The sequence below is a fragment of the Alligator mississippiensis genome, chromosome 11 (genome assembly GCF_030867095.1).
Source record: "Alligator mississippiensis isolate rAllMis1 chromosome 11, rAllMis1, whole genome shotgun sequence".
In the NCBI taxonomy this organism is placed as follows: domain Eukaryota; kingdom Metazoa; phylum Chordata; order Crocodylia; family Alligatoridae; genus Alligator; species Alligator mississippiensis.
The window spans coordinates 54,789,425-54,928,535 of NC_081834.1; the positions used below are offsets into that span (position 1 = coordinate 54,789,425).

Consider the following 139,111-nt stretch of genomic DNA (forward strand, 5'->3'; position numbering starts at 1 on the left):
CTGGGAAATCAGTGTCCTTGGACCTTAAAAGGGGCTCTGGTCCCCAAGCCATTCCCACATCACAAAGAAAGAGAACCACCATAGGGATGCTACGTTCATTTTGAGGCATGATGAGCAGAAGCATTATAAACAGTAGGGCAGGAGAAAGCAGGGTGAGGAAAGCAGCAAGCACCTCATGGTGAAGCTTTGTGGAAAGAGATTGAAGAGCAAAACCTGCATTATTGGGCATGGGGAGGTGACAACGTGGGCATAAGCACATCCGGGAAAGAGGCTGTATGGGAATGAGGAGAGGTGAGAATCAGAATAGAGAGCAGCGAATGCTTCCCCAGCTGTAAATATCCTTAATTCTGCAATCCAGAAGTCTCACATACTGGGAACATGGGACCCTTGTGAGGTGTTTTGTAAGTTCCCTTTCCTCTACAAAACACCTTTCGTAGATGAGCCTACGAACTTCACTTCATATGTCTACTGGGTACAGCAAATCATGGACTCAGTATAGAGATGGGATTCGTGACACATTACAACCTGCCCGACATCTGATTTACCAGATACCTGCCAGACCTGACCTCTTACGCTTTTCTTTCCCCCCTCCTCCTTCCTCCCCACCTCTCCCCTCCTTTTCTGCCTTTTGACTTCCTAATTTCCAGCTATTTATTTTTTCAAAGTCAGCCTCTTTTCTACTTTGAATTACTACTGTAGAGTCTCCCTTACACACCTTCCCCCCCCCGCCCTTCCCTGCTCTACCTTTTGTTTTCCTAATTTCCAACTATTTACATTTTCACTGACATCCTGTCACATTTTTAGCTGCTCTCATTCCTTGGAGTCTCAGAACACCAGAGGCTCCCTAGGCCTGAAGAAGGGTGACTGCACCCGAAAGCTTGCAAAGAACTTTTTTTTCCAACTACTCAGTTGGTCTAATAAAAGTTATCACATCTACTCAAAGAGCCTTTCCTGCCTATGTCTTAAACCAACATGGCTACAACCAAAAACCCAGCAATAGGAAAATTCGGCATTCTTTGAAAAACTTGGGAAATGTTATTGGAGAAACCAGTCCATCAGTTACAATCAGTTTGGTTTCAGAAAATGAAGGGGTGCAAGCAGAGGCGACCCAAGCAGGGTGCGGGGCCCTGCCCTTGGACACAAGGAAGCTGGCGGCGGATTCAGCGTTGGGAGCGGGGGGTGCCAAGCGGCCGGACATGCTGGATTCGGCGGTGGATTTGGCACTGGGGGGAGGGGGGTTGTTGCCGAGCAGCCAGACATGAAGACGACAGCAGCTCAGAGTTGCCACAGCCTCTCAGCCTGGCTCCACGGGGCCCCCCAAAGCACAGGGTCTGGGACGGTTGCCCTGATTTGCCCCTTCCCCTGGGATGTCCTAGGTACAAGAGATCTTCAGACTCCAAGAAAAGCACTGTGGAAGAATAACTGCTGCTTGTGGTTTTCAGAGAGACAGAGCATTTGACCAGATCCCAAGGGAAGGTTTTCAGTGGAAATGGAGTGAAAAGGATACCGTGCTAATAAAATATAAGTATCCTCAAACCCTCCCAAGAAATTGGAACAAACATCTAAAATACAGATCTTCAGCAGGTAAAGTTCATGTTCACCAGGGCAGTGCTCCCAAATGCCTTTTAGCTTCCACCACCGTGATAAAAAATATCAGCAAAGAAAGCACCAGAAAAGTACATCATACTAATAACATAAGTATTGACAACCCTCCACACAAATTGGACCAAGACTCTAGAACAGTGATTCTCTGCCAGGGCTGCCTTGAGAGCTATCACGTGTTCTCTGGAGTACCACACACTCTTCAGTGTCACAACAGGATTCATAAGTTAAAGGCAGAGGGCATGTCTAGACAAGCGTGGACGTTTGGTTCCCCTGGGACAAGTGGCGGCAGTGGACCTTGCGCTGCCACCGCTTGTCCCCAGGGAACATCTGTGCCACGTGTACTTTGGGGCATGGCAAGTTACCCCAGGTGGGGTAGGGGAGGCTGGCCCTGGGCACTGGGCTGGTCCCAGCAGCCTTGTGTGGGGTTCTGGGGGCCTCCCAGGGCTGCAACAGCAGCGATTCTACCGCGCAGGGCCTGGCCGGCAGCTGCAGTACAGCTCCAGGCGGCCTGGCTCTGCTTCTTAGCAGTGCATGCTGCCCGTGTGTGTGCTGCTCTGATTTTTTTTTCCTGCTGGTTATTATGACCCCTGACTATCCAGAACAATTGTTTCAATAGCCTTGTCCCACAGGGAGAACACCCAGCCTAGCAGGGTGACTGGCACTTCATCCACCTCCACCCAGGCACCTCCAGAGACCTGCGGGGCAGTTTAGGGCAGCACCAGAAGTCACCGTCTCCTTGTCAGGCAGGGAACTTAGACACAGGGATCTTCCTGCTGATGTCTTAGCTGAGCTGCTGCTTCCTCAGCCATCCCTGCTATCTAGGGAGGAGGATGGGACATTAACACTAGCTGCAGTGGGGAAGAGGGATGTCCAGGAGATGGAGAGGGAATGGATGGGGATTCCTGATGGCCTGGTCTCCTGGGAAAATCAACCTGGGAGGAGGAGATGGAGGGTGTTGCGGCACCACCCTCCAACTCAAGGCCACAAAAGTGAATGGTTATGATGCGCTGAAGGTATGGATATTTCTTGGCTTTCACTTTTTGCCTCCATGAAAGTGTTTATGATGGCACAAAGCTGACATCTCTTTCCACTCTGCATCAAAGCTATTTTTCAGCCCAGCTCTTTGTACCATACCAGGTAACCTCGCTCCAAATTAGGAGTGCTGGGGATTTTAGGGGAAGGAGATGCCTAGAGCAAGGGGGCAGAGCAGATCACCTGCATGTGGGATGGGAAATTATGTCCCTGATTTGGCACCCATGTCCATCCACACCTAGTCCCTTAGGAGCATCTGGAGAGTGCAAGTGCAGATTTGCAGGCTCTGACTGGCAGAGCCTGCGGGCTGGGAGACAGATGTTCAGTGCACCGAGTTCCCCCGGTCCAGTCCATATAGGAACCATTTTCCCTCGTGCCCCTCCCAAGTATCCATCCCAGTATGGGACTGTGTCTCCTGCTCTTCCCTCCCTCCCCACAACTGAGAGGAAGGCAAAGTGCTACCTGCCACCATGGACTGGGGAGGGAACATCATCACCTTCAGAGAATTATCCCCATACTCAGGATTTTTAAGTCTTGCTGCTGAAAAGAAACCAGCGATGCAAGGGGAAATGGTTTTATTGAAAATAATCTTGAAGGGGAAAAAATAAACCATCCCAAAAATAAACGTTTGCCTCGTAAGGGTAACTCCATCACCACCAGCTGGTGAAATGGGCAGTCATGAAAGGTAGACTGTAGAAGCCCGAAACGAGAGTCATTTACATTTCATAGATCCATAGACATTAGGGGCTGGAAGGGACCTTGCAAGATCATTGAGTCCAGCCCCCTGCCATAGGTGGGAAGTCTGCTGGGGTCAAATGATCCCGGCAAGATAAGCATTCAAAACGTTTACCAAAATGGGAAAACTCTTAGTGTCCCACCTCACAGGGGCTTTGTCTAGATTAATTCATTAATGTTTATGAAGCAGTCAATTGCTAGGGATGAGTGCCACAGAGAAGCCCAACATTAATAACTGTATTTAACACAGACTTTGTTTGCAGTCAATTAAGCATGTGGTCATGTACTGAACAAAAAGGAGAAAAGAAAATATTGAATAATTACTCATTAAAGTGAGCACTTTTGATAAAGAACATATATGTAATCATAATGAACATGTCCAAGAGAGCTGAATCAAGGTTTTACAGATAACCATCATTCTGAAATGTCCTAAGCTTGAATTGTTTGACTTTGCAAGCTTAATAATATTCTTCATGTAGTTTTTGACATACAGTGCAGAAGCCCACAACAAGGACTGTATACAAGACAGCTCAGGTTACTTAGCATACAGATAATCTATATTTTTTTAACTTCTCCAAGTAAGAAATTACTCTGTGAAGATGCTTCACCTTTTCCTGAACCTGTACTGGTATCAGGACTTTTTTTCTCTGGATGATGTTGCTCCGTTGGGTCATCTGGATTCTGGCCTAACAGCCTGTCTCTGGAAATGAGGTCCTTTTCTCTGCATCTTCAGCAGATACATTTTTTTCCCCAGTTCTGCCCAACCCTCAGTTGGGAATTCTCTTGAAGGGCTCTTTCCCTGGCAGCAGAGCTGTAGAGACTATCTGCCCTCAAGCCATTCATTTATGCCTTAAATTCCCTCCAAAGATGGGCTTTATTGTAGACCGGGGGGTTCACACCTCCGTGCAGAGATGTAATGGATTACTGTGGGTTGACACAGCTGGAGTCACTTCTCCAGACTCATCATCATTAGGATACCAGCATGTCTTGTTGTACAGCCAGGGACCCCAGTCCCATTGCACTAAGTGCTACACACACAAAAGTAAGGTGTCCCACTGACCCCAAAGTCATTAGCACTAGAGTAACTCTGACGTTCCTTTTTTATCTGCTTACCCCAATGGTCCTACTGGCACAGTTGAGTCCAGAGACAGGTTGGGAGAAAGGCGCCTGGGGTGGATGCTCAATAAAACCATGCAGGCATAGGTGTTTGGGCTAGCAGCTCTTCTGAAGTCCTGTTTCGGTTTCAGGAGGTGCTTAGTTAAGGCGCAAAACTAGCAGTGTGCAATTCAAATCACCAGGCTAAGAGTTTGGGAAAAGGTGCCTTGAACCAATAGTCAAAGAGTCTGTAAGTATCCCTGGTGAATTATTATGGGTATTGTTATTAATAACAACAAACAACTGGGCAAAAGTGACGCAATCTATATTCTCCTTACATGAGAATGGCCTCTACATGGCAGGCGGTCACCAATTGCTGAGGAGCTTTCATGTGAGGAGAGATGAAAGAGGCCAGGCCTGCTCAGTTTTAAAAAAGAGACACTGGAGGGGGCACACGAGAAGGGTTTACAAAATACTGATGGCAACGAAAAGGTCAATAGGGATTCACTATCAACTCTCTCTCCCAGTACAAGAACTAGGGGTAACAATATGAAATGAGTAAGTAATAAATGTAAATAGAACACAAAGATTTTTTTTTTCCACATGCTGGGCATGTCTACACGTGCATTTATGCCAGTTTAAATTTACTGCGCAGTAAATTACTGAGCAGTAAGTGGGAATAGGCTGGAATCTATATGTGCAGGCATTAAAGTGCATTAGTTAGTCCCAAGTCAGTCTGCAGACACAGTGTTACTGCACAATAAGGTGTCTACTGACCCCGGGGGGTGGTGGGCCGCTGATTGTGCTCACCGGTGGGTGGGGTCGATCTCACCTCACCAAAAAGCCGCTGTGCTGCTTCCGGAAGTCCTGCAGCTGGCGATCCCACTCCCTGACCAGCACTCATGGGGGGGGGGATGTGCTGCTGCTCCTGCCTACCCCCCTGCCTGCCAGCTAAACAGGGAACACAGCCTGACAAGGGGTGCACCGGTGCTCTCAGGGGGTGTATGTGTACCCCCATGTACCCCCTACTCATCGCCACTGAACTAATCAGTCGTGTGCATGATGCAGGTATCAAATTTATGCTCAAGTTGGCGTAAGTTGCAATACTTACTGCATGGTATGGGTGTGCATGTGTAGACATGTGCCCGTATTGTGTAGTAATTTTGGTTACTGTGCAGTATATGTGCACATGTAGATGCGCCCAGTGTGTCCTTAAAGGGTAGGACTCGTTGCCACCAGATGTGGTGGTAATTGAGATTGTAGCCAGATTCAAACAGGGATTGGACGCATTTTTGGAGGACAAGGGCATCAGTAGCTACTGAGCATGGGAGGGAACGGCACGGACTCCAAATCAGAACTTTTTAGACCCCAAATGCTGGAGGCTGCATGTGGGAGAGGAACAGTGGAGAAAACCCTGGTCAGACCAAGTCCACTCTCCCTTCCAGCACCCGCTCTCTGCCACCCACCAAGTGACACAGGCCCTGTTTGTTGCCTCAGAGAACCAGTGGCCAGCAAATAAATTATTAGCCTCCCTTAAAAAGGGAGGCTATTGGAAAGGTAACAACTAATTTCTAGGGACAACTAAAAACATAACAGAGATGGGAGTGAAGGTCAAAGGTTTATAACTAGCGGGGACACTGAGCAGAATGAGTCCAAGGAGCCAGTGGACACTGCTCAGTGAAACTGGTCAGAGATGGGATCTGGCTGTGCCACACAGGAGACTGGGTTAGACAGACCTAGGGTCTGACCCAGTACATACTTATGTCCTAACAACAGTAATAAGAAGCAATATTAATACTAATATACAGCTGTTTAGTGCCGTGTTGAGGGAACAGTAAACAGCCATCTGCTGCCTGGGGGAGGGAAGGAGGGTGACATTGGGAAATTACCTTCATCCTCGGGAGTTTTAGTCAGTCAAGGCTAAAAAAGGAGCTAGCAATGGGAGAAGCAGCAAGGCTGGGGTTACTGCAAATGTATTTTGACAAGAGGGAAGTAGAAATCAAACAGGGTTCCCCCACAGTGTAACTGTCCCCCACCCCTACAAGGGACACGTATGGTTACAGGAGTAGCACGGATAAGGCATGATTGGGACTTATTGGACATTTATTTATTTAGTTTTTTGATAAAAGAAGTCTTTTTCATTATTTTTTTCCCCAGCAAAGAGGAAAAGTTGATTCCCCCGTCTATCATATTTGGGGTTCATGTTAGAAGCCCCCTACTCCATAAAATGTCTCCTTTATAGAGTTCATAGACATTAGGGCTGGAAGGGACCTCAGAAGATCATCGTGTCCAGCCCCCTGCCCCGGGAGGGGGGCGGGGGGGAGTTGGCCCCAGCCCTCCAGAGACCCCTGGGGTTGGGGTCTCAGCACCCCAGGCTTTGAGAGGAAGTTAATCCCTTTGGCCAGCTTTAGAGGATGGGGGTCATGGGGGCCCGTTTAGCCTATCACCATTGGGACAGACCCCAGTTGCCCAATGGGGAGTGTGGGGGAGTGCAGTAGACAAGGTTTGGATAGGGATGATCCCATCTGAGGCAGTGGGTTGGACTACATGACCTCCAGAGGTCACTTCCAGCCCTACTTGACTATGACCATGACCATGACCATAACTATGACCATGACTGGCTGCTTCTCGTCAGGTCCCAGACACCTGCTCTCAGAGCCTGCTACATCCCTCTACTTCTCACAGCCCCCTGACCCCAAAGAGGTGTTAGATCTGTTTGTTCCTTCAGTGATGTTAGCTTAGCTCACCAGGCAAATCAGCACCTTGGGGAGAAGGAAAGGGCTCTCCTTGGGCTGCAGAAGCCACCCAGTAATGCTCTGATTGTGTCTCAGGTTAGAAAGGGATGTGGATGAGTCACAGGGCTTAAAACAGCAGAAACAATGATGATTAGGATGATTAAGGGTGAAAAATATCCTGTCAGCAATTTCTGCATTTCCCCCAGTCCAGTCCTCTCTCATAGAGACTCCCTCTGTCCCCTTGTCACCCCCTCTTTGTGGATGCCTCTCCCCATCCTGGGCAAGGAGGGAAGCCTTTCCCTTTTAGCTGAAGAACAGATATTTCTTTGTTCAAACATTTTGGGGTGAGGAACAAAAGAAACAGTTTGTGGGACATATCCCCTTGAGTTGCATACCGTACAGTTTGCAGTCCCCAAGAAAACAAAACCTCTGTACTGGTTTTCATGAAATTGTTATTCCTCAATTGAGTTTTCAGCACAAAATATGTTTGTGGAGTTAATTTTTTTCCGGAAACAGGTGTTTTTGATTTTTTCCTTCACCAAAGATTTAAAAACAAAGAAACAATACATATTTACATGCAAGAGTCCTATTCAGGCTTTACATCAGATTTTCTTTTAAAGAGGAAACTCAGAAAATCACATTTAAAATGTAAAATAAATGTAAATAACAGATATTAAAGCAACTTTAAAAAATTGTACAAGAAAGAGTAGGCAAGCTCCACACACTTGTGGTCTACAGTCTTGGGCAGAGCAGTTCCTTGACAACGTGCTCTTGGCTGTTCCCCTTCCTGGGGTATCCTGTGTCCTGAACCTAGAGACTGAAGCCTTCCTGGATTCCCCTCTTGATGTAGACAAGTTTGAACGTGCGAATGAAAGAGAAGATTTTTTCCACAACACACTCCTGACTTCAGTCAAGGCAACAGCAAAAAGACACGTAGGAAACATTTCCCAGAAACTGGAGAAAGCAGGAAAAGTCTGAGGGAAGACCTCAGAACATAAAAGCAGCCTTGAAGATCTCAAAAAGATGCAAATCATGATGATGCTGTGAAAGATGAAATTCTTTCCCTAATCCTCATAGGTCACCCACAAGCCCCCTGGTCCCTCCCATCACATCAGTTTGTGTCCTTATGACACAAGAGTTGCTAAAAGCAGCTAAGAGAGCATTTCTTTGTAAAATTAGAAGATTTCAGAGAGGAAAGTCAGTGTTTGTTACTCCTGACCTACATTAACAGCCATGTAATTCAGGCTTTCTAGCTGGGTCTGCTGATTTGCTTTCAGACTCTCTCATAGTCTTGCTGGAAGAATCAGCATCACCTTAAAGACCCAGATGATCTAGCCATCTCCGATTTCCCTGGAGACCCCTCAGTTACAGGTCCCTTCTCCCCAACTGGTTTCTGCTCCTTTTAATTGAGGGGCAGGTGGGATGAGGTCAGAAAAGTGCTATAATTGTTTTATCCCTGCCTGGAACTGGGAGGCTGTGGACAGGTACCAGGTGAGAGAAGACAGGGCCATGCCCTGGCTTGGAGGGAAAGCTGTCCTGGAGTCAGTCCAGCTGGCAGGACAAGCTCAATGTGGTTGGAAGAAAGCAAGGAAAGGTTAAAACATGTTGTTAGAAGACACTCAAAGGCCTAGGCATAAACTCCAACCTTGGTAGCAGACTCTGACCTCCTCTTTGACCAAAACCAGGTGGCAGACTGCCTCCTCTCTGACATGTTCACCCCTGAGCCAAAAGCAGCACCTGCCCTGAGCCCTGCTCTCCTGTGCCACAGGGGTGAAGGTCAAGGAGACTTTTTGTGTGTGCTGGCTGGTCTTAGTCTAACCTGGAAAGAACTTATTTAGCCTGGGCAGGTGAAGGATGGAAAGTGCATTAGCTGCAGACAAAAGGCTGCCAAGAATGCTCCTGGGGCTGTTCTCCTCCAGAAGGAACCCTTGCACACACAGGAGCCTCAAAGATTGGGGACTGTCTGCATGGGTGCACCAAGGGCGTGGATCCCGGGAAATCAATGTGAGGAACTGGATCAGGAAAGGGAAAGACACAGCTGGGCCGTAGAGGACAGGGGCAAGCTGGACCCCAAAAGGACATGGCCTTTCAATCTGCTGGCCTGTTGCCCTGGACTCTGCAAAGCCTGACTGCCGACCCCAGGGCTGTGTACACTGTTCCAGCTGACCAGCACATGCTGGCTGGCACTAGGGATGTGGTCTGTCTCGCTGCACTTCCCTGGGTGGCATTCCTTGCCTTATGGGACAGAGCCAGTGGGAGCTCACTGGTGGTGCCATGGGGACAGCAAGTGATGCTGAAAACCAGGACATGGTCTCTCAGACCCAGGAGTCATAGGGCTCATCCTGGCTGATGCATACAACTGGGGCTGGGTTGCAGGGGTATTGAGATGGGGAATCCTTTGTGCATAGAACAGGAGCCCCTCTGCAGTCACATCCAGGTTAGGTCAGGACTACGAAGGGGGATGGTCACTGTGGTGGTGTTTCCATCATGGGAGCCAGAGGCTAGGTCTCCTTAGAACAGTGAGACAGTTAACTCCTGATGTGCTGCTCCCCACCAAAAAAAGACTTTCTTGATAGCCTGTCCTGTCCTGACATGTAATAAGCAAAGTAATGAACAACAGAGGCATCCTGAGTTCCCTCAGACAAAGCAATTGAGAACTGATTCTTCAATATTTACTTTATTGTCTTATCCAAACTGGTTATCTTACAGGAGCAGGGGCCCTGCTTGGTTGATGTAGAACTACACAAGATAGTCAAGGATATTAAAAAACTGATGACAACGGTGATGTCCCAGATGCCACAGGAAGGAAGAGGAAGGGATCACCCTTGCTACCACAGGTAGTAGCTTAGGATTGGTTGGTTCAAGAAAGGATGTCTTTTTTCAGGGCAATGTCAGTTTTGTGTTGCCCCCGTTTTTATCCTTTCTGTTACCTGGCTCCATCACTTAGCTCTAACCTGTTGTTTTTTTCTGTCCCAGCTGCCACCAGAAGCTACTCATGTAGGACACTCCACATGAAAGCAGGCAGGAGTTTGGGGTGTTATAGTCAGGGGAAAAGTCCCTCATCCTCCCTGGGCAGTGGGGGTGAGGGTAACTGCCCCCTTTTCAGTGCGATGATCCTACTCCCATGGGTCTTCTGGTGCCTGCTCAGGGAAGATCTCTGCCGGAAACACTTCTGGCATTGGGTACAGCGGTATGGCATCTCCCCTGTGTGCACGCGTCGGTGCTTGGTGAGCGAAGAACTGTGGGTGAAGCTCTTCTCACACTGGGTGCAAGAGAATGGCTTCTCCCCCGTGTGCACACGCCGGTGATTGTTGAGATTAGACCTGTCGGTGAAGCCCTTCCCACAGTGGGCACAGTAGAACGGCTTCTCACCCGTGTGCAGGCGCAGGTGGTTGGTGAGTGTGGAGCTGTGGCTGAACCTCTTCCCGCACTGTGTGCAGCAGAATGGCTTCTCCCCTGTGTGCACGCGCTGGTGCCTGGTAAGATTAGACTTCTCAATGAAGCCCTTCCCGCAGTGGGTGCAGGAGAATGGCTTCTCCCTCGTGTGGATTCGCTGGGAAAAGAAAACCAGAACATTTCCCAAAGAATAAATGGCTTGTTAATGACTCCGCATCTGGTAAAGCCTGTTGTCTCCAGCTTCTAGCAGCTCCCACTCCTCCCGCATGAAATACACAGCCACATCCTCAAAGGCCACCTGAAGCTGCAGTCACAAGCATTACACCACCAGCATCTCCTGCTTCATCTTCCTCAAATCTGACCCTTACTCCTCAGGTGACGCAGCTGCTCCAGCACAGGGCCTGGGATGAATACACCTCTACAGACAAGCTATCTGCTTTAGCTCGGGTCATCCAGGGAGTCAGCACAGCTATTCTCTTTATTCTCGAATTATTCTCTTTATTAGCTGTGCCATCCGAACAACCCCAGCAGAGACTGCAGTCCAGGTGCCCCGAGTCTCCAATGGGGAACCTGTTTTCACAGCAGTAACTCACAGGGAGAACACCCTACCTAGGAATGGGACCCTGGGAAATCACCCTTCTCCACCAGACACTGCCCAGGAAACAGAGTGTTGGTGGTGGGGAAAAGAGAAGACTCCTGACATGAGGCTTTCAGGTGGGAAGTTTTGCAGGCCCCAAATCCCAGATTTACTGCCCCCTGCAACATGCAGTGAACCTCCCTTTTAGCATCCTACATGATCTGCAGCTGCTGCAGCCAACCCTGTTGTGCCCAGCCATGGAGTGAAAATGAAGGGCAGGGGAAAGAGTAGAGTCAGGAAGGGGGAGATGAGGATTCCCAATGGTCTGGGCTGGGATGAAAGAAGCAGGACTCAATGTAAACTCAGCCTCCAACTCCACGCACAGAGACAATGATATTACAGCTCCCCAGAACAGTGTCCATTTTCCTTGGGCACAAGTCACGCCTGTTTGCTTGGAGAGGGCTCTTCTAGATACAAGCAACTATGGGAATGTGTCCTTGATCCCAGCCAGATACTTGTGCAAGGAGACAGGGATTCATTTCCTGTTCTCGCAGGCTGATTATGACTTTTCCTCCAGGACTCAAGAATATTGCTCATTCTTAGCAAACTCCAGCTCTTCATCCTGCCCTGGCACCGGCTGGGCTGGAGGGACCCTGCTGGACTTGGGTGCAGAGCTCCTCCACACTTCTCAGGGGGAACCTGGTGGGCTTAGCAGAGGAGACCCACACCCCATGCTCCCTGATGATTGCTGGATACAACAGAGTAGCTAGAGGGACTCTCCCCTGGGACCCAGGTCTTAAAATCCTCTCTTGAAACACCCCTCAGAGGAAGCTGAAGTAGCACTTGTAGAGGCAGGAAGTGCTGGACCCACAGATGCTGACGGCAGCAGTCCTTGTCCCAGCCAATCTGTACTTGGCAATGAGCTCCTGCTTCCCCTCAGGCCCTCCCTGCTGGCACCATTTGGATGCAGCCTCTCTTGCTCTAGCTTCTTTTTGTGGCTATTCAGGTCTCTCCGCTCCTCTGGCTCTTCCCCACTCCCCCAACTCTTGGTAGCCGGTGCCCTGGCACCATGCTGACACCCCACTGCAACTTTTACCTTGTTCACAGCCATGTTCTCCCTCTGCTGTGGACACCTCCCCTGCTTCTCATACACTTGGCCTGGTCCAGGTCCTCTCTCTCCTGATCTTCCTGGGGATGGACTCAGCAGCTTTGGGTTTACAGGTCCTTCTTCAGGAGGCTGCTCCTCAGCTGTGCTCAGGCTCCCTGCACCTGCTGGGAAGGGAAGAGCATCCACAGGTCATAGGCCTCGCTGGAACATCCATCAATATATACATACTGCTCATACAAAAGCTTTGCTAAAGCATTGGCGGCAGTGGGCTTGATCAGCAAAGTTGGCTGATGCCTGAACTCTTCACATAAGCAAAACCTGGCATGTGGGCCAGAGCGGGAGAGGGCTGTACAAGGTGGAGAACAGTGTGGAGTACCACACGGTGGAATACCACAATGATAAGGCTGGAATGGGAACCCCCAGGTCACAACGTGGAGCAAGACCAAGGCACAGGATGGCTCAAGATAGTCAAGTTATTGGTGGAGTGTAACATATATGTCTTTTGATCACTGTATAAAAGGAGAAATAGAAATGAAGGAAACTTTGTATTGTCCTAGGGGAGCCCGCATGGTGCTGTGCCAATGCCTTGTCATGGGCATATGTGCATTAACATCTTGTCCATCAGACCATGTGCATTAGGGCCACACTTTGTAGACAATAAACCTGGCCAAGCTTCTGCCACCAAACTGAGCCTGTGGTCATTCTTTAAGTCAAGATTGATGTAGGGATCTCCTGTTAGTGATTTTTTGCCAGCTCGGCAGTCCCTGAGACTTCAAGCCCTGCCGCACATTCAAATTCAAGCTAGATAGAAAGCAGTCAAAAAGTTGTTACACAATTTCAAGTGCTAACTTCGCAGCCGGTTGGCACTTTTTATAGCTGGACGGGCATTTTTATGGTGTCATAGTTACTTCCATATGTGGCCAGTCTAAATTTATTATGCAATTAGCCAGTGAATTGTGTGATAATTACTTTGCTCTTGTTGCTGGTTTACATTACACAACTGACTAGCAAATTGTTTAATATATGTAATGTGTGGCAAGGACTTTCAATACATGCAACACATCAATAACACCTGACAAGGACAGTGATGATGACACAGATTAGCCCTGGTGCTCCTGGTAAAGGCAAAATCCCTTCTATTCCCATGTGCTGGCATATGCCAAGTCGTCCCCCATGCCTCAGTGTATGGGAGAGGAGAGATGTAAGAATCAAATCCCACAAGTCTTATAAAGACAACTGCTACACATTACATATATTACAGAATCAACTGGTGAATCTCCAACAAATATAGATTGGCTACATGTGCAAAGCAAGACCGGCCACAAGAGCAGAGAAACTCTCACACCATTAACTGGTGAACTGCGCTATAAATTTAGACCAGCCACACATGCAAAGTCATTAACGTGTTAAAAATGACTACCCAGCTATCAAGAGAGCCAACCAGCTGCAAAATTAGTGTTGGAAAATGTGTAACAACTCTATAGCTAATTTCTATCCAACTTTCATTTGAATGTGTAGCAAGGCCCTTCTAATAAATCTCCACAGCAATGAAGCTAGAGATGAGCCACTCTGACTCTGCCCTTGCTGGGACAGGCAATGATGGACATCACTCCTTGTGGGAGACATGACGGGGAACCTGGTGCTGCATCACAATCCACATTGCAGAGGATGCGGAGGGAACAAACAGGTCACTTCCTCCAGGGGCTGAGGGTGGCTTCTAGGTGGATGGCAAGAGAACAAGCAACATGTTGAATTGATCCCCAACAAAACACTTGAGCAGACAAGACTTTTCTATGACAGGAGGTGCTGCCTGCTGCTAGAAAGGGCAGAATGAGCACATCTTACCTGTCCCAAGTGAAGGCCCTCCTTTGGAGAAACAGCCCAAGGAACCTTCATCTTCCGATGAGTCCCAGGTCTCTTCTGTGTCGGGGGAATCTGCAACAGGACAGAGGTCTGAGGTTAACTGTAAATAAAAACCAGCCCAAAGTCACTAGGAAAACCCATTGACTGCACACCTGCACCAGCCTATTCCTGAGCACAGAGGGCTCATGGAGGGTATGACAAAAGTGACTGGGTCTCCAGCACTGAAAATGATCATAGCAGCATTCAATGTAACCACAAAAAACTGCCAGTGTCTGCTCCCATGAGGCCGTGCATAGTCACCAAGCTTGCCAAAAAAACTACTAGCTGGTTAAAACTGAGCAAAGTCACTGCACGTTTTGTCCAAGTGGAAACATCGCCAAGGACAGCAAGAAGATGTGCCCTTGTCACAAGGAAGGCTACCAGCATCCTGGGCTGCGTTAGTAGAGTGATGCTAGCAGACAGAAGGAAAGGATCCTTCCCCTCTACTCGCCACTGTGACCAGGTTTGGCTTTCCACTACAGAAAGGATGTGGACAAAGTGGAGAGTCCAGTGGAGGGCAACAAAAATGTTTAGGGGGCTGAGGCACATGACTTCTGATAAGAGGCTGTGAGAACTGGGATGATTTAGTCTAGAGAAGAGAATACTAAGGGAGGATTGACTAGCAGCCTTCAGCTCCCTTGAAGGGTGGTTCCACAAAGGATGGAGCTGGACTGTACTCTGTGGTGGCAGATGACAGAACAAGGAACAATGGTCTCAAGTTGCATCAAGGGGAGTTTAGGTTAGGTATTGAGAAAAACTCTCACTAGGAAGGTAATAAAATACTGGAACAAGCTACCCAGACAGGATGTAGAGTATCTATTCTTGGAGGTTTTTAAGACCACAGTAGACAAAACCTTGGCTGGGATGATCTAGTTAGGGATAGTCCTGGCTTAAGCAGAGGGGGGGACTACTTGACTTCCTGAGGTCCCTTCCAACCCTAATTTTCTATGATTCTATGTGCAAAAAGAGAGAAGCATGAAAAGGAAAACCTGACAGTCTGGGTACATTTATGCAGAAAGGGTTTTAGATAAATACCCAAAGGTGAAAACTAAGTTATGCAAATAACCTGTAAATGGCCAGAAACAGCATCAATTGTCATGGGGGAAATGACGGATATGCAAGTAACAGAAGGCATAGAATGGTTTGGAAACAAAGCAGTGTTGGACTACTAGTATGCTGGGCTACTAGACCACGTCCCTGAATGTCCCAGTGAAATCCTGGCCTGTCTGATCAACAGGACATGGGAGCAAGATTTGCTGGCAAGGTGACTAGGGTATGTCTAGGTACAAGAGTGCATGCTGGCTGCTGAATAAACCTACATGAATCCAGAAAAAACTCCTGCTTCTGGAGCATTTTCTCTCTCTCTCAACAACCCACTGGTTCCCTAATCCCAGGTTTCAGGATAAAAACACAACAAAGATAAAGGATCTTGCCACTGGGTATTGCTGTCCTGTCAGGCTGGAGCTGCCTGCAGACAGAGATCGAGGCCCTGTCACCACAAAGATTCACAGCGAGAGATCCCAGCCCCTTGCACCAGGGGTTGAACAGCCAGGCAGACACCAGTATCCGGGCCCCACCGTACCTCTACCCAGGCCCCTGGCACATTACCTGGCTCCTCATAGGGCAGGGGCTCCTCTTTGGGGACACAAGGCAGCTCCTGGGGCTTTGGGGCTTCACCCCATCCTGCCTCCTCCAGGGGCACATTCCCAGGATGGAGCTGAGGCCGCTCCAGCCAGGAATAGAAAGGTTCCCTTGATGCCCCGGGTCCCTGCATGTCCGCGGCCATGTCCTCGACCTGCCTCCGTACCGTAACCTGGGAACAAGACAACCACATTGCTGGGAGTTGAGGCTGTGAGAGTGTATCCCCAGACACCTGCAGATGAGGAGGTAGTATTGACGACCAGAGTGAAATGCTCTTACCTGGAGCATCCCTTTGCCAGCCCCAGCCAAAACCCCTCAGCCAGGGTCATCACCTTGGCACAGGTTTTTACACTGTGTCCACACTCCCAGCTTGGTATCTCCTGGCGCAGGATGTCCAGAAACTGCTCTAGTACAAGCAGGTCCAGCATCTGCTCCTTCCTGCAGCACTGGGGCTCCAGCCAGCACTGGCAGAGCTCCTGCAGGAAGCTGCAAACCTCCCAGGACCCCTTGGCTGCCTGGGAGCAGACACCTCAGGCCAACGTAGCTGACACCAGTGCCCTTTCTGATGACGCAGCCAAAGCAGAGACACTCACCTGCCAGTGCTTTATGGGCTCCTCCAGAAGCTCCTGCTTGACCTGTAGTGGTGTTGCCCATCTCAGGGATGCTCTGCTTGTCCTGGCCCGGACAGCACGAGGGGCTTTCCCTGCCCTCTCAGCTCCTGCCCCCTCAGCTCCTGCCCCAGCCCTAGAGCCAGCTGGGTCCTGCTCCTCCATCATCGCTGGATGCTGCAGCAGCACTGGGAAGAAGAGACCTAAGGCTGATTCTGGGTCCCGCTCAGCAACCAAGTTCTCTGCCTCACCCCAGCCTGGCCCTGTGTTCTCACTCTCCCGCCCCTCACATGCGAGGCCTGTTGGCAGGGTCCTGGCTCCTGGCTGCCTGCGGGAAGGAGACGACAGGGTTTTATCATGTGATGGGGGAGCCAGAACCATGACCCACCACTGCAGTTCCACAGCTCCTCAGCCAGCCCCAGCCCCCTCGGCCTCTTCCACACCGAGGGGCCATGTGGGGGTCCTGCCCTAACACAGGGCACAGGGAATGGGCTGGATTTCAGAGCACCTCTCCAGGGCCTCAAAGCCCCTACAATGTGGTCCAAGCTGCTGGTTCCCTTCACTTCCAACCTGCAAACCCTTGCCTCAATCTGGTGCAACCTGCCCCCTCCTTTGTTTCCCCAAACCACTTCAGTGCCCCTCACTCCTAACTTGCAGCCCTGCCCCTCACTCCCAGCCTGCAGCCCTGCTGACACCCCTGACTCCTTAATGTAGGGCTGACCAGGTTCCACGTGCAAGCTACTCTCTTCCCTTTCCTCCAGTCCCAAACTTCCTCTTCCTTTTCCCCATAGGCAACATGTAGGGATTGTAGGGTAGCACTTCTCCAGGCCTGGGTGCTGCGCTCCTGTTGCTCCTGGCCCCAGGGCACCGATGTGGCCCCATGCTCCCACTCGCTGCCACTTCCCCCATCTGCCACTGCTGCCCTTCTACCGTTTCCCCATCCCTCTGATCCTGACTCACTGGTCCATGTCCCAAGTGCTCCAGCAATCCCAGTGCTGCAGCTGGGAACTGTGTGGAGCTGGAGTGGCCGGCTGGCCAGCAGGCAGGGTTGAGGGCAGCAGGGAAATGTCTGCGTCAGGTTGGGGGGAAGGGGCAATAAGCAGGCATGCAGCGCATATCAACAGCCAGGCGGTTGTGCGGTGCCGCGCTGGTGTACCAGGGCTAGTGCCGGTGGAGCCCAAAGCGGGGCAGCAGGACCATGGGGCCTGGGTTGGCAGGCGTCTATGGAGCCAGACTAGCTCCCCCATCATCCTCCTGGCTCAGTGCAACCCGGCTCCATAGACCCCTGCCAGCCTAGGTCCCGCACTCCTGCCATCCCACTCTGGGCCCTGCTGGCGCTGGCCCCAGTGCACCTCCGCAGCCCCGCACTCCTGCCCAGCTGTTGTTATACTCCGTGTGCCACTTGCTGTCCCTTCCCCCTGCCTTCTGCAGCCATTTCCCTGCCCGCCAGCCAGCTGGCAGCTCTAGCACATTGTGGTTCCCGGCTGCAGTGCTGGGACCGCAAGAGCCAGCCTGACCAGCCCTGAGGCCTGGGGCAATCACCCATGGTCCTCCTCTGCCTCTCTCCCCCCCACTCCTTCTTATCTCTGCGTCCCTTGGTGGGGAGGCAGGAACAGCTCCAAGGCAGAGGCTTCTGGCTGGGGGTGCGTGGCAGGGTGGGGCCGAACTTGCCGTGTCTGCCTAGCTCTGCTGCTAGCTCCTCCAGGGTCCTACTGCCCCTAGCTCTTGCCATCTTTGACAGGCAGCCAGGGGCAAATAAATATTCATTTTCTAAATTTTTTGAGGAGCCCTGCAGGCCAGATAGAATGGCCTGGTGGGCTGGATCCAGCCGGTGGGCTGCATTTTGCCTGCCCCTTATCTAGGGGCAGGGCCCTCACTCCCACTGCCCAGGTGTAGCAGGAACTGAAATCTGTCCCCCCCATTCAGCATAACAGTCCTGTTCCCATGGGCTCATTGGTCCTTGCTCAGGGCAGAGCTCGCCCACAAACACTACTGACACTGGGCACAGCAGTATGGCCTCTCCCCTCTGTGCATGCGCTGGTGCTAGGTAAGCAACCACTTGTAGGTGAGGCTCTTGTCACCCAGAGTGCAGAAGAACAGCTTCTCCCCCATGTGCAGGCACAGGTGGTTGGTGAACATGAGGATGTGTACAAAACTTTTTCCCCATGTGCTGGCTGCAGCTGAATGGATTCTCCCTTGCGTGCTTTTGTTGGTGGTTGATGAATGTGCAAGTGTCACTGAAGCTTTTCCCACACCACAGGCAAGAAAAAAAGTGTCTCCCTTGCATGCAGGCGCAGGTTCTTCATCTAGTTTCAGCCTCTAGGAAAGCTCTTCTAATACTGCAGGCAGAACTGCCTTTTGCCTGTGTGCACATATAGGTGCACACAGGCCTGAGCACAGAGCTCTGTGTGAAGTTCTTCTAACCCTGGGTACAAGGAAACGGTTTCTCCCTCACATGCATACATAGATGATCTTAATGCTCATGAGTTTTGGTGCAGTTCTTCTCCCACTGGATGCAAGAGAATGGTTTCTTTCTTGCGTTCACACACAAGTGATGAATGAAGTTGGAGCTCTGCATGAAGTCCTTCCTGCACTGGCTTCAGGAGAATGGCTTCTCTGTGTGCAAGCACAGATGCTGTGTGAGCTTGGAGCTTTGTGTGAAGCTCTTTCCACACCAACCAGAAGAGAATGGCTTCTTCCCTATGTGCACACGCAGGTGCCGTGTGAGTGTCGAGCTATCAGAAAAGCTCTTTCCACACTGTGGCCAGGAGAATGTTTCTCCCGTGTGCATGCATAGGTGTTTGGCAAGTGTGGACCTCTCGATGAAACCCATCCTGCAGTGGGCACAAGGTTAGGAAACAACAGTTTCTCCCTTGTGTGTATGCGCAGGTGCTGCCTTAGTGTGGAGATCTGCGCGAAGCTCTTCCCACACTGGGTGCAGGAAAACGGTTTCTTCCTTGTGTGCACACGCAGGTGACTCACAAGTGTTGACCTCTCACTGAAGCTCTTCTCAGACTGGGTGCAAGAGAACAGCTTCTCCCCCATGTGCATGCATAGACGGTTTGTGAGTTTGGAGTTCCTTATGAAACTCTTCCCACACTGGTCACAGGAGAATGGCTTTTCACCCATGCGCACACGCAGGTGATATGTGAGCGTTGACCTGTTGCTGAAGCTTTTGCCACACTGGCTGCAGGAGAACAGCTTCTCCCCTGTGTGCATGCACAGGTGACTGGTGAGGTTAGAGCTCTACACAAAGCTCTTCCCGCAGTAGCTGCAGGAGAAGGGTTTTTCCCCTGTGTGCACACAAGTGACTGGTAGGTATGGAGCTCTACATGAAGCTCTTCCCGCATCAGCTGCAGAAGGGCTTCTCCCCCCCGTGTGCACATGGAGGTGTTGTATGCGGGAGTATCTCTTGGTGAAAGTCTTCCCACAGTGAGTGTAAGAAAAAGGTTTCTCCTCACTGTGGACATGCAGGTGGCTTGTGAGTTTGCAGCTCTTTGTGAAGCTCCTCCCACAGTGGGTGCAAGAAAATGGTTTCTCACCCATGTGCAACTGCAGGTGTTGAGTAAGTGCAGAGCTGTTGCTCAAACTCTTCTCACACGGTGCAGGAAAATGGTTTCTCCTCCAAGTGCACACACATGTGTGTGGTGAGTATGGAGCTGAGTGTGAACCTCTTCCTACACCAGCTGCAGGAGTACAGCTTTTTGCAAGTGACTTGTGAAATGGGAGCTCTGCATGAAGCTCTTCCCACAGTGGCTGCAGGGGAAGGGTTTCTCCCTTAAGTGCTTGTGCAGATGATAGGTAAGGTTGGAGCTCTGCCTGAAGGTCTTCCCGCACTGGCTGCAGCAAAATGGTTTCTTGTCTATATGAACACGCAGGTGATTGGTCAGATGGGAGATCTATGCAAAAATTTTCCCACAGTGGCTGCAGGAGAAAGGCTTCTCCTGTTTGCACGTGCAGATGCTACATGAGCTTGGAGCTCTTGGCGAAGCTCTTCCAAAATGCAGGAAGGAGAATGGCTTCTCCCATGCATACATGCATGTGTGGCTTTGGAGGTGATCGCACCAGGTGAAGCTCTTCTTGCACAATGGAACAGCTGCTCCTACATGTGCATCACCTCATGAACTCGGAGGTTGCTTACCGAGATAAAGCTCTTCCCACACTCTGGGTAGAGGTGGGGGTGCACCACTGAATGCATTCTCTGGTGCCTGAGGAGAAGGCATGGATGGTGGAAGCTGTCCCCACACTCAGCACACAGCTGGACATTTTCCCTCCCTGTGGTTCCCCTGTGGGCTCCCGAGTTCCTTTTTGTCCCAAAAGCTCTCACCGCGCTCTTCACATATATGCACCCCTGCCTGCAGGGAACCATGTCCTTGAAGCTCTTCAGGTATTTCTGCCCTTCAAATTCTGCCCTGCTCCTTTCAATCTCCACTGTTCTCTGTCCCTGTTTGGTGGGGAGCTGGTTTCCAGCCTGAAACAGCTTCAGGTTGGCAGGCCCTTCCTCATGAGACTGCTGCTGCTCAGCTCTGCCCAGTGACTCAGCATTTGCTGGGAGGAGATGAGACCCCAAAAATTAGTCTTGCTCCAGCTGGTAAAGGGAAAGATCTGCTATTCCTTCATGCTGGGATGTGCCCCAGACCCTGGTTGGGCCCAGGTACCTCTGTGAAAACAAGGGGTCCAATTCAATGTGGACTCTATGTCTCTGGTCTCACAGCTTGTATCCCTTGTGCCTAGTGATGGAGCAAAACGTGGACAATTCTGGTGGAAACAAGGAAGTGCTTGTATTCCCCAAAGAATGAAAGCTTGCAAATCCCAACTGCATCTAGCAGGCATTTTAGACAGCTGGAGGTATTGACCGAATACTGCTTTATTCCTCTGACTGTTCCAGAGAGGAGAAGCAGAGTTCCAGTTCAAACTAAGCAACAGGACTAGTAGCAGTGGGTACCAGAGCACCAGCCTCTCTGCAGCCCAATCCTTAATAGTACCCACAGGGTTTCTGCCAATTCTGATAGGTGTCATGGAGCAATACAAACGAGATCATGCCCTGTCAGAGAGTATAACAGAGGTATGGCTACCGTGGACTGGCCTATCAACTCTTGCATTGCTGAGGGAAGATGGAAACTTAAGCTCACGGTACCCCAAATAACAGATTTGTGCCTCAAATCAAGACAGGCTAGGCTTTGTCCCTAGCCTTCTAGTACTTTCCACTGGGCAGCGCCTCCCATCCATGACAGAAATCCTTGCCAAAATGCCTCCTGAGAGGAGGATGTGAGGATTGAAGGCGGATTTCCTACCTGAAAAGCCCTAAGTAGGGGAAGAATAAGGGATCAGTTGCCTGTCCCTGCATCACTGAACTGCAAGGAGTGCATGCACACACCTGCCTGGACAACACAGATCTGGCTAAGCTGTGCAATTTTAAAACATTGTGGCAGCAGCTCAAGGCAGGTGTTCAAGTTTCCAGCTCCCCCTGTGTATTAAGAGGTTCGCAGATGAGGAAGGTGGGAAGAGGACAGGGATTTTCAAGACTCACTTGGGGACAAGTCCTCAGACAGCGAGCTTTCTCCAGCTTCTTCATCATCACGGATCCAGAGCTCCATCTCTCCTTGCTGGATGCGGCAGATTAGGTCTGGTGTGGGACCTCGATATCCTGTGTTGGGGAGTGTATAGAGGCTGGTTATTCCACTATCCAGTAGGGCTGTGCAAAGGTTCGGTCGCTGATTCGATTTGGAGGAGATTTGGCCTGATTCAGCAGTCAAATCTCCGTATCCGAATCGAATCAGGAGACCCATTAAATCTCTCTGAATCGAATCAGAAGCCTTCGATTCGATTCAGAGAGATTCAACAATTCACCTATAGACACAGCTTTATATGCTTGGAAATACTTCCGGTCCACTTCCCGGCACGCCACCAAGCACACGGTGGGGCCTACCTTTGCTCCTGTGGGACGCTTCATCCACCCCACCATCTCAGCGTTCATAAGCTGCGCCTGGTACCTCAAGGTATGTAGAAAAAACATATAAAGCTGTGTCTATGGCCAAATCACTGATGCTCCAAATCAGAATCAAATCTTCAGATGAGGACAAATTGAATTGGGACAGTGATCTGAATCAGTGAATCGAGTCACTGTCCCCCAAATCAGGCCAAATCCAAATCAAACACTGCCCACTTCACACACCTCTACTATCCAGTGCCCAATTGGGACTTGGATTAAGGATTCAATAGACTCAAATATTCTAATGGAGACTCAAGGGAGGACACTTAGGAAGGAGAACATTTGAGCTAGTGTGGGAGCTCTGTATCCTGTTCTGGGGAGTGTATAGTGTGTGGTTACTCCACTATCCAGTGCCCATTTGGGATTTGGAGAAAGGATCTAATGGACTTTAACATTTAATGGGGTCTCAAAGGAAAACGAAAGAAGAACATTTAGAATAAAAGAGAAGCCACTACAGGTAGAAACCTTCAACAGATTATGGCCTTAGTCACCTGAGTAAGTGGAACAATGGTTACATGAAAGATAAACCATTAAACCCTCTGAAGTATATGTAGGGTAATAAACTCACAGTAGCACCAAGGAAGGTAGGCAGAGATGCAGTGATCTATGATGTGCAAAAAGGAAGACAGAAAATGCTTTTATAGCTTTTCAAGGTACTGATATGAATAGAGACAGTGAACATGTTCATAGCCATTGATCTAAATGATCTGATTAGGGTAATTCCAGGAAAAAAAAAGGAAACGGGTTTATTTTCAATAAAAGTTTGCAAGTGAAGACTCAATGACAGACTGAGGACAACGAAAGCTTGGATATCGGAAAAAAAGCAATTCATTTTGGCTCCATATAGAAAAAGATTAATTAATTAACAACTGTAGAGGGAACTATAGCAGCCTTTTCATCCAATGGGTGGAATCTTTATGAGAGGTGACGTATACATGCACATGTACTTAGGATACAGACTACTGGGTTTGTGGATATGGATAAAAGAAGGAAGACAACACATTTTTCTTAGTAAGAAAGTCAGTATTATGGTACTGGTCCACCCAGTTTCCCAGGAGACGGCTGATGATGATCACATTCAAAAGAGATTGTCATTCAATAAAAATAGGTTGCACAATGACTAAAACCAGAGATATAACCAAATCTCAAAGGCTGGTACCTTGTCAAAACAACATGTTCCCCCACAGTATCATACTTGCGAACTTAGGCCTATTCTCAAAGATAAAATACAGAAAGAAGATATCAGGGAAAGAAAAAAATAGTGGAAGATAGCTTAAACAGAAAGCCTGGGCTTTGTAACAAAATTGACCAACAGTCTAATAATATGGAGAGCTTAATACAGATTTACTTTGAGATTCAGAGATGGTAACTTTACTTACAGCTGCTCAAGATGTATTTGGTAAAACCCAATCACATAAGACACACCATGTGGGAAACAGAGGTTTCATTAGGTTTCAAAGTAAATAGGGAAGTCTTTGATAACAGACAAAAGTGGATTGAGACCAAGTCCTTTATGCAGAAATGACAAGAACTATTACGACAGTAGCAAGAGGATGAGAACACAAATGATATCCTGTCTTCAGACCCATAATGATTCAACAAAAGACTTGGATAATGTTGTATCCAATGCTATTACTGATGAGAAAGGAGGATTAACATGTGATCTGAAACAAATGTTGTGTTTTGAGATTTTATTGAGGAGGGAGAATATCCCAAGGAACATTTGCATCCATTGATGCTGTAATTAAGTTGAAATTCCAATATACAGTGCAAAGGAAATCAGGGAAGTCGTACATAAGTTGAAAGCAAGCAAGAAAAGAAGTTAAATAGGAGGTGCATATATTCAACCACTGGAAGTTCCTTCCTGAAGCATTAGGAGATGAAGGGGAATGGTGGTTGTGTACTTAATGAAGGAAACTTACAAGATAGAAGACTTGAAATGAATGGTGATTAATTATAATATCACTTTTCTCCTTCAAACAGAAAGGGAGTAACTACCAAAGTTCCAATGGCAGGAGAAGAAAAATGACTTAGCCACTTATTCCAAACTGATGATAAGTTATTGCAGCCAGAGTCAACGGGGAACGCACAGATCACGGATACTCAGTTTAGCTTGACAAAAGTAAAGAATGTCACTAATGAATAAGGAAAGCCCAGAACATTAAAAAAATGGCCTTTAGATATAAGGTAAAAAAGCATTTGCGCAGGTCCATAAGGAAGATCTTTAGCAGAAGTCAAAGAAGAAGCACTAGAAAGGAACGCTTGACTACTAAAAGCTATGTAAATCCTTCTCCACATAAATCAGAACAAACACCTGTAATAAAAATGCTTAGGAAGTGAAAAGTGTTTTTCACCAGGGCTCTGCACTCAGCCAGTGTCCCTGTACACAGGGATGGATGTCACCAAAGAAGATCTTAAATCATCTGCACCACGGGTCATGTGATTTTTACAAAGAGATTCCCAGTACGAAGAGCAATTCTAGCAAAAGACAACATCACGGAATGGCAAAGCACGTACTGGTCCACGGTGATGAAGATGCTAGAAAGTAATATGGAGGGAAACTTAGAAGGGCTCTTCATTAGAAATACCCATGTTCCATCACATGGACAAGTGTCGCTAGAGAAGCTGAGGAAATGGAAGAGCCATGGGTTGCAACAGCAACTGCTGCTAATGCCTCCATTGATTACCAGCCAATGCAAGTTAAAAAGGAGGAGAAAGGGGATTAAGGGTAGAAACAGATGTCATCAAACCACCTAGCATGGTGAAGGACCCAAGGAATCCACAATCCAAAGCACCCCAGGCTTTCCTTGCTTAAAGAGATGTGTCCCTGGACTCTCCCCAGCCTGCCTCTTCAAGTGGGGAACACTCAGCTTTCCCTACTTCTAGAGATCCCAGGGGTGTGTCTCCGTAAGTGGACAAATCCTGGTTTTCTGCATTTAATGAGATGCACCTCAAGATTCCCCAGGGCACATCTCTTAAACAGGGGAAAGCCAGGCAGGGATTACAGGGGCCTAATCCTGCCTGGATATTTAAGAGGTTTGCAGGACTGGGCCCTCAAGCCTCCAGAGCAGCTGGAGAAAGTTCCTGCCACAAAGCAGACATCCAGCCACAATTGAGTGGTACAATCCATTACTGGCATTATTGAGGCCATGACTCGTATGCATCTGTGGTGCAAGAGTCTTTTTGCTTCACCTTTGTGCCTCCAACAACTTTTTTTTGGAGGCACAAAGGTGAGCACAGGTGACGTGCATTTCCACCAGAGGATATGTAAACACAAAGTGGACAAGAGACCTGAGCGATGACAGGGCATTGGGGCAAAATTACATTTAAACCACCAGCAAAAAATGCACAACAATATGACTGTAAGGGAACAAGGAGAAGCATGGGACATTTCTGATCTCTCACAGCTCTAGGAGGAAACAAGAATCAGAACGTTACCCAGGGAAACAAGTGCTTGGTAATTCCTCAGCATCTGGTCCTGGTAAAGCCCCTTGTCCGAAGCTTCCAGCAGCTCCCACTCCTCTCGTGTGAAGTACACAGCCACATCCTCAAAGGCCTCCAGGAGCTGCAGTCACAAGCATTACACCATCAGTCTCCTGCTCCAGCCTTCTCCAGCCTAAACAAACCTAGATCTTACTCCTCAGCTGACACACGCTCCACAAAGGGTCAGCTTGGATACAGGTCTAAGGACAGGGCAGTGTGTTTGTGTGTTTTAGCTCACATCATCCAGGGAGCCAGTGCAGCTATTCCTTCTGCCAACATAATGCTGTACCTACAAGGGAGACACTGCCATCATAATGTCACCAGCAGAGACTGCAGTCCAGGAGCCCCAAGTTTCCCATGGCAAACCTGTTTTCACAGCAGTGTCTCACAGGGAGAACACCCTGCCTAGAAGGGGGACCCTGGGAATTCACCCTGCTCCACCAGACACCACCCAGGAAACACCGGCTGTCGGTGACGTAAGAAATCTTCTATTTTCCTCATGAGGGTCTGGGGTGAGGAGCTTTGCAGGCCCCAAATCCCAGGAGATTTACTTCCCAACAAAACAAAGGGAACCACCCTGCCAATATCCTACATGATCTGGGACTCCTACAACCATCCCTGTTATGCATAGCTGTGAAGTGGAAATGAAAGGTTGGGGAAGGAGCAAAGCCAGAAACAGGGAATGGAGATCCCCAATGACCTAGGCTGGGATGAAGCAGGTGGGACTCAGTGGAAACTCAGCCTGAAAGCAGGAGAAAGAGGGGGCTGTGGCATTCTAACTCCATGTACAGAGACAATGATATTACAGCTCCCCAGATCAGTGTCAATTTCCCTTGGACATGTCACACCTGAGGGCTCAGGGCCGAGGGAGAACAGTATGCCAGATATAAGCAACTCTGGGAATTTGTCCTTGATCCCAGTCAGACACTGGTGCAAGGAGACTGGGATTCATTTCCCTTTCTGGCAGGTTTGTGTGTTGCACCTAGGGAGGAAGAATCATCAACACACCTGTAGCCTGGGAGGTATACTGAGTAACACAACAGCGGAGAGGGATCTCGGAGTTGTAGTCAACTCCAAAATGAACATGAGATACCAATGTGATGAAGTAATAAGTAAAGCTAACTGCACTCTTTCTTGCATAAGTAGGTGTATCACAAACAGGTCTAAGGAGGTGATACTTCCCCTTTATGCAGCATTGGTTAGGCTGCAGCTGGAATACTGCATCCAGTTTTGGGCGCCGCACTTCAAAAGGGATGTAGATAACCTGGAAAGGGTTCAGAGGAGGGCCACCTGTCTGGTTAAAGGATTATAAGAAAAACCCTACAAGGGCAGATTGAGGGACCTGAATCTCTTCAGGCCCCCATAAGACAAGGCGGAGAAGTAATATTGTGGCCGTCTACAAGGTCATTGTGGGGGGACAGCAGGAAATAGGGGATACGACGTTTACCAGAGCACCCATTGGGCTAACTAGAAGCAATGGCCACAAACTGAAGGAGAGCATATTTAGGTTGGACATCAGGAAAAAAATCTTTACAGTGAGGGTTGCCAAAATATGGAATACACTTCCAAGGGAGGTGGTGCTGTCCCCTTCCTTGGAGGTATTTAAGAGATTGGACAAACACCTGTCTGGGGTCACCTGATCCCAGCACTCTTTCCTGCCCTGGGCAGGTGGTCAGACTAGACAATCTAATAGGTCCCTTCTGAAACTCAGAAACACTACTCACTCCAAGAAAACTGCCAGCTCAATATCCTGCCATGGCACTGGGTGGGTTGGAGGGACCCTGCTGGACTTAAGTGCAGAGCCCTTCCACCCTTCTCAGGAGGAACCTGGTGGGCTCAGCTGAGGTGACCCTCACCCTGTGCTTTCTGGTACTGGCTCTCTTTTGGGTACCCATGCTTCCAGAGGCAGGGAGCACAGATGCCAAGGGCAGTACTTTCAGTTCCAGCCTAGCAGGTAGCCCTCAAGCCCGCCCTGCTGGCTCCATTTGGATGTAGCCTCTCTTGCTGGTGAAGCTTCTTCTTGTAGCTCTCTCCACTCCTCTAGTTCTTCCCCACATCCCCAACTCTTGCCAGGCTTTACCCTGGCTCCATGCTCACACTCCACTGCAGCCTGTACCTTGCTCGTAGCCACATTCTTTCTCTCCTGTGGGCACCTGCCCTGCTTTTCATGCACTTGGCCTGGCACACGTGTCAGGAGTCCCCTCTCCCCAGATCTTCGTGGGGGTGGCCTCAGCAGTTCCAGGTTCACAGGCCCTTCCTCAAGATGCTGCTCTTCAGCTATGCTCAGGCTCCCTGCACCTGCTGGGTGGAGAATAACATCCACAGGTTGTAGGCCTCACTGGAACATCCATCAATATATACATACTGTTCACACAAAGGCTTTTTTGCTAAAGCACTGGCCAGAGACAGCCTGATCAGCAAACCTGGCTGATGCCTTAACTCGTCATATAGGCAAAACTTGGCATGTGAGCCAGAGAATGGGTGGGGAAGATGGCTGTACAAGGTAGAGAACAGTTCAGTACCAGGATAAGGCCAGAATGGGAACCCCCAAATCAGGATGTGGAGCAAGCCATGGTACAGGATGGATCAAGACAGTCAAGATAATGGTGGAATGTAACATGTAATGTGTCTTTTGACCACTGTAGAAAAAGAGAAATAGAAACGAAGGAATCCTTATATTGGCCTAGGGGAGCCTGCGTGGTGCTATGCCAATGTCTTGTCATGGGCATACGTGCATTAACACCTTGCCTGTCAGACCACTAGTGTGTTAGGGCCACACCTTGTAGACAATAAACCTGGCCAAATATCTGCCAGTGAACTGTGCCTGCGATTGTTCTTTAAGTCAAGATTGGTGTTGGGATCTGCTGATGGTGATTTTTTCCCAGCCCTACAGTCCCTGAGACTTCAGGCCCTGCCAAGTGTTCAAATTCAAGCTGGAAAGAAACCAGCTATAAAGTTGTTATAAATTTTCAAGCACTAGTTTCATTGCTGGTTGGCTCTTAAAGCTGAATGGACATTTTTATGGCATGACAATTACTTTGCACATGTGGCCAGTCTAAGTTAATTGCACAATTGACCAGTAAATTGTTTAATATACACAATGCTTGGCAGGGGCCTTTAACACTGACAACACATCAATAACACCTGACAAGGGTCAGCGATGATGACACATTAGCCTTAGTGCCACTGGCAAAGGCAAAGCCCAGCTACTCCCCCACGTTTGTGTGTGCATAAGCTCACCCACAGGCCTCTATGTATAGGGGAAGGGAGAGTTGGAAAAGTCAAGGTCCCACTGGTCTTCTAAGGCCCCTACTACATGTTACATCTATTACTCAATTAACTGGTGAATCGCACAACAAATTTAGATCAGCTACATGTGCAAAGTAAGACTGGCCAGAAGAGAAGAAAAACTCTCACACCACAAAATGGTTAATCACGCGATAAATCTGGACCAGCCACACACGCAAAGTCATTATTGCCTGATAAAAATGACTACCCAGTTATCAAGAGTGTCAAGCAGCTACAAAGTTAGTGCTTGAAAAATGTCTAACAACGGTATGGCTGGATTCTACCCAGCTTTCATTTGAATGTGTAGCAGGGCCCTTCTGAAAGACCTCCACAGCAATGAAGGAGGGGATGGTCCCCAATGATCTGCCCTTTCTTGTGGGCAACCACAGACATATCTCCCTCCGAGAGACAACAGGAACCCTGGTCCTGCACTAGAATCCACATTGTAGAGGAGGAGGTGGGAAATAAATAGGGCCACTTGCTCCATGGGCTGTTGGTGGCTTTTAGGGGGATGCCAGGAGAACAGGCAACATGCTGAATTGATCCCTAACAAGACTCTCGAGCCGACTAGACTTTTCCACAGACAAGAGGTGCCTCCTGCTGCTAGAAAGGGCAGAACCAGCACCTCTTACCTGCCCCTGGGGAAGGGCCTTGTTTGGGGAAGCAGCCCAAAGAGCTTTCATCTGCCAATGAGTCCAAGGTCTCCTCTGTTTTAGGGGAATCTACAATGGGACAGAAGCCTGGGGTTAACTAAATAAAAACGAACCCAAACTCACTAGGAAAACCCATTGCTCGCACACCCACAACAGCCCATTCTTGGGCACAGAGGGCTCATGGTAGGCATGACAGAGGAGTGACTGGGACTCCAGCATCTGTCATAATCACAGCAGCATTCAGTGTCACCACAAAAACTGCCAGCATCCACTTCCGCAAAGTCCTGCATAGACACTGAGCTTGCTAAAGAGCTGCTGGCTGGTTAAAGCTGAGCAAAACCACTGCAAGTTTTGTCCAAATGCAAACACTGACAAGGACAGCAAGAAGACAGTGTGCAGAGAGAGAGAGAGAGAGAGAAAGAGGGAGAGGGAGAAAGTGTGATAAGGAAAGCCTACCAGTCTGGGAGCATTTGTACAGACAGGGATTTAGAAAAATACTCAAGTGTGAAAACTCAGTTAAACAAATAACCTGTAAATGGCCAGTAGCACAGCAATCACCATGAGGAAAATGATGAATATGCAAGTAACAAAAGGCATAAAATTGTTTGGAAACAAAGTGGTGTTGGACTACTAGACTGTTGGTCTACTAGACAATGCCCCTGAATGTCCCAGTGAAACTCTGGGTGTTCTGATCAGTAGGACAGGGAGCGAGACGTGCTGGCAAGGTGACTGGTGTATTTCTAGGGACGGGAGTGAGTGCTGAATAAGCCTACACAAGTGCAGAGAAAACTCCTGCCTCTGCAGCATTCTCTCTCAGTAGCCCACTGGTTCCCCAATTCCAGGTTTCGGGATAACATGAGGAAGATAAAGGGTCTTGCCACTGGGTGCTGCTGTCATGCCAAAGCTCCTGGGGACAGAGCCAGGTCCTATCGCCCCACAGACTCACAGCAAAAGACCCCAGGCCCCTCAGTTGGGGGCTTAACAGTCAGGCAGGCACTGGCATCTGGGCCCCTCAGTAACCTCTACCCAGGCCCTGGGCACATTACCTGGCTTCTTGTGGGGTGGGAAATACTCTTTAGGGACACAAGGCAGCTCCTTCTTAGGCCCCCGGGTTTCATACTGTCCTGCCTCTTCCAGGGGCATGTGCCCACGATGGGGCTGAAGCCGCTCCGGCAAGGAGCAGAGAGGTTCCCTCAATGCCCAAGGTCCCTCCATGTCCACAGCCACCTCCTCGAGCTGCCTGTGCACTGTGACCTGGGGACGAGACAACCACATAACTGGGAGCCAAGAGAGATGGGGTGGGAAGGAACAGCCTTAGACGCACTGAGACAAGGAGGCAGTATCAATGACCAGAGTGAAACACTCATCTGGAGTATCTCGTCCTCTGTTAGCCCACCCAAAACCCCTTGGCCAGAGCCACCAGCATGGTGCAAGTCATCATGTCATGCCCCCATTCCCAGCTTGGCGCTGCCTGGAGCAGAATAGCCAGGAACTGCCCCAACACTAGCAGCTCCAGCATCTGCTCCTTCCTGCCAGGCAGCACTGGCAGAGCCCCCACAGGTGGCTGCAAACCTCCCCTGGCCTCTGGCCACCTTGGAGCAGATGGCCCAGGCAAAAGGGCTGACCCCAGGGCTACATTTGACAACACAGCCAAATCACAGAAGCACTCACCTGCCAGTGCTGGATGGGCTCCTCCAGCAGCTCCTGCTTGTTCCAATGTGGTGCCGCCCATCTCGGGGATGCTCTGCCTGTCCTAGCTGGGACAGTACGAGGGGCTTTCCTTGCCCTTTCAGTTCTTGCCCTGAGCTCGAGTTCTGCTGAGTCCTGCACCTCCGTCTTCACCAGAGGCTGCAGCAGCACTGGGAAGGGGAGAACTAAGTCTAACACCATCCCCAGCTCAGCAGCCATCTTCTCTGCCTCACCCGAGCCTGGGCCTGAGCTCACTCTCCTGCCCCTCACATGCGGGTCCTGTTGGCAGCGTCCGGGCTCCTGGCTGCCTGTAGGAAGGAGACAATGGGGTTTTATCGTGTGATGGAGGAGCCAGGATTCAAACACATCGCTGTGGCTCCACAGCCCCTCAGCCAGCCCAGGTCACCCAGAGACGTTGTAGAATCTCCAGCCTTGGAGGTTTTTAAGGCCCAGCTTGACAAAGGGTCTAGGGAGGGATGATCCCTTCCAGCCCTAATTTTCTATGATGCCTGGCCCTGGTCCCTTGCGGGGAAAAGAGATTTTAGAAGTATAAATTACCAGAATGTCTACTGTCTATAGCTTAATCTCTCCCCCTCTCAAAATCTCTCTCTCTTTCTATCACTCTTCCTCTCTCTAAACATTTCTCTCTCTGCATCCCTGACTCTCTCTGTCTCATACACATGCAATCTCTCTTTCTCTCAGTCTCCCCCTATCTCCATCTATAACCCATGTCTATAGGTTACCCAAGGGTAATCCCCCCCACAAAAAACATGCACGCACATCTGGGGTAAATTTCACACACAGACATGTACACACACACACGCTTCTCTCCCTCTTGACACACAAGTTGCCTATGGGTAACTTCCCCCCAAAACACATGTACACCCCCCATATACATCTGGGGTAAATTTCACACACACTCTCACTCTCTGTCTCTCTCATATACACAGCAATTACTTAAGGGTAACCCCCCCAAAACACACACACATACATATGTGCACACATATATGCAAGGAAAATGGCACACATGCACGCACACGTTCCAGACACGCATGCGCACACGCGCCCCTCTCTCTGACACAGACACAAGTTATCCAAGGAAGCGGGTCTCAGCCTTCTTTCCTTTGCAGACCCCTAAAAAACGTTGAACGGAGACACGGCGGACCCTTCTGAACCGAAAGCCTGGGCGTCCGCGTACTTCTGACTGCTCAGTCACCTTCTGCGGACCCCTTAGACATAACGTGGCGATCCCCAGGGGTCCACAGACCACAGGTTGAAAACCACTGAATGACAGGTCACCCCCCCCCCCCCCAAACACACACATACACACGTCTGGGATAAAAGTCACACGCGCACACACTCCAAACACATGTACACATAGATATGGGCACTACGCAGAGCACGCACACACACCAGGCACACTACCTAAGGGTAATCCTCCGCCCTCCTTACACACACAGACACACACACACGCTTACTTGTACGAGGGGTACATTTTGTGCATGTGCACACAGACTCCTCTCTTGCACCCCCACCCCCCGGCACACACGTTACCAAAGGGCACCCCCCAACACACGCCCCCCCGCCCCGTGTCCCGCAGCCGCAGGCGCCGCCGGGCCGGACCGGCCTCCACCTGCCTCGTGCAGCCGCAGCCCGCGGCCGCCTCCTCCCATAGCGCTGCGGCCCGGCGGGACCAGGCCGGGCCGAGCCGAGCCGAGCCGAGCCGGGCCGGGCAGCCCCGCACCCCCACAAGGCGCCGGCGCGGCCCCTCCTCCCGCGGGCAGGGCAGGGCCCGGCCCGCCCCGCCGCCCGCCACGGAATGACTGTCAATGACTTAAAAACAGACCGCACCGGTTCAACCCAACGTGGCGCTCGGCGGAGCGCGGACGCCGGCCGCACGGCCACGGCCACGGCCGCCACAGCCCCCGCCGCCGCCATCCGGCCCGGCCCGGCCCTGCCCGGCCGCTCCCTCCCTCGGGGGCAGCGCGGTGCATTGTGGGGCGGGCCCGCGCTGCCGCGCGCGCCCGGAGGTGAGTGCCGGCCGGCCGGCCGGGGGGGGGGTCTCGCGCAGCGCCACCACCTCGGCGCGTGCGTGTGTAACTGTGTGTGCGTGTGCACGGGGGTGCGTCTTGGTGGTCCTCTGCCTGCCTGTGTCTGTGTGCACGTGTGAATCCACGCATGTACGTGCAAATACCTCACAGGCCTTTGTGGGTGAAGCTCGTCCCTCAGGTCTTGCGAAAGGATCTGAAGTGGCGTCAGCCCCCCCCGCCCCCCGTATACAGATGCCTACACCCGTGTATACACGGACCAGCGCCCTCTCCTGGGCTGGCTACAAACAAGAGCTGTCACAGAGCAGGCGAGCCGCCGCCGCCTACCGGGACAGGAGATGGCACCAGCGGGGCAATGTGCCCAAAACATCACCGACGATGCAGCAGCAGCAGCAGCTAAGGTGCCTCTGTGCTTCGGGTGGTCTCGGGAATCACTTGATGTGTGTGTGTGTGTGCATGCGCAAACATCCATGCATGTACATGCAAATATCTTGCAGTGTGATTTCACTATTTTATAAAGTGTAAGTGTATATGTGTTGTGCACACGTGTATATGTATACATATAAATGTATATACGCACACTGCTAGCTGGTGCTTTGTGGGCCCAAGGCCCATGACCCCGCTATGTGTTGACCAGGCCTGTGTCCCAAGGCGCGTCCACTGGCGCCTTGAGGGCAGGTGGGCATTGCCCGAAGTGCTGTGCTCGGTGCCGCCCCTCAGCGCACTCATTTTCAACCTATGACCCTCACTCCCGTCCCTGTTTGGATTTTTTGTGGTCCCAAGCGATCAGTGATGTGCCCTTAGTGACCTCCATCACTAAGAGGGGCTTATAGCTTTGCTAGGTGAGCTTTGCCCACGTCACAGACTGGCACATCAACAGGCCCGTGTCACCGTGGCAGAGAGCAGGGCCTGGGAGGGAGTGACCTGGGTCTGACCAGGGTTTCCTCCACTGCTCCTGTCCCACTTGCAGCCTCCAGCATTTCGGGTCTGGGAAGCTCTGATTCAGAGGCCGTGCCCCTCAGTCCTGTGCTCGGTCTCTTTCTATGCAGATAGAGATATATAAGTATCCAGGCCTCAAAGGTGCACATCTGCCCTGCCTTCTACCTGATTTTAGATTAGCACACCTAACTATGTCTCTCTGCTCAAGGACATGAATGCCAGGGAAGTGTTGCAGGTATCCAGGTTGTAGCCTTATTGGTCTAGAGGAAAAAGTAATCGGGGCTCATGGACAGAGGTGATATCTTTTATTAGACCAACAAGATTTTTGCAAAAAAATATGTTTAATTTCAAGCTTTCGGGCACAAACACTCTTCATCAAGCATCAGAGAAAAGATTGTAACAGTTCTCCTGGGTAGAAATGCAAGTTCATATTTCATAGTGTTGGCTACAAATGTCCAACTCGGGATCCTTAAAATTCTGGTTTATTAGGTGAATTGAAACACTGTAATGAGTTAAATCATAAACCTTGGGGCTGGTCCACACACACACACACACACACACACACACACACAGTAGCAAGCTGTAGTCAGGTATACCTATCCTACAAGCGCTGGAGTCTGTTGTTGAGGCTTCTTTCAGCGTGGTATTATCTTCCAGAAGGGGGTCGCCGGCTGGTCCTTCTGGCTGGACAGGTTTGGTCGAGTTGGAGATCAAGAGGGTGCCACTGAGGGTCACTTTTCACTGCCTTTTATCTGTCCTTGGCAGACTGGTGACTCCCCAGTTTTCTGGTTTGCCCAATCTAGGGGTCATTGACCCTCGTGGGATGCCCCCCGCCAGTGGCTACTGGATGGCATCTGTCAGCCCCAGGGGTCGTCCGCATGTACGTGCAGGTTTGGGAGTCCGTTGATGAGTTTTGAATAGGGCTCTGGGAGCGGTTGATCTGGAGATACTCAGCCCAAAAGTTGGTCCCCAGTGTTGATTAACTCAGGCCAGGGCTTCTAGCCCTTGATCAGTGAGGGTTAGAGATTTCCCGGTTGCTACATTGTCTTCTATTGAGTTCTTCCCTTGGCTGATCTTCAGCTTCCAGGTGTTAAGTGCTGCCTGCTGCTACAGTGTTACACATTCAATAACCTTATACATTCAATCACCGATTCACTCTCTCTTTCAGGGGCCAGCCTGATACAGAGAAGGGCAGATTGATTCTTGCCCTTATTAACATTGTTACAATGTATAACCTACTTATGAAACTAAATACATGCAGTTGGAAGGTGAGGAATATAAAATATAAGCTACAAATGCCATGGCACACAAATAGATGAAAATACCAAACTACAAGGGGAGATACAAAATGCGCACACACAAATTTTAAAACACAATTCCTTATCTTAAAGTGAAAGAAAGAGGAAGGAAGAAAAGGTAGAAAAAGAGAAACATATCCAAAGAGGGGCGAGCAAATGCAGGCAAGAGGAAAAGGGGACTTTCTGCTACAATAGGATTTCACGTGTGCTTTCAAGATGCTGAGGAAGGCTAGATTTTATTTTGTGAATTGGAATGAGAGAGAGATGCTTGATTCGTCTTGTAATCATTAGAATCTTACAACATTTTTGGATTATAATTTCCTCGGTTTGTTGTGTTTATATGTGTGCATGCGCATTTGTGTGCACATGTATGTGTGTACGTATGTATATATAATTTGCTATGTTATAATGTGTGTGTATAAATTTTAATTTGCTATGTTACAAAGTGTGTTTGTGTATGTATATAAATTGTTTGCTGTTATAAAGTGCATGTGTGTATATATATGTATGCAATGCATATAATTAATTTGCTATTTGCATATAATTAATTTGCTCACTTCACATTATAAAGTGTGTATGTATACAATGATTTGCTAGCTATAAAGTGTGTGTACACGTGTAATGTGTATGCGTATAATATATATATGTGCTATGTCAGGGGTTGTCAAGTGGGGGTATGCATACCCCCGGGGGTACTTGGACCAGTTCTGGAGGGTATGCTCAAGCAGGTAGGTGGGGACAGAGCGCCGCCACCTTCCAGGAGCAGGGTTGGGGCAGGGTGAGGGCAGCTGTGCCCCTCTGCAGGGCAGGGAAACTTGCATGCAGCAACCGCTGCCACCACCCGCTAGCTCGATCAGCTTCCCCGCCTCACAGAGGGGCACCACTGCCCTCACCCAGGTTCCCCGCCCTGCCCTGGCCCTGCTCCTGGGAGGTGGCAGCGCTCCATCCCTGCCCACGTGCATGCTGTCCCTGCTTCCCCATTCTGCATGCCACCCCTGCTGCTGGGGGTCCTTTGATTTGATTTTAAAAGGTTGAAAACCCTTGTGCTATGTTATAAAGTGCCTGTTTATGTGTGCGTGTATCTATATATCTCTCTATATAAAATAAATTTGCTACTTTATAGCATGCCTGTGCATGCGTATGTGTATATAATAAATTAGCTATGTTATAAAGTACGTGTGTGTGTATGTATATGTGTATATAAAAATAAATAATGAAGTTGTTGTTATAAAGTGTGTGTAGGTGTCTGTGTATAATTAATTTGCTATGTTATAAAGTGTGTGTGCTTGTGTAATATATAAAACAAATTTGCTATGTATAATGGTGTGTGTGTGTGTGTATAATTAATTCACTATGTTATGAAGTGTGCATGTGCTTTTCTAGGTTATAAAGTATGTATATGCATGTACAATTAAGTTGCTGTGTTATAAATTGTGTCTGTATGAATACTTATTTATTTAGCATATGCAGTTTCAGCATATTGTTTCAGCCATCTCAAGGTGATGTCATCACCAGTGTGAAGAGCTGGAAGGCCACCAGGTAGCATAGTAAATGGACATGGGTCAACAAGGTGTTGACATGGGTCAACAATATTTGAACTTGTCCACAAGGGCATTTTGTGTCATTGTGAAGGCCCCATTGGTATAGGTTTGAGGCACAGTGGCCTTGTCCAATTCAAAAATGGTTGAGAAGTGCCCAACAACGGCATGACCAATTAAATCTTGGTTGACTGATTGTAGGGTCAGAGATGATATGGTTATTGATTGGTGCTTGTGCTGTCCATTCTTCATGCCATCGAGTAAGTAAGGAAAAGTCAAAGGGTTTTAAAAGTGTGGACCATATTGGACATCTTGAGGGGAGCTGAGCTGTTGGTGGGTGGAATATATCCCAATGCACTGGCAGTGTAGGATTATCGCGGGGTCTGGTTAGTAAGCTTACTCCAGCATTTTTTTTTGCAGTGGAGATGAGGGAGAGCAACATTACTGAGACCTGATAACCATAGGAGTGGAGTGGGTTGCAATGTGCCTGACGCAAGACTCATTGTAGCATTCAGTTGGGTGTCTACTAGTTTGCTGTGTGATGGATGAGTCTATACAGGGGCACGGTATTCTGCAACTGAATAACACAAGCGCAAGAGCGGATGAACATAGCGGGGAGGCATTGGCACCTGGAGTGGAGCCTGCAAGTTTGCAAATAGGTTATTCCTTGTTTTTATTTTTAAAGCAGTTTTCTGGAGATGTGATTTATAAGTTCAAGTCCACTCAAGGGTGACTCCAAGGTAAACCGGGTGGGTTTCGAATTTGAGAGTCTGACCATTGAAAGCAGTAGTAAGTTCACAATTAGCACTGGCATTCTGTAGATGGAAAACACTTGAGGCGGTCTTTGAGATGTCGGAGCACTGCCTCAAACAAAATAAACATCAGTCTCATGCCTTTATCATATGTGAGCTCTACATTTGAAAAGTCATGAGCTTGGGTAGCAAAGGCACTTCGATCAGTGTAAATGAATTTTCATGAGCTGGTCACAGGCAGGTCATTAATGTGCAGGTCAAAAAGAAGAGATCCCAGTACTGATCTCTGAGGGAGGCCATTGGTTTGATGTCTCCAAGACCTAGTTTGATTGTCAAGGTGGACTCTAAAGCATCAATCACGTAGTAATAGTTTGACTGGATGAGTGGTCCAATGTAGCAGAATTCCTGATACTTTCACAAGAAGACTTACACACAGTGTCATATGCTGCTGTTAAATCAAGGAAGTCAACACCAGTCTTCAGGATTTTATGAAGGCCGTTTTCAATTAAGGTGGCTAAGGCTAGAACTTGATTGAAAGTGCTCTGGCCACAGCAGAGTCCAGCTTGGTCTGGGCTTAGGGCAGAATCAGTTACTGGAGAAATATGTAGCAGAACTAGTTTCTCAAATGGCTTGTAGCACACACTCAGGAGGGAGCTTGCTGCCACTTGTGGGCAGGAGTGATGTGTCAGGGGGTGCACACCACTTGCCATCCCGCCGCCAGTCTATGATCACCCCTGGCTGACGCCGATGCTGCTGGCGGTGCCTGTGGGTGGTCACCAACCCATGGTTGGTGCTTGCCACCCCCCCGCCCCCCCACCCACAGTGCTGGCAGTGTCTGCGGGAGATCCCCACTCATCGCTGCTATACTCCTGCCACCAGTGGTGCAGCCGTGCCCCACCCCCCCAGCCGCCGGGGGCATGCGCCATTCATGCTTGTGGGTCTTTGCCAGGCTTGGGTAGGCCGGTGGTTTTTGCACAGCATCATGTTGATAGAACATGTTGTTGTCCTTCATGCATAATATGGTTGAAGAAATCAAGCAAAGTCTATCCTGTCTCGGAGGAAAGGCAACAAAAGGGTACAGCAGCCCCCTTGGCTCTCCAGTGAACTAGCGGACCTCCTGCATCTTCAAAGGAAGACCTACAAAGGATGGAGGACCGGATCCACCTCCAAGGAGGAATACTCTGCTCTGGTCCAGACCTGCAGGGAGCGAACCAGGAAAGCCAAGGATGCGAATGAACTACAAGTATCAAAGACAATAAAAAGTCCTTTTTTAGATATGTGAGGAGCCGAAGGAAAAGCACGGGCAACATTGGACTCTTGCTAAACCAGATGGGACAACTGACAATTGACGCCCAGGAAAAATCAAACTTGCTAAATGGGTACTTTGCATCAGTTGTTCACCAATCCCATGGGACACCCCTGCCCATTATGGGACAGGGAAGCCCGGGTGAGGGAGATTCCTTACCCTCCGTCAATGCTGACCTCATGAAGGAACACCTTGAGAAGCTGCACACCTGACAGTTTACACCCCAGGGTACTCAAGGAGCTGGCGAGCATCATAGCCCAGCCCCTGGCACGGATCTTCAAGAACTCCTGGTGCTCTGGTGAAGTGCCCAACGATTAGAGGGCCAATGTGGTGCCTGTCTTCAAGAAAGGGAGGAAAGTGGATCTGGCAAACTACAGGCAAATCAGCCTGGCCACTATCCTGGGGAAGGTCTTGGAAAAGATTATCAAAAAGGCCATCCTTAACCGACTGGCCGGCGGCAACATCCTGAGGGATAGTCAGCATGGGTTTGTTGCGGGTAAGTCTTGCTTGACCTATCACCTGGACAAGGGAGAAGAGATTGATGTCATATATCTTGATTTTAAAAAAGCCTTTGATCTGGTATCCCATGATCGTCTCTTGGCAAAACTGGCTAACAGCGGCCTCTGCCTCACCACGATCTGCTGGCTGGGGAATTGGCTCCATGGTAGGACCCAGAGAGTGGTGGTTGAAGGAACTCAATTGTCCTGGTGCGCGGTCACCAGTGGGGTCCCCCAAGGCTCTGTCCTTGGGCCTATATTATTTAACATCATTAATGATGTAGATACTAGTGTCAGAAGTGGATTGGCCAAGTTCGCCGATGACACCAAACTCTGGGGTAAAGCGTCCACACCTGAGGACAGGAGAGTGATCCAGGCTGACCTTGACAGGTGCAAGAAATGGGTGGATGAAAACCTGATGGTGTTTAACACCGATAAATACAAGGTTCTCCACCTTGGGAAGAAAAACCTGCAGCATGCTTATAGGCTCGGCAGTGCTACGCTGGCTAGCACTATGGATTAAAGGGACTTGGGGGTCAGGATTGACCACAAGATGAACATGAGCCTTCAGTGTGATGCTGTGGCCAGTAAAGCTACCAAAACGCTGGCTTGCATCCATAAATGCTTCTCAAGCAAATCCCAGGACGTCATTCTCCCATTGTACTTGGCCTTGGTGAGGCCGCAGCTGGAGTACTGCATCCAGTTTTGGGCTCCACAATTAAAAAAGAATGTGGAGAAGCTTGAGAGAGTCCAGGGAAGAGCCACGCGCATGGTCAGAGGTCAGGGAAGCAGACCCTACGATGAGAGGTTGAGAGGTATGGCACTCTTCAGCCTGGAAAGCACAGGCTCAGGGGTGATCTGGTGGTCACCTGTAAGTTTCTCAGGTGTGCTCACCAGGATCTGGGGGAACATCTGTTCACCAGAGCACCCCAAGGGATGACAAGGTCGAATGGTCACAAACTTCTCCAAGACTGTTTCAGGCTGGACATAAGGAAGAACTTATTTACTGTCTGAGCCCCCAAGGCCTGGAATGGCCTGCCGCCGGAGGTGGTTCATGTACCTACTTTGAACGCCTTCAAGAGACATTTGGATGTCTATCTTGCTGGGGTCCTATGATCCCTGCTGACTTCCTGCCCCTGGGGCAGGGGGCTGGACTCAATGATCTTCCGAGGTCCCTTCCAGCCCTAGTGTTTATGAATCTATAAGAGTCGAAGCCAATTATGAGCTCAAGGACCGAGATGTTTCAGAAAGTCTGGGTGCATGTTGTCATAGCTAGTTTCAGTGCCAGATTTTAAATTGCACAACACAGAGTTGAGTTGTGTTGGTGAAAAGGTTTGTGGAGGATCTAGGTTCTGAACATTTTGATGGAAATAACACAATTCTCCATGTATTTTTCACTCAAAATCCTTGTTGTTTTGGGGTTCTCATCACTTTCAGAATGTGGCTGGCAATGGAATTGGCTAACACAGATGGTCAAGTTTGGGTTTCAGGGATATTGAGATGCTCCCAGGTGGCGAATGAGGCCCCAACTCCTCCAACTGGAGTGACATAAATTCAGTCATGAAGTTGAGTCCTCCCAGCAGTTCTGATGAGCAGCATCGAGTGATTCAAGCAGGTGATCTGCAATATCTGGATTGCCATATTTTTCATACTTACCTAATAGAGCAGCACACTCTCCATCTAAGCAAGGAGCTCACAGGGGGTGAAATCCTCTGGTAGCAGAGGATTGTGCTTATAGAGGGGATCAGAGAAATATTTACAAACTTCATCAGCTGGGATGTTTTGCCATAAGATGGTAACAATGGATCGTTGAAGAGTCTCCATGAATAGGGACCAATTGACTTTCCTGAAGATCTGTCTGGGGTTTTTATCCATTTAATGGACGATGGTGGCTGTGTGGAAGGTCATCAAGAACAATGCAAGATGCTGGTTGTGGGTGGCTGTTGGCTGATGTAACTCAACATATGTCAGGGGAGTGAGTAATCTTGGTCCTATCTTGCTGAGCAGAAGGTGCCCCACTTTAGAGTCATGGATCAGGGCAAGGTCATTGCTGGATGCTCAATTTTGTAACAGGTCACTGTCTTCATTTGAGTGTGAGTAACCTGAGTCTATGTGGTGGCTATCAAAATCACCAACATATATGGCTGTGTGAGGGAGAGATGGAAGAGGGCAGTTCCCCCAGGTTTTGCTTGGTGATTTACTGACATTTGCAATCCTGAAGCTTCCAACTTTTGTGACATCACAAGGATTAGTGGATAAGGTAGGGTTGCCTTAGAAAAGTTGGTACAGACATAGGTGGCTCTCCCGTATTTTGCATGAAGGGTGTAGCATATTAAATAAATTTGCAATGTATATAATTAATTTCAGGAATGATGCATGCCTCTGGAGGGAGGGGTGGCACGGTGACCGCCCGCAGGCGGCAGTGCTGGGGGTACAGTGGCAGCAAGTGGGCAGCTCCCGCAGGTGGCCACAGCATTGTTGGCAGCAGGGGGTGGGAGGGTGGCAAGTGCCAATCAGCGGTCGGCAACCACCTGCAGACGCTGTTGACAGCATCAGCAGCGGCCAGTGGTGATCAGGGACCACCTGCTGATGCCGCTGGTGGTGTTGGCACTGAGGGAGTGGGGTGGCAACCGACAACCGCCCGCAGATGCTGCTGGCAGCGTTGGTGGTGCTTGTCGGGGTGCACTGCCAATTTCAGGGGGTGTACATGCACCTGGGTGCACCCCCTATGCATTGCCAATGATTAATTTGCTAGGTTAGAAACTGTGTATATGTATATAATTTGCTGTTATAAAGTTTATTTGTATATGTGTATTTATATATAAAATGTGCTATGTTGTAAAGTGTGTGTATATGTATAAATATGTACTATATATACAAATTTAGTTTACTATGTTGTAAAGTGTATGTGTGTGTATTTTTTTTGCTGTTATAAAGTGTGTGTGTGTGTGTGTGTGTGTGTGTGTGTGTACATTATGTGTGTGTGTGTGTGTGCGCGCGCGCACACACACACACACACACACACACGTGCGTGTGTATATAATCTATATATATGAAATTTGCTCACACACAAACTCAGAGCCAGTATCGTGGACTCTGCATGTAAGACCAGTGGCATCTGTCCCTGAGCCAGGCAGTGCAGTTTCTGTGGAGGGAGCAGCTGCCTTACTATTCAAGAGAAACCCATCCAGGATCAAGCACGATTCACCAGTCAATTCTGTAATATATGTAACATGTAACAGGGGCCTTAGAAGACCTGCGGGACTTGGACGTTTCCATCTCTTTCCTCTCGCGTACCCTGAGGCCTGGGGCTGACTTAGGCAAATGCCAACATGGAGGAGTAGCAGAGCTTTGCCATTGTTGGTGTCACTAGAGCTAACGTGTGTCCTTGCCTGGTGTTATTGATGTGTTGTTAGTATCTCAGGCTGCTGCTGCACGTTTCATATATTATGCAGTTTACTGGTTACTTGCCCAATAAATTTAGACTGGCCACACATGCAAAGTAATTATCACACAATTTATGAGAAGAGGTTGAGGGAACTGGTTTTATTTAGTCTAGAGAATAAAAGACTGAGAGGGGATTTGATATCAGCCTTTAACTCTCTGAAGGTTGGTTCCAAAGAGGAGAGAGCGAGACTGTGTTCTCCACGGTGACAGATGGCAGAATAAGGAGCAATGGTCTTAAGTTGCAGCAAGAGAGGCTTAAGTTAAATTTTAGGAAAAACCTTCTCACTAGGAGGGTGGTGTAGCACTGGAACAAGTGACCCAGAGAAGTGCGGGTATCTCCATCCTTGGAGGTTTATAAGACCCGGCTAGACAAAACCCTGGCTGGGATGATCTAGTTGAGGATAGTCCTACTTTGGAAGAGGACTAGATGTGACCTCCTGAGGTCCCTTCCAACCCTAATTTTCTATGATTCTAATTCACTGGTTAGTAGTGCAATAAATTTAGACCAGCCATACATGCAAAGTAATCATCATGTCATAAAAATAACCATTCAACTTCAAAAAGAGCCAACCAGCTACATCATTAGTCTTTGAAGATCTGGAACAACTTTATAACTGGTTTCTATCAAGCTTGAATTGGAGTGTGTGGCAGGGCCCAAAGTCTCGGACTGTGGTGCCAGCAAAAAGTCACAGCTGAGACCCAACACCAGTCTTGTCTTAAAGAATGAACACAGGCTTGGTTTGATGGCAAAGGTTTGACCAGGTTTGGCCTTAACACACTCCTGTTCTGACAAACAAGGTGGTAACACACATATGCCCGTGACAAGACATTGGCACAGTACCACACAAGTTCCCCTAAGCCAATACAAAGTTTTCTTCATTTCTAATTCTCCTTTTATACTGTAGTCAAAACACTTTATGTGTTACCAATATCTTGACTATCTTGAACCATGGGCTTGCTCCACATCCTGATCTGGGGGTTCCCATTCCAGCCTTATCATCCTGGTACTGGATCACCTTGTACTACTCTACCTTGTACAGCCATCACCCCCTCCCATCCTCTGGCCCACATGTCAAGAGTTGCTTATATGAGTTCAGGCATCAGCCAGGTTTGCTGAACAGACCTACTTTGGTCAATGCTTTAGCAAAAAATAGCCTTTATGGGAGCAGTATGTATATATTGATGGATGTTCCAGCGAGGCCTATGACCTGTGGATGCTCTTCCCTTCCCAGCAGGTGCAGGGAGCCTGATCATAGCTGAGGAGCAGCCTCTTGAGGAAGGACCTGTAAACCTGTTGATGCTGAGATCATCCCCAGGGAGATCTGGGGAGAGGGGACTCCTGACACCTGAGCCAGGCTAAATGCATGAGAAGCAGGGCAGGTGCCCACAGGAGGGAGAGAACATGGCTGTGAGCAAGGTACAGGCTGCAGTGGTGTATGAGTGTGGAGCCAGTGCAAAGCCTGGCAAGATTTGGGGGAGTGGGGAAGAGCCAGAGGAGCAAAGAGACCTGAAGAGCCACAAAAAGAAGCTTCACGAGAAAGAAAGGGTGCATCCAAATGGAGCCAGCAGGGAGGGCTTCAGGGGAAGCAGGAGCTCACTGCCAAGTACAGATAGCCTGGGAGACTGGGACTAGAAGTGCTGCCTTCAGCACTGGTGGGTCCAGCACTCCCTGCCTCTGGAAGCACTGCCTCAGTTTCCCCTAAGAGAGCATTTTAAGACTGGGGGTCCAGGAGAGAGTCCCTCTGGGCACTTTGTGACACCCAGCCAGTACCAGGGAGCAGGGGATGAGGGTCTCCTCAGCTGAGCCCACCAGGTTTCCCCTGAGAAGCATGGAGGGGCTCTACATCTAAGTCCAGCAGGGTCCCTCTAGCCCAGCTACTGCCAGGGCAGGACAATGAGCTGGCAGTTTGCTAGGAGTGAGCAGTGTTCCTTAGTCCTGGAGGGAAATCCAGGTTCAATCTATGAGAACAGGAAATGTACCCCAATCTCCTTGCACCAGTGTCTGACTGGGATCAAAGAAAAATTCCTAGAGTTGCTCATATCTGGAGGACCCCACTCCAACCCCACAGGTGTGACTTGTGCCCAAGGACAATCGGCACTTTTATGTTCTTCATCTCTGCATGGAGTTGGAAAGCCACAGCCCCTCACTCTCCTGCTTCAAGGCTGAGTTTGCACTGAGTCCCGTCTGCTCCAGCCCAGCCCACTAGGAATCCTCATTCCCCCTTCCTGGCTGTTGTTTCCTCTGCCCTGCATTTCCACTCCATGGCCAGACACATGAGGGATGGATGTAGCAGCCCCAGAACACGTAGGACAGTGACAGGGAGGTTCCCTGAGTTTTATGGGGCAGTAAATCTGGGATTTGGGACCTGCAGAACTCCCCACCCCAGAGCCTTGCAGGGAAAAGAGAAGACTCCTGACAGGCAGGGCATTCTCTGTGAGACACTGCCATGAAAACAGATTCCCCAGAGGAGACTCGGGGCCCGTGGACCACAGTGTCCACTGGCATTGTTCCAAGGGCAGTACCTACCTTATTGGCACAGCATATACTGGTAGAGGTAATAGCTGCGTTGACTCCTTGGAGGACTTGAGCTAAAGCAGACAAATGCACAGCTCTGTTCTTGGAGATGTGTCCAAGCTGACCCTTAGCTGGAGCAGCTGTCGGCTGAAGAGTAAGACTCAGGTTTATGAAGACTGAAGCAGGAGATGCTGATGGTGTAATGCTTGTGACTTGCAGCTCGCGGATGTCTTTGAGGATGTGGCCGTGTACTTCACACAGGAGGAGTGGGAGCTGCTGGAAGCTGGAGACAAGGTGCTTTACCAGGACCAGATGCTGAGGAATTACCAAGCCCTTGTTTCCTTGGGTAATGTTTTAAGTTTTATTTCCCCACCCAGAGCTGTGAGATCAGAAATGTCATATCCTCATGCATTTTGGCTGGTGGTTTGAATGCAGTTTTGCCCCACTGCTCTGTTGTCATTCAAGCCTCTTGCCCTCTTCGCATTCTCATATCCTCCACTGTTGGTTTCAGATACCTTTGCAGGGGTCTTCTCCTTGGTGTAACCCCTGCTGTTTCCATATCCAGCAATTTCTTTGCAAGATGATCTGCCTTTGCCATCCCATCGTATTTGTATCATCTTCAATTCATTCACCAACAAGCTTCCCCTTGGGGAATTGGTCCATCCTTCTCATTCTTTTTTTGTCCAAAAGCTTAACAATCCCAGCATGCAGTGCACATTTCAGGTGGAAACAAATGTCACCTGTCCTGACCCTTGTGCCTCCAAAAAAAATGTTTATGGAAGCACAAAGACAAAGCAAAATGACCTCCATACCCTTTGTTGTGCTGCAAATACCTAAAATTGTTAGCCACAACAATGCTGGTAATATATTGTGCTGCTCAACTGTGTTGGACATCTGTTTGCTTGGTGGTGGGAGAGCTCCTTGCACCCTTCAGCTGCCTTGGCCTGCTACTCTGGAGGCTTGAGGGGCCCGATCCTGCAAATCCCATGAATTTCTGGGCAGGATTAGGCCCCTGGAGCCTCTGCTCAGCTTTCCCTTCTTTAAGAGACATGCCCTAGGGAATCTTGGGGTGCATTTCAGTAAATGAAGAAAGCCAGGATTTATCCGTGTGCGGGCCAGGGAGCGGTCCGAGGCCCTCGGGGGGGGGGGGGGGGGTTTGCACGGCGGGCTGTGGCCAGCAGCCCGGACACACCGGGTCGGGGAAGACAGGCGGCACGCTAGAATTAGGCACGGACGCTTAGCGGTTGATTAAAGATTATTTTACTTACACCGAAGATGGTCGCGGTGCAGGCAGGAAAACTTGCTTGAGTTGCAGTTACAGACAGAAAAGAAGAGAGGAGGACTAGAGTTCCTTCCCGTGAACCTTCTAGCCCAGTCCGGTTGAAGGCTCTAAACCGTGAGCCCGTTGTGTCAACCGAAGAAAGTTACTCGAAGCAAAGAGCTCTGGATACACTCACATGAAGTTTGCTAGGCTCCGTGGAACTTGCGCGCAGGGAAGGGGTTCGTAGAGGGATCGTTCGGCAATGGGGAGAGGCCAGAGGTTGATCAGACCTCTATAGCCGCCTTGAGATATATGCTGGGTTCAGTAGGCTCCGCAGCACTTGGAGATCTTCACGAGACGTGAAGTTCTCCTCCTCCTGATGGTTGTGGAGTCCTCCAACTTGGGCGGAAACCGCTCAAGCCTCTTATACGGCTAGCAAGCCAATCACTAGCCACCACGTGGGAATAATTTAGAACTGGCCAATAGTGGGATATAAATTTTCATACAAATGGCGGGAACTCTTTGCACTGTGCATTTCTCTTTTGTAATCTAGAAATGCACCCTGCAAAGAAAGCTACTAGTGGCGGGAAATAATTTAGCAGTGCCGAAGCGCACACAAACAAAAACCACACCCTTGGGTTGTGACAGTCCATACGTAGATATACACCCATGGGATCTCTAGAAGTGGGGAGAGCTGTGGGTTTCCCACTTGAGGTGACAGGCTGGGAAGAGTCCAGGGATGTATCTCTTTAAGCAGGGAAAGCCTGGGGTGCCCTGGGTATGGAGGAGACCTATGGATTCTCTGGCCTTGGATTATGGATTTCCTGAATGCTCCACTGTACCAGGCAGTTTGGTGACATCTGTTTCTACCCTCAATCCCCTTTCTCCTCCTTTTTCACTTACACTGGGTAGTAACCAATGGAGGCATTAGCAGCAGTTGCTGTTGCAGCCCATGGCTTTACCATTCCCTCCCCTTCTCTAGTGACACTTGTCCATGTGATGGACCACAGGTACTTCTAATGAGAAGCCCTTCTAAGTTTCCCCCATATTACTTTCTAGCATCTTCATCCCTGTGGACCACAGCTTGCTTTGCCATTCTATGATGTTGTCTTCTGCTAAAATTGTTCTTTGCATTGGGAAGTCTCTTTGCAAAAATCGCATGACCTGTGGTGCAGATGATTTAAGATCTTCTTTGGTAACACTCATCCCTGTGAGTAAAAGGGAGTTGGTTAAGGGCAGAGCCCTGGTGAAAACCACTGTTCACTTAATGACAGGTTCTTGTTCTGATTTTATGTGGAGGGGGATGTACGTATCTTTTAGTAGTCTGGTTTCCTTTTCTGATGCTTTCTTCTTCCTCAACCTCTACTAAAGATCTTCCTTGGGGACCTGCGCAAATGCTTTTATTTTTTCCAGACGTCTGAAGGCCAATTTATTGTTTTCTGGGCTTTCCTTAATGATTAGTGACACTCTCTTTCCTTTTCTCAAGCCCCAAAGTGATTATCCCTGATCTGTTTGTTGCTGTTGACTCTGGCAACAATAATTGATCATCAGTTTGGCAAGTCTGGCTAGGTCATATTTGTTCTCCTGTCATTTGAACTTTGGTAATTACTCCCTTTCTGTTTGAAGGAGAAAATAGATATTATACTTAGTCTTCGTTCATTTCAAATCTTCTTTCTTATATTGTTTCTTTCATTAAGTACAAAACCACGATTTCCCTTCATCTTCTAATGCTTCAGGAGCTTCCACGGGTTGAGTACATGAACCTACTACTTAACTTCTTTGCTTGCTTGCTTGCTTGCTTGCTTTCAGTTTAATTTACCACTTTCCCAATTTTTCTCTGCACTGTCGGCTGGAATTTCAACTTTATTCACAGTGTCAGTGGCTCCAAATGTTCTCTGAGACGTTCTCCCTCTCAATAAAATTTCAAAACGCAAGATTTGTTTCAGATCACATGTTAATACTTTTTTTGCATCACAAATAGCATTGAATACAACATTATTCAAGTCTCTTGTTTAATCATTATGGATTTAAGACAGCATATCAATTGTTTTTCATACTCTGTAGTGTCCAGCTCTCCATACAAGCCTTTCAGTGCTGCTTCTTTTGCTACTGCTATTTGTATAGCTTTTGTCTTTTCTGAATATATGACTTGATCCAAATCTACTTCTGTTTCTTCACAAAGACTTCTCTATTTACTGTAGGTAAAGCAACCTTCCCTGAATCTCATAGTGAATCTGCATTAAGCTCTCTATTTTATAAGACTATTGGTCAACTTGGTTACAAAGCCCAGGCTTTCTGCTTACACTGACTTCCACCATTTCTTCCTTTCCCTGATGTTTTCTTTATTTTACCTTTTTGAGAATAGGCCAAAGACAGCAAGTACGATACTGTGTAGGACCTTGTTGCTCTCACAAGGTGTCACTTTTGAATTTGGTTATATCTCTACTTCTGTTCATTATGCCACCTATTTTTATTTGAATGACCATCTCTTCTAGAGGTAACTTTATCAAATTATTTTCCTGGGAAACTGCATTGACTGGTGCCATACTATAGACCTTTTCATTCTGTAAAAAGTGCGTCTTCTTCCTTCTTTTATCCATATCCCTAATGCAAACAGTCTATATCCAAAGCACATATTCAGCTATGGATCACCTCCTGTAACAATCCACCCATTGGATGAAAAAGCTGCTGTAGTTGCTTTTACAGTTGTTATAACATCATCCCTTTCTATGCAGTGTCAAAATGAATTACTTTCCTATATACAAGCCCCCATTGTCATTATTCTGTCATTGACCTTTCACTTTCAAGACTCATCACTGTAAACTTTTATTGAGAATAAACACATTTCTGGGGGTGGGGGGTTGCCTAGAATTACTGAAATAAGATCAGTTCAATAGATGGATATGAATATATGCAATGTCTCTGTTTTCAAATCAGTATCTCAAAAATATGTAAAAGCATTCCCTTTCTTCCTCCTTGCATATCACATATCACTGCATCTCTGCCTAAGTTCCTTGCTGCCACTATGAGCTTTTGGAGGAGATGATGATTTATATTTCATACAAACATCGTTGCACTTGCTTTGGTGGCCAAGGCCATGATCTGTTGAAGGTTTCTGCCTGTAGTCACTTCTCTTTTATCCTGAATGTCATCCTTTCCTTTTCCTTTGATTCCCCATTAAAATGTTTGAGTTCATTGGATACTTTTTCCAAATCCCAATTGGGCGTTGGATGGTAGAGTAAACACCTTCTCTGTACTCCCCAACACAGGATATCAAGGTCCCACACCAGACTTAATCTGCCACATCCAGCAAGGGGAGATGGAGCTCTGGGTTTGGAATGATGAGAAAGCCAAAAAAAACGCATTTTCTGAGGACTTGTCCCCAGGTGAGTCTTGAAAATCCCCAACCTCTTTCCAGCCACACCTCAGCTCTGAACCTCTCTATATCCAGGGGGAGCTGGAAACCTGAACACTTGCCTTAAGTTGCTGCCACAAGGTCCTGATATCACACAGCTTAGCCAGATCTGTGTTGTCTAGGCAGGTGTGTATACCCACTCCTTGCCATTCAGTAATACAGGGACAAGCACCTTATCCCTTATTCTTTCCCTGCTTAGGGCTGTTCAGGTAGGAAATTCACCTTCAACTCTTCATATCCTCCTCTCAGGAGGCGTTTTGTCATGGAAGGGAGGGGCTGCCCACAGGGAAGTACTAAAATACTAGGGACAAAGCCTAGCCTGCTATCTTGATTTGAGGCACAAATCTGGTATCCCTGGGGGTACCATAAGCTTAAATTTCCATTTTCTCTCAGCAATGCAGGAGTTGATAGGCCAGCCCAAGGTAGCCATACCTCTGTTGTGCCCTCTGGCAGGGCATGATCTTGTTTGAATAGTCCCATGGCAGCTATTAGAGTTGGCAGAAACTTTGGGGGTGGCTGTTAAGGATTGGTCTATAGAGAGGCTCCAGATCTGTTACCCACTGCTACTAGTCCTGTTGTTTAGTTTGAACTGGAACTCTGCTCCTTGTCTCTGAAACAGGGGAATAAAAGCAATATTCAATCAATACCTCCAGTGGTATGAAATGCCTACTAGGTACAGTTGGGAGTCACAAGCTTTCATGCCTGGGGTAGGGGGATAGAAGCATCTCCTTGTGCATAGGTGATGTGTAGGGGGTGGGGCACAGACCCCCCCCCCCCCCCCAAGAGCTCTGGTGACCCCCCACGAGAGCAAGCACTCTGGCTGATAGGGGGGCATGGAGAGCACTCGTGCCCCCCGTAAAATTGGCTCTGTCAGCGGGACATGGGTGGCACTTCCGCTGTGCTGCTGGCATACTCGGTGACTAGCTGTTGGGGACCACCCCCTGCCACCCCCCTCACCACACACACACACACACACACACACACACACACACACACACTGGTTGCCACGATTGGCTGCTGGGGACCCGCCCTCCCCACCCCTGGTTGCTGCGATCAGCTGCTGGGGAACCTCCCCCTCCCAGTTGTGCCCCACCAGTGCCCCCCCGGACTCAGGAGGCCCCCTGTCACCCATGTCTTTGTGTTTACCAGAATTGCCCATGTTCTGCTCCACAACTGGGGCACAAGGGATGTAACCTATGAGACCTGAGACCCAGAGTCCATGTGGAATTGGACCTCTTCTCATACACAGAGGAACCTAGGCCCATCCAGGGTCTGGGGCACATCCCAACAAGGGATAATCGCAGATCTTTCCTTTTGTCAGCTAGACAGGGACTAATTTCTGGGCTCTTGTCTACCCAACAGATACTGAAACACTGGGCAGAGCTGAGCAGCAGCAGCCTCATGAGGAAGGGCCTACCAACCTGAAGCTGTTTCAGGCCAGAAACCAGCTCCCCCACCAACAGGGACAGAGAACAGTGGAGATTGAAAGAAACAGGGAAGGATTTGAAGGGCAGAGAAACCTGAAGAGCCCCAAGGGCATGGGTTCTGGCAGGCAAGGGCTGCATATATGTGGGCTGCCCAGTGAGAGCTTTTGGGACAAAGAGGAACTTGGGGCCCACAGGAGAGCCCACTGGAGGGAGAATGTCAAGCCTTGTGTTGAGCGTGGGGACAGCTTCCACAATCCATGCCCTCTTCTTGGGCACCAAAAAATGTACTCAGGGGAGCACCCCCATCTCTGCCCAGAGTGTGGGAGGAGCTTTGTCTCCCTAAATGACCTGCGAGTGCATCAGGGCATACACATGCAGGAGCAGCTATACCGCTGTGCTGAGTGCAAAAAGAGCTTCACTAGGTGGGATCACCTGCGAAGCCACACATGTGTGCATGTTGGGGAGAAGCCATTCTCCTGCCTACAGTGTGGGAAGAGCTTCACCAAGAGCTCCAGTCTCACACAGCACCAGTGCATGCACACTGGGGAGAAAATGTTATTCTGCAACCAGTGCGGGAAGAGCTTCACCGAGAGCTCCAAACTCACCAGTCACCTGCGTGTGCACACAGTGGAGAAACCCTTCTCCTGCAGCCAGTGCAGGAAGAGCTTCACCTACAGCTCTAGTCTCACCAATCACCTGCGCATGCACACGGGGGAGAAACCTTTCTCCTGCAGCCATTGTGGGAAGAGTTTTACCCAGAACTCCAATCTCACTGATCACCTGCGTGTGCACACGGGAGAGAAGCCATTCTCTTGCATCCAGTGTGGGAAGAGCTTTACGCAGAGCTCCAATCTCACCAATCACCTTCGCATACACACAGGAGAAAAACCCTTCTCCTGCAGCCAGTGTGGGAAGAGCTTTTCCAAGAGGTCAATACTTAGTAACCACTTGCGTGTGCACACAGGGGAGAAGCCGTACTCCTGCAGCCAGTGTGGGAAGAACTTCACTGAGAGCTCCACACTTGCTGTGCACGTGCGTGTGCACACAGGGGAGAAACCCTTCTCCTGCAGCCAGTGTGGGAAGAGCTTTGCGGAGAACTCCAAACTTGCCAATCACGTGCGTGTACACACAGGGGAGAAACCATTTTCTTGCAGCCAGTGCGGGAAGACCTTCACGCAGAGCTCCAACCTCACCAATCACCTGCGTGTGCACACAGGGGAGAAACCCTTCTCCTGCACACATTGTGGGAAGAGTTTTACCCAAAACTCCAACCTCACTGATCACCTGCGCGTGCATACGGGGGAGAAGCCATTCTCTTGCACCCAGTGTGGGAAGAGCTTTACGCAAAGCTCCAATCTCACCAATCACCTCCGTGTGCACACAGGAGAGAAACCCTTTCCCTGCAGCCAGTGTGGGAAGAGCTTCTCCAAGAGGTCAACACTTACAAACCACCTGCGTGTGCACACAGGTGAGAAGCCATACTCCTGCAGCCACTGTGGGAAGAGCTTCACTGAGAGCTCCTCACTTGCTGTGCACATGCGTATACACACAGGGGAGAAACCCTTCTCCTGCAGCCATTGTGGGAAGAGCTTTGCTGAGAGCTCCAAACTCACCAATCATGTGCGTGTGCATACAGGGGAGAAACCATTTTCTTGCAGCCAGTGTGGGAAGAGCTTCACACAGAGCTCCAACCTCACCAATCACCTGCGTGTGCACACGGGGGAGAAGCCGTACCGCTGCCTCCAGTGCCAGAAGTGTTTCCAGCAGAGCTCTGCCCTGAAGAAACACCAGCGAACCCACGGGAACAGGATCATTGTGCTGAATGGGGGGCAGTTTCCCTCATCCTCCTTGGGCAATGAGTGTAAGGGTTCAAATTGTGGATTGTAATGCCCCCAGCTTCTTCCTGCTTCCATGTGGAGTGTCTCACATAGGAAGTTCTGGTAGCATCTGGTGACAGCTGGGACAGAGAAGACAACAGGTAAGATTTAAGTGATGGAGCCAGGTAGCAGAGAGGATAGAAGTGGGGAGACCCAATACCAAAGTTGCCCGGAAAACGGACAATCTTTCTTGAACTGTCAAGTCCTAGGCTACTACCACCTGTGGTAGCAAGGTGATCACTTCCTTTTCCTTCCTGTGGTGTTTAGGGCACTTTATTGTCATCAGTTTTTTACTGTCTTGATTATCTTGTCTGGTTCTATACCACCCAGGCAGTTCCGCTGGTCCTGCGATAGACCCAGTTTGGACAAGGAGCTCAATAAAGGGAATATCCACGAATTGGTTCTTGATTGCTTTATCCTAGGAAGCTCCCAGGCCTCTTTGGTTCACTGCTTTGCTTGTTCCATGCACCCAGGCTTCCCTCTGTCTCCAACACCTCTGCAAGCTCAGCTGTATGTGATGGCCAAGATGAAATCCATGACTCCTGGAACTGAGAGATCATGTTCTGGGTCACAGCATCACCTGCTGTCTCCATAGCCCCAACATCTCCAATTGGCTCTGTTGCTCCATAAGGCCAGGAGCGCCACTCAGGGAACTACAGCAAGATAAGCCGAATCCCCATTGATAGCTGACGTGTGCTGGTCAGCTGGAACAGCAGAGACAGCCCTGGAGTCAAGGCAGCCAGGCTTTGTAGAGTCCAAATCAACACAGAAAGCAGATTCAGAGGCCATGACCCTTTGGGGTCCAGATGTGTTTGTCCCTTTCCCAAGCCAGTTCCTCACACTGATTTTGCACTCATCCATACAGACACCCCCAATCTTTAGGGCTCCTGCTGTGTCTCCAAAGGATATTCCAGATGGGAACAGTCCTGGCTGCATTCCTTACAGTATTTTCTTCTCTGCCACATAGGTAGCCCCATCTGCTAATGCACTTTCCAGCCTCCCTCTGCCCAGGTTAAATATTTGTTTAGGGTAGACCAGCCAGCACACACCCAGGGTCTCTTTGACGTTCACCCCAATGGCACAGGAGAACGGCTCAGGGCAGGTGCTACTTTTACAAGGCTGAACGTGTCAGTGAGGGGGCAGAATCTGCCACCTGGTTTGGGTCAGAGAGGAACTTGGAGTCCTCTACCTAGGTTGGAGTTTGTGCCTATATCTTTGAGTGCCTTCCAACATTTTAAAATCTTTCTTTGCTTTCCTCCCAAACAAATCAAGCTGGTCCTGCTTACTGGACTGGCTCCAAGACAGCTTTTCATCCAGGCAAGAGCATGGCCCTATTTTCTCTCACCTGGTACCTGCCCACAGCCTCCTTGTCTCAGGCAGAGATGCAACAACAGTACTGTGCTAACCTGGACCCACTTGCCCCTTATTTACAAGGAGCAGAAGCCTGGGGGTAGGGGAGAAGGGACCTGTGACAGGGCTTTCAAGGGATATCAGAGATGAATAGATCATATGGGTCTTTAAAGAGATGCTGATTCTTCCAGTGAGGCTATGGGAAAGGTTGAGAGCAAATCATAGAAATTAAGGGCTGGAAGGGAGCTCAAAAGATCATTGGGTGCAATCCCCCTGTTCAGCAGGAATACTGCTGAGATCAAAAAATCCCAGCAAGGTGTCCATCCAGGCTCCTCTTGAACCAAGGTTGGGGACTGCACCACCTCCTTGGGAAGTCTATTCCAGATGCTGGTCACCCTTACCATAAAGAAGTTCTTCCTTACATCCAAATCAGCAGCAGCAGCTAGAAAGCTTGAAGCACATTGCTGTTGAAGTACCTCATAAGTAACTACAGCTGACTTTTGCCTCTCAAATCTTCTAATTTTACAGTGAACTCATCCCTTGACTGCTTTTTAACAACCCTTGTGTCATAAGGACACAGACTGCTGTTGTCCTTACCTGTGGCAGGATAACGTGGTTTTGATGTTTTTGCCTTGTAGTTGTGGGGTAGGGTTGAATGTGTAGTTTTAGGGATAGGTTAGGCAGGGACTTGCCTGGGATGGCTGGTCTAGATGAGGTATGGAAGTCCCTTCCAGCCCTACTTTCCTTTGCCATGATCTGCTAATGAGTACAACGTAGTTATATTTCCCCCCATAAGAATGCTAGGAAGCTCTGGCAATACTTGGCCATGCCAGGGTGTATTCCCACTACACTTGTGGAAGCTGTTGGGGTGGGAGCCACACGGTGGCAGTGTGGGTGAACTTTCCCTCTCAGTTAACTTGACCACAGCATGGACAGGAGATGGGGAAATGGGCTTGGAAACATTTTTGGGAGATGTGTTCTGCCAGAAAGTGAGCAGCTGTCCAGCAAACCCTCTTCCAGGAGCAAACAGGCCTTCACTGGTCCCCTCCACTCTTCCAGAACACAGAAAATTCAGCATAACCTAACGGGAGTTGAGGTGAGGATGGCCCACTTCAAGACAGTGGCTTCCATCAATCATATTGCCACAAAACTCAATAAACTCTATATCACAAGAGCTGGAAGGGACGTCCACATGGGAGAGGCTAACCATCAGCTAGCCATCTGACCGCCTCGTGGAAGGGGTAGTATACTTTCCCCATTGTCCCCTTCTCCCACCCCGATCCCTTGCTGGGCAGCTTCTGAGCCATGGCCATGACAGTAGCTGGGAACAGGCATTCACATAGCGACTGCATCCCTCTGAGAGGAAAAACTGCTCTTCCCCATGGCCATGGCAGCCAGCACCTAAGACAGTGACATATCTGAAGCCCTCTTTGCCCCTGCCAGAGATACTGGAACCAAGGGCCCCCCAAACCCCCACAAGCATCACCAGTCTCCAAGCCTTGAAATGCCGTCTGCATTTATAGCCCCAGGAGACAACGATGAGGATGTATGACCTGCAAGCATCCAGCCCTTAAGCATCCTCTGACAGAGGACTAGCTCTTCCCCATCCCAATCCCATGCCTTGTGCTGCTCATGCCGTGGACCTGCTCACCATGGGGGAAGGGAGTGACTTAGACTTCCTGTGCCATGGCTGTGGTTGGGGCCACCCTGGTGGCATGGGCTTCCCTGGCTGACACATGGCGGGTCCCTGGGTGAAGGCAGGGGGAACCCCACCAGGACTGCCTTCCTTATGTCCAGGCTGAAACGGTCTTGCAGGAGTTTATAACCGTTCGATCTCGTCATCCCTTGGGGTGTTCTGGTGAACAATCATCCCCCCAGATGCTGGTGAACACCCCTGATGAACTTATAGGTGGCCATCAGATTGCCCCTGAGCCTGTGCTTTTCCAGGCTAAAGAGCCCCAGGGCTCTCAGCCTGTCTTCGTAAGGTCTGTTTTCCTGACCTCTGATCATGCGTGTGGCTCTCCTTTGCACCCTCTCAGGCTTCTCCACATCCTTTTTGAATTGTGGGGCCCAAAACTGGACGCAGTACTCCAGCTGTGGCCTCACCAAGGCTGAGTAGAAGGGGAGAATGATGTCCCGGGATTTGCTTGAGAAGCATCTATGGATGCAAGCCAGTGTTTTGCTCGCTTTACTAGCAGCAGCATGGCATTGCAGGCTCATATTCATCTTGTGGTCAATGATGACCCCCAAGTCTCTTTCTTCCGTAGTACTAGCCAGCGTAGCACTGCCGAGCCTATAAGGATGCTGCAGGTTTTTCCTCCCAAGGTGGAGAACCTTGCATTTCTCCTGCCTTCTCCAGTCTCTGGGAAATGTTTCCTCTGTGTCTTTCTGCTCTTGCCATTGCTAAAGTCAGGAGTGTCTTGTGGGGGGAAAAAAAATTTTGGTTTCATTCACACACTCAAATTTGTCTGCATCAAGAGTGGGATCCAGGAAGGCTTCAATCCGAAAGTTCGGGGCACAGGATATCTCAGGAAGGGGAACAGCCAAGGGTATGTTACCAATGAACTGCTCTGCCAAAGACTTTAGACTACAGGGGTGCAAAGCATGCCTAATCTTTCTTGTACAATTTTTTTTGGAATTTAATAGTTTTTTAAATTGCTTTTAATCTTTTAATTTTTAAATGTGATTTTCTGAGTTTCCTCTAAACAATTTCTCATACAAAGCCTGAATGGGATAAAACTTACATGTAAATATTTATCATTTCTTAGTATTTAAAAAAGTGTCTTTGGTGAAGAAAGAAATAATAGTTTCCAGCAAAATGAACTCTGTAAAATATTTTGCTGACAAGTAAATAAAGGAATACAAAATGTCAATGAAAATTAGCAAAGAGGTTTTGTTTTTCTGGGGCTGAAAAACATGCATGTGACTCAAGGGAATATGACCCATACAACTGTTTATTTTGCCCCCCAAACCAAAATGTGCAAATAAAGAAAAATCTGAGTATCTTTGGTCTTCAGCTGAAAGGGAAAGGCGTCTCTCTTTGCCCAGGAGGGGAAGAAGCAGCCATGACGAGGGGATGACATGGGGACAGAGGGAGCCCTTCCATGAGTGAGGACTGAATTAGGTGAAAAGCAGAAATTTCCGACATGAGATATTTCACCTTTAACCTTCCGAGTCAACCCTGTTTCTGCCCTGTGTTCTACCCTGGGGCCCATCCAAATCCCTCCCACAACCTAGAGCACAACCAAGGCATTAATGGGTGCTTTGATCAGCCCAAGGGGAGCCCTTCCCTTCTCCCCAGGGGAGCTGAGTTGCCTGGGGAGCCAAGCTAACATCCCTGGAGGGGCAAATGGAGCCCTTTCTAACACCCCTTGAGGAGCAGGGGGCTGTGAGCAGTAGGGGGATGTAGCGGGCTCTGCAAGCAGGTGTCAGGCACCTGATGAGAAGGAGCCAGACTGAGTCATGGTCATGGTCATAGTCATAGAGAGGTAGGGCAGGAAGGGGGATCATGTAGATCAACCTTCTGCCTGAGGCAGGATCATCCCTATCCAAACTTTTTTCACTTCACTCCCCCACACTCCCAGTTGGACAACTGGGGTCTGTCCCAATGGTGACAGGATAAATGGGCCCCCATGACCTCCATCCTCTAACATTCGCTAAAGGAATTAATGTCCCTTCAAGGCCTGGGCTGCTGAGACCCCAACCCCAGGGACCTGTGGAGGGCTGGGGCCAATGTCCCCCTGGAAGGAGCCATTCTCAGGGGGTAGGAGCCATGACCCCCATCCCCTGACATCAGTTGAGGGGAATAAGGCCCACTAAAGGCCTGAGTAACAGCATGTGTAGAGGCCATTCTAGTGTAAGTATAATACATTTTGGGTCATTTTTGCCCAGGTATTAGTTGTTTGTCATTATTAATAACAACAAGTAATTAGGAAGACTTGCAAACTCTTTGTCCCGACTGTTGGTCTGAGTTACCTTTATTCCCAAACTCTTTGCCTGGTGATCTGAATCGCACGTTGTTAGTTTTGCTCTATGACGGATGCCTCCTGAAACCAAAACCAGACTTCACAACAGCTGTTAGCCTGAATACTTGTGCCCCTTCATGGTTATATGGAGCATCCACCACAGGCGCCTTTCCCCCAACCTGTCTTTGGACTCAGCTGTGCGGGTGGGAGCATTTGGGGTAAGCAGAGAAAAAGAAGAAGGTCAGAGCTATTCTAGTGCTGATCACTTTAGGGGCAAGGGACACCTTTGCTCGTGCGTGTGTAGCACTTAGTACAACCGGCCCAGGGTTGCTGGCTGTACAGCGAGACATGCCGGTATCCTAATGATAATGAGTCTGGAGCAGTGACTCCGGCTGTGTCAAGTCACGCACATCCATTATGACTCCTCTGCACAAAGGTATGAACCTCCCTGGTCTACAACAAAGCCCACCTTTGGCAGGGGTTTGAAGCAGAAATGAATGAAGGGACCATTTGACTTGAGGGCAGATGGTCGCTGGTGCTCTGCTGCCAGGGGAAGGGCCCTTTGGTGGGATTCCCAGCTGAGGGGTGGGCAGGACTGGGGGAAAAAAAACTCTCTGCTGAAGATGTTGTTTCTGGAGACAGGGCAAAATGCAATGTAAATTAACCCAGTTTCAGCCTTTTGCAGTTCATCCTTCCTGTCCACCCATGCCACTAGCTGGGCCTATTAGGGAAACATTTATTTTGGGATTTCCTGCCCCCCCTTCCTTTCGGGCTATTTTAAACAAAACCTTTTCCCTTTGCATCGCTGGATCTTTTCATCAGAAGGGCTTAAAAACCTTCAGTGTGGGGATATTTTCTGAGGGTGATGATGGTCCCTTCCCAGTCCAGGGTGGCAGGTAGCAATTTGCCTTCCCCTGGTTGGGTGAGCAGGGGTAAGAGCAGCAGACGCAGCCCATACTGGGAGGGATACTTGAGGAGGGGCACGAGGGGAAATGGCTCCTACATGGACTGGACGGCGGGGACTCGGTGCACTGAACATCTCCCAGGCTGGGGGCTCTCCCAGGGTCAGAGCCTGCAAATCTGCACTCTCACTCTCCAAATGCTCCTAAGGGACCAGGTGTGGATGGACACAGGGTGCCAAATCAGGACCATCATTTCCCCTCCCACATGCAGGTGATCTGCTTTGCCGCCTTGCTCTGGGCATCTGCAGTCCCTTCCCCTTAACTCCCCAGTACAGCGTCAGAGCGAGTCCAGAGACAGGCTGCCTGGCATGGCACGAAGAGCTGGGCTAAACATGGCGGGGAGTGTCCGTGGGGCGTGGAGGCACGTCCAGGCTCCAGCATCTGCTCCCGGGTGCGCGCCAGTGCACGCAGCTCGAGGCAGGCATGGCCAACCCGCCTGGGGGGCAGCCAGCAGGCCTTTGGGGCCAAATCGCTCGAGTCCTTGTGCAGCTGCCCAGTCACCGCCTGCGCACGGGGTGACTCTGCAATGCCGCACCTTGACCCCTGCCCCTCCCCTGCCCTGCTGCCCGCCCCCGCTCCTCCCCTGCGCCAAGGATTGCCCCTTTGATCCCCCCTGCCCTGGCAGTGTCCCCCGCCCAAGGGATTGCCCCTCCTCTGTCCCTCAACCCATAAACTACCCCCAACCCTCCCCCTGCCCTGGTTCCTGCCCCCAGCCCCTCACCCACCCCAGGGATGGCCCCTCCCCAAGCTGCCCCCCGCCCTGGGAACTGCCTGACCCTACTGACCACCTCCCTGAGCCCCTCAACCACAATGGACCCAGGCTCCGCCCCCACCTATAAGCCCCGCCCCAACGCCCCAGGTCCCGCCCCCACATTTCAGCTCCCCCCGCCCGTAGCCGCTCGTTCGCCACCGCGTGCGTCATCGTGTCTTCCCCTCTCCGCCGCCCTGCCGGAAGTGCCGCCCGCCGCCGAACTACAACTCCCGGCGCGCCCTGCGGCGGGGCCGGAGGGAAGTCGAGAGCGGGGGGTGGAACTCGGTTGTAGCGGGGGGCGGGGTCTGTGTGCGAGGGTGGGGCCGTGTGCAGGGCCGTGGAGGGGGTGGGGCGTGTGCAGGGGATGGCTTAGTGTTTAGGGCCTGGGTCCTGTCACGTGATAAATCTGCGCTGTCTCGGTTCCCACAGACGCGCACAGCCTGCCCCTCCTGGGCGCCCGTGGAGGGGAGAGCAAGGCCCCGGGCTCGGGGGAGGCCTCTCGTGGTGGAGAAACTGGCTGCTGAGCTGGAGCCCGTGGCAGCCGTGCACCGTCCTGTCGCAGCCCTGGTACAGCCGGAGGCGAAGGTGCAGGAGCAGGACCCTGGAGGAGTCAAGGTAGGAGCTGAGGGGGCAGGAAAAGCCCTTCTCGTCTCCAAGCTGGGACTGGCGAGGCGCCCCCGAGATGGCTGGTGCAACAGCAAGTGAAATAGCGGCCTGCAACACAGCAAGGCGCTGCGGGAGGCTTGCGGCCGCTTGCGGGAGCTCGGCAATGCAGCGAGGGGCAGATGCTGGCGGTGCTGGAGCAGTTTGTGGCCATCCTGCGCCAGGAGATGCAGAGCTGAGAGCGGGGGGCGCAGCGTGGAGACCTGCGCTGGCGCCGCGACTCTGCCCGAAAGGTTTCAGCTGGGGCAGGCGGAGGATGAGAAGCTCCAGGTTAAAGCATTCATTTCACCCTGACCATCAATGCTGTTGTGTCCACCTGTGTGTGTCTGGGGGGATATTTCCTCCCACCCCCATCTCTCCCAGCTCCCCAGTGACCTATTTATCTTGTCTGCAGGTCACAGTGAATGTGAAGGTCAAGGAGGTGTCCTCAGATGAGATGCAGCGCGCTAGGGTATTACAGGAACCTGTTGATTCCTGGCTGGAGCTGCTGAAGGCCCATCTTACAGACATGCCTCTGGAGGAGACGGGACCGAGGAAAGCTCCAGGGCCTCAGCACAAGTCACCTTGTGTCCCCAGAGAGGAGCCTCTGTCCAGCCAGGAGGCAGGCAAGGTATAGATGCAGGGTAGGGTGCCTGAGTAGCTATCCTGCATGCAGGGGGAGAGGCTCGGGTGTCTGCCCCTACTTCTGAGGGCTGCAGTATTCATACCCAGGTGTCTGACATAGCAAGTGCCAGGTCACAGGGGTGGCCATGACATCCCTGCTGGCCACACAGCTCCCGTTTCCCTGGCTCTCTGGGTACCATCCCCTCCTTCCTTCCTTCCACTCCTTGATGCAAGTATTTAACTTGAAAAGAGGAAGGTTGTTCAGGGTTCCCAGAGCAACAGACTGTGCTCTAGTGCACCAATTGCCTTAAGGGCCAAATTCATGGTCTCAGACCTCCCCTGTCACCATGCTTGTGCCTCACAGATGTTGCTGTTCAGTCTCTCTAACTTGCTGGGGCCTTGGCTTTCCTGGCCTCTGCCCCTTTCCTCTCACTGGGCCTTCTAGCCCAGGCCCACTGTGCTGGACCTGGCTTCTGGGCTCCAGCCCTTATCTTGGCCCCTCCTGGGCACTGCTGGGATCTCTTCCACCTATGATAGACCTAGCCCAGTCCACTGGTATAAATTTTAACCCAGGAATAAGCCCTCTGGTTATAACACAAACTCCATGCCTGGTCTGAACCCAAACACCAGCTTCTTGGTTGCATTGCAGAGCTTCCCTTTACTGTGAGTCATACCTCCACAAGTCAGCAGTATTCTACTTCCATTCCCCAGGGCAGCCAGGAGCTCCTCCTACCCTGGAGCTTGTTTCTCTGCCTCCAGGGCCAGAGTGCCCTCCCTGGCTCAAGCTCTCTAACCTGCCCTGCTTTGGTTTATATGCTACCTAAGCCTTTCCCCCTGGTTAGGTGCTGCCTTGACTGGCTGCAGATGTGGCCCTTTGCTTTAATGGCCAGCTCACTGCTTGGCAGCAGTGTTTTTGTGCTGCCTTCCTTCTTGCAGCTAGCCCTGTTCAGCTGGGATTGTAGCTGTAGCTTCTCCATTAAAGTAACAGGAGCCCTAGACTCCAGTCTAGGAGAATAGCAGGGTGCTGGCAGCACCAGGGCTAACCTGTCAATTATCTTCCCCACCCAGGAGGAGCAGGGACCCTGAGTAAGTCTGATCAGCAGCCTCCTAAGGAAGGGCCTGTAAACCTGGAGATGCAGAGGACTTCCTCAGAGAGACTGGGGAATAGGGGTCCCCTGACACCTGAACCAGACCAAGTGCAGAAGAAGCAGCGAAGGCCTTCAAAGCACAAGGAGAGCATGGAGGTGAGCAGGGCACTAGCTCCAGCTATGGGTGGGAGTACAGCTGTGGCAGAGCCAGGAAGAGGCAGGGGTGCTGAAATTATCTGGGGAGTGGAGAGACCTGAAGAGTGATGAGCCTCTGGTGGCAGAGGCTGCAAACACCCCAAGCTGGTAATAGTTGGAGCTCCCTTCCAAGTGCAGGTAGCCAGGGGTGCTGACATGGCAAGGCCTGGTCAGAGTCCATGGGGCCAGAGCTGTCTACCTCTGAAAGTGCTGCTTGGGCTGCCTCCAAGGACTGAGCAAATAGAACACGAGGAGCTGAGCTAAGGCAGACGCATGAACTCCTATGTCCACAGCTGCATCCACATCGCATCAGCTGAATAATAGACAATTTTGCATCCCTACCTGTCATGGCAAAGCTTGCACATAGTTATAGTATAGAGTAATTCCAGACAGAGTGGCAGGGGCTGGAGGCAGCTGGAACAGGAGATACTGATGGTGTGACACTTGTGACTGCAGCACCAGGAGGTCTTTGAGCACATGGCTTTGTATTTCATGCGGAAGGAATGGGAGCTGCTGGAAGATGCAGACAAGGTGCTTTACCGGAACCAGATGCTGAAGAATTACCAAGCCCTTGTTAACCTGGGTAAAGCTCTGTTTCTTGCTTCTCCCTGGAGCTGTGAACTCTGAAGTTTGCCTTCTAGTTTTCAACAGTCTCCTCGTGAACTTTTGGCTGGTGGTTTAAACCTACTTCCTCCCCACTGCTTTCTGTAATCCGATCTCTCTTATGTTTCATATTGATATATCCTCCTTCATTTGATCCAGCCATCTTCACTTGAGTCTCTCCCATTCGTGTAACTCTTGGTGCTTCCATATTCAGTAGTTCCTTACCAAAATGATCTCCCTTTTCCTTCTCAGCCTGTTCATTATAATTTCCAGTTTGTTGTGTGTAAAAATTCACTAACAGCTATTCCTTGGGGAAGTATTCTGATTTCTTCCCTCTTTTGCCTCATGTCCTGACTGAGCATGTTTAACAATCCAAGCATGCTCAGTTCAGAGCTAGCTAAATCCCCTTTCTCCTCTGGTTACAACCCAGCAGAAGTTAATGGAAGTCCTATCAGCTTCTGGTGCTATAACACATGGAAGTTGCATTTTCTCAACTTCTTCTCTAGTGACATAGGTATTCATGATGGAACCTGGGTGCTTTTAATAAGGAGTCTCTGGAAGCCTCTGTCCACATTCCTTCCTCACATCTTCATTTCCACAGACCATAGACTCCGTCTTTGTTGTATTTATTCTGAGACCTGTGCTCTCATACTCACTCTGCCGTTCTCAGAAGTTTTCTTGTTGTCTTCCTAAAATCCATCTGCCTGTCAAATGCCATCACTGTGTTTAAAAAGAAGTGGGTGAGGTGCAGGGCCTAGTGAAAACCAGCCTTCATTTTCAGAGAATCTCTAATACAGGGGCTTGTTCTGGCTTGTGTGGAGGTTTAAGGTACTTGATTTTTATTAGGTCAGTTTGGTTTTCTGGTGCTTTCTTTTCCTTCCATTTCCCCCCATGGACTTCCTTGAGGAAGTGCTCAAATGCTTTTTCTAGTTCAGCAAAGACCAAATAGATCCATTCTATATTATGGGCTTTCACAGGCTGTAAAATGTCTCCTTCCTTCTTTTCTCTATGTCCGTGACTCCCATGAACTTTGTTTTAAACCCTGTGGTGTTTACCAACCTGTGTACTCGTCTTCCATTCTAGTATGATTTGGATGGGATCGTTGCTTTAGTTGTGCTCTGTTGATGAATTCCTCTCTCTCTGTCTCTCTTCCCCCCCCACCCCAGAATAAAGCTTTAATTGTCAGCCCTCTCATGGATTTGGTTCACTGTCATGAGTCCTCACTTGAAATCTTCACTGAGAGTAAACTCATTTCCACTCCTTTTGCCGTGATAAGATGAATGTTATCCATCCATAAGCATGTCAAATGTCTCTTAATTTTCCTACCTTGAAAACAGAAAAAAGCTTTGTTTCTGCTTGTAGTTATCTGTGATGGACTAGATCTCCATCCCTGTCTCTGGTGAATGTTAGTTTCATACCCTTTTTATACCTCAGAGTAGTTGGTGCTTTGTGTCCTGTGACTATCCCTTCACTACGTGGGTGGCAAGGACCGTAATCTATTAAAGGCTTCTCCCTGCAGTGCCTTTTCTTTCATCCTAAATGTCCACTTTCCCCTTTTCCTTCAAGGCCCTAATAGAATCCTTGAGTTCCTTGGATCCATTCCCCACATCCTGGTTGGTCATTCTGCAACCAGTATCGTCACAAACACTCTACTGCCCTTCACAGGATATCGAGGTCCCACACCTGACTTAATATATCGCATCCAGCAAGGATGGGTAGAGCTCTGAGTCGGTGATGAGGAAGACTGTGGGGAAATCTCAAGGTTGGAGAACCTGCTGTCAGGTGAGTTGTGCCTGTCCCCTCCACCCAACTGGCCTCTCAGAAATGCTCCATGCTCAGGGACAGGGGGCCTGGAAACTGCAGGCCTACCCTGTGCTGCCATTCCCAGGTGTTGACCTCAAATAGCTTATGCTGCAATGTATCCAGGCAGGTGGTGTTCCCATTGCCCAAAATTCAAAGTTATGGAGAGAAGCAACTGTTCCTTTCTTCTACCCCTAATTAAAGCTGTTAGGGGACAATTCAGTTTGGTGTCTTGATTTTTAGGCACAGACTTGGTTTCCTTGGGGTACCATGATTTTTAAATTTCGGTTTTCACTCAGCCACGTATGAGTTGATTCCCCAGTCCAAGGTAGCCTTATCCCTGTAAAACCCTCTCCCAGGGCATGTGTTTGGTAGTTCCCAATGGAAGTCGGCATGGTTGGCAGAAGTTCTATGTGGCCATTATTGTTGGACAAGAGAGAGGCTGGGGCTCTCCCTGGTTTCTCCTGGTGAGGTTGATCTGGAACCCAGAAAGCGTTTAATTATGGTCTTGGGCTTCATTCAATGGCTCTGTGGGGCATCATTTCCCCCTAGACCCAGCCATGCTGTATGATACATCAGTCCTTAAAGAGCTTTTTAATTCCTTTAAGCAAATGCCTCTGGTCTCATCTGCAGCCCATCAGAGCATGAAGCCGTTCAGGTACTATCCTAACGGACACATTCTGCATGGCGTTTTCTCTCAGCAGGGTCTGAGGTGATGGGGCTGACAGCTGGGACAGAAACCCTGAGAATATGGTTCTGAAATCCACTGACTAGGGAGCATTAGCATGGCATATGGACCTTCCTCTTCCTCCTATCCAGCACTTGGGGTTTGGGAAGGAAGACCTTGTTTTCTTAAGGAAATGCAAGTGCCAGGGTCCAGTCCTTCTCTGAAGCCCGTCCCAGCAGAAGGAATCGCAGTGTTTGACCTTTGCCAGCAGGGCAGGCACTAATCCAGAGTTTCTCTTCTCCACACAGGAGGTGCTTGGCTGCTGAGCAGAGCTGAGGAGCAGCCTCCTGAGGAAGGGCCCTCAAACCTGGAGCCACCATGCATTTCCCTAGGGAGTTTGGGTGAGATGGACTCCCTGAGATCTGAGAAGGAGCCATGGCATAAGAGTCATGGGAGGCCCCAAAAGCAGAAGAACATAGCAGTGAACGAGGTACCATCTCCAGTTGGATGTGAGAGTGTAGAAGGGACAGAACCCATAAAGAGCCCTGGGTGCAAGGAAAAATTTGTGGAGCTGAGAGACCTGCAGAGCCATAAGCCAAAGTTCCACTGGAGAGAGAGACTGCATCCAAACCAAGCTAGTGGGGAGGACTTCAGAGGGAAGCACAGGGGGAGAGCCCACCCTTGCCCTGAGTACAGGAAAAGTTTTAACTGCCCTGCACTCCTGGCTTTGCACAAGATAAAGCACGCTGGGGAAAAAGCCCCACATATGTGCCAAGTGTTGCGGGGGACAAGCTTCATTTGCCTCTTGACCCTGGCTGCTCGCAACAATCACCAGCGTGCTCCAAGGGATACAAGGTCCAGCGGTCACAAACTCCTCCAAGACTGTTTTAAGCTGGACATAAGAAAAAACATCTTTACTATCTGAGCCCCCAAGGCGTGGAATAGACTCCCTCCAGAGGTGGTGCAAGCACCTACTCTGGACTCTTTAAGAAATGTTTGGACACTATCTTGCTGGGATCCTTTGACCCTAGCTGACTTCCTGCCCCTGGGGCAGGGGGCTGGACTCGATCTTCTGAGGTCCCTTCTAACCCTAATGCCTATGAAATCTATGAAACGATATCCATTCTAGAGAGTGCCCCCACCACTTCACCAAATGGGGGAAGAGCTTTGTGTGCCGGTCAGACCTGGTCAAGTGCCCACATGTGCACAAAGAGAAGCATCAGTATCTCTGTGTCGTGTAGTAAGTCCTTCACCCTGTTTTTCTTTCTGGCTCAGCACCAGCTCATTCACTTTGAGAGGAAGGCATACTGCTGCAGCAAGTGCAGGAAGAACTTAATCTGCTGGCAAGATCTTTTCCCAGCATCAGTGTGTGCAGAAGGGGGAGCAGCTACACCAGTGTGCCAAGTGTGGGAAGAGCTTCAGGCAGCCCTCCAGCCTGTCCAGGCACAGGTGTGTGCACATCAGGGAGAAGCCACATCCATGTTCTGAGTGTGGTAAGAGCTTCACTCGGTCCTCAGTGTTGGCCAAACACAAGCTCATCCACACAGGGAAGAAGCCACATCAGTGCTCTGATTGTGGGAAGAGCTTTTCTGGCTCTTCCCACTTGACCTGGCACCAGCATATCCACACAGGAGAGAAGCCACATAAATGCCCTGTGTGTGGGAAGAGCTTCACTCAGTCCTGCCACCTGACATGGCACCAGCTTATCCACGTGGGTGCTCTGTGTGTGGGAAGAGGTTCAGGCAGCCCTCCAGCTTGGCTAAGCACAGTTGCATCCACACAGGGGAGAAGCCACATCAGTGTCCTGAGTGTGGCAAGAGCTTCAGCTGCTCCTCCACCCTGGCCCGGCATCATTATCTCCATACAAGGAAGAATGCACATCGGTGCCTTAAATGTGGAAAAAGCTTCACTTGCCCTTCCCACCTGGCCCAGCACCAGCTTATACACACAGGGGAAAAACCACATTGGTGCCCTGAGTGTGGGAAGTGCTTCAGTCAGTCCTACAACCTATCCAATCACCAGCGCATACACACAAGGAAAAAGCCACATCCGTGCTCAGAGTGTGGGAAGAGCTTCTTCCTGTTTTCACACCTGGCCCTGCATCAGCGCAACCACACAGGGGAAAAGCCACATTGGTGCCCTGACCGTAGGAAGTTCTTCAGCCTGCCCTCCCACCTGGCCCAGCACCAGCACATCCACACAGGAGAAAGGCCATATCAGTGTTGTGTGTAGAAACAGCTTCACCCATTCCTTGCACCAGCTCATACATATGGGGGACAAGCCATATCGGTGCTCCAAATATGGCAAGAGCTTTAACCACTCCTGCAGCCTGTCCCAGCACCAGCTTATGCACACAGGGGAGAAGCCACATCAGTGCTCTGTATGTGGGAAGAGCCTCACCCCGGTTGCCCACCTGGCCCGGCACCGGCATGTCCACACGTGGGAGCATACATTCTGCCAGCAGTGCAGGACGGGCTTGTCGATATCTACCTGCTCAGCACCCGCTAGTGGCTGCATTCAGGCAAGCAGCCTTATGCTGATGGGCTGCAGGAAGAATTCACCCAGCCTTTGGCCCTTGTAGGGCACTGCAGAACCCACAGGAGCCAGAAACTGGCCCCCAAAGTTTAATTTGAGGAGGAGGGGCCAAGAGGAAACAGCTCAGACCGAGGCCAGCCCAGATGGTGGGGTAACTTGAGGAGACTCTTTGTATCAGCCTTGGAGCCTGTGCCTTCCCTGTCGTTCTCCTAAAAACAGTCAGTGCTCCCAAGGATAGAAGTGCTTTCACAATAGCATGCCCTTTCCAGAACAACTAGCTTTAAATGACACCCAGGGACTGTTTTTTTGCTGCCTCCCAGCTTCGTCTGGCACATGCTGTTGGGGCACTCCGCCTGGGTGCTGGCCTCTCTGGTGACGGGCAGGCTGGCCTGGGTCCCCATGTCCATCCTCTGGGAGGGGAATCTGCTCTTGATTGCACAAGAAGTAACTGGTTAGAGATGGATCATGGACAGAATAGGATGTAGTTTAATAAAGTCAAGTGCTAAGTGCTGCACCTAGGGAGAAAGAGTCACTGTCACATTTACAACCTGGGAGATGACTTTCTAAGCAGCACAGCAGAAGAACAGGATCTTGGAGTCATAGTCGGCACCAAGATGAACTTGAGTAGTCACTGTGACAAAGTGATAAGTAAAGCTAACCACAGTCTATCATGAATTAGCAGGTGCATCACAAACAGGTCGAGGAAGGTGATACTTCCCCTCTATGCGGCATTTGTAAGGGTGCAGCTGGAAAATGATGTCCAGTTTTGGATGCCGCACTTCAAGAGGGATGTGGATAACCTTGAGAGGGTCCAGAGGAGGGCCACTCATATAGTTCACGGCCTGCGGGTAAGATCCTACAGAGACTAAGGGACTTGGATGTCTTCAGCCTCTGCCAGAGAAGGCTGAGAGGTGACCTGTGGCCATCTACAAATTCATCAGGAGGTGGCGGGGGGCAGAATGAAATAGGAGATACTGTATTTACCAGGGTGCCTGTTGTGATAAGAGAAGTAATGGCCACAAACTGACAGAGCAGATTTACATTAGACATAGGAAGAACTTCTTTACAGTAAAGGTAAGAAGCTCTCCCACCCGCCTCCTGGGGCTTCATACAGCCTGGGACCAATCCCCTCCTAAGATGTGGCATCATGCTGCCTGAGCACAGGCTTCAGGGGCAGACATGATGTGGGACTAACAGATGGGAAAGCTGCATTTTTTCGGGCACTGGCACCCTGAGGGATGGGCATCATAGGTCATCCTGATCTGCCTGGAGGCAGAAGAGGACCTGATCATCACCCAGGTTCCACCGAGCTCTGATCCCAGGCTCACAAACTAACACTACAAAAGGCACCATACCTCTCCCCGTGTCCTGGTCGTTGTTGGCGTTGGCCAACCTTTGGGTGTTTGCATTCGTCACGGGCAGGGGTTCGGTCTGGCACCCCATCTTAGATAGGCAGAGGGCCCTGGTCTGGGTGCTGGTGTGTTCATGCCCAGGGCCCTCTGCCTGGGTGCTGGCCTCTGCATGCAGGGGCAGGTTGGTCTGGGTCCGCTTGTCCTCGTGGGACACTGTCTCCATTTCCTGGTAGGGGTTAATGGTCCTGGTTGCACAAAAAGGAACTGGTCAGAAATGGGTCCTGGACTGAATTCATCCCCAGCAGCACCGGAGAAGGAAGGACTCCCCTACCTGCAAACAGCACCACTTGCAACACCGCATAGCCTGGCCCAGAGCCCACAAGCTACCCAGGACAGCCTCGCACCTCACCCTCCCCTCCCTGTCCCCAACTTACCCCCTCCAGGGTGGCCAGCACTCCTCCGCTATCCCCTCCATATCCATGGGAGTCTGTTGTGAATGTAAAAGGAAAATGGCAGTGAAGAGAAGATCCAGGCTGTGGGCCCAGAGCTGGCACATGGTGAAGTATGGGGGGAGACCGGGGAACAGCAATCCAGAGAACAGGAGAAATCAGAGCAGCACAGACCTGTCACCCCACTGGTCCCACTGTGACATCCACACAGCTCACGTGGAGTCCAGCACTGCACACACAAGCCCTCCACCCACACAGCCAGGGTCCAGCCTTTCACTGGGCACACACAGGCACACACACACACACCCTTCCCCTGAGGCAGGGGCATGCACAGCGGCTCACCTCCGTGGGGCTGTCATCCTGATCCTGGTCCTGTTCTCTCTGGGCCTTGAGGGCCAGCACCAGTAACAGGTTCTGGCTCCTCAGCGCCTCCACTTGGGCCTGCACGAGAATCGCCCCAGCCCGTCAGAGCCTGCCCATGCCTGCGCCCAGCGTATCAGGCCCTGCACCCGCCAGCGTTACCTCCCTGCGCACCCATCAGGTCCCTCCTCTCCCCATACGCCATGTCAGGACTTTGCTCCCAGCTTCAGCATCCTCTGGGATGAACCCCAGCCTGGCCAAGCTTGGCCTCAGCCTCTTCCCTCCCCTGCCTCACAGCCCTGCCAGCCTCTGCCCCATGCAAACTCACCCGGAGACGCTCCTCCCTTTGTCGTGCGCTGTGGAGACAAAAAACGCTTCTGGGCTCAGACCCTTCCACATGGAGAGACATGCACAGAAGCAGGGATGGTCCCTGGGCTTGTGTCCCGATCCCTGTACCACGCAACAGGAGCAGCCAGCTCCCTCCCCGGCCCCACACCTACCAGGACAGGATGACTTCGATGTCCTGCTCTGCCTGTGCCAGCCAGGCCCAAAGCGCCTTCAGCTCCAGCTGCAGCAATCGAGACAGCGCGAGTTAGGGAGACGTCACGCCACGGCCTGTCTGTCTGTGCATGTAGCCACCTCTTGCCCCATCTGTCCCTCTGGCCCTGCGTTTGCCTGCCAACCCCCAGGCCATCCCCAGCCTTGTCCCTCTGGTCCACCCCTCCATGCACCCATCATCCAGCCCACTTCCTCTCCCTCAGCCCCCAGCCCGCCTGGGTCCCGCTCACCTGCTGGCAACGCTGCCTGCCATGGTGTTTCTCCCGCTGGGGAAGGAAAGAGCTGCTGGGGCAATGGACTCCCCTGGAGAGCGAGTTCCCCATCTCCCCAGGGTTCAGGGATGGTGGCAACCGTAACACTGGGGCCAGGCAGGGCTCACAGACCTGGGCTCCGGGGTGCCAGTGCTTGGTTGTTACCACCTGTCTCATGTGAGCCCCCACCTCCCAGCTCAAGGTCCCAGGTCCCCTCCGACACTCTGGTTTGGGAAGGACTGTCCCTGTGATCGGGGGATCAGCCCATGACCCCTTCCCTTATTCTTGCAGGGCCCGTGGAGTCGGCAGAGAGTGACACTCTTCCCCAGGGTCTTGTGTACTGCATGGGGGTGGGAGGGGCAAAGGCCACCTGGTGAGAGACCCCTGACCCACAGATCAGCCCCCCAACCTCTGGGCAGGGGACAGACTCACTGCAGCGGGAGGGTCCGGCCACATCTTGCCCCTGGCAGAGCTGCCCAGCACAGCTGGGAGGGTGTCCCCCACCCCTCCACTTCCCCCCGGCACTGCTCCTGGTCCTGCGGGGAGACAAGGGGCCACGCGGCAGCTGGACCCACTCTGCTGCCAGGGCACAGGGCCACCAGCCCCTCTGGAACACAGCGCGTGTGGCACCTGCCAGGAGTGCTACATGGCACAAGGGCAGGGCCTTTCTCCACGGGGGTCGGGTGGGAGTCCCTCCAGGCAGCAGGTCTGGGAGAGACCCCAGGGACGTGGCTGGTCACCTGAGATGCAAATGCCCCTGTCAGGGTGTGGGTCCCAGGGACAAGGGGATGAGGGTCAGTAAGGCTGGGGAGGGGTGTCCTGGCCCAAACAGGCATCTGGAGGGTGGAAGAAAGTGCCGCAGGGTTGAATCAACTCGGCCCCTGGGAATGGAGGCTGAGGAGGGAGAGGAGAGGCCCCCGTGCAGAGACCTTGACCCCCCCCCATGCAACCACACAGGACCCCCCCAGCTCACATTGGACCAAAGCTCACTGAGTGCAGGGTCCCTCGTCTCCTGCCCTGCCCCCAGGGGAGGTAGAAATGCAGTGCATTTAATGTGGGGGGAGTTTCTCTGCTGCCTGCCTGCGCCCAGGGTGGCATGTGGTGCTGAGGGGAGATGAGGGCTGAGCATCAGGCTGGGGGGGACTGAGCACCGCTGTGAGGACAGGGATCCCACAGCCCATGCGGCCCACCCTGCAAGGGAGCAGAGGTCAGCAGGGCCATTGCCAGGGGGAAGGCACGGGCAGGGGCATGGGCATGGGCCAGGGGCAGAGTGAGGACCCCGTGGGGGCCAGTCCTGCTCCCCCTCCCCAGGACCTTGCTGGTGCAGAGCAGGGGGTGACAGCTGGGGGCACGGAGCCGGGTCTGTCCAGGTTGGACCTGGGACAGCTGGGGCTTGGCCTGCCAGGCTAACTCTGCTGGGAGGGGAGGTCTTGTTGGCCTGAAGCCTGCCGTGCCGCCCACCCCTCATTGCTGCCGTGGGGGCTGTGCCCAGACCTCACCCGGGGTGCTGGAGAGCAGGCGCAGCGGTGGCAACTCCTCACGCCGCAGCATCTGCAACAAACACAGCCCTGAGCTGCAGGAGGGCGAGAGGAGCTGGACTGGCGAGAGCAGGGACGAGGCACGGGGCTGTGTCCTGGGCCTGGCACAGCCTAAGCCCCTGCCGCCCACTCGCCACATCGCCCAAATCCCTGTGACGGGCCGCGGGTGTCCCCGGTGCTGCCCACAGCTGAGCGAAAACGGGCACTCACGGCTCCAACAGGTGCGCGCTCCCGCCGCTCGGGTGGGAAACTCGGGAAAACTAACTACTGGCCTATCTAACTACTTAACGAATGTGCTACTGAACTAGGGAACTAAGGATCTAACTAACAAAAATACTAATGAGCTAACAAACTACCTTACTTACGAATAAACGAGTGTACTAATGAACTACTAAAGCAATGAACTACAAAACTAGCAAACTAATGAACTAAGGAGCTATCCAACGAATGAAATAACTACCTAACTAACGAATGAATAAACTAATGAACTAGGAGACTAATGAAACTAACAACCTAGGAAACCAACTAACACCTAATCACCTAACTCTTGAGACACTAATGACTGAACACGGGGACCGGGACGTGCGACTGGCTGCGGCGACGCCACGAGCGCACTGGGCGGAGCCGGGCTGACAGTTACGCTGGGGATTGTGATGTCACACTGGAAGCAACAGCACCATTGCCACGGCAACCAGGGTGTTTATTCCCCTGGGGCAAGGTGCTGAGCGCGGGGCTGTGGGTGCTGGGGCTCTGGCCTGGTCTGCGGGTGCCCCTGGCCAGGGCGACCTTAGACCTTCTTGAGTCTTGGGGCTGGCAGCGAAGCACAGGGACAGCCCTGGTGCAGGGTCCTGGGTAACCCCGAACCCCTGGGGCCAGATCCTCCGGCTTCTCTGCTCTCTGCCCTGGGGGTCAGGATGCACACGGGCAGTGCCCGGGGCTGGGAGCACAGAGCGGTTCCTGGGGCCACAGCTCAGCTCGGCCTGAGCCCCGCTGTGTGCAGGGAGGAGTGACAGGATCCCGGGGACAATGGGCCGGAGCAAGCATCACCACGGACTTGCCTCCAATGCAGGCTCCCCTGCCTGGTGGTGCTGGGCCTGGGCCTGGGGCACCATGTGGGCAATGCTGTCTGCTTCCCCTCTGTTGCACAAACGGCTAGTTTTGTGCACCTGGAGGCTTTTTTAATATAACTCAAGGAGAGAGTTATATATATTTAGGCCGGGTTTAACTTGAGTTTATTTGTTTGCAAACAGATCGACAAGGGAGCGGAGTTGTTTAAATCAGAGCTGACCCCTAGCCACGCCCGAAGTTATAGTTTTATATTTTTCATGAACAAGATTTTATGGTGGCAATCTGTGATTGGCTATAGTTTTTTGTAAAGTTTTTAGTATATGTGTAGTTTTAAAACGAGCAAGTAACAAGGGTTGTAAAGTTTATGTGCAAAGCAGGCAGTAACTAATTTCTGTGTTTTCACAGGAATCAGCCTTATCCGGAACTAAGCATTGTTCGGACTGTTTTCTCTCCCTAACAGGACCCCCACTCCTGGCCCTGCAGTGGTGGGGGAGAGAGGAGAAGAAACAATTTGCAGTTTTTAGCTGTGAAGCCTTTGTGTAGTGAGATGAGACATTTTTTTGTTATACCTCTCCAGGTACCACACATAGCACACACCCTGCACACACACACACACACACACACACTCTGCAGTGGCACTCACATGCATGCACAGAGTCACACACAAATGCACATGTGCCCCTATCCATTTCCAAATCCAGAGTAGTTAACAGGCGCTTCCTAAACCTCCCACCCTGCTACAGATGGAGGGAAAAGGTTCCCATTTCCTGAGACTCCTCCCGGCCCCCACGTGATCTCCAGGGGTGGGTGGCTGGGGAGGGATTTGTACCTCTGCAAAGCCTCCAATTCACGTTCAGCAGCAGCTCAATAAACCAGTCCCACCATGTGCCTGGGAAGGGACTGAAGCGAGGGACAGGAATATGTGACTTGTCACAGCCTCACAACCTGCCACAACGAGGTGGTGCAGGGGCCGTTCAGCATCTAGAGACGACTCCTGCAGCACCGTGCACCTGGGCACGACCAGCCTGAGCCCAGAGGACATGGCCTGGTGGGACTGTAGGAGAGACACGGGGTGTGAGATGTCTGCGGTTAATGCAAACCCCGGTGCAAACCTCCAGCCCCCTCCATGTGCACAGGGAGCAGCCGTCACAGCTGGGAAGGAGCAGCTGAGCTACTGGGGATGCAGGCTCCAAAGTTTCATGTGCTCCAGCCACAGCCGCCCCTGCAACCTCCACCCCTCTTAGCACTCGCTGCCCCTGCCCTGCCGTGGCTCAGCCCAGGGCTGTATGTCCAGGCCAGGGAATGGGGAGCTTCTCGCACAGCTGCACTGCAGGCACCAGCCCGGGGATCAGGGGTATAGAGCTCTAGGAAATCCCAGTGGAGCCAGGACAACCCTGCTAGGACAGGGCCCAGCCCTGCTGCCTGCACACACAGATAGGGCAGGCCAGGGTGCCCCAGCCTCAGGCCAGGCTCTGGGAGATGCCCCATTACCAGCCCTCAAGGGCAGCGTTGACACGGCCCATTCCCTGCAGGCAGAGGGGAAGGGACTTGAGGCAGCTGAGCCAGGGCAGGAGGTTTCCAGAAACCAGGGGCTGGGGCTCCATGCAGCTGTGCAGGACTGGCGCTCAATGGGTGAACAACTCCAGACAACTGAGGGTCTGCATAGGAGTCAGAGTAGTTTAGGCTCCCAGGGGTTGGGTCCTCCCCAGTTTGGGGTCTGTGTGGCGGCAGGACACCAGCTGTGCTATGGCTGCAGACTGCGCGCTCGTCCCCTGCAGCCCTCACCCCTGCAGGAAGGACAGCCACAGGCTGCATTGGATTGACCATGGTTCAGCTGGGTGCATCCCTGCCCCTGCCCCAGCCCTTCTCTTGTCCCAGACACCTGACAAGTGCAGGGATCCATGTGCTGTGATGCAGACAGACACACAGTATCCCTGCATGCCACACTGCCCAGCACACACGGGCACCACACAACAGGCACTCGGCAGACCTGCACGGACAGAGATAAGCGCAGAACAGGGGGCTCAGCCTCCAGCCTGGGAGTAAAATGTGGCCTGTGGAGCCCTTGCGTCTGGCCTGCTAGGCTGCTGATGACTGAAACTCATGCTAAGCTTGGGCCTACTCACAAAAGTTAAAATACAGAATACTGATGCTAACTGCATATTGCAAGAGGATGCGAGTTCATGGCTGGGCCATCTAAGAAGGAATAATGAAGGATCTCTTCCAGCGTATCTTGCTATATTCAGAATGATTTCAAGCAGACTTCGAGGTGTCTGGTGTGTAACCATATGAAAATGTCTATCCTTGATTAATTAGTATGGTAAATATTTCTTTTGGGACCAACTTCTGTTTGTGTGCTGGAAGAGTCAGATGACCTGCCTGCAGGGCGGTCCTTTAACCCCTGCAAAAACTGCCCTGCCCCCCCAGCCCTGCTGCCCACTCAGGTCCCTGCTGCCACTGAAGACCCCCCACCCCTTCCCCCACTGGAGGGGCAGGCACCTCCCCGGCCTCCCCACTCTGCTGCAGCCCCGGTGCTGGACAGCTTAGGCACCTGCCCCCCCACACACACCCATCCCCTCACAGAGACACACACAAACACACGCGGATACACACACCCCCACAGGCCCCAGCCCTGGCCCTCCAACCCCCGTCCCCCACAGACTTTGCTGCCTGCGCCTGCTGCACCGCGCAGAGATGCACGTGTTGCCCCTGCCTACAGTCCCGCTCCCCCTGCTCCAAGCCGCTCCTTGGTTGGGCAAGTGGGAGAGTGCCTGGGAAAAAACTGATGCTGATCCGAGGCAGAGCAAAATCCTGGACATTTCTTGATATTTAATAAAAACTTCCCAGACAAAGATGAGAGGACCCAAAAAGAGGACATGTCTGGGAAAACCCAGACGTATGGTGACCCTACACAACGCCCCACTGCAATCTACCACGTGGGGTCACATCATCTGGCCTATGGGGCTCTCTCTAAGTCCAGAAATTTAGCAGCAAAGGAGCAGCAATTAACACTGCCACCTCTTCCCCACCTCCACACTTTTGGACCCACAAGAAATCCCATGGGCCAAATGAAATGGGTTTGCAGGTCAGATGTGGCCCACAAACCGGAGGTTGAGCACCACTGTCGTAAGACATAGATGTCTTAGCAGGGCTTCTGATTTGAGCAAGAAGACGTCGGCACGAGCAACTGCACCAACCCTGTAGAGTGTAGACAGCCGTCCTGTGGGTAGGGCCTGGCCTTTCTCCGCCTTCAGTCTGCTTCTCTAATAGGGACTTTGGCTGAAGCTTAATGACAAAGACCCAACATGTAGACAAAGCCCCTTCTCTCGTCCTCCACGCAGACAGGAATCCAGCTACACAGCACTGCTGCCAGGGCAGGCTCCCCATCACAGCACAGCCCTGACCCACCCACCATATGTCAGCCCACCCAAACATTGCAATGCTGCCAGGAACAGGGGACCCAAACCCTGGAGAAGAGCAGAATCCAAAATGCTGCTGCGGGGGACCCCCAGCGCTGCAGCCCAAGGACAGCCCATGCCTGCAGCAGCAGTCTGCTCTTCCTCACACTAAACCAGCCCAGGTCCCTCAGCCTCTCCCCAGAAGTCGTGTGTCCCAGCTACTGCTCCTTCTACGCTGTGCGGCGTGCATGGCCCTGCAGGTGTGCTCATGCCGTGCTGCCAGGTGCGCCTGCATGGCTGTGTACAGCGTGCAGCTTAGAGGGAACCAATGCTCCCTCTAAGGAGTAGTGGTCCGTGTGCGGGGAGCGAGGAGGCACGTGGCATCAGGGCTGGGGAGTGGAGCATTGCCCCGGAGCCGGCAGAGACTCACTCGAGGCAGGCAGCAGATCCTCCCTGAGGTGAGGCAAGGCAGGGATGGAGGCTGGGGCTGGAGGCTGGTGCAGGCTCCGCTGGCTCCAGGGAAGTGCTCCGTGGGCTCCTCTGGCTCCAGGGAAGTGCTCCTCTCCCCAGTCCTGATGCCATGTGCCTCCTCGCTCCCCAAGGTGAAGCAGGGGAACAGAGTAGTTTCCTGGAGCTGGCGGAGCCCGCGCCAGGCTCCCATTCCCGTCCCCGTCTCGACCTCGCCTCTCGGAGGAACTTACCCTCACGTAAGTGTCCCACGCTGCAGCCCAGCTCCTATCCCGGCGGGCCTGTTCCCCGGAGCCTGTCCTCACTTCCCATAGCAATTCCCAGAGCTCTCTAGTGCCCAGCGCTCATCCAGCACCAGAATAACTTCCATTTAAGAGCACACAAGGTTGCTGCCAGGGGTCTGCGTGTGGTGAGCAAAGAAATTTCTACCCTGAAACAAGCTAGTTTGTATATTTAGAAAATGTACCAGACACGAGGCCATTGTTCAGACACCGGGGATCATGCATTCAGGAAATGTCTGTTATTCCAAGACAGTGGTCACGACTCAGGAAACGTCTGGTGCTATGCTGCTTTGCTACCGCAACACATTAACGGTTGCTTAGCTTCCGCAAAAAAGTTTTAAAATCAGGTAGACCAAAAGGTCAGCTAAAGAGTTTTGGGAACCATAATTAGACAACCTGAAAATAGCTTGTTGCTGGGGAATTTTGTTAACGCAGCATTATAATTCTGTTGCTTATGGAAAGGTACCAGACTAAGTAAAAGCACGCATGCATCAAGTTTTTACCGCCTTTTCACCCTTATATGGGTGCTATGTATTACTGTTGCCTTATCTTTTGAAAAAGTATAAAAAGATCCTGGAGTCTTTGTTCGGGGCCATTTGCCTCTTTGTTGGCTATGGTCATTTGCTGAGAAAATAAACTGCAGTAAAAAGCCTTTACCCGTGTTGTCTGGATTCTATGCGGCTAGACAATGGACCTCAGGGAGTTTTCTCCCACGACATGCATCTTCATTTAAAGTGCTGGCAACCAGGCAATGAGGAGTGAAGGAGCTCATCTAGGCACCCTTGGGTCTGCCACGGGAGCTGGCAGTAGCCCTGGGCCCTGTTTAGGAGTGTAACGCTGGCAGCAGCGCTACCTGCAGCTACGTCCAAATTTGGGGGATCCTGGGGTGCCAATAAGTCTCAGTCTACTCCCACTCCGTTTGCAGGCAGGGAGCCACCGCTCAGTGGAGTGCTGTCCCGTGGTCCTCCCCGCACCAGACCACGCACTAAATAACTATTTACAGTGATTTATGATTCACAATAATAACTGACAGACTGACAAATTCAACATCTCATAAATAACAAGCAAAATATTTTCAATGAGCTCAATAATAATCTATATCAGCAGATAAAGCAAATACTTATATAACAAAAGCTATTGTGTTATCAACTTCAACACTCAGATAAATTATAACATGCATGTACACTTACTTAGTCAGCCAGGTCTCCACAAAATCTCTGGGCCTGCCGCAAATAGCCCACTGTGCAGCGACTGCAGCAGAGGCCCTGGGAGCGGTGCTCGCCCTGCCTCAGAAGAGGGGCAGCGATGCCGTCATCTGAGCAGAAGATGGGGGTGCCTGTCTGGACCCCAGGTGAGGCTGCTCTGGAGACCAGGGTTTCTTCCCTTGTCCAACCTTTTCTGGGCACCTGCAATCGCTCATGCCATTCCCCAGACACTTCCCAAGGCAGCTCCCCTGTGCTTGGCACCGGGAGCGCCCCTTCTCGGCAGCACTTGATTGAGCTCTGCTGGAGCTCCCACACAGCCGCGATTCCCTGCTGCTTTCTCCAGGTCTCCCAGAAACCCTGCTCTAGCAACCCCGTCCCTGACTCCCTCCGGTGACTCCCTGCGCCCGGGGATCTTGGAGTGGGGAGGGGAACCCGCTTGCACAGCCCTGCTCCTTTAGGAAAGGATACCAGGCGATCCTGGGGCTCGGTACCTGCTGGCTCCTCTGCCCTCGGTAGCAGCTCATGCCGCCACAGCTCTTCTGCCAGTCATCCGTGCCAAAGCAGTTGTCCCGGTAGCAGTGCCCTCAGAAGTGGAGTTCACAAGCCTCTTGCCCTGCGAATGGCCTAACCCAAGGACCATGCACAGCCTTCCTTGTGCTCAGAACCAGCCTCTCTTCATCTCTCCAGCCCCAGCCAGAAACAGGTCCCTCGGTCTACCCAGCCGTTCAGACTGCTCCTATGGACAGCTGGGATCGGTAGGCCAGCCCTGTGATTGCCCCCCTGCTTCTCCAATTGCAGGAAAAGAACAAAGGGCCTGGGTGGGACTGAGCGCTAGCCTCTAGGGTCCTTTGGGGACATGCATTCGCAGGGGTGTGATGATGCCTGCAGCCCAATTACTGGTGTAACCCGGGGCACTCCAAGAGGTACCCCCTCTCCAATTGAAGGGATCAAAGCAGGTGCACAAGTGCTGTGGGAGGTGTAGGGACTCTCCTCCCCCCATAGAGCAGAGCCAGACCACCACTGGCGACTTAACCATATAACTTCTAATGAGGGAATAATACTGGGAACATAAGAGGCATAAATCAGGGGGTATAGTGGACAGTACAATGCCTCAAGGGGGCAGGATTCGACAAAGTTTAGACACTTACAATCATTGACAAAAGACAGGGTTAACAAAACATAAACCACAAAAGCAGAGCAAACAATACTGGTTGGGGAAATATAAACAGGCACAAAATACAAAGATGTCAAATTACAAGAAATGTAGGGGCTAGGTACCTGGAAAAGGAGAAAGGGGGAAAACACAATGTCCCCTTTCAAGTGCAAGAAGATCTGCTTTTTGTCAGCTCACTCACCCCAAGTCACCCCAGCTAGAAATTGAACTCAGATATCACACAGGGCAGGCAGAAACACTGCCACGCAGCCACCAGCGCTCGCTGCTCCATGCTGCTAGGGGTCTTGACTTTCCTGGCGCCCCGGCCTCACGTCGAGCTGCCTGGCCTCTGATTGGAGGAGCTGGAAGCCGAGCTGGGACCCCTCAGGTCGCTGCTCACATCCTTGCTGAAGCGAAGGAGCCGCTCCTGCCGGCCACAGCCTCTCGCAGGGGATCCTGGAGCCCAGCAGGACGCCTCTCCTGCCAACCGCACGCCGCATTGCTGAGGGTCCCACTGCTGCCTGCAGGTCCTGCTCCTTCAGGCTCTTCTAGGGCAACTGCTCCTGCCGCTGGCTCAGCTCTTGCCAGCTCCTTGAAGCTCCTTCCTCGTGGTCCCTCGCTGGTCTCTTTTCTGAGCCAGCTGCGCTGCCCCTTTTATCCCCCTCCAGGTGACCCCAGGGGCCAGTCAGCTGACATGGAGGGTGAGTCTCTGGGGCCTGATTGGTGACAAAAGGGAATCCCAAGTCCTCCAATCATCTTTTACCCCGTCAAAACCCCTGGGCTAGGTCACTGCCAGCCAGCCCGTCACACTGGAGAGGCCTGGGCGTTGTATTTCAACTGGCCCTTTAATGCCAGCCAGTTAAAATGCATCAGGTCACTGGGGCACTTGGCACTGCACTCTGCCCTTGTCTAGGACAGCAGTGGGCCACCAGCACAGAAATGCCAACACCAGTACGTCTCCAGGACCCACTCGCTGGGCTTGTTCCTCTGAACACAGCCAGGACGGGATAACCCAACCCACTGTGCCAACAGGGGTTTCCAATGCCTGCCCAGCAGTCCTCTAGGTCCCACTGTCAGACAGCCCTGGGATGCTGTCCCCTCTCCCAGCTTGTTGGAGGAAGGAAGAGAGAGACTCACCCCGGGGAAGATTGCCCCACGCGCCCCCCTCCCGAACCCACTGCTGGTGGGGGCATTTAGGGCTGTTAGAGCTATGCCCACCTGTCTGTACAGGGAGCTCCCCCACCCTTGTGACTGGGGTCAGGGAGAGTCCCACATCCTGGCAGCATGGTGCAGGGTGTCGCATGGCTGGAGGCCCCACCGACTGCACAGCGGGCACAGGTTGGGGCACGTGCAGGGATGGCCCAGGGACAAGTGCTGCTTCCCATCCAAACAGGAGCAAATATCATCCATACGCTGGGGTCTCTCCCCCAGCACCCCCTGAAGGCTTCTGTCTGGAGGCAACTGGCGGAGGCTGCTGGTGAGGAGCATCTTCACCCTCCTGGCACCCAGCCCAGGCCTCAGCAGCTGCAGAGACCCTTGCCCTTCACAGAGGTGCCTTGATAACTCTCATGGCAGATGAACCCACCAGCACTGCTTTGCTGGATGCTCCTTGGCAGGAATACACCTCTGTCCAGAAACCCTGCTCCATCATGCCCAGCGTAGGGAGCCATGCACACACCACTCCTTGCAGTGAAGGCTGAAACCCAGACAGGGGCTCCAGTGGCAAAATTACACTTGTGTTCAATGGTGCAGAATCAAGTCAAGAGCAGCAAGAGGCATTTTCTTAAGGAAGGCGCAACCTGTAGTGACCCACCAGAGCCTGGTCCTTGGTAAGTGCACTGAAACCTGAGTCAGCTACAGCTTCATGTCAGGACACCCCCGTTCCCAGCATGAATCTGCAAACCAAAGAGCACCGTTAAAGGAAACATCTCTGACATTGACTGTAAGATCAGTGCCAGGAGGATGGCAGCACAAAACCTTCCCAATGACCTCAGACACACTGGGACCCAGGCTGAAAGCACTCCTGCCTGCCCTCGCTCCCAGGCATGGGGCAGGTCTGCTGCCTCCACACCCCGAGCTCGCTGTGACGGGGGTGGGCAAAGGTGCCGGCAGTTCAGGAGGCCGCTGAAAACAGCAGCCGGGATAAGAAAAGAGGAGACAACCCCGTGGGGAGCTCCAGGCGGATGATGCTGGGACTCGTCTTGTTTTCCCTCTCAGCAAAACTGTGCAGAGTCCTAGTGGAGCTCTAGGCACTGGAGGGAGGCTGACTGGCCGGTCCCAGAGCGGGATAATAGGGATGAAGAGAGGTGTACTAGTAGATTTATGGGGAATCAAATGTGCTTTTATTCTTATAAACCAGCTGGGTGGGTGTGGGGGAAGGGGTTTTGAGCAGTGGTAAGAGCAGCATGCTGCAGTGACAGCCTTAGTTGCATCGAATGCCTGCAACACAGCATACGAAGTGATGTCCAGAAGTCTTACACAAGCAGTAGAGGACAATGTCAGCATGTGAAAATATAGCCAGGAGGCATCAGATAAGTATCATCGCTCTGAGGTAGCCAAGGGAGCAATACTTGTTCAGCCAAAATTCACAGTGCAATCAATATATGGTCTGTGCATGTAAGCACTTCAGGTCTTGGCCTGCAAATATTTGAGTTGCTCATTTACTTAAAAAAGTAATAAGGATGACTCAATAAGACCAGTTCACAAAAATTAGCATAGAGTATATTCATTTTCCAGCGAAGAGGGACAAAAGATCATTATATTATCCCCAAAGTCAAACTGCAGGTTTTGCCTTAATTCCTAGAAGCAGTCTACTCTAGAAGAGGGCTCTGGGATCCAGGCAGAGCAACTACGTTACAGCTGTGCTAGAAAGGGACCACAGAAGATGTAATCTAGTTACTCTGCAATCACCATCATAACCGAGATCACCTGACTCTTTTCTGAGGACTTTCCTTTCAGATAAAAGCTCCGTTTCCCTTCCTTCTCAGTTGGAGCCTGTGTCATTTTGTCAAGTGCAGAAGGCATAGCTCTGGTCGCTTCATATAAATCCCCTTCCACTCAACCCCTCCTTTCCATACACGCCGTCAGCTCTTAACACTCTGCACGGCTGCATTAGGTTTTAACTGTGGGCGAGAGCAGTCTGATTGAGCAGCGAGACCGCTCCAGTCACAACTCAAAGCTTTCTCAGGATACACAATGCGTAAAAAGCCTTGGATTCAGGGAAAAGACGGATTTGCTGGCCAGGCTTGAGTTGGTTCATTGAGCTTCAGACAAGTCTGAGATCCTTTTTGTGTATGCCCAATATTTATCATTTTTATATTTTAATAAATGGCCTCTCTCTGATTGGCCAAGCAACCTGTGGAGCCATAGCATCCAGCCCACTGGGACCCCACAGGGCAGACAGTTTGGCATGAAGTGATGGAAGCTCTCCACAGCCAGATCCAGCCCCACCTGGGTCACTACTGGACAGCGACATCAGGGTCAGGCCCACCTCTAGCATGTCTGCATTGGACCGGACTGCTCCCTGTGCCACCCCACACATTTAGATCAGAGCCCAGATGCCCCCACTGCTGCCTGCCCCCTGTCCAGGTGCATTCAGATTGGGGCCTGGGTGCTTCCCATCCCAGCAGATGGATCAGGGTTGGGCTGCGCATCCCCCCACAGCCAGATAACACCCCACTACAGTGAGCCCGCATACTGGATTAAGCCCACCTGGAGTATCTGGCCGCAAACCGACCCGGCATTGCTCACCTGGCCCATGGGGCAACATGGTTGTGCACCACTAGTATAGAGCAGCGATGCCCAAACTTTTGCCTCCACCAGCCAGATGAACAGTGTGGGGTTGGTCTAGGGGCCAGATACCACACACCCTAATGCAGACGTGTGGTGCCACATGCAGGCATTTGCTGCTTAATGCAGACCCATGTCAGATCTGACCTCATGCTGCCCAATTAGGAACCACCCACCCCAGCTCAGACCTGTGCACCCCAGTGCAGTCCTGCACCACACCGGTCAGGCATGCGTGGCAGGCTGTGGTGCTCCGCACTAGAAATCTGACAGCGGGGAGCAACAATTCATGCTGCAACTGCACCTCCACTACCAAATCTCTGGACCCTTGAGGGTTCCTGGGGGAAAAGCACCAGATCAGGGAGCTCTGACCCTGCAGCAGGTAGCCCACATCCACCCCGGCCCTGCAAACAAATCTGGGGGCACATACCCCCCCACGCCCTCCTCCCAGAGGGGGTGCACGCAAAAGCAGGAAGCTACCCTCCCTCCTACCCCTTGGATGAGATGCCCATGACTGTCCTGCTCCCCACCCCAGTCCTGGGGCCCCATGTACCACCCTGGCTGGGCAGCACCCCCACCCCCAGTCCCTGCCCCGCTCCCTCCCTCACGGGGGTCTCGATCTGCGCCCACCCTGCCCCCACCCCACTATAGACTTACCTTCAGGGAGCTGCTCCCCCAGCTGCCCAGCTCTTTCCCAGCTGCAAATCTGGAAGAAATGCTGAGCTGGAGTATGCAGCCCGGGACTGGGACTTGCTGATCCCATTCTGGGACTGTCCCACACAATTAGGAACAAGCCGTCTCCCTAGCTGGAAATCAGCCGTGTCTCCTCTCCCGCCCTCATGCTACCTGTCCCAGGGAGGAGGCTGCCCAGGCACTGGAGGCCGGATGGACCTGGTGGTCTGTGAGAGCTGAGAGGGTCTGAGCTCAAAGGGGGCAGGACTTGGGATGCTCTGGGGTGTGACGAGGCTGTGGGAGAGCCAGGAGGGCACTGGGGCCAGGTCCCTCTGGGATACGAGGGGCGAGGGCTCTTACCCATGATCCTCTGGCACCAGCGGTTACAGGGTGAGAAATGGGAGCTGGGGACGTGTCTGTTAGTGCGGGAAGGGTTGGAGAGGCTGGGCTGGGTGTGGGAGGGGGTGACACAGGCAGGGCAGGTGCCATTGCGGGGACAGACAGACCCACCCACACAGGGGAGGTGGAAATCCCAGGGATGGCAACTCAGGGAAGGAGGGCAAAGTCCCAGGTGAAGGAGCCCAGGGAGCAGCCAGGAGGAACGGGGCAAAGTCCAGGGGGATGTACAGGGACCGCCAGGGTTGTAGGGACGTGGAAGCCAAAGATTATCGTTTGGAGACGGTCTCTCAAAAGGGGGCTGTTGTGAGGCTGAGAGCTGGGCTGCAGGCGAAGCCGCTCTCCCCGACCGTCAATACGAGGCTGTTCCTTCCCGACTCTGCGGCTGTCCCGATCCCACAAGAAGGTCATGGGGTGGGAAGTGCGCAGTGAAGGAGCAGCGGTCGTCGTGTTGCTGTTCAGTCTTGCGCTGTGAGCAATGTGGGGAGGGAAAGAAAGGCCCGTCCATGCACAGCAGCGCAGGGCAATGCAGATCTGTGGTCACAGCTCCAGCCATAGCAGAGTCCCTGGGCGGCCTAAGGGGGACCAGGAAACTAAACTGGGTGTGAGCAGCCTCTGCCTGGTCTGCTTCTGGCAGGGAAAATGGGGAGAATGGGAAACGCTTGAACAGAGATTTGAACGGTATTGAGGGGCTAGCAGGGCAGAGATCAAACCCCGCAGTGGGAAGTCATCTGTATTTCTACAAGCTGTTGTGTTGTGCAGGAGGCTCTGGGCACTGACAACATGTTTCAGCTTGAGGAAGGGCAAAACCTGCAGGTCAGTGAAATCCTGACCAAGTGTGTGGAATTAAGGACGCCACAAGGGAAGGAGAAATGCATGTTTTAGCAGGTGCCTGCAACCGCCTGACGAAATCCTGGGGTTGAGGACATGCAGCCAGACCTGGGCCTGTGGGGAGCTGGCAGAGTCCCTGGGCAGAGACTGAATAACCTGTGGCAGTGAAGACTGGCATTGCCCTGGTCCCCGTGCAGGCGCCCTGGGGTGACGCTGGCCCTGCCCCGGCTGGAGAGGAGAACCGCACGGTTCCTCTCAGGGGGACGCACCAGGCTCCTCGCAGGCGCAGGGTCAGGTCTGGAGCTGCCCTTGCCATTGAAGAGCTTTGAAATGAAACATGAGAAATTAGATTCAATGGAGGGGAGAGCTGGATTATTTTTCTTTCTTTTATATCTCCCCTCCCTTGCCCATCCCCCCCGGGAAAACTGAACACTTCCAGGAGAGCCTGAGTTTTTAGGCTGATATCTTGCCTGCTCTGAGCTTTTAGGCAGTTCTCAGCCCCAAATAACAGTCCTGACAGCTCTGAAAAGCTCTTGGCTGACAGCAGATACAGTGAGAAATGCTGGGTGTGTTGAATTGTTGTGTAGTGGCTTCAAACCCTTTTTCTGCTGTTTTCACTGCAGTTGTGCCGAGCTGCTGCTCCACAAAGGGTTACCAGATCCCCCGCGATCCCAGGGCTGAATCTTGACCCCGGCTCCTCCCAGCTCAGCATCAGTGCTGTTATTTCACAGGAAGGAAACGGCCGAGGGTGAGCCCAGCCCTGAGCTCAGGGAAGTGAAAGTAGCCCCGTGCCCTCCCGTCTCACAGCCATGGCCGCGGCGAGCGCTGTACAAAGCCTCCGGGACGAGGCGACCTGCTCCGTCTGCCTGGAGTTGTTCAGGGACCCGGTGATGATCGTGGGCTGCGGGCACAACTTCTGCCGAGCCTGCATCGCCCAGTGCTGGGAGGGGGCCGAGACGGACGTCACCTGCCCCCAGTGCAGACAGACCTTTGCCCAGAGGCTCCTGGGCCCAAACAGGCAGCTGGCGAATGTAGTAGAAGTGGTCAAGGGCCTGAGCGTGGGGTCAGCGGAGGGAGCCGGGGGCAAGATGGTGTGCGAGCAGCACGGGGAGGCTCTGAAGCTCTTCTGTGAGACAGACCAGGTCCTGATGTGCGTGATCTGCCGGGAGTCCTGGGCGCACCGAGCTCACCCCGCGGCTCCCATCCAGGAGGCTGCACAGCAGTGCAAGGTACGGGCGTGCGGGCCTGGTCCGGTTGTGCTGCTGGGGGGGACGTACACGTCCCTGCGGCGCTGGGTCTTTCTGCCCCGCGGCCACGGCACAACGGCGTGGCTGCACACGGAGGTTGGTTTGTGGTAGCCTCTGTGCAAGCCATCCTGCTGGGGGGAGGCGAGAAGGACCCAAATGCCCTTTGTTACGTTCCTGACTCAGCAAAGACAACGGAGATGTGCTCTTCTCCACCCCAAAACCCCGGGTGTTTGATTCGGGGACAAACACCACGTCCCTGGAAAATGACAGTAACTCTGGGACAACAGAGCGGGGAGCGCTGGTCTCCAGCTCCATCCCATAATAAGGACTAGCACTTTAACCTTATAATGGCTCAATTACTACATCCTTGTCATCAAATCTTGCCTTTGAAACCAGACGAAGCAGGAACACGGCTCCCCTGGCCCTGGGCACGCAGAGCAGTGAACCTCGTCCAGTGTCACCGACCCACGGTTGTGTGCGGGGCTGTGTCTTGAAACAGGGGGTGTCCAGCACTGGTTTCCCTTCAGTTGTTACAACCCTCCCTGGGAGTTGCCTGGGGAGTCCTTGGGGACGGGGGGATTGTAGTGCATGGACAGACTCTGTTCCCCTCGGACAGAGCCCACGTGGCATGCTCTGGAGGGCAGGCCTTGCTCACAGGATCTGCCACGAGCAGCCGCTTCCCCCAGCCGATGCTCCTGGCGCGTTGCACAAGTCTCAGTAATGTGTATTGCATTGGTGCCGGGGGCTTCAGGGCTAATGCTGGCTCCAGAGGGGACGTGGTGGCACCGCCCAAGTCCAGGGAGCACGGCCAGGACCTCCTTTTGTATCTGACCACCTCCTTCCCTGTCTCTGTCCAGGCCTGGCTACCAAATGCCATGCTGCGCTTTTCCTGGATTAATGCTGCTGTTTCTGAGCCATCTCGCTGTAGCTGTAGCTGTAGCTGTAGCTGTAGCCATAGCTGTAGCCGTAGCTGTAGCTGTAGCTGTACTGCTGGGCTGTGATACTTCAGACTGGTGTCTCACTTCTGAGTTTCTTAATCTCAGTGCCCAGAGACCAGACCTGTGTCTTGTCCGGCCCTGCTGCCTGAGTCTGGCTGGCACTCTGCACTGCCGACCGCGGTGGATTCAAGGCCGTGTTATTTTCTGTTCAGTGCATGTCCCTGACAGTCTGCACTTCCCACTGCTTGCAGTGTTGCCTTGTGGCACCTCCCTAGGACCGGCTCCATTTTTCTATGTGCTCTTCCTGCTGGGCAGGAGCTGGCTCCACAATCCAGCTGGAAACTGGCTGCTTGCTGCTCCAGCTGTGTTCAGCGCACACTATTCGGTGCTGCGTCCAGGCACGGGTGCGCTGTACTGGGAGCTGCTGGTCCAGCCTGAGCACATGGGCTTTCCTGGTGTCGCGCTCACAGCACACCCTCAAGCAGCCCTCTTGGTTCTGGTGCGGGGAAGAGACTCCAGCTTCTCCCCTCCAAGAAGAACTGACCCAAGGAGTTTTCCTTCACGCAGGAACAAATTTAGACTCACCTGCAGCTGCTAAGCGGGGAGAGGGAGAGGCTTGAAGCACTGCGAGGGAGTGAAAGCCAGAAACACCAGGAATACCAGGTGAGTGCTGCCGAGGTCCGGCTGATGTGGGGGAGGAAGGAAGGGACGTGTCCTGCTCAGCATGTTTGGTGGGACAGTGACCGTGGCATTTTGTGACCGTGTGTTGCAGGGTGTTGTGGCAGGTGCATGGAGCCAGGCCTTGCAAACACAAAAATTGTGTCAGCTGATAGCTATATATATAGCGGTGTTTCACTTTAATTGTTGAAAAACGTGGGTTTGGGGTTTACAGCAGAGAAGTTTGGATTTTTAAACAGACAACCAGGATTACTGATTATGAGAGGAAAGCTACCTTGCTGACAGCCATGGACTTCTCCCCTCCTTACGGTCCTGGCTCTCAGGGAAACAGAAAAAACCTTTGCAAAATGAAGAGTGAAGAGATCCCAGGCAGGGCCCCAGACCTGAGCTACCCCCAGCTCTGTTCCAGACAGTGGGAGGTTGGGGGTCCCAGCCATGGAGACAGTCAGGACCACGGGGCCTTACAAACCATGCCCTAACTCTCCCCAAAGCGGCTGCTCTCCCTGACGTGGTTTCTCTCTGTTCATGGCAGCAAAAGGCAGCAGCCGAGAGGCAGAAGGTTGTGGCTGCGTTTGAGCGACTGCGCCGGTTTCTGGAGGAACAAGAGCGACTCGTGCTGGCCGAGCTGGGAGAGGTGGAGAGCAGCATTGAGAAGAGTCAGGGGGAGACTGTCACCCAACTCTCCGAGGAGATTTCCCATCTCACCAACCTGATCAGGGAGCTGGAGGGGAAGTGCCAGTGGGCCGCCAGTGACCTCCTGCAGGTGAGGCACATGAAATGTGTCCAGTCCCAGTGCAGGGGAGGGAAAGGGCTAAACCTTGGGTCTGCCAGGACCAGGTGCATAACTGAAGAGGGGCGACAAGGGCAATGGCCCCTGACAGGCACATGGTGGCAGTGATGGGAGATGCAGAATATCAGCCCCAGCTGCTGCTGCCCTGTGCATACCCACTACCCAAGGTACATGGCTGCCCTATTACACCTCTTGGGGATGACTAAATCAGGGCTTGTAGGGGGGCTGAACTTTCTGCAGATCCTCTGTGTGCGGCACTCGGAGTCTGAGGACAAAGTGCGTCCCCTCGGGCAGGGGGTCCCCGGTGTGGGGCATTGCACTGAGCTCACTCTTGCATCTTTGTCTCTCCCTTTAGGACATGAGGAGCACACTGAGCAGGTACGTGGCTCCACCTGACTCCCCGTAGAGGGAAGGGTCCTGGAGACAATGCAATGGGCACATCTCTGCAGGGCACCACAGCACAGCAAGCACTGGGACTTTCCCTGAGGTGGGAAGCATGAACGTCCCCCTCTTCTCCTTGAGGAAGTGACGGCTTTGGGCACTGGTGGCCTGAAGACTGTAAGGTGTAATCTGGGCTTTCCCCGTCTTGTCCCCGGGGAATAGTCCTGGCCACCAGAGCTTGAGCCAACTACCTGTGAAGTCTCTGCTCCTTTCTGATCCCAGAAAATGTCCTGGACATTTTGGAGCTGAAGAAAATATCCCTGCTGGGGATCGGTCCCTTCTGGGGGAGCTGCCACTGCCACTGTGGGCAATTGGTGCCTCCCGAGTGGAGTGGGTGGCGTCGGCTGTGGGGCCAGAGCTGGCAAGCTCTCTCAGCACCTCCAGCCCTGTCATGGGGGGCATGTTCCTCCCCGTGCTCCTACTGTGCATCGCCTGTGACTGCCACTGTCTGTGCTGCCCCTCCCCCTGCGGCTGAGGCACATGGCCAGAGTCAGTCTCTAGGTCCCTCCATCCACCCAATGTTTCTACCATGTAGCTGAGCTGCAAAAAGAAAATCAAATAACACAGACTCGTTTTTCCCAGGTGCAGGAAGGAGCAGTTCCAGCTGCCAGAGGGGATTTGCCCAGAGCTGGAAACGAGACTCAGCATCTTGTCTGGACAAACGCTAGCTCTACAGGAGACTTTGAGGAAGTTTCAAGGTACTGAGAAGGGGGCTGCGAAAGGGAAGAGGGAAGTGTCCTTGTTGAGGAAGAAGAGACAAGCAGTTGGTTTGAATTTGGAGCCAGCATCTTTTTTAATTTGGAGAGAAACTAAAGGGCTTCTCTCTGCCTTTGCACGAATCGCTGATGAACCAGGGCTCCTCTGGGCACCCCTTTGACCCAGGTGCAGAGCCGCAGGGCCCCTGCTGCTCCAGCACTGCTCAGCATGGGCACCTGCAGCTGGGGTGGTGGGAGCTGTGGGGCCCTGCCCCACTCAGAGCGAGCCCCAGTGCCGCATGTCAGTCCACCAAATTAAGCATGAGGCAGGCTGTCCAGTTTGGATCCTGCTGGCTTAACCCCAGGGGTGCAGCAGCAAGGGGAGGTGTGCTCCCAAGGGCCAGGAGAGGAGCAGGGAGGGAGCAGAGCAGGCAGGTTGGGGGCGGCCCGGGTGAAGCTGCACCTCTGGTATCCTGCACCCCCACAGGGGCTGCTGGAGCAGAGGGCCACTCTGCCTGGATCCCTGGACTTCCCCAGCCAGCGCCAGCCCTTGCCTGTCCCCTCCGCCAGTGAACAAGAGAGCTGTGAAGCTCATCCCCTTCCCACAGGCTCGCCCTCCACCCCCGCTGCTTGTCCCTTTCTGTCACTGAGTCCCTCACCCCAGTGTCTAAGGGGGCAGGATGGGCTGGGCACTGAGTTCCCCCGGGTCGGTGGTGTTACATTTCTCCCCCTACTCCTCTGCCTGCACCTGCAGCTCCCTCCCGCCCTGTCCTGGGAGAGGAGGCCGTGCTGCAGGGGAGCAGGGAGATGTGGAGGCAGCTTCTGCAGCCACAGTCCCAGCAGCAGGGCAGGAGCTGCCCTGGTATCACTGCTTCGTCTCAGGGGCTCAGGACCAAGGCAGGTCTAAGTCAGGAGCTTGAACCAGACACCACAAGTCTGATATCTGTGCCCCTTTCCCCTGCAGAGACTCTGCCGTCCACCTTGGAGAAGGGCAAAAGGGTACCAGAGGGATCATACACAAAGGGTAAGCACTGGGGAGCTGGTCCCGGCATTAACACAATGATCCAGCAGAGCCCACGGCCGTCCCTGGACAAGAGGCAAACCCTCTCCCAGCCCAGCACCAAACCCCCCGCGCTGGGACGTGGGAAACTGGGCTGGGATTTTCCTATTCTTGCCTATGGATTTGCAGCTACCTGCTTCCTTTCCCCCGGGGCAGGGCTCTCCCCCGTGCCAGGCTGAGGGGCTGTGGGGCCGTCGGTGCTCAGCCCCCGGGCCCAGGGCAGAGGCAGCTCCGGGGGCCCAGGACGGTCGGAGAAGGACGGGGCTGGTGGGGAGGGGGAGGAGCGGCCCGTCTGCCCCGGGCTGAGCTCTGCCCTGACGCTGCCATTCTCTCTGCCAGCGACGGTGACTCTGGATCCAGACACGGCAAATCCCTGGCTCGTCCTGTCTGTGGATCAGAGAAGTGTGAGATGTGCAGACACACGGCAGCCTGTGCCTGACAATCCTGAGAGATTTGATGTGAACCAGTGTGTGCTGGGCCGGGAGGGATTCACCTCCGGGAGACACTGCTGGGAGACGGAGGTGGGGCAGGAGGTCTGGCTCATGGGGGTCGCCAGAGAGTCTGTGAGGAGGAAGGGAGGGATCAGATTTAGCCCCGAGGACGGGATCTGGGCAGTGCAGTGCTGGGGGGATCAGGTTGAGGCTCTCACGGCCCCTGCTCCCACCCCCCTGTCCCTGCGCCGGGCGCCCAGGAGGGTGCGGGTCTGTCTGGACTGTGCGGGGGGGCAGGTGTTGTTTCTCGATGCTGACACCGAGGCCCCGATCTTCACCTTCCCGCCGGCCTCCTTCGCTGGGGACAGAATCCGGCCCTGGTTCTCGCTCTGGGCGAGGGGGCCTGGGTCCGAGCTGAGACTGTGCCATTGAGTGATGGGGAACAGCCGGGGAACGGACCCCCCACGCGGGGAAACGGGCCGCTCTGGCTTCCTATTCTCTGTGACCCCGGAGGAGTCCCCTCTACCCGCCCTGTCCCCTCCTCTCTGCCCCGGGAGCTGCCCAAGTGAAAGATGCCGTCTGCACCGACAAGCCCGTCCCGTTGCACCGACCGATCTGTCCCGGCACTCGGTGGCCCTGGGGGAGTCGAGCGTGGCCACCAGCACGGACCCTTGAGGACACCGCCCCAGCGATGACTCTGAAACCCGTGCTAAGCTTGGGCCTGCTCACAAAAGTGAAAATACAGAATACGGATGCTAACTGCATGTTGCAAGAGGACGCGAGGTCATGGCGAGGCCATCCGAGAAGGGATAATGAAGTATTGCCTCGGCTCATCTTGCTCTATTTAGGATGATTTCAGGCAGACTCCTAGCTGTCTGGTGTAACCATATGAAATGTCTATCTTTGATTAATTAGTATGGTAAATATTTCTTTTGCGACTAACTCGTGCTTATGTGCAGGAGGAAACATTCGCTGTATGTGATAGATGTCTCCTCCTGATTCAGGGTGTTTTTCCTGGCTGTTAATCAGTTTCTTGATATGTTTCAAACCGGATCACCTCTTGTTACCAAAGAAGGTAACTCATTCGAATTAGAAACTTCTGATAACCAGTAATGAACAGGTTTTTCCCGTCAATTATTGCTTGGGACTCTCTTGATTTGCACAACTAAAAGAATGTTTTGAAGATGCTAAACTAAGGGGAGAAAAAGGCAGTAAAACAGCAAACAGCGCGCGCTTCAAGAGTGAGAAATCTCTCTGACACCAGTTGCTGATGCGCCCGACTTACTTGAGAAGTTGAAGAGAAACAGACCGCTGATTCGTTGCCTGTTTGGTGAAAAATCATCACCTTATGGCTAATTACTGGACTTTACTTTGGTTTGGGCTCAGTTGACTTGATTTTAAATACTTGTAGTAAATAAAGCCTTTCTGTCACTCATCGAATGAGGTGTCGTGTCAATCCCTGGGCTAGTCCGCAATCCTAGGTTTTTATTGCTAACACCAGTGCTGGGGCTCAGGGCCAAGTGCTGCTGGGGGCCCTTTGCCCAGAGCCCTGCTGGGGCTGGGGCTGGGGGTGGGGGGCCACCTGCGCTGGAGCCTGAGCCCAGCCTGGCTCGGCCTGTGGGAAGCTGCTGGGCTGGTCTGTGCTTGAGCTGGTTTTTCCCGTGCAGCAAAGGGCCCTGGGCTGGGCCTTCTCCGAGCTGGAAGAGTTTCACTCAGGGCAGGCGCCTCTCTTCATCCGTCCTCCGACACGGACGGTTCCCTTGTACGGCCCAGCCCTGTGCCCCTCGTGGCTTCACGTCCACAGAGATCTCAATAGACATCTCACCTGGGGTTTGCAATGGCTTTGTCTCTTGGGCCTTCACTGCCCCTCTTTTCTCCCATCTCCCCTGCACTGGCTCCTTGCTCGGGCTCACACGGAGGACGTCCCATGCAAGTTGGACACGGCTTTTCCTGGGCCTGGTCTTCAGCCTTGGACTTCTTCATCGCGAGGCTGCTCAAGCTGGGCCACGCTCTTATTCACCCACAAACCTCCTCCCTCCTTTGGGGCAGCTGCGTGGCACCGATGGTGGCGCAGGAACTCCACTTACCTTTGTGTTGGTGTTTTCCACCTCCAGATGTTGACCACACAAACTGGGGCTGGAGGTAAATCGGGACTAAAAGTGAAAGCATTTGCAACATTTATTGTCTCCAAACCAGTTCTTAGGCAGTTCGAAGCCCAACAGGAGAGTTTTATGCTGGAAATCTTTTGGGCTAAAGCAGGGTCGCCTAGAAGTGCTCTGTTTCCAATTATTAGGTAGTCGATTGACAAGCTTCCCATGTTGTTTCCAATGTATTTGTCCTTGCTACCTCCCCACAAAGGATGAACAACCACTTTCCACGGGAATCGAAGGGTTTCACCCAGGGACTCTCGACAGAGCAACAGACCGTCAGAGCCATTTACAGAAAGGAAACATCCAGCTCTTGCTATAGTCCAGGGGTCACCAACCTCTGGCACGTGTGCCGAGCATGGCATGTGAGCTCATTTTGCTCAGCACACCACCGCCAGCCTGGGCTGTAGGCACCTGGTGCCAACCACAAAGCCCAGGCCACTCCCAGCAGGCGGCTGGCCCCCGAAGAATTTTTTTGTCTATGAACTTCATCTGTCCGGCCACCAGCCGGACGGCGGAACCGCCATCGGCCGCCCGATCGGGGTGGCCCCAAGATCCCTATGGCAAACTGAGGCTTTTCAATAGTCCCAGCAGGTGGCTGGGCATCTGCAAGCCCTGCAGCAAGCAGACTGGGCTCCGTGGCTGGCAGCAGCTACCTAGAGCCTGGGCCAGCTGCAGCCAGGAGGCTGCAAACATCTGATCTGGGCTCTGGCATCTGCTCCATACAAGCAGGTGCATGCGTGGCTTGGAGTAGACAGCGGGGGAGGGCCCTGAGGCAGCGTAACCCTGGCCTGTTCACCGCTGCACTGTTGTTTGTAGCCAGCCTGGGCTCTGGGCAGCTCCACGGCCCCAGCATCAGCTCCATGCTGCCACCGACTGCACGTGCACCTCAGAGCGGACAGCCCCTGGCCCTATCCCCACCATCCGATCCAAGGCATGCAGCTGATGCAAACCACTGAATAACCTGATAGGAAATGGTAAAGAATGAGAGCACCCTAAGGAACAGAGAAGCTGATCTAAGAAATGGGGTGTGGGAGTAAAGAAAAGATAAACGAGGACAGGAGCTGAGATAATAGAAGAGCTGAAGAAGCAGGTTTCATAGATTTATAGATGCTAGGGTCGGAAGGGACCTCAGTAGATCATCGAGTCCGACCCCCTGCATAGGCAGGAAAGAGTGCTGGGTTTAGATGACCCCAGCTAGATGCTAACCTCCTCTTGAAGACCCCCAGGGTAGGGGAGAGCACCACCTCCCCTGGGAGCCCGTTCCAGACCTTGGCCACTCGAACTGTGAAGAAGTTCTTCCTAATGTCCAATCTAAATCTGCTCTCTGCTAGCTTGTGGCCATTATTTCTTGTAACCCCCGGGGGCGCCTTGGTGAGTAAAGCCTCACCAATTCCCTTATGCGCCCCCGTGATGAACTTATAGGCAGCCACAAGGTCACCTCTCAACCTTCTCTTGCGGAGGCTGAAGAGGTCCAGGTGCTCCAGGCTCTCCTCATAGGGCCTGGCCTGCAAGCCCTTAACCATACGAGTGGCCCTTCTCTGGACCCTCTCTAGGTTATTCACATAACTGTTAAAGTGTGGCGCCACATCCCTCTTAAAGATGCTACAGGCGTGTGAGCTTGGCAAAGGGACATGGGAAAATGAGCATTTTGGCAACAGGACACAGACACATAGGCACACAACTTGAGTATTTGGAGTATAAATATAGATGCCACAAGGATTGTTTCTTTGTAGTAACCTGGGGAAGGGTAATTCCTGCTCAGAGCTGTTACCATTGTCCAAAACAAACTCACTGCATTGGGCTGCTTGTGCTTACTAAGCAGAGCAGCCAGCATACTGTCCGAGTGACATAACCCACTCAGAGCTTTTTGCCATTTCATTTTTTTTTCATTCATTCTGTCTTTGAAATGTTTTGGTTTTCTTCTGATTTGCAGTGAAAAAAATCAGTTCCTTGGACCTAGAGGAACAACAGCCCTTCAGTGCTTCGGAGGTGGCACCTGGCAGAAATGGAGGTGTCCAGGGGAGTTGGGCACGGAGGGTACGAGGTGGGAGTTGACCGATGGCATTGAAAATGCCTGAATTTTGTACTGACCTGCTTGAAAAGCCCACTAGGATCCAGGTCCATAACGTGAGGTGTCTAACACCCACATTCAGATGAAAGTGAATTAGGTGCCCTCGTGACTCTGATTGTATGGGCCTTATCATGTAGAAGTCTCCTCAGCACGTTAGAGATGTATAATAGCACATAGGTGTGCCAAAGAGCTCTTGTTTCACTGCCACTAGCAAAGTAGTGTCCACTTTGTTCAGCTGGAGAAAGGGAAGAAGACAGATGGAGAAGCAGGAGAAACAGCTGCAAAGCAGACCCAGACACAGGCGTGGGCGAACTGGGCAGACAGAAGAGGGGACCTGAAAATGGAAAAAAGAAACGAATAAAATTGCAAAAAAGTTTACATAATTGAGCACATACCATACTGGCAATGTTACCAATTCAGAACAAACTATTTAAAGACATTGCTACCACAGATGCGAGAAAGACATTCACAACAAGAAATCTTTATAACTGGCAATGTGGGGCCCGATACTGCAAGTTTGCCCAGGGCTGCCGGGAGTCTAGGTACCGTCCTGCTGAGAAAAGAAACAGAAGAACAAGGAAGGTTGCCAGGAAATTGAGGAAAGTGATTATTTCCCTTCTATTCTGCGCTGCTGAGGCCACATCTTGACTACTGTGTCCTGTTTTGGGCCCCCCACTACAGAAAGGACGTGGACAAGCTGGAGAGAGTCCAGTGGAGGGCAATGGAAATGGCTACAGGGTTAGGACACATGACTTCTGAGGAGGGGCTGAGGGAACGGGGCTTATTTAATCTGCAGAAGAGAAGACTGAGAGGGAATTTGATAGCAGCCTTCAACTCCCTGAAGTAGGGTTTGCACAAGGATGGAGCTGGACTGTTCTCCGTGGTGGCAGAGATAACAGGACAAGGAGCAATGGCCTCAAGTTGCAGAAGGGGAGGTTTAGGTTGGATATTAGGGAAACTTTCTCAACAGGAGGGTGGCGAAGCACTGGAACAGGTTACCCTGAGAGGTGGTGGCATCTCCATCTTCGGAGGTTTTTAAGGCCAGGCACGACTAAGCCCTGGCTGGGATGATCTAGATGTGGATGGTCCTGTTCTTTGTAGGAGGTTGGACTAGATGTGATCTCCTGAGGTCCCTTCCAACCCTCCTTGTCTTCACAACTTCCCAGGGAGGTAGACAAGGATCATTCCCACTTATGGTCACAGCGCTAAGGCACAGAGGGGCAAAATGACATGCCCAGGGTCACCAAGGCAGTCTGTGGCAGAGTATGGAACAAAGTATTGACATGTGTTGTTTCAGTACAAGACACAAGAGGCATGCAGAGGAAATGTATGAACTAAACACAAGTTGCACCATGGGCTAATTTAAGTTATAAAGTTAAAATTAAATGAAAAAACCAGAAAAAGTTGTCTATCAATGTCTATACAGAGATCAATGGGATCATCAAGCTGCATGAAAAGCCTACTGCAATCAACAGTATTTGAATATACTTTTGCTGTCATTTCATCATCTCTTGTATTTTTAATTAGACACCATACTTCCACTAACCTGCAGCTGGGTTCTGGAAAAAAAAATAACTATATGGTAAACCATGACAAGGTGGCTGATAGGTTAAGGTGATGGGCTGCTAGTTTGTTGTTATTTCTTTGTATGGGTTCAAATCCCATCCTTACTGTTTGTTACTTCTGTGAATCTATAAGTCTGGGCTGAAGCACTAATGACCTGCTTGTCCCTCTGCCAACAGGAGTCTTGCCATTGACTTCACCAGGAGCTAAGTTGTCAAATGGTGGAAGCCAGGCAACTGTGTGCGCTGGGAGACCCTGGGCGTATGCATGCTTTGGGGGCTCTGGGCTGTGGTCAGGTGGAGAAACGTTTGCAGCAGGTCAGTCCTGGGCCCAGTGCAGCCACACCTGCCATGCACACACCAGGCCAACCCACATAATAGTCAGCCTACCTCAAGAAGAAGTCACTTCACAATAGGTTGTGGTGGAGCAACTCATGGGAACACAAAGTGAGCACCGTGCTCCCCGCACACCTTGGCATCCCATTCTCAGTCTGGCCTTTCCCCTGGCGCGGCTTAGACAGCCCCAGGACTTAGAGGGATCTTGGGGCTGGGGGGGCACTTGGCAGCAAGCTGGGCAGCTGCCTGGACAGTCACCAGGAAGGAACAAACCTCCATAATAATGGGATTTCTCTTCCCTGCGCGCGGCAGGTCTCACCTCTCAGTGTTTTATCATGCATCCTTGTTCATCTCACTGGCCCTTTTGCTCCAGCCTGACCCTCTAAACCCTGCGCAGCTTGGGAATTTCTTCCATTTTCTGCTGCCCAGATGGGATTGCCTTCCCAAGGCCGCTCCCATGAAGCGCATGATACCTCGTGGATGAGCCCCTGTTGGTAATGGACAGGAGGAGTTTCGGAGCAGGGTGGAACCAAAGGAGTCACCTCTGTGCAAGTCTTCCTGTCCTTCCCTCCAAGGGGAGGAGAGGACAAGTGCACTCAGGGCCCTAATTAACCCGCAGTGGCGTTAAAAGCCTGTAAATGATTGTAGCCATTTTCCATCATGGAAATTTCCTCCAAAAATTCACACAGAGACATTTGGGGTGCAAGAGAGAAGACCATTCATTCGAGTATGCATAAGGAAGTGTTTTACAGGGCAGGCTCACAGGTCATTTCCAGATATTTCGTACTTTCTTAAATCAAATGGCACTTTTTTTTAACCCAAGCATCCCTGGGGAGAAGTACAACCAGGACAAGTTAAAATCACCACTTAGGAAAACACTGGCATCTATGCCGAACTCGTGCAGAGCTGGAAGGGTCTCGCTCAGACTTCCCAAACAAACTCAGAAAAATTGTGAGACGAGGCTTGTTGGGCTGAAATTGTTTAAATCTTTGACTTCAGAAAGTGCTCCCCAAAGCTTTGCCTCCGTATGAAGGAAGCTTACACCAGGAAACTATGGCTATGGACAGATTAACGGGCGCACTGTTGGACGCAGGGTGAGAAGAGGTGTTCCCATCACGATTCAGGTGATCTCTTGTCCTGGCGTCACCTGTCTGCTCCTGTCACAGAGCAAGTGAAGCTAAACACTGGTAACTTGAACCAGGGCAGCTTACCCCTGAGTGACACGGGCTAACCTTGTACTTCCAGCAAGAGAGGAGGGGACAGTCGAACCAGGTCAATTCAGCTGAAGAGTGGTAAATTCCTGGCTTTGAACTTGCAGATCTGTCCACCCCCTGACATTGTGGTTGCTTTTCCCCTCCTTTTTCTCTTTTTACAGGAGAGGGGAAAGGAGAACAGATGATCAGCTTGGCAGCCTTGGGGTTTGACGTCTCTCAGTCACAGATGTCCAGCCCAGTAGCAGGAGCTTCCCCACAGCCTTTGCCAGCAAACCTCATACTCGACAGTTAGTCATTAAGTCTGAGGGTCATTCACCCAATCACAGGCGTCTCTGGCGGTGAGGGCATCAGCCATGCCAGGCAAGCTTTTCCTTTCAGGACGGACACCTGTCCACAGGGAAGTGCACCAAGACGCTTCCCAGAGCACCACAACAAGGCCCACAGCCATGCCTTTGGGGTCTCATTGACCTGCATGGGACCCCAGCCCTGAGCCAGAGGTGAACATTTTCATAGTCACATACTGAAATCCCCTGAGCCAACACCTCACATGGCATGAAACAACCTCCCATCCCACAGTATCCTTTTAAGAAAGACGAAGGAGTGGCTGGCTATCAACAAACACTGCATCTTCAGGAGGAGAGACCTGCCCCTGAGCAGTGAACCATGCGTTTGGGTGCTCCTGTTGCACCAGATGAATACATGATGAAAAGGCGATGACTAAAAGGCAGCTGTTTGAACTGGAGCCAGGGAGCCTGGCCTCCTTTCCCGCCAGCAAGGAAATCTTCTAGGAATACACTGCGAAAATAAGGGGGAAATTTAAAAAAAAAATCAACTGATCCTCAAGCACAGCCATGTACAATGGTGGTGCTCAACCTGCCAGCCCCATGGACCGAGTTGGTTCATGGGCCTGATCCAGCAGGGGCTTAACACACAGGGTCGGTCCACAGGTGTGGCCCAGCATGCCAAATCACGATGCGACCTGCAAACGGGGCCACATCATCCAGCCCGGGAGAAGCAAAGTATGAAAATTGCTTTTTGTTTAATTTAAGATTTATAAACAAAAGCCCTTTTCTGCTTGGCGGGCCTGTGTAATGTCATGCCCAGGTAATGGAAACAGCTCAGTCTTTTCTCTTCTCCCATCTATCGGCTTGTCCATGGACCAGTGCCAAACTGTGCCAGCTTAATGTAACCAGGTGCTTGATCATCATCACTCCAATGGGCCATGCTTTGCTGTCAGGTGAGCCCACACAACCCCAGACAGCCTCAGGCTTCCTGGGTTTAAGCAAGAGTGGATTTTGGCCAAGTGAACATCTCTAGTCACCTGCCCGGCCAGTAGAAACACGTGTAACATGTTCCTCCCACAGCGAGTTCCCTTCTCCTTCGTTCCCTGGATGAGATGCCCATGACTGTCCTGCTCCCCACCCCAGTCCTGGGGCCCCATGTACCACCCTGGCTGGGCAGTGCCCCCACCCCCAGTCCCTGCCCCGCTCCCTCGCTCACTGGGGGGGCCTCGATCTGCGCCCACCCTGCCCCCACCCCACTATAGACCTACCTTCAGGGACCTGCTCCCACAGCTAACCAGCTCTTTCCCAGATGCAAATGTGGAAGAAATGCTGAGTTGGAGTCGTGCAACCCGGGACTGGGACTCGCTGACCCCATTCTGGGACTGTCCCACACAATTAGGAACAGGCGGTCTCCCTAGCTGGAAATCAGCTGTGTCTCCTCTCCTGCCCTCACGCTGCCTGTCCCAGGGAGGAGGCTGCCCAGGCACTGGAGGCTGGATGGACCTGGTGGCCTGTGACAGCTGAGAGGGTTTGAGCTCAAAGGGGCCAGGACTTGGGGTGCTCTGGGGTGTGACGAGGCTGTGGGAGAGCCAGGAGGGCACTGGGGGCAGGTCCCTGTGGGGCACAAGGGGTAAGGGCTGTTACCCATGATCATCTGGCACCAGCAGTTACAGGGTGAGAAATGGGAGCTGGGGACGTGTCTGTTGGTGCAGGAAGGGTTGGAGAGGCTGGGCTGGGTGTGGGAGGGGGTGACACAGGCAGGGCAGGTGCCATTGCGGGCACAGACAGACCCATCCACACAGGGGAGGTGGAAATCCCAGGGATGGCAACTCAGGGAAGGAGGGCAAAGTCCCAGGTGCAGGAGCCCAGGGAGCAGCCAGGAGGAACGGGGCAAAGTCCAGGGGGATGTACAGGGAACACCAGGGTTGTAGGGATGTGGAAGCCAAAGATTATCGTTTGGAGACGGTCTCTCAACAGGGGGCTGTTGTGAGGCTGAGAGCTGGGCTGCAGGCGAAGCCGCTCTCCCCGACCGTCAATACGACGAGGCTGTTCCTTCCCGACTCTGCGGCTGTCCCGATCCCACAAGAAGGTCGTGGGGTGGGAAGTGCGGAGTGAAGGAGCAGCGGTCGTCGTGTTGCTGTTCAGTCTTGCGCTGTGAGCAATGCGGGGAGGGAAAGAAAGGCCCGTCCATGCACAGCAGCGCAGGGCAATGCAGATCTGTGGTCACAGCTCCAGCCATAGCAGAGTCCCTGGGCGGCCTAAGGGGGACCAGGAAACTAAACTGGGTGTGAGCAACCTCCGCCTGGTCTGCTTCTGGCAGGGAAAACAGGGAGAATGGGAAATGCTTGAACAGAGATTTGAACGGTATTGAGGGGCTAGCAGGGCAGAGATCAAACCCCGCAGTGGGAAGTCATCTGTATTTCTACAAGCTGTTGTGTTGGGCAGGAGGCTTTGGACACTGACAACATGTTTCAGCTTGAGGAACGGCAAAACCTGCAGGTCAGTGAAATCCTGACCAAGTGTGTGGAATTAGGGATGCCACAAGGGAAGGAGAAATGCATGTTTTAGCAGGTGCCTGCAACCGCCAGACGAAATCCTGGGGTTGAGGACATGCAGCCAGACCTGGGCCTGTGGGGAGCTGGCAGAGTCCCTGGGCAGAGACTGAATAACCTGTGGCAGTGAAGACTGGCATTGCCCTGGTCCCCGTGCAGGCGCCCTGGGGTGACGCTGGCCCTGCCCCGGCTGGAGAGGAGAACCGCACGGTTCCTCTCAGGGGGACGCACCAGGATCCCCGCAGGCGCAGGGTCAGGTCTGGAGCTGCCCTTGCCATTGAAGAGCTTTGAAATGAAACATGAGAAATTAGATTCAATGGAGGGGAGAGCTGGATTATTTTTCTTTCTTTTATATCTCCCCTCCCTTGCCCCTTCCCCCAGCCTGGAAAACTGAACACTTTCAGGAGAGCCTGAGTTTTTAGGGTTGTTGATTGTAGCCGTATTGGTTTAAGGACATAGGCAGGCACGGTTTCTTTGGGTAGATGAGATATCTTTTATTGTACCAACTAAATAGGTGGGGAAAAGTTCTTTGCAGGCTTTTGGGCACAAACACCCTTGTTCAGGCGTCTGTGCAAACAATCCTACTGGAACGAGGTGAGAAGGACTGAGATGTCTTTGTCGTCAGATCCTTCTGCTTCAAACCAGTTGGAGCAGGGAAGCGACTCCTCTGCTTTAGACACACAGAGCAGCCGAACCTTCTCCCATGTCAATGAGGCAGAAATGGCCCAAAGTTGTGTGTGAAGGGCTGTGGCTTGAAACCAGGAGACAAGAGGCATGAGTTTCCCTTCAGTTGTTACAACCCTCCCTGGGAGCTGCCTGGGGACTCCTTGGGGGGAGGGAGGGATTGTAGTGCTCTGATAGACGCTGGGTGCATCTACACGTGCACATTTACTGCACAGTAACTGAAATAACTGCACAGTATGGGTGTGTGTCTACATGTGCACACCCATACTGTGCATTAAATATGCCTGCTTGCGCCAACTTGAGAGTAACAGCAGCAGAATCTCCTAATGCCTGAAGAAGGGAGTTTGTGCCAAAAACTTGCAAAGAACTTTTCCCAACTATTTACTTGGTCGAATCAAAGATATCAGATCTACCCAAAGACACTTGCCTGCTCTGAGGTTTTAGGCAGGTCTCAGCCCCAAATAACAGTCCTGACAGCTCTGAAAAGCTCTTGGCTGACAGCAGATGCAGTGAGAAATGCTGGGTGTGTTGAATTATTGAGTAGTGGCTTCAAACTCTTTTTCTGCTGTTTTCATTGGAGTTGTGTCGAGCTGCTGCTCCACAAAGGGTTACCAGATCCCCTGCGATCCCAGGGCTGTATCTTGACCCCAGCTCCTCCCAGCTCAGCATCAGTGCCGTTATTTCACAGGAAGGAAACGGCCCAGGGTGAGCCCAGCCCTGAGCTCAGGGAAGTGAAAGTAGGCCCGTGCCCTCCCGTCTCACAGCCATGGCCGCGGCGAGCGCTGTACAAAGCCTCTGGGACGAGGCGACCTGCTCCATCTGCCTGGAGTTGTTCAGGGACCCGGTGATGATCGTGGGCTGCGGGCACAACTTCTGCCGAGCCTGCATCGCCCAGTGCTGGGAGGGGGCCGAGACGGATGTCACCTGCCCCCAGTGCAGACAGACCTTTGCCCAGAGGCTCCTGGGCCCAAACAGGCAGCTGGGCAATTTAGTCGAAGTGGTCAAGGGCCTGAGCGTGGGGTCAGCGGAGGGAGCCGGGGGCAAGATGGTGTGCGAGCAGCACGGGGAGGCTCTGAAGCTCTTCTGCGAGACAGACCAGGTCCTGATGTGCTTGATCTGCCGGGAGTCCCGGGCGCACCGAGCTCACCCTGCGGCTCCCATCCAGGAGGCTGCGCAGCAGTGCAAGGTACAGGCGTGCGGGCCCGGTCCGGCTGTGCAGCTGTGGGGGACGTACACCTCCCTGCGGCGCTGGGGCTTTCTGTCCTGCGGCCACTACACAACGGCGTGGCTGCACACGGAGGCTGGTTTGTGGTAGCCTCTGTGCAAGCCATCCTGCTGGGGGGAGGCGAGAAGGACCCAAATGCCCTTTGTTACGTTCCTGACTCAGCAAAGACAACGGAGATGTGCTCTTCTCCACCCCGAAACCCCGGGTGTTTGATTCGGGGACAAACACCACGTCCCTGGAAAATGACAGTAACTCTGGGACAACAGAGAGGGAGGGCTGGTCTCCAGCTCCATCCCAGCATAATGACTAGCACTTTAACCTTATAATGGTCCAATTACTACACCCTTGTCATCAAATCTTGCCTTTGAAACCAGACGAAGCAGGAACGCGGCTCCCCTGGCCCTGGACACGCAGAGCAGTGAACCTCGTCCAGTGTCACCGACCCACGGTTGTGTGCGGGGTTGTTTCTTGAAACGGCGGGTGTCCGGCACCGGTTTCCCTTCAGTTGTTACAACCCTCCCTGGGAGCTGCCTGGGGAGTCCTTGGAGACAGAGAGATTGTAGCGCATGGACAGACTCTGTTCCCCTCGCACAGAGCCCACGTGGCATGCTCTGGAGGGCAGGCCCTGCTCACGGGATCTGCCACGAGCAGCCGCTTCCCCCAGCCGATGCTCCCGGCGCATTGCACAAGTCTCAGTAATGCGCATTACATTGGTGCCGGGGGCTTCAGGGCTAATGTTGGGTCCGGAGGGGATGTGGTGGGACTGCCCCAGCCCAGGGAGCATGGCCAGGACCTCCTTTTTATCTGACCACCACCTTCCCTGTCTGTGTGCAGCCCTGGCTACCAAATGCCGTGCTGCGCTGGTCCTGGATTAATGCTTCTCTTTCTGAGGCATCTCACTGTAGCTGTAGCCATAGCTGTAGCCGTAGCTGTAGGTGTAGCTGTACTGCTGGGCTGTGATACTTCAGACTGGTGTCTCACTTTTGAGTTTCTTAATCTCAGTGCCCAGAGACCAGACCTGTGTCTTGTCCGGCCCAGCTGCCTGAGTCTGGCTGGCACTCTGCACTGTCGACCGCGGTGGATTCAAGGCCGTGTTATTTTCTGTTCAGTGCATGTCCCTGACAGTCTGCACTTCCCACTGGTTGCAGTGTTGCCTTGTGGCACCTCCCTAGGACCGGCTCCAGTTTTCTATGTGCTCTTCCTGCTTGGCAGGAGCTGGCTCCACAATCCAGCTGGAAACTGGCTGCTTGCTGCTCCAGCTGTGTTCAGCGCACACTATTCGGTGCTGCGTCCAGGCAAGGGTGCACTGTACTGGGAGCTGCTGGTCCAGCGTGAGCACATGGGCTTTTCTGGTGTTGTGCTCACAGTGCACCCTCAAGCAGCCCTCTTGGTTATGGTGCAGGGAAGAGACTCTAGCTTCTCCCCTCCAAGGAGAACTGACCCAAGGAGTTTTCCTTCCCACAGGAACAAATTCAGACTCAGCTACAGCTGCTAAGGGGGGAGAGGGAGAGGCTTGAAGCACTGCGAGGGAGTGAAAGCCAGAAACACCAGGAATACCAGGTGGGTGCTGCTGGGGTCTGGCTGACGTCGGGGAGGAAGGAAGGGATGTGTCCTGCTCTGCATGTTTGGTGGTGTGGCGGGCCAGTAGGGGGCGCTCCTGCGTTGAGCCGCCCACCTCCCTGCGCCAGACCACCGTCCAGGCTCCGAGTGCCTCCCTTAGGGTGCCTCCTGTCCGGCCGACCCCTTCCCTGGAGCACACCCGCTAGCCTGGGGTTCCCGCTGCCACCATCCAAGGCTCTGGACTCACTTCTGGCTCTGCGCGCCTTGGAGAACGCAGGCCTGATCGTCCAATGGGTACTAGACCCAATACAGGCACTTGGGGCACTTCCCCAAGTCAGGGGCTTATTAGGAAAGTCTCCCTTAGTCCACAGACCTAAGGGGCCTCCTCGGCATAATTTAGTCCCACCCCTAAATAAGTCTCCCACACCGGTCACAAAGGAGAACTTTATTGATTACAGGGGGTAGGGCGGAAACAGGGTAAAAGGTAGAGCAGTATCATAGAAATCTTACAGGAATATCAAAGGAATCCCATAGAGCAAACCAGGGTGGCTGAGGTAGCCGTTTAAACGCATCTGAGTTACTGAAGCTAAATATCTAATCGGATCTCTAGTAGCTTACTCACTCTCATCGTCCAGAGGTGGTTGTTGTATCCTCTGGAGGCAGGGCACTCTTGGAGCATGCGGTGATGAGGAGAGAGCCAGGCTCAGATTCACCTGGATGACCGCATGGCTAATGGCTGACTCCCCTTCTTCTTGGACCAAGCCCTTAAATAACCTCTCTGACCTCAGCAGCCCGGTCCAATCGAAGCTGCCAGTGCTGGCTACAAGCCGACCAATCTCCCCAGCATCCCTGGCTACCTGGGCCCGCGCAGGGCTGGGTCTTTCCTCCCTGCCCAGGTGACCAAAGCATCGCCTCCCAGGCACCAGGCTTTTGTCATGTAGACCAGGTGGGAGATCCCCACCCTGAGGAATGAAACACCAGCCTCCCAGGCTGGCTGAGACAGGTCTCTGGAGAGGGGCACCGACGGTGGCATTTCTGCCACAGGTGGGACAGTGACCATGGTATTTTGTGACCGTGTGTTGCAGGGTGTTGTGGCAGGTGCATGGAGCCAGGCCTTGCAAACAAAAACATTGTGTCAGCTGATAGCTATATATATAGCGGTGTTTCACTTAAATTGTTGAAAAACGTGGGTTTGGGGTTGATATCAGAGAAGATTGGATTTTTAAAAAGACAAAACCAGGATTACTGATTATGAGAGGAAAACTTTTCTTGCTGACAGCCATGGACTTCTCCTCTCCTTACGGTCCTGGCTCTCAGGGAAACAGTAAAAACCTTTGCAAAATGAGGAGTGAAGAGATCCCAGGCAGGGCCCCAGGCCTGAGCTCACCCCAGCTCTGCTCCAGGTGGTGGGAGGTCGGGGGTCCCAGCGGACAGTCAGGACCACGGGGCCTTACAAACCATGCCCTGACTCTCCCCAAAGCGGCTGCTCTCCCTGACGTGGTTTCTCTCTGTTCGTGGCAGCAAAAGGCAGCAGCCGAGAGGCAGAAGATTGTGGCTGTGTTTGAGCGACTGCGCCGGTTTCTGGAGGAACAAGAGCGACTCGTGCTGGCCGAGCTGGGAGAGGTGGAGAGCGGGATTGAGAAGAGTCAGGGGGACACTGTCACCCAACTCTCCGAGGAGATTTCCCATCTCACCAACCTGATCAGGGAGCTGGAGGGGAAGTGCCAGTGGGCCGCCAGTGACCTCCTGCAGGTGAGGCACATGAAATGTCTGCAGTCCCAGTGCAGGGGAGGGAAAGGCCTAAACCTTGGGTCTGCCAGGACCAGGTGCATAACTGAGGAGGGGCGACAAGGGCAACGGCCCCTGACAGGCACATGGTGGCAGTGATGGGAGATGCAGAATATCAGCCCCAGCTGCTGCTGCCCTGTGCATGCCCACTGCCCAAGGTGCATGGCTGCCCTATTACACCTCTTGGGGATCACTAAATCAGGGCTTGTAAAGGGGCTGAACTTTCCCCAGATCCTTTGTGTGCGGCACTCGGAGTCTGAGGACAAAGCATGTCCCCTCGGGCAGGGGGTCTCCGGTGTGGGGCATTGCACTGAGCTCACTCTTGCATCTTTGTCTCTCCCTTTAGGACATGAGGAGCACGCTGAGCAGGTACGTGGCTCCACCTGACTCCCCAAGAGGGAAGGGTCCTGGAGACAATGCAATAGGCACATCCCTGCAGGGCACCACAGCACAGCAAGCACTGGGACTGTCCCTGAGGTGGGAAGCATGAACGTCCCCCTCTTCTCCTCGGGGAAGTGACGGCTTTGGGCGCTGGTGGCCTGCAGACTGTAAGGTGTAATCTGGGCTTTCCCCATCTTGTCCCCGGGGAATAGTCCTGGCCACCAGAGCTTGAGCCAACTACCCGTGAAGTCTCTGCTCCTTTCTGATCCCAGGAGATGTTCTGCACATTTTGGAGCTGAAGAGAACATGCCTGCTGGGGATCGGTCCCTTCTGGGGGAGCTGCCACTGCCACCGTGGGCAACTGGTGCCTCCCGAGTCGAGTGGGTGGCGTCGGCTGTGGGGCAGAGCTGGCGAGCTCTCTCAGCACCTCCAGCCCTGTCATGGGGGGCACGTTCCTCCGCACCGTGTTCCTCCTATGCATCGCCTGTGACTGCCACTGTCTGTGCTGCCCCTGCCCCTGTGGCTGAGGCACATGGCCAGAGTCCATCTTTAGGTCCCTCCATCCACCCAATGCTTCTACCATGTAGCTGAGCTGCAAAAAGAAAATCAAATGACACAGACTCGTTTTTCCCAGGTGCAGGAAGGAGCCGTTCCAGCTGCCAGAGGGGATTTGCCCAGAGCTGGAAACAAGACTCAGCATCTTGTCTGGACAAACGCTAGCTCTACAGGAGATTTTGAGGAAGTTTCAAGGTACTGAGAAGGGGGCTGCAAAAGGGAAGTGTCCTTGTTGAGGAAGAAGAGACAAGCAGTTGGTTTGAATTTGGAGCCAGATTTTTTTTTAATTGGGAGATAAACTAAATGTGCTGGACTGATATCAAAGGTAACAGGAGTGAAGACACGAGGCAAGGGCTTCTCTCTGCCTTTGTGTGAATCGCTGATGAACCAGGGCTCCTCTGGGCACCCCTTTGCCCTGGGTGCAGAGCCGCAGGGCCCCTGCTGCTCCAGCGCTGCTCAGCATGGGCACCTGCAGCTGGGGTGGTGGGAGCTATGGGGCCCTGCCCCACTCAGAGCGAGCCCCAGTGCCTCATGTCAGGCCACCAAAGTTAATAGCCAAAATTAAACATGAGGCAGGCTGTCCGGTTTGGATCCTGCTGGCTTAACCCCAGGGGTGCAGCTGCAGTCGGAGGGGTGCTCCCAAGGGGCAGGAGAGGAGCAGGGAGGGAGCAGAGCAGGCAGGTCAGGGTTGGTCCCGGGTGAAGCTGCACCTCTGGTATCCTGCACCCCCACAGGTGCAGGATACCAGGTACTCTGTCTGGACCCCTGGACTTCCCCAGCCAGTGCCAGCCCTTGCCTGTCCCCTCCGCCAGTGAACAAGAGAGCTGTGAAGCTCATCCCCTTCCCACAGGCTCCCCCTCCACCCCCGCTGCTTGTCCCTTTCTGTCACTGAGTCCCTCACCCCAGTGTCTAAGGGGGCAGGATGGGCTCTGCACTGAGCTCCCCTGGATCCGCGGTGTTACATTTCTGCCCCTACTCCTCTGCCTGCACTTGCAGCTCCCTCCCGCCCTGTCCTGGGAGAGGAGGCCGTGCTGCAGGGGAGCAGGGAGATGTGGAGGCAGCTTCTGCAGCCACAGTCCCAGCAGCAGGGCAGGAGCTGCCCCGGGGTCTCTGCTCTGTCTCAGGGGCTCAGGACCGAGGCAAGTCTAAGCCAGGAGCATGAACCATACACCACAAGTCTGATATTTGTGCCCCTTTCCCCTGCAGAGACTCTGCCGTCCACCTTGGAGAAGGGCAAAAGGGTACCAGAGGGATCATACACAAAGGGTAAGCGCTGGGGAGCTGGTCCTGCCATTAACACAATGATCCAGCAGAGCCCACGGCCACCCCTGGACAAGAGTCAAACCCTCTCCCAGCCCAGCACCAAACCCCCCGCGCTGGGACCTGGGGCGCTGGGCTGGGATTTTCCTATTCTTGCCTATGGATTTGCAGCTACCTGCTCCCTTTCCCCCGGGCCAGGGGCTCTCCCCCGTGCCAGGCTGAGGGGCTGCGGGGCCGTTGGTGCTCAGCCCCCGGGCCCAGGGCAGAGGCAGCTGCAGGGGCCCAGGACGGTCGGAGAAGGACGGGGCTGGTGGGGAGGGGGAGGAACGGCCCGTCTGCCCCGGGCTGAGCTCTGCCCTGACGCTGCCATTCTCTCTGCCAGCGACGGTGACTCTGGATCCAGACACGGCAAATCCCTACCTCGTCCTGTCTGTGGATCAGAGAAGTGTGAGACGAGCAGACACACGGCAGCCTGTGCCTGACAAGCCTGAGAGATTTGATGTGACACAGTGTGTGCTGGGCCGGGAGGGATTCACCTCCGGGAGACACTGCTGGGAGGTGGAGGTGGGGCAGGGGACCTGGGTTGTGGGGGTTGCCAGAGAGTCTGTGAGGAGGAAGGAATGGATCAGATTTAGACCCGAGGAGGGGATCTGGGCGGTGGAGCGCTGTGGGGATCAGGTCTGGGCTCTCACGGCCCCTGCTCGCACCCCCCTGTCCCTGCACCGGGCGCCCAGGAGGATGCGGGTCTGTCTGGACTGTGCGGGGGGGCAGGTGTCGTTTCTCGATGCTGACACCGAGGCCCCGATCTTCACCTTCCCGCCGGCCTCCTTCGCTGGGGACAGAATCCGGCCCTGGTTCTCGCTCTGGGCGCCGGGGCCTGGGTCCGAGCTGAGACTGTGCCATTGAGTGATGGGGAACAGCCGGGGAACGGACCCCCCCCTTGGGGAAACGGGCCGCTCTGGCTTCCCATTCTCTGTGACCCTGGAGGAGTCCCCTCTACCCGCCCCGTCCCCTCCTCTCTGCCCCGGGAGCTGCCCAAGTGAAAGATGCCGTCTGCGCCGAGAAGCCTGTCCCGTTGCACCGACCAATCAGTCCCGGCACTTGGTGGCCCTGGGGGAGCCGAGCGCGGCCACCAGTACGGACCCTTGAGGACGCCGCCCCAGCAATGTCTCTGAAACTCATGCTGAGCTTGGGCCTGCTCACAAAAGTGAAAATACAGAATACGGATGCTAACTGCATGTTGGAAGAGTATGTGAGTTCATGGCTAGGCCATCCGAGAAGGGATAATGAAGTATCTCCTCAGCTCATCTTGCTCTATTTAGGATGATTTCAGGCAGACTCCTAGCTGTCTGGTGTGTAAGCATATGAGATGTCTATCCTTGATTAATTAGTATGTTAAATATTTCTTTTGCAATTAGCTCGTGTTTATGTGCAGGAAGAGACATTCGCCGTATGTGATAGATGTCTCCTCCTGATTTAGTGTCTTTTTCCTGGCTGTTAATCAGTTTCTTGATATGTTTCAAACCGGATCACCTCTTGTTACCGAAGAAGGTAACTCATTTGAATTAGAAACTTCTGATAACCAGTGATGAGCAGGTTTTTCCCATCAATTATTGCTTGGGACTCTCTTGATTTGCAGAACTAACAGATTGCTTTGAAGATGCTAAACTAAGGGGAGAAAAAGGCAGTAAAACAGCAAACAGCGCGCACTTCAAGAGTGAGAAATCTCTCTGACACCAGTTGCTGATGCGCCCGACTTACTCGAGAATTTGAAGAGAAACAGACCGACGCTTCATCGTTTGTTTGGTGAGAAATCATCACCTTATGGCTAATTACTGGACTTTGCTTTGGCTTGGGCTCAGTTGACTTGATTTTAAATACATGTAGTAAATAAAGCCTTTCTGTCACTCATCGAATGAGGTGTCCTGTCAGTCCCTGGGCAAGTCCGCAATTCTAGGTTTCTATTTGCTAATACCAGTGCTGGGGCTCAGGGCCAAGTGCTGCTGGGGGCCTTTTCCCCAGAGCCCTGCTGAGGTTGGGGCTGGGGGGCCGCCTGGGCTGGAGCCTAAGCCCATCCAGGCACTGCCTGCGGGAAGCTGCTGGGCTGGTCTGTGCTTGAACTGGTTTTTCCCGTGCAGCAAAGGGCCCTGGGCTAGGCCTTCTCCGAGCTGGAAGAGTTTCACTCAGGGCAGGCGCCTCCCTGCATCTGGCTTCTCCAACACGGATGGTTCCCTTGTACAACCTGGCCCTGCGCCCCTCGTGTCTTCATGTCCACAGAGATCTCAATAGACATCTCACCTGGGGTTTGCAATGGCTTTGTCTCTTGGGCCTTCACTGCCCCTCTTTTCTCCCTCCATCTCCCCTGCACTGGCTCCTTGCTCGGGCTCACACGGAGGACGTCCCATGCAAGTTGGACACGGCTTTTCCTGGGCCTGGTCTTGGGCCTTGGCCGTCTTCATCATGAGGCTGCTCAAGCTGGGCCACGCTCTTATTCATCCACAAGCCTCCTCCCTCCCTTGGCTCAGCTGCGTGGCACCGATGGTGGCGCAGGAACTCCACCTACCTTCGTGTCGGTGTTTTCCACCTCCAGATGTTGACCACACAAACTGGGACTGGAGGTAAATCAGGACTAAAGGTGAAAGCATTTGCAACTTTTATTGTCTCTGTGACAAGAGTGACGTCAGTGTCGCCGTGCTCTACCCTGCTGCCTCTTTTGCCGTGCCAAGTTGTTTTCTTGCACCCTTCTATTCTCGCCTGCCACGTCTTGGATGTTATGAATTTTTATAGGGAGGCTACCGTCAGTCATCTTGGTAACGGCTCCTATCTGTGGGTGTCCCAGGCACCCAAGCCTTAAGGGCTACGCGTGGCTCCTACCACGCCAATACCATGCCCCAAGCCTCACAGATGTAAAAGGGATGTTGCGCTCTCTCTTCTCTCTCAGGCCTTCTCCGTACTCCACCCGGTCTCTCGGCCCTTTGCTGCCATGCTGCCCTCTCACCGGGCTCTTCTCTGGAGCTGGGGTCCTCACTCTGCCGTGAGTCCCCTGTGAGGCCTCCTCCATCTCCTTATAACCTCACCCAAACCGCCGGTGTAAACAAACACAGCAAACACAAGCCCCTGGGCCATAACTGAACTGAATGCCGCCCAGCTGTAATCACGTGACTAAAATGTCCCCGAGCTGCCCTCCTTAACTTGGCTTTGAGCAGTACCTGCAGTTCTCGTATCCTTGCGCAGGAAGCTCTTTCTGCCTTGGCTGCTGGTAGGGAACTGCCTCTGCCTCCTGCGGGGGCTTTATATATACGGGCCCGGCCCCGCCCCTTCCTTCAGCCGGCCGGTGTCGGCCATTAGCTCCCTTTGGTTGCCTTGGCAACCGGCACCTGAAGAGTCTTCCAGGCTCTCTCACTAGCAGCACCATAGTGTCCTGCTACAGTCTCCAAACCAGGCTTTAGGCAGTTCGTCGCCCAACAGGAGACTTTTATGCTGGAAATCTTTTGGGCTACAGCAGGCTCACCTAGAAGTGCTCTGTGTTTCCAATTATTAGGTAGCTGATTGACAAGCTTCCCATGATGTTTCCATTGTATTTGTCCTTGCTACCTCCCCACAAAGGATGAACAACCACTTTCAACAGGAATCGAAGGGTTTCACCCAGGGACTCTCGACAGAGCAACAGACCATCAGAGCCATTTACAGAAAGGAAACATCCAGCTCTTGCTGTAGTCCAGGGGTCAGCAACCCCTGGCACGTGTGCCGAGCACAGCACGCGAGGCCATTCTGCTCGGCACACCACCCCCAGCAATTATATCCCTCCTCCTCATACCCCTCCTCATGTTTGACATGATAGGCTAGGTTAAGAGTCTACAAACAACTGCTTATAATCAATTCACTACCCATTTTTGAGGTTATTAATAACCCCCATAGACCAAGGCTTATATCGAGAAGGCCATTTTGATATCCAGGAAAATGGATTCGGCAATGGAAGACAATTGACATCATTAATACATTTCTTATCATGGACCTCACATCTAAACCTCCTGGTTCCCTTTTCCTAAGGCAGAGCTGGACTACATTGAACAAGGCTCATAGTTGAAAACTACCTATTTTTAAATAGAATTGTTTTTAAGCCCCCAAGTATCAGTGTGACATCTTGTACCATCTATACTTTCCCCAGAGCCAGGGACTCTGCTCCTCAAAGCTTGCAAAAAAGGACAATTTTCTTGCAATTTCCCAGTCAGTCTAATAAAAGGTATCATTTTGGAACCAAGAGTTCTAGTTTTTTATATGTCTTCTTGTCTCAGACCACCACGGCTACCAAGTACACGCCTCAAAGGTCTAGTTGAATTGCTTTTTCTTAACCCCTCCACTGTTCTTGGCTGGCTTCTTGCCACCAGAGTTTTCTCCCTATGCCTGCAAATTTCCACCCTTCTCCCACCCACAGACTAAGCTGGCTTATATAGCTTGTGTCATAATGCACTTTGTGGGAAATCTAGACAAATATATAAAATCAGGGAATTATATGAGCATAAAGTGTGTCCTTATTGCCCAGAAGCCTAATGGCATCCTAGGCTGCATTGGTAGGAGCATTGCCAGCAGATCAAGGGCAGCGATTTTTGCCTTCTATTTGGCACTGCTGAGGCCACATCTGGAGTCTTGTATCCAGTTTTGGGCCCCCCGCTACAGAAAGGATGTGGACAAGTTGAAGAGAGTCCAGCAGAGAGCAACCAAATGTTTCAGGGACTGGGGAACATGACTTGTGAGAGAACTGGGCTTATTTAGTCTGGACAAGAGAAGGGATTTGATAGCAGCCTTCAACTCCCTGAAGAGTGGCTCCAAAGAGGATGGACCTGGGCTGTTCTCCGTGGGGCAGATGACAGGACAAGGAGCAATGGGCTCCAGTTGCAGCAAGGGACACTGAGGTTGGATACCAGGAAAAACTCTCTCACTAGGAGGGTGATAAGGCACTGGAACAAGTTACCCAGAGAGGTTGTGGGATCTCTGTCCTTGGAGGTTTTTAGACCCGAGTAGATAAAGTCTTGTCTGAGATGAGATGTTTGTGGTTCATCCTGCTTTGAGCAGGGGGTTGGACTAGTTGTGACCTCCTGAGGTCCCTCCAACCCTCCTTGTCTGTGATACCATGATAAATGCAGTCACATAAAGAAAGGGCCATTCACAGACACCATGGCTTTTTGCATGCCAGAAGTGGCCGGGCACTTTATAACTTCAGGCCTGTCCCATGGAACAAGGAGCTCTTTGTTACGAATTGGAAGGCAGATACAGCTCATTGCAGGACAGGGGTAGCAGTTGTGGTTGCCTGTGCAAGGGGCTTGGAGCTGCCGGCTCCTGCGACTGACTTTAGTGCTGTTCGATTGTAGAGTTGTAGGAGTCCAGGAGGAAGGGACCTGATACACGCACAGACAGGACCCAGGGGTTTGGGCCGCACACACACACAGTCAGCCGAAGGCTGGACGTTGCTGGTGGGGAAGATGTGGTCCTGTCTAGACCCAGTTTCCAGTCTCTGCTCCTTCGTCCCATCTGGGAAAAAACATTGGAGACTCTGTGTCCACCTGTCTGCATGTGACGATTGGTGAATGGGTGTCCACCGGTTATAACCAGCATCAGGGGCTCCCCAGGGCTGTGTGTCTGTCCATCTGCACTGCCCTGATTCCCAAGCCCTGGCAGAGACGCACACGTCTCTACAGCAGATACCCACCCACAACCACGGCCAGCATGAAAACTATGGGGACTATGCCCCACCAGAGGGAACCCCCTGGTCTGCAAACCAGTGACCCCAACCAGAAGTGGGAACCCAGTGGTTACTTGGAAGCTTCACCTTCTGCCCCAGAGGAGCGCTCAATTGCCCCGGGGAGTAGCAAGTCTCACTCCACTACTTACCTTGGTCTCTGGTGGCAATGCCGGAGGCAGATCCGTGTCCACACAGGGTTGGTGGGAGAGAGGAGGGGTCTGGAAGGAGACACAGGAGAAGGAGGTCTTGGGATGCTCTGGGGTGATGGAGGCTGTAGAATAACATCATAGCATCAGAGAGGCATGAGGCCGGAAGGGACCTCCAGTGCTCAAAGCATCATACTCAGAGAGAAGTTGGTTGGGAGGAGAGCACCAGAGCTCACGGCATAATAGTCACGGAATTCTAGAAAAGTGGGCAAACTAGACAGAAACAGTCAAAAGTGTGTGTTTTATCACCAGTCCCATCATCATTCTGGGCAGAAGTGGGCACGCTAGAGGAGAGGGACAGGCTGCAACTAGATCTGGACAGGTTACAGGGGTGGGCAGATGAGAACAGGATGGGTTTCAACACTGACAAGTGCAAGGTGCTGCACCTGGGGAGGAACAACCAGCAGCACACCTACAGGCTGGGGAACTCCCTTCTCGTCTGTGCAGAGGCAGAAAAGGATCTTGGAGTCATTATTGATGCCAAGATGAACATGGCCTGACAATGTGGGGATGCGGTCAGGAAGGCCAACTGCACCTTGTCATGCATCCACAGATGCATCAGGAGCAGGTCCCAGGAGGTGATCCTCCCCCTCTATGCAACACTGGTCAGGCTGCAGTTGGAGTACTGCGTCCAGTCCTGGGCGCTGCACTTCAGGAGGGATGTGGACAGCATTGAGAGGGTCCAGAGGAGGGCCACCCGCATGGTCAGGGGGCAGCAGGGCAGGCCCTACAAGGAGAGGCTACAGGATCTGAGCCTGTTCAGCCTCCACAAGAGGAGGCTGAGAGGGGATCTGGTGGCTGCCTATAAACTTGCCAAGGGGGAGCAGCTGGGAATGGGAGAGTCCCTGTTTCCCCAAGCACGGCTCGGGCTAACAAGGAATAATGGTCATAAGTTGACGGAGAGTAGATTCAGACTAGACATCAGGAGGCGCTACTTCACTGTCAGGGCGGCTAGGATCTGGAACCAACTTCCAAAGGACGTGGTGCTGGCTCCTACCCTGGGGTCTTCAAAAGGAGGCTAGATAGACACTTAGCCAGGGTTGTTTGACCCCAGCACTCTTTCCTGTCCAGGGCAGGGGGTCGGACTTGATGACCTGCTCGGGTCCCTTCCAACGATGAAACTATTCTTGTTAAATCTTTTATTGAGATTCATAAAACAAAGTCTAGCCTCCTTGAGTGTGTGGACAGCCCAATACTTCACGGTCAGCCACGTCTAACTCTGAATGAACATGACCACACCTCAGTCAAGGTCTTTAGTTAGAGCTAAACAGAGTCTGCAGGGCTTTGAAATAGAGAAGAAAAATTAAGAGCATGGGTAGATGTAGGATATAGAAAAGGGAGGGGAGAAGAGGCTGCAGAGGGGTTGGTGCCTCATCACATGGAAAACAATACATATTCTTCTTCAGTTAAAGGGAAACCAGACACTTGGTAACACACCAGGGGCCTGGAGTGATAGTATTCAGTTGCAGATCAAAGAAAAAACAGATATAACTACTTGATTGTGAATTAGATTATATATAACCATAGCAATCATTTGCTAGATTATATATTTAGGTTTAAAAACAAGAAAAACCATAAGAAACTAGGCAAAAAAAGAGCCAAAGTACTCCAAAACTATTGTGTCATTAGTCCTGTTGTTCTATTGTCTTTATCATTAAACATCAATTGAGAATTCAGATTTGTAAAACAAAACATTGTTTTGAGGAGCTTGGCAGCACCTCCAGTACTTCACAGTCAGTCATGTCTATCCTGAGTATGTGACCGCCCCCAAGAGCAGGTTTTTAAGTACAGCCACAACCAGTCTGCGGGCTGTGGAAATCGGAAGAGATGTGACCAGGCAGGGCCAAGAGACAGCAGAAGTGCTGAAGAAAGGATGGCTTGATTAGTGGGAGAGCAAAAGCACTGGAAGGACATGGGGGCTGGGTGCTTCACACCAGCACAGTGAACAAATTAGCAGGAATCAGAGAAGATGATAGTGAAGGCTGTGGGTCCCCTCATGGCTGCCTGGATAGAAATGTTTCTGTCTCTCCCTCTCTCTTGCCTTAACATTTTGTCTGGGGTGGGGGAGGGTGAGCAGGGATGAAAGGAGGGATACGATCACCCCAGGTCCCTGCCCTCCCATACCCATCCCTGCTGGAGACCCCTTGCCAGGCAGCGCCAGTGTGACATTGGCCAGGAGAGCGCCGTTCAGAGAGCACCTGATCAATCAACTAGTGTCCGTGGAGCTGCAGGGCCATGCTCTCTGGACTGTGAAGGCACCATCTCCCAGGGTGAAGTGGCCCAAGCCATGGGTCCCCATGGGTGCCAGGGCATGATTTTGTATGGCTGTGATATCCCCATGGGCCACGTATGGACTATCAGTGTGCAGCTGGGGGGGTCCAGGGACAACACAGGGCCAGGCAGGGACCCCTGCAAGGAGACAGTGCTGTGGTGAGACCCTCCCGGTGAGGGGAGGGGCAGGATAGTGCAAGAGCAGAGGGACCCTGCATGCTGGAAACTTGGGGCAGCAGGAGGGGAGATTGATTCCCTCTGCAGATTCAGGCCATGAGGGTGCCCCCAGTGGGGGCGAGGGAGAGGCCTGATCTCTGCCCTGGCCTCACAGAGCTGTCACTGGCTCTGCTGGTGAAGATCCACCTGGGGATCAAACAGCCCCCGGGCAGCACATGGGCCTGGCCCTGCATGTGCTGCGTGTGGAAAGCAACAGGGGCCCCGGGCCCAGGCCTGCCCAATGGAGAGCACTGGGAGTCAGGCGTGGGGCCAGGAGCCTCCCTAGGGTGGGACCCATTCCTACAGCACTGTCCTGGTACAGGGCCTCTCTGGAGATGGGGAGGGAGTGGTTTGATTTTTAGGATGTTTTGAATGACGTTGGCATCAGTAGATCCAGTAAAAAGGTGTTTACCTCCCAGTGTCCTGTATCTTGCTGCAAAGTAAGAAAAAGAAAATGAATGTAGAGCCCATAAGGTTCCCCTGGGTCCATCCCGGACAAGGGCGGCAGCCCCTGTCGAACAGTACAAAAGCTGTCAGCAGATTGCCATCCTGGGGTTAAAGGCAGAAGTATGCAAGCAGCAAGGGTTTTTTGCGGGGGCAGAGTGATATATTTTATTGGATGGACTGCCCATCTGGGATAAAGGAGACCTGAAGAAGAAAGCCTTGTGTTCAGTAGGTTGTCTAACTCCATCCCAGCTATGCAGCCGGTCCAAGCATTGCAGCTCCAACATCACTCTAACACCAGCAATGACAGAAGGGGGCTCAGGTGCTCTGTGCAAGGCCGGTCTGTGTGCTGCCCTGCTCTCCCTGTCCCGTGGCCCCGAAGGACTACAGGGCTCCCCAGGAGGCTGCCACCTTGGTGGCTGCCGGGAAATGCTGTGCTTAAGTCTAAAGGGCAGAGTCTGAAAGTCTATCTTGGTCTCGCGCTGAGGCAACAGTGAGTCAGGTCCCAGCACGGTGAAGAGGATGCTAGACACAAACCCTGCACCCCATGCGGGAGCCCAGGGTCCCCGAGCTGGAGGAAACGACTGGGGCCAACAGGACAGTCGGGGGAGCAGGATGGTTTTAGGGGAAGTAAGGAGGGCAGTTTCCTTTGCTTCCAGATTATGGGGCCCCTGGTTTAGATCAGTAATGGTGACCCAACATTTGGTGGCAGGAGACGTGCCCCTCTGCCCAGGCCCCACATCTCTGTTGCTGGCTCTGCTGGGAGAGTCCAGCGGGGCTTTACCTGCCCCATGACAGCACATGGGTCCGACCCTGCTTGCGTTGTGCGGGGAAGGCAACAGGGGTCACAGGGGCCAGGACGACCCCCAGCAGGCACTGCAAGCATGGCCAGGGCCTTGGACTGCACTCAGGATTGGGCCCATTCATACAGAAGTGCCCTGGTTAGTATGCCTCTCTAGAGACAGAGAGGGACATGTGGTCGGTTTTCTGGGTGTTTGCAATGAGGGCAGGGGTCAGTGAAACCAGTAAGAGGCACTTACCTTCATTGCCTTGCACTTCCCTGTGAAGAGAGAAAGAACAAGAAGTAATTCGGAGCCCAAAAAACTTCCTGGTCCCATGCCAGACAACTGCAGCATGTCCCTGTCTGCCAATACAGGAGCTAAATGCGAATTGCCATCTACTTAACAAGTATGTGAGCGGCAAAGACTTTTTGAGGATGGGGTGATTTCTCTTATTGGATGAACTGCACAGTTGGGATAAAGGACAACTGAAGAACAAAGTCTGGTGTTCAAGATCTTGTTTAACTTGATCCAAGCTATGCAGTTGGTCCAATAAAAGCTATCACCCCCCCCCCCAACGCAGCTGTGTCCCTGGGGCGAGTGAGGGGCTCCCTGTCCTGTGAGGGGTGTGACATGGAGTCAGGGCCTCCCTTCAGCTCAGGTCAGAGCTCTTGTCTCCTTCAGCTGCAACCTCTTTCCAATCATCTTTTCTTTTTCTTTCTTTTTTTTTTTTGCTAGAAACTGGCACAGAAACTCTTTGACACATCCCATGTGTGTGCAGCACTCAGCTTGCTCAGACTCCAGTTCAGACTGCAGGGCCGCTGGGGAGAGAAGGGCAAGAGAGGCGAGATGTCACCCTGTCATGTCCCTGGGAATCCTCCTCATGGTAACACACAAAACTGGCCTCAGACACATAGATTCATAGATTCATAGATGTTAGGGTCGGAAGGGACCTCAATAGATCATCGAGTCCGACCCCCTGCATAGGCAGGAAAGAGTGCTGGGTCTAGATGACCCCAACTAGATACTCATCTAACCTCCTCTTGAAGACCCCCAGGGTAGGGGAGAGCACCACCTCCCTTGGGAGCCCGTTCCAGACCTTGGCCACTCCAACTGTGACGAAGTTCTTCCTAATGTCCAATCTAAATCTGCTCTCTGCTAGTTTGTGGCCATTATTTCTTGTAACCCCCAGGGGTGCCTTGGTGAATAAATACTCACCAATTCCCTTCTGTGCCCCCATGATGAACTTATAGGCAGCCACAAGGTCACCTCTCAACCTTCTCTTGCGGAGGCTGAAAAGGTCCAGTTTCTCTAGTCTCTCCTCGTAGGGCTTGGTCTGCAGGCCCTTGACCATACGAGTGGCCCTTCTCTGGACCCTCTCCAGGTTATCTGCATCCTTTTTGAAGTGCGGCGCCCAGAATTGCACACAGTACTCCAACTGCGGTCTGACCAGCGCCCGATAGAGGGGAAGTATCACCTCCTTGGACCTATTCATCATGCATCTGCTGATGCACGATAAAGTGCCATTGGCTTTTTTGATGGCTTCGTCACACTGCCGACTCATGTTCATCTTGGAGTCCACTAGGACTCCAAGATCCCTTTCCACCTCTGTGCCACCCAGCAGGTCATTCCCTAGGCTGTAGGTGTGCTGGACATTTTTCCTCCCTAGGTGCAGCACCTTGCATTTCTCCTTGTTGAACTGCATCCTGTTGTTTTCTGCCCACTTGTCCAACCTGTCCAGGTCTGCCTGCAGCTGTTCCCTGCCCTCTGGCGTGTCCACATCTCCCCATAGCTTTGTGTCATCTGCAAACTTGGACAGAGTATATTTCACTCCCTCGTCCAAGTCACTGATGAAGACATTAAAGAGTATCAGTCCAAGGACCGAGCCCTGCGGGACCCCACTGCCCACATCCTTCCAGGTCGAGACCGACCCATCCACCACGACTCTCTGGGTGCGACCCTCTAGCCAATTCACCACCCACCGGACTGTGCAGTCATCCACATCACAGCCTCTTAACTTGTTCACCAGTATGGGGTGGGATACCGTATTGAAGGCCTTCCTGAAGTCTAAGTATACGACATCCACCCCTCCTCCTGTGTCCAGGCGTTTCGTAACCTGGTCATAGAAAGAGACTAGATTGGTCAGGCACGATCTGCCCGCCACAAACTCGTGCTGGTTTCCCCTTAGCATAATTTGCCCTGCCAGGCTCTCACAAATGTGAGCTTTGATAATTTTTCCAAAGACTTTACCAAGGATGGAGGTGAGACTAACTGGCCTATAGTTGCCCGGGTCCTCCTTCCTCCCCTTTTTGAAAATGGGGACCACGTTAGCCCTTTTCCAGTCCTCCAGGACTTGTCCCATGCGCCACGAGCGTTCAAATATTCCTGCCAGTGGCTCTGCAAGGATGTCGGCCAGTGCCTTCAGCACCCTCGGATGGAGCTCATCCGGGCCTGCCGACTTAAAGGCATCCAGTTCTTCCAAATGACTCTGCACCACCTCAGGATCTACGCATGGCAGTCTGGCGCCTTGCTGCTGCCTCTCTACAACCCCAGTGAGAGACTTGTCGTGCCCCTCACTTAGGAACACTGAGGCAAAGAACTCGTTGAGGAGTTCAGCCTTGTCCCCCCATCCGTCACCAATTGTTTCTGCCCATTTAGCAGGGGTCCTATTCCTCCCTGGGCCTTCCTTTTACTCCCTATATATCTAAAAAACAATTTCTTGTTGTCCTTTACTTGGGATGCCATCCTCAGCTCCATGGTAGCTTTGGCCCGTCTAACTGCCTCCCTACAAGCACGAATAGAGGAGGTATATTCGTCTTTAGTGATCTCACCTTGTTTCCACTTTTTATATGCTCCCCTTTTGGCCCGTAGGCTGCCCTGGATTTCTCTGGTCAGCCAGGGAAGCCTCCTGGCCCCTTTCCCTCTTTTGCCTCGCTCGGGGATCGTCTTGCTTTGTGCCCGAAGGATCATTTCCTTAAGGCACAGACACCCTTCTTGGGCTCCCATCCCTTCAAAACTCCTAGTCTGCAGTGCATCCTTGACTAATCGCCTGAGTTCATTGAGATCAGCTTTCCTAAAGTCTAGCACTTTCACCCTACTAGTTACCTTACCCACTCACCGTCTTATGTTGAATTCTATTATTAGGTGTTCACTGTCCCCCAAATGGCTACCGATCTGGAGGTCCCCTATCATGTCATCTCCTGTTGCCAATACCAGGTCCAGTAAGCCATTCCCCCTAGTGGGACTATGTACCTCCTGTGTCTGGTGGAGGTCCTGTACACAGGTTAGAAACCTGCGTGAGCGGTGGGACTTTGCTGTCTGTGACTCCCAGCAGATGTCCGGGTAGTTTAGATCCCCCATGACTACTGCCTCTTTAGCTTTTATGGTCTCCGAGAGTTGCCTCAGGAGCCCCGTATCTATTTCTTCCCCTTGATGTGGGGGTCTGTAGCAGACCCCTACCACCAAATCCCTTTCTCCTTGCCCCTCATGTAGCCTAACCCACAATCCTTCTACTTCCTCAACCTTGGATTCTGTCTTGATGAGGGTCGATGTATATTGCTCACTGACATAAAGCACAACCCCTCCCCCTTTCTTCCCCGACCTGTCCTTTCTGTATAATCTATAGCCCTCAATATGTACCGCCCAGTCGTGGGATGAATCCCACCAGGTTTCCGTTAGCCCCACTAAGTCATAGGTGTTTAGTGCAAGCAGGAGCGCTAGTTCATCCTGCTTGTTTCCCATGCTCCTAGCATTAGTATATAGGCACTTGAGCCCTGCGACTGGTGCCTTTGCTGCCCCCCTCCGCTCCCAGTCCCATGGGGCCCATTGTTTCTTACCTTCTTGTTTCTTACCTGTGCTGTAGTGCTGGCCTCCCCATGGCTTTCAGGTTTCCAATGCTCTCTTTCTTCAGGCTGGGCTGTCTTTGTGGGTACCACATGGTTTGGTGGTCCACAGCTTCTCCCGCCCTCATACTCCCCTCCCCCCGACGAGCCTAGTTTAAAGCCCGCCGGAGGAGATCCGCCAACCTAGAAGAAAACACACGCTTACCTTTGGGGGACAGGTGAAGCCCATCCCAGCTGAGCATGTCCCTCGTCGTGATGTGCGGGTCGTTGTCCAGGAAGCCGAAGCCTGCCTCGAGACACCACTGCCGAAGCCGCCAGTTGGTTTCTCGGATGCAGTTCTCCTGCCGTCTTCCTCGTCCGCTCACTGGTAGGATGGAAGAGAAAACCACCTGTGCACCGAACTCCCTCAGCACACCGCCCAGAGCACTGTAGTCCGCCATCAGGTGATCGGGGCTTCTCCTGGCCGCATCATTAGTACCCACATGGACTAGGACCATGGGGTAGTAATCGGTGGGCTTGATCCTGGCCTGGATTACCTCCGTCACATCCCGAATCTTTGCTCCAGGGAGGCAGTATACCTCTTGTGCCGAGGGGTCCTGGCGACAGATGGGTCCTTCCGTACCTCTCAGGATGGAGTCTCCTATGACGAGCACTCGTCGCCTCCTCCTCTGGGTCCTCGTGGATCTCTTGATCTGTTTGGAGTGTGAAGAATGTGGTGTTTCTTCTTGCCCAAGGGTGTCCTCCTCCCCTTCCATCTCCTGCAGGGTCGCCAGGGCCTCGTACCTGTTCACCAGTCGGACTGGAGAAGCTGGTACCGGTTCGCTGCGAGCTGCTCCGGTCCTGGCTGTGACCGTCTGCCACTCTGCTGTGGAGGGTATTCCCCGGGCTGCTTCTTCCTTTGGTGCCTGGGCCTGCAGGGAAAGGAAATAACTGTCAATTTCCTCCTCCGCCTCCCTGATCCCCCTCAGCCTGCCAACCTCCTCCCGGAGCTCCCTCACCTGCACCTCCAGAGCCCTAAGACGGGCTCCTGCCCGTCACTCACCTTTCTCTTTTCCCAGCTTTGATTGCAGAGTCCCTAGGGAGAGAGAAGGGGGAGAGGTGAGATTTCTTCCTGTCTGGTTTGTAGTGAGGTTCCTGCCATGAGTAGGGTTGGCCTGTAGTGATGCACATAAGGAGATGGGCTGACACAGACAGGTCTGTATTAGCTTCCCTGCACACCACATCCCTTTTGCCTGGGACTGACCTACTCCAGTGCATGGTTCAAATTACCCCACTATTTCCTGTCCTCTTTAAAGATTTGTTCCAAAGATCCCACTGTCCAGTCCCCTTTAACTCCTGCCTGTGTGGCAAGGGGTGACTGAAGCTCATGATGTAGCAGCGGGAGATTGGTCCAGGTGGGCTGATGCCCCCACTGGTACTGAAGGACCTCCCAGGTCAGGTTGGCCAGGACCGTGGGGTGGTTGGTCCCACTTACTGGCATCTTCAGGCATCTTTTACCCAACAAATCCTAGCCCCTACAGGTGTCCAAGGCATTGGTGGAGCCCTTGTCTCTCCTGCTTTGGGGCAGGTTTTACAGCTTGGTGAGTTTTTCTTCTCGAGGGAAACTGTCCCCAGGGTCACAGGTCTTTGTGGCAGTGCAGGGGAGGAGGGGGCAGGGGTGGATGTTATTGTGGCTGTTTGCCTAAATGCTCGTTCTGTGGCTGCCTGGGCTCACAAGGGACTGGAGTCAGGGGCCCAGGTGGGCCTTCCTCTTCTGTGTTGCTGAGTCTCACTGTGGCAACACCCTTTAAGATGAATTATATATGGGATTCTTGCATGAGTGACCATAATATTAATGTGCAACCGGGGAGCTGCAGCCCTGATCTCCTGGTGCACCAACCCCCTGTGTACTCACTGTGCAACTCTAGAAGGAAAAGCCAGAGCACACACGTGCAGCTGGGGCTGGTTGAGGTGGCTGTGGACAGCCCAGGCTGTGTGCAGTCCCATACTGTGTGCAGTCCCATACTGCACCTGCGCTGACCAGTGACCCTGGACACTCAGCCTGAAAGGGCGTGGGAGTGGTGACATGCTGAGCACCTGCCTTTGAATAACAGCCTCCATCAGGTGTCTCAGGTGGGCACCCAAAGCTGAGGCACCCCCAGGCCTCAGTGGTTTCTGCAAACCTTGGGCACCAGTTACTGCTTGACCCCAGCCTGTGCTCCCCCAGGCCCAGCTCTTGACTCAGCCACAAGCAGCTTGGCCTGAATCTTGTTGTTGGTGATATAGCCAAAGCCATGGGGCAGACCAGCTCCTAGCTCTGTGGGCTGAGCGTGCGAATCTATCAGTCCAGTGGCGTGACCAGTGGGAGGCAAGTGTGAGCGAGCTCCAGGTTCAGGTCCAGAGGAGGCTCCAGAATGACAGGTGCTGGGGAGCCCACACTGCCACAGCAGCAGCCATGGCAAAAGGACACTGAGTGATGGCAGCAGAAGGAGCAAGGGCCTTTCAATCTCCAGAGAAGGCAAGAAATGCACACAGGTGCATGCATGTATGTGCTCTCACACACATGCACACACACATGCAGACACTCTCTGGCATCTCTGCCCAGGGTAGTCAAGTTTTCAGTTTTGCCTCAGTGATACTCCAGTGCTGCGAGGGGTTGGGGAAAGGTCAGGATGGGATGGCAGTCCCTCCACCCATCCCCATCTCTTCTCCTCCTCATTCACAATGATGCTTCCTCCTGGTGACCACATGCAGAACGATGATCCCAGGGACCAGGACTGCCAGCACCCCCAGCAGGACAAGCCCCTTGGTGAGGCAGTAGGACAGCGATGGGGCTGGTGGTGGGGCAGGCTGGCAGGGGAGGAGGCAAATGCTTCACAAAAATGACCAGAACCCGGGGTTCACGTGTCTGTCTCCCAGCCCCAGGGAGCCAACACGACTCCATGAGTCCAACCTGGCAGCTGCACACCCACTCCCAGCAGGTCCCAGCCGTCTCCTTTGTATCAGCACTTCCCTCCGCACAGACCGCTGCCCAAGGTGCACGTTCCTGAATCCATTCTCCAAGGCCCGGGCAGAGTCTGCAGGAGTCCATGTGAGCGCCTGGTGTCATCCTCATGTCTGGCACAAATGCCAGGGCAGCACTTTCCTATGACTTGATGGAAGACCAAGCGCTGGCTCCAACTTCACAGTAGCTCCAACATCACAGGAGTGTGTCACCATTGCAAAAAGCACCAGGACCATCAGCACGTGATTTGATAAAATGACACGCCTGGTTCAGCAGCTGCGTGGGTTAATCCTCACTCAAACAAGCCACTGCAGGCAGTGCCGAAGCACCGAAGTTTGGTGCCCGGGGCAAAGCCTGCAGCAGCAGCCCACCTGTGCCCTGTGCACGGATCCGGGGGGGGGCACAACCCTCCTCTCATGCTTGCCGGGTATGCACGCAGCAGTGGGAGCGACCCTTCCCCTGTCCCTATGCCCCCGCAAATAAGCCACTCACAGCTCCATCCCATGTCCCATCCCAGCTGGGCAGCGCCTGTTGGTACCCCCTTTACTACGACGTCCCGGGCGGTCGCCCCACTCACCCCCACCCTTGCTACAGCACTGACTGCAGGCTGCTTTTTCCAGTCAACACCTTGCAGGGACCATGAGATACTTCATAGCTCTTCTTCACCAGACTTTCTTCAGAAGATGGTTTCCATGGTCAGTGTGGTCATAGCTTCTGATGAAGTTGGTTGCTGCCTAGGAAAGCATGTACATTCCTTACAGCACTGAGTCCTTCTAGCTTTAGTGGCCCACTGGGGATGGTATTAGAGTCTTAAACCAGGGTGCGTGGGTTCAAGTCCCACCCAGAAAATTGTATTTAGCTCTGTGTCATTGAATGGGTCGGTCTCACAAAGGCTTTGTGTTGGTATTATTTTGCTCCAAGTCTATGCTCAGATTTTAATCAACAAAGGGTGGCTATTGTATTCCTCTTAACACTCTTGAATAATTTTTTCCCTAGATAGGACTCAAACCCAAAAACCCCTAGCACCAAAAATGAGTACTTTGTCCACTAGGCCACTGGAACTGCTCAAACAAAGCCAGCACACACACACACAAATTTATTGTCATATAAACCCGTGTCCATACCTCTCAAATGCCCCAAAATCCCTGCTAAGAGATGTGAGTGACTGGGGGAGGCAAAGAAAGTTTGATGCTTACTTGCAAGGGTTGTGCTGGGAGCTGTGGAAGGATATGATGCCAGCTCTCCTCACAAGAGCGAGGCTAGTGTCCTCTTCAGGGGTGCAATAGGTCAATATGTGGTACGGACAGATAGCGCACCTGCGGCCCAGTTTTTGGAAAGGCTGGAGGGGGTAACACATATTGTGGGTTAGATGTTTGCAGCTGCATTCGGTTTATGCATTGCTCTGTGAAACAAGCCCTTTGGCCCTGGTGTACTTCTGTGGCCTAAGCTGCACTGAAACACAGGACACAGCGTTTGTCTCCTGACTGCAGGACCTGAACAAATTGCCCCCAAACACATGGGGAGCAAGTGCCACTGGCCTCATGCCAAACACAGAAGCATCTCAGCACCTCAAACTGCCTGAAGCTGAATGGGGAGGCTGCTTCTCGGTGCTGCAGTAGATGTTGCAGAGTGAGGGAGGGCTGAAGAGGCTTTTTTCCCCCTCTTCCAGGGTGTGGATCAAGGGGAGGGCTTGGTCAGAGCGAGTAGCAACGTTCCCCTAGTAGGTAGCTGCGCTGAACTGCACAGGAAATGCCTAAGAATGCATCACACTTCTTCAGCAAGGGGAGCTGTCCTGGGTGGGAGATATCCTAAGTGCAATAGCCCTTAGAAAGAGTTAAAGGGTTTAGCTAAGTCTTCATACTTGTGTGCACGTGTGGACGTGTGTGTGTGTGTCTTCATACATGTGTGTGCTGTGCTCTGTGTGTGGGAAGAGCTTCACTCATTCCTGCAGTCTGGTTCGATACCAGCAGATGCATACGGGGGAGAAGACGTATAATTGCTCTGACTGTGGGATGAGGCTCACCCACTCCTTCAACCTGGCTGGACACAAGTGTATGCACACAGATGAGGAGCCAAATCAGTACTCTGAAAGCAGGAAGAGCTTTACCCAGTCCTCGCACCTGGCCGCACACCAGCAGATGCATACAGCAAAGACGCCACATCATTTCCCTGAATGTGGGAAGAGCTGCACCCAATCCTCCAGCCTGGCCACCCAGCACATCCACACAGGGGAGAAGGCACAGCAGTGCTCAGAGTGTGGGAAAGAGATTCAGCCAGTCCTCCAGCCTGGCCAGGCACCCATGCGTGCATGCAGGGGAGAAACGACATGAGTCCTCTGTGTGTGAGGATAGCTTCCACGACTCCCCCCCGGCCAAACACCAGTGCATCGGCACCCCGAAAGCATCCCTAATTCTGCCAGAAGTGGAGGGAAGGCTTTTGGATGCGGACCTGCTCGGCTCCCACCTGGGGCTGCATTCAGGGAAGCAGCCTCCTGCTGCTGGTGTGTAGAAAATCGTATGTAGTCTCTGGGCGTCGTAAGGCATCGCAGAGCCCAAAGGACCCAGTGGCTGGTCCCCAGCATTTGATATGGGGCAGGGGCTAATAGGAAACACCTCAGGCAGAGACGAGCCCAGACAGCGGGGAACCTGCGAGGGGATGACCTCCGTATCAGATTTGGATACGAGGCACTTGGGGGTGCCTTCCCTATCAGTCTCTGAAAGTAGCCGCCCCCCACGCAAGGAGAAGAAGCACCTTCCCGAGACGGTGACCTCCCCAAGACACCCAGCTCCAAATGCTCCCAGGGCCTGTCTCTGGCCATCTCCTGTGCCCGTCGGGTCTGCAAGGAGCTGCTGCTGCCACCCTGAGCCCAGTCTGGCAGGTTTTGCTTCTCAGCCTCTCTCCAGTACCCTGTACCCCTGGGTGCCTGCTGCTCCCCTGCCCTCCTGCCCTTGGCAGCACTCTGTAATGCAGTCTCTGCTCAGAAAGCCCCTGCGCTGAACACGGTATCCCTGTGGCTGGGCTCTCTGCCCTCTCCAGAGCTGTGAGTCCAAAACCAACCAGCCAGTGCCCATAGCCCTTTGTAGGGCAGATCTCCCTGCCGCTTCCCAGCCCCTTCCCTTGCCAAGGATTCACCATTGTGGAATCAAAAAAATATATGCCTTAAACTTTCATCATTTGAGTTATAAGATGACATAACCGCTTTGTGGAGAATTGCTGAATCTGTACAGTAGAACAGATAAGGGAAAGTGTTTGTTCTTTGTAACTCCTCTGCAACTGCTTCACTCACCGCAGCCTTGAAGGTAGCAAAAAGCATGAACAACTCTGATTTCCAGGTGCAAGAAGGAGGTTTGTGAACTAACCTCGCCTCCCCCATAAGTCCCCATCCTGATTACAGCAAAGAAATAATGAAGTAATGTTATAGCTGCTTTTCATGGTAATTTTACCATATGATCACGTGAGTTGTAAGAGACTGTTAAAAAGTATATAAGCCTCCTGAGAGCTGTGAGTCCGAAACCAACCAGCCAGTGTCCATAGCCCTTTGTAGGGCAGATCTCCCTGCCACTTTCCAGCCCCTTCCCTTGCCAAGGATTCACCATGGTCCAGGGACTGTTGCAAACCCTTGGGCGCAGGAGTCGGTCACACTCGACGCCTCCCTCCCACACACTGCCGTGCAGCAAGGACTCTGCCCTTTGGAAGGAGCCTGTGGCCAGGGGACAGTCGAGGGAAAAGTGGGAAGGAGGAAGGAGGTGCAACCTGTGGCAGGTCCTGCCTCTCCTGGGGAAGTGTGGGAAGAGTATGAGGCGTGCCCACGTGGCCGCACAGACCACACAGCTTAGAGGGAACGCTGGCCAGACACATCCTGGGTGTAATACCCTGGGATCCTGCTCCAGCCCTGTCAGCGCCACCCCCTCAAACATCTTTGTGTGGGAGCAGAGAGACAGGTGCCTCTAGGGCACTGGGCCCAAGGGCAAGGTAGAAGTACGTGGGTGCGAGTACATGCTAGATCCACATGTCCCCCTTCTTCTTCTGGTCCAGGGAAGTTTGCCCACCAGGCTCTGTATGGAACTCAGCATCACCCTGAAGCTGTATTTGCAGGGCTGGATCCCCTGTGGGGAGCAACACCTGTAAAGGTTTCTTGAAGGAGACACCTGAGTGTTGGGGCATGGGGCCAGGGTTGCCAAGTCTTGGGAGAAAAAAAAGTGCCACTGCCTTTAAAAGCAAGCTCAGCCCATTTTAAAGATAAGAGAGTGGGGGTGTGTATTAATCGGTGACTCTCAAAAAATAAAAGCAACTTTAAAAAAACAACAACAAGAAGAAAACCTAGCCAAATTCCGCTTATTTTGTTTGCATGGCCAGCGTACATTAATTGCATGGTTCATTTGTTCATTGCCTGACATTTACTTTGCATGTTTGACCGGGCTAAATTTATTGCATGGATCACCTGTTTAATGTGTGAAAATGATTTTGCACGTGTGGTGAGGCTATATTTATTGTGCGATTGATTAGTTCATAGTGTGATCACTATCTGGCACATGTGGCCAAGTGACATTTATTGCCCGATTCATCAGTTCATTGCATGACGATTCCTGTGATCTAACCTAAACTTCCCTTCACGCAACCTCAGACCATTGCCCCTTCTTATACCTAGGCCAATGTCTGACCCCAAAGGCCAGCCACTGCTCCCATCCCCACTATACACAGCCTGACACCCTCAGAGCCAGCCACAGCTCCTGTCCCTGGTTTTTGCAGCTGGTCACCCTGCCAGACCCAACCGCAGCTCCTACTCGTTATACCCAGCCTGATGCCCCCCAGATCCAACTCAGAGCAGCAGGAAAACTGAGGCAGAAATGGCGTGACCCACAGCCAAGCAGCTGGTTTCCAGCAAGTGGGGTGAGCACCCAGGTGTCTGTGTCTCCAGGCTGGGATGCCCTCAAGCATTGCTAGGCCTGAAATATGAAATTATTGTATAGGAAGCTCAAATCCTTGGATTTTCTGAAAAACTATCCTCCAGGAAAAAGCATGCAAATCAGCCTTGTTCTTCTTTTCATAACATCACATTGCCATATACTGTTCTCATCACATCCTCAGTCTTGATCAACAGCTTCTTGGAGGTGGTGGAGGTGGCGGTGACAGGCCCTGCCCCAGGCCCACACAGCACCCCCAGCACCGCGGTCTTGGTGAGGCCATTGACCTGTGCCATCAAGCCTGGCTACTCACATGGCTGGCCTGATATCTCAGCCCGGGCCCAGACTGGCCCTCTTGCAAGATGGTTGCCGAGCCCTGCCCCCAGCAATGCTGGACTGAGAGCGGGGGTGGGGGGACTGGTCTTGTCCCCATCTGGATGTGGACGTGTGTAATGTGCCCAGATGTGCTCCCCAGGTGGGAGGGTGGCAGCTGGCCTTGAGGACCTGCTGCAGCTGGAGCCTTTGGCTGCACCAGGCCAGGGCACTGAGGGGGTTGAACCCTGGCCCCTTGTTCCCTGCTGGGAGGTGGTCAATCCCCCTGCCCCAGAAGGCCCTGGCCCTGGCCCAGCCCTGTCTCCTGTGGCTGCAAGGGCGGGCAGCCGGCACTGCCCCGTGCACAGAACAGAACCAGGGGCCAGTTTAATGCCACGAAACAACGCTTGTGGACTTTGAACATATAGTATCATCTGTCGAGCATCATGCAAGAGTGGAAGTCATCTACAAATGCGATCATTGTCGTGCCCCATGCAACACCATTGCCTGCCCAGAGCTGGAAGGACCCCAAGCACACAGAGCACCCCCCACCAAGGTATTTGGGCTCTCACTCACCTGACATTCAACGGACAGACAACCCAGGTCTCTCCCTCTTAACCGTCCATTTCCTCATTAGTGGGCTGGGGATGCACCCCTTGCCCTGCTAACAAACCTCGGTGGCCATGGGAGGGGTTGGGGGACTCAACCAGGGGATGTGAAGAAGGGAGGGTGGTTTCCCTTGGAGGACCTCCTCCTACCCCCAGGGTCCTCTTGGTGGGAGCCCGTTGTTGGCACTATAGTAGTGCACATCCCCTTTGGGAGGCCCTTGCAATCAACAGAGGGGGTTATGGGGGGATTTCCAGGAAAAGTAGAGGATCTCCAGGCCCAGATCCCTGACAGAGCAATGGGGCTCCTGGATGCTGGGGATCGGGGTCTCCCCACCCCCGGTACTAGATGCTGCGCGAACCTCCCACATCAGACGGCTTCACCCAGTGCTGGGTGCTGGAGGAAGCCTGGCATGTCTAATGAATGCCAATTAGTTCATTAATTAATTACCTATCACCAAAGCCATCACAATTCTGTGGAAAGGATCGTTCATAAAAACTGAAAAGGAAAGTTGTTGGTCGCCAGTAGGCGGCAGGGAGAAAGCAAGTCTCCTGGTGCTCTGAATAAACGTGTCAGTGGTCAATCAATCAGTCATCAATCCATCAAGAGCCTGGAGTTTGTTCCAAAAATCACAATGTGTTTGTTATTTGTAGGGACCAGATGCTACCCATTAAACTATTATAATTATCATTGCTTTTGTTGCTGCTGTTTCATTGTTATCATCATTATTAACATTGCTATGAACATTAACAACAACAATGACAAAACAAGAACAATAATAATAGCTACAACAAAACACCACCACAATCACAACAATAATAATAACAACCAGAACGACAGCAAGAACAGTAATAAATGCAAGATAAATACAATTCATAATCATCAGTTCGTTGTAATCATACAATACCATTATTATGAGCAGTAATGAACTCGGCTGCCACATGGCCACAGCCTAGGTACTGTGGCACCAAGGTGGCATTCAAAGATAGCCAATGCACACCCACCTACAACCCAAGCCCCATGAGCGCCACGTGCCCCCGGCAGCTGGGGAGGCACGGCGAGCTCCCACAGGTGTTGGCGGCGCCCTCAGCGGTAGGACGTAGCAGCAGCAATCAAAGAGCCCCCACAGGTGGACAAGGAGCTGTCGGTGGCAGGGGGAGCAGAAGGGGATGGTGAGCGCTGACTGGTAGTTGGCAACCACTTGTAGACACTGCTGGCAGCAGCGAGCAGCGATTGCAGACCGCCCGCAGACACTGCCAGCGGTGTCGGCAGTGGGGGTGAGGGTTGGGAAGTTTGGTCGGCGCCCTTTGACAGGGCGTGCACTGCCATACTCAGGGGGTGCACTTGTACCCGCTACACGTCACCAACGGGCATAAATATACCAGGACCTTCTCCTGCAGGATCCACCATTATAATGTTTGGCTTCATGGAGATTTGGGGTTGCACATATGTATCGGAGCAAGTACCTGTTGCTGCTGGAAGCAGCAAACCTCTGGACTGAGCCTGGCCTTTGGATTGTCTCAGGGGCCTAAAGCAGGGAGGGAGGGTTTGGGCAGCCGCCACTCTTACACAGACTCCTGCCCAGGCAGATGCACTGCAGGTCTGTGGGTGACCTGATACAAAAACCAGCCTGGAAGGATTAGCAGGATATGTTGTTGCAATCCTGTTACTGTACTTGCATGGCGGCATACGTGCCATTTAGGTGGATGAAGTGAAAGAGGATCCAGATCCCCATTTCTCTCGGCATGTCAGCTTCCTGCTGGTGTGCTTTAGCAAGCGTTCCTGAAATGCAGTTGTGTGGGGAGGATCTCTCCATACCTGTTCTACCTACTGGGTCAAGTGTCTTCAGGGCCTTTCTCAGATTTGAGTCTACCAGTTAGAGAAATGTCCCTGTCCTGCAGCTTCCATCTGATCCAGGCACCTTAGTGGGACATCTCCCTCAAACACTTGGACATGAGAACAGCAGCTTTTTTGGCCATCACTACAGGCAGGAGCATCAGTGACAGAGGAGTCCCCAGGGGTCCCTAGCCCACATCCCCTCTCCCCACCCAACGGGCAAGGTTCCCTTTGGGCCCCATTTGCAGCCTAAAGGTGATCTCCGGTTCTGTCTTTGCTTCATTCCTGCAGGCGCTGGTGTGACCAGCCCAGAGCCCCACACTAAGCCATGAAGGCATTAGATTGCACTTTTGTCTGACCTCAGCACAAACATCTCTCTAGTATTAGCAAAGACATTTCTGGGTCCATATGGTGTGAGGGAGACAATGTCTGCAGAGCTTCCCAACTACCTCCGGGCTCCTCCAGGCCTTGTCTGAACGGAGGCATCAGGGCGAGGGCAATTCTCACAGCTTCCTTGTCTCAGGGCCCAGGTCCTAAGAGGAGCAACAGTTATCTTGTCATGTTCACACCTGACTTATTCCTCTGCAAGCTTTCAGATCAGGGGTCCAGGTCAAGACAGCATCTGGGAAGCCCATGCTTCCTGCCGAGAGACCCGCTTAAGTTACCAAGAGCACCAACAGCTGGTGTTTCATCGGACCTTCACCCCCTCCCCAGGGCCAGGAAAACCAGCAAATCTGGGGTCCGCTTGCTGCATGCTCCTTGCAGAACAGGTGGTCAGAGATGGGGGGATCATGGGTCCTCTTGGGAGAGACACAGTCATACTACGGTGAGAGCAGAGCTGGCCCCTGACCCTGCTAATAGAGGAGACCAGCTTGACCCAGAATCAACCTGGACAGCCCCCGGTTTACATCAGGGAGGACACAGGTCTCAGCTCTGTGGCCCATGGGCAGGTGGCCCTGCCCAAGACTGAGCTACAAGTCTGTGTCTCCCATTTCTCCCTCCTGCCTGTTGCAAAAAAACCCATCAGTGTCCTAGGCTGTATTCGCAGGAGCGTTGTGTGTCCATTAAGGGAAATGTCTCTTCCCCTCCGCTCAGCACTGGGGAGGCCTCACCAGGGACTGTTTGACCATGAGAAAGGTCAAACGTTGGAGCAGGCTGCCTAGAGGAGCGGTGGCATCTCTGTGACGGGAAACTTTGAGAAGCAGGCTGGACGGACACTTGGCTGGGATGGGTTACTCAGGGATGACAGCACCTGGATCAGGGGGCTGGACTAGATGACCTTGTGAGGCCCCTTCTAGTCTTCCTGTTCAATGATCCCATGTCCCTGCAGACACATCTGCTCACATGGGCCCCATCAGGTTTCCCCATTGAGGGATTTCCTATTTTGCATGGATGGAAAGCTCTTCCCACATGGTTTGTGCTTATTTTAATTACTGTGCTTGAAGTTAGAGTTTTATGAGCATTAAATTGAATACCAAAGCCAAGCCCAGCCCCTTCCATGTACCCAGCCCTGCAGCCCGCTATTAAGAAAGCTTCTGACAGACTCTAAGGGCCACCTGCCTCTTTTGTTTAATCAGCATCTCCCCTCATGCTCCTCTCCTCGTATCACCTCCACCCATCACAAGGCAGCTCCTGCCTTCGCTAAAGATGTTCCTGACCTGTGCTGCAGACTGTCCAACCTGCTTGCTGGTCACCAGTAAGGAGGAAGTCAGGCCCTCCCCTAGCCCTCTGCTATGTGCAGACAACATATCCCGTTAGCAATGGCAGGTGTAGCATGGCTTCAACTTCCCTTGTGGTCTCTGGCCTGCTGTCTTCCTGGATCTGGTCCTGGGGAAGACTTCAAGCAAGGTATCCTAGAAAGGACCCTGCCAGAGTGGTCAGGTGGCATGAACTGGGACCCTGATTTCTTGCCATGAATCCCAGTGACTCCAGCGCAAGAAGGAAAAGACGGCTGAAACCTGTCCCTGATCCAGCCAAAGGAAGGGATCAGACTCCTCTGGGAAGTGGATGGGGAGAAAACCCTCAGGGCAAATGGAAAGCAATGACTAGGGAACGTGCAGAATGATGTGCTAAACCAAACTGAGGCACCTTCTCTTCAGTGAAGCCCAGGGAAGGCTTAATCAGGATTTGCAGTACTGGCATAACAAATCATTCCATCTTTCTATTACATGCTCCACATTAAACATTTATTCAGTGGAGTCTTTTCTAACACACGCAAAAAGGGAAAACCATACTTCATCTATGTTTGCGAAACTGTCCATTTGGAAGGGGCCATTGAATGAATTATCTGTACTGAAGATCACTGATACAGGCACTTCGATTTAAAGTTGATGTCGTTGTGTCTTCTGTCTATTTGAAAGACATGAACTTGAACCAGTCCTGACATTTGTTTGTGGAGAAGCCTTGGATGGTTGACATGGCTAATGGATGCCTTTCTTGAAGCTCTTGCTCTTTCCTGAGTGATCAGTGGTGTCAAGAGCATCAGGGCACTTGGCACGTTTCTCCCTCAGGCACTGCTGGAGGTGATGTCTTTTAGCAGGTTTTAAAGCACTTGATATTGAACCTCTTCTTTGGTTGCTTCTTTTGCTGACATCATTTTGTGTCCAAGCGGATGGGCATGGGGGGACATATCAAACAAGGATCTATCCAGCAGCCTTTGGGGCTGGTTGTCTTCTCCTCCTCTTCTCGTGTCCTGCCTGAGACAGTCGATGACAGGGATTCAGCAGAACCTGCAGATTGCCAGGATCTGACCGTGCCACAAAGTGAGCGTTTCTGCTACGGCCGTTATAGTAGCCAGGTTCCTGCACTGCTCGGGTCATAGCCATGCTGAGGTGGGCTTTGCAATGCATGATAATAGAGTCAGTTAGGAGCCAGCATTGTAAACAGAGGTTTTGCACAACAGTTTCCATTTTTTGCTTTGATTCCTATGCAATACAGCATCCGAATAACAGAACAAGCTCTAAGCATCCTATCAGCAATGTCACTGAAGGATAAGGCGAGAGTGAGTTTCAGGTATGATGCTCATGGAGAGGCAACATCAGCAGCCTGGTGTAGGTTTACAATGCAATCATGACAAAGACAGATAGGACAGTCCTCTGTGATATGTGATACAGGTTGGATTTTGTCACACTTGTACTTGGGGGCTTTAATACAATTCCATTTACAAAGTAGGTAGTTTTCCACTATGAACCTTGTTCAGTGTAGTCCAGCTCTGCCTTAGGAAAAGGGAACCAGGAGGTTTAGATGTGGGGTCCATGAAAATAAATGTATTAATTATGTCAATTTTCTCCCATTGCTGGATCCATTTTCCTTAATATCAAAATGGCCTTCTCGATATAAGCCTTGGTCTCTGGGGGTCATTAATAACCTCAAAAATTGGTAGTGAATTGATTATAAGCAGTTGTTTGTAGACTCTTAATCTAGCCTATTTATGTCAAAGATGAGGAAGGGTATGAGGAGGAGGGGTATAATTGCAGCTGCCTAATTACACACCTGTGTCAATTCAAATTACAAATCATCATCATCCAGTCATTGGCTCTGTATGTGCAGGTCCATGACTAGGGGAAGGTCCGTGACCAGGGGCTTCTGGTAATCATACATGTCTGCGCCCATCGCCATTCACCCATCACTGTGGGACTTGCTTTTGAAGCAAGAGGACTATGAATGTCTTCTTGTAACATGGGAATGACCTTGTGCATCAGGAACGACACACTACTTCACAGGAAGGAAACCTTGTGAGGATGGCTTGAGAGGACAGGCTTCTGCCTGTGAAAGAGAAAAAGAAAGCAGAACTAAACGCCTGTATGAGTGAAATCAATCCTGTTATTTCCACACCAGGACAATGAAGACCCTTCAGAAAGGCACTTGGACAGGCTAGTTCTGTCGTACCCACTGGTAGTAGCCAGTGTACTGCAGATGTGCGCAGACACTTTGCCTATCGCTCTAATCTTTGGGAAAGGATTGTGTGGGGGTGGTGCTTGGGGGAAGAGAGGGAAGAACTGGAGCAGGATACTCAGCAAAAGAGGAAAACAAGCTCGTCTCCCACTCCAGACACAGCGTTTCAAATACAAGCTCAAATGGTGTCCCTGTGTCCCTCCCCAGGCCAATCAAGGGATGAATGCCTGCCTGTTTGCAGAGAGGGAATGGGAGCTGCAGGGCTAGTTGCCAAGGCGAAAGCTTTGGGACTTGAGTTGCAGCGCTCCACTAAGATTGGGACTTCCACAACTTCATGGTGCAGCAAAGTGTGTACTTGGAGAGAGCAAA

At 52.3% G+C, this 139,111-nt stretch overlaps 4 protein-coding genes, 3 long non-coding RNA genes and 1 pseudogene across 17 annotated transcripts in view; 4 read left to right on the forward strand and 4 right to left on the reverse strand.

Annotated features, from left to right (window-relative positions):
- Positions 1-9,863: 9,863 nt before the first annotated feature.
- Positions 9,864-33,480, reverse strand: LOC102569220 (zinc finger protein 2). Of its 5 annotated transcripts, none has more exons than XM_059715098.1 (12): positions 33,391-33,480; positions 31,522-31,847; positions 30,897-31,104; positions 29,830-29,919; positions 28,026-28,210; positions 25,865-25,991; positions 21,965-22,081; positions 16,420-16,622; positions 15,794-15,998; positions 14,129-14,218; positions 12,272-12,447; positions 9,864-10,755 (listed from the first exon to the last, which is right to left on the reverse strand). In XM_059715098.1, the coding sequence occupies exons 2-12, from the start codon at positions 31,756-31,758 to the stop codon at positions 10,246-10,248; spliced, it is 2,148 nt and encodes a 715-aa protein (XP_059571081.1). In that variant the 5' UTR covers positions 31,759-31,847; positions 33,391-33,480; the 3' UTR covers positions 9,864-10,245. The 5 variants fall into 5 exon arrangements, with proteins under 5 accessions (XP_059571081.1, XP_059571082.1, XP_019334367.2 ...); XM_059715099.1 differs by lacking the exon at positions 33,391-33,480 and adding an exon at positions 33,173-33,246 and having other exon boundaries at positions 31,522-31,843; XM_019478822.2 differs by lacking the exons at positions 29,830-29,919; positions 33,391-33,480 and having other exon boundaries at positions 28,026-28,207; positions 31,522-31,843.
- Positions 33,481-33,502: 22 nt separating this feature from the next.
- LOC102567132 (oocyte zinc finger protein XlCOF6) lies at positions 33,503-54,256 on the forward strand. 2 transcript variants are annotated; one of them, XM_059715100.1, is made up of 5 exons: positions 33,503-33,569; positions 44,597-44,781; positions 46,099-46,225; positions 50,410-50,526; positions 51,918-54,256. In XM_059715100.1, the coding sequence occupies exons 2-5, from the start codon at positions 44,725-44,727 to the stop codon at positions 53,867-53,869; spliced, it is 2,253 nt and encodes a 750-aa protein (XP_059571083.1). In that variant the 5' UTR covers positions 33,503-33,569; positions 44,597-44,724; the 3' UTR covers positions 53,870-54,256. The 2 variants fall into 2 exon arrangements, with proteins under 2 accessions (XP_059571083.1, XP_019334365.2); XM_019478820.2 differs by lacking the exon at positions 33,503-33,569 and adding an exon at positions 33,577-33,988.
- Positions 54,257-61,238: 6,982 nt separating this feature from the next.
- Positions 61,239-69,559, forward strand: LOC106738076 (uncharacterized). Of its 3 annotated transcripts, none has more exons than XR_002087501.2 (7): positions 61,239-61,820; positions 61,945-62,160; positions 63,222-63,397; positions 63,893-64,019; positions 65,705-65,821; positions 66,815-66,996; positions 67,782-69,559. It is a non-coding gene; the product is annotated as an uncharacterized LOC106738076 (long non-coding RNA). The 3 variants fall into 3 exon arrangements; XR_002087502.2 differs by having other exon boundaries at positions 61,239-61,502; XR_002087500.2 differs by having other exon boundaries at positions 61,240-62,160.
- On the reverse strand, positions 69,505-86,083 carry LOC109280994 (uncharacterized). 3 transcript variants are annotated; one of them, XM_059715118.1, is made up of 9 exons: positions 85,941-86,083; positions 85,566-85,614; positions 78,717-83,017; positions 71,991-73,562; positions 71,703-71,770; positions 71,531-71,558; positions 71,185-71,283; positions 70,828-70,880; positions 69,505-70,638 (listed from the first exon to the last, which is right to left on the reverse strand). In XM_059715118.1, exons 4-9 carry the CDS (start codon positions 72,186-72,188, stop codon positions 70,287-70,289), a joined length of 798 nt encoding a protein of 265 aa, XP_059571101.1. In that variant the 5' UTR covers positions 72,189-73,562; positions 78,717-83,017; positions 85,566-85,614; positions 85,941-86,083; the 3' UTR covers positions 69,505-70,286. The 3 variants fall into 3 exon arrangements, with proteins under 3 accessions (XP_059571101.1, XP_059571103.1, XP_059571102.1); XM_059715120.1 differs by lacking the exon at positions 85,941-86,083 and having other exon boundaries at positions 69,505-69,672; positions 70,397-70,638; positions 85,566-85,748; XM_059715119.1 differs by lacking the exons at positions 78,717-83,017; positions 85,566-85,614; positions 85,941-86,083 and having other exon boundaries at positions 71,991-77,026.
- Positions 86,084-87,561: 1,478 nt separating this feature from the next.
- LOC102576856 (zinc finger protein RFP-like) lies at positions 87,562-94,527 on the forward strand (annotated as a pseudogene).
- A 5,380-nt stretch (positions 94,528-99,907) lies between these two features.
- Positions 99,908-103,284, reverse strand: LOC109282822 (uncharacterized). The gene is made up of 2 exons (XR_002089842.2): positions 101,973-103,284; positions 99,908-101,215 (listed from the first exon to the last, which is right to left on the reverse strand). It is a non-coding gene; the product is annotated as an uncharacterized LOC109282822 (long non-coding RNA).
- Positions 103,285-104,475: 1,191 nt separating this feature from the next.
- On the forward strand, positions 104,476-112,625 carry LOC132244101 (zinc finger protein RFP-like). 2 transcript variants are annotated; one of them, XR_009455705.1, is made up of 8 exons: positions 104,476-105,126; positions 106,630-106,725; positions 108,247-108,477; positions 108,860-108,882; positions 109,529-109,644; positions 110,656-110,715; positions 111,092-112,260; positions 112,349-112,625. XR_009455705.1 is itself a non-coding variant. In XM_059715114.1 (7 exons), the coding sequence occupies exons 1-7, from the start codon at positions 104,707-104,709 to the stop codon at positions 111,613-111,615; spliced, it is 1,470 nt and encodes a 489-aa protein (XP_059571097.1). In that variant the 5' UTR covers positions 104,476-104,706; the 3' UTR covers positions 111,616-112,625. The 2 variants fall into 2 exon arrangements, 1 of the variants encoding a protein (XP_059571097.1); XM_059715114.1 differs by having other exon boundaries at positions 111,092-112,625.
- Positions 112,626-137,017: 24,392 nt separating this feature from the next.
- The window catches only part of LOC132244112 (uncharacterized), a 7,907-nt gene continuing 5,813 nt past the window's right edge, over positions 137,018-139,111 (reverse strand). The window contains exon 4 of the long non-coding RNA XR_009455717.1: positions 137,018-138,613. This is a non-coding gene — a long non-coding RNA (uncharacterized LOC132244112). The remainder of the gene's footprint in view (positions 138,614-139,111) is intronic.

Excerpts from the sequence above, each read along its gene's own strand:
- LOC102569220 (XM_059715098.1), bottom strand. The coding sequence starts at position 31,758 with ATGGCTGCTGAGCTGGGGATGGTGTTAGACTTAGTTCTCCCCTTCCCA. Across the intron at positions 28,211-29,829 it reads AGGCCCTTCCCCAGGGGCAG|CAGGTGCAGGGAGCCTGAGC; the intron begins GTAAGAGGTGCT and ends TTCTCCACCCAG. Across the intron at positions 12,448-14,128 it reads AGGGCCTTCACTTGGGACAG|CAGGTGCAGGGAGCCTGAGC; the intron begins GTAAGATGTGCT and ends TTCCCTTCCCAG.
- LOC132244101 (XM_059715114.1), top strand. The coding sequence starts at position 104,707 with ATGGCCGCGGCGAGCGCTGTACAAAGCCTCTGGGACGAGGCGACCTGC. Across the intron at positions 108,478-108,859 it reads CCGCCAGTGACCTCCTGCAG|GACATGAGGAGCACGCTGAG; the intron begins GTGAGGCACATG and ends CTCTCCCTTTAG. Across the intron at positions 110,716-111,091 it reads AGAGGGATCATACACAAAGG|CGACGGTGACTCTGGATCCA; the intron begins GTAAGCGCTGGG and ends TCTCTCTGCCAG.
- LOC109280994 (XM_059715118.1), bottom strand. The coding sequence starts at position 72,188 with ATGAGACAGGTGGTAACAACCAAGCACTGGCACCCCGGAGCCCAGGTC. Across the intron at positions 71,284-71,530 it reads AAAGGGAGGAGCGTCTCCGG|GCCCAAGTGGAGGCGCTGAG; the intron begins GTGAGTTTGCAT and ends ATTCTCGTGCAG. Across the intron at positions 70,881-71,184 it reads AGGATGACAGCCCCACGGAG|ACTCCCATGGATATGGAGGG; the intron begins GTGAGCCGCTGT and ends CATTCACAACAG.
- LOC102567132 (XM_059715100.1), top strand. The coding sequence starts at position 44,725 with ATGCATGAGAAGCAGGGCAGGTGCCCACAGGAGGGAGAGAACATGGCT. Across the intron at positions 44,782-46,098 it reads AGAACATGGCTGTGAGCAAG|CTCGCGGATGTCTTTGAGGA; the intron begins GTACAGGCTGCA and ends TGTGACTTGCAG. Across the intron at positions 50,527-51,917 it reads TTCTGAGGACTTGTCCCCAG|ATACTGAAACACTGGGCAGA; the intron begins GTGAGTCTTGAA and ends TCTACCCAACAG.